Here is a 144,179-nt window from a genome sequence, read left to right as displayed (position 1 = left end):
GTACCGACTTCATAGATATGGTTGTAGGAAATCGCTGGATGCGCCTTCAGGTGAGCGTTTTTCGGCTTAAAAGAAAGAAAGATAAAGCAAGTTCATCATTATCGTCATCATTTCAGCCAAAGGATGTCCACTGTTGGACATAGACCTTCTCCATAATTTTTCTAATAGGACCTATTGGAAGTGGCATATGTACAGCGTCTTTCGAGTACCTTCACATGACGTATGTACCACATAGTGGAAGAATGTACTAAGCTTGGTGGGTAGTCCTTCCGCAAACTATGTAGATCATAGTTGCACAGACTTATTAAGACTAGGGGACACTCGGGCAAATCATGAACTGATGGCGGGCCGGCCGCCAGAAGTTTAGGTAATTAAAGACAATAAAGTATTGATACTAATTATAATTCTATATTTTTCGAACGTCCGAGAGTATTATTTTTGCTGTCGGCTGGCCACCAGTATTCGACCGGCGGTCTTTGCATCCATAATGTAGATTATTAACTGCTATTTCAACTTTCTAATCTCCTTTGATATCTGTTACTCACATTTCTGATACTGTGTGATGTGTTACATCAAGATTTTTTGGTTGCAACATCAAAAATGTTGTGCCAATTGGACCAGGCACCTTAAAGTAATCATTCGAAAACTCGTGGACCCTTTTCAGCAAAATCGGCTATTAAAATAAAAGCTTTATGCATATGGGACCCTATATACAAAGGAGTCCGAGCTAATATTGCCTTAAAAGTTACGCATAGACTATATCAGCTTTCAAAGTTTGCTTTGAAATTACCGCTATTTTACGATTATAGTGCTCATAAAATTCACGATCAAGTTTCTTCACATACTTTCTTGCGTTGAATAATAATAATAAAAAAGAGTTTTAAAATAAGAATATAGATTTTTTTTTTCTCAAAGGATAATAATTTAACCCTATGGTCTTTAAATTGAAATTTAATTACATATCTAATTTACACAGGTTTTAAAAATATAATATATTTAAAGTACTTTTCCTCTCTTTAATTGAGAAATATAAATTGTAAAAAAAATAATAATTTAACTAATTTATTGTAATTAAATAATAAATATTGAAAATGTAATGTATATATAAACAATATAAAAAATACATAACAATAAGTTAATCACAGAAATTAATCAAAAAGTTAAAGATAATTCACTAATAAAAAGAGCTCTATTTATTTATTTTATTTAATATTCTATATTGTACACGCTATGGTACAGGAATGTAAATAGTATTTCATAATAATAAACAAAAAAGAACAGGCGGCCTTATCACACGAGACAAACTCTTATAGACAACAAAGGTATAAAAACAGTATCATTATAAATAATGGGTAGTTAACGTGTACAAAACATATACATGAACATACATATATATGTGTATAGCATAAATGCTTATAATAAATAAGGTATAATAAATATTGTAAATATAATAGAATAAAAAATAAAAACACCAAACAGATTTGGATCGCACTTGTCTGAGAAAGAATAATTTTAGTTAATATATAATTTCTTGTTTATAATTTCAGTCGCAAGTTGTTCACTGTTGGACAAATAAAATTTTCTTGTAATGAATAGCCATGGATATTCCATGAACACTATAAAGATTTAACACATTTAGCCAATCACTATAAATAAATAAATTGTTTTCATGTCAAAAAGTTTCACATATTTGTGATACAGGCAAAAGTTTCTGACATACCCAAAAGTCGAACTAAACGGTTTGACAGCTCGTTTTTTTTTTGGTGAGAGTTGCCAAGATTTGGAACGACCTGCCTGGGTCTATTTTTCGTGATGAGTTGAACTCTGAAGCCTTTAAGAGTAGAGTGAACAGGTTTCTTTTGGATGGGTGTGTACCATCTTCGTCTTCATTTACACTTTCCATTAGGTGAGATGGAAGACAAACGCCTATTCCATCACAACTATATATAAAAATTGTGATACAATTGTGATCTATATCCTATATCCTTATATATCTATATCCTTTTTTAAAATTTAAGTCATTTTCAGAATTATAATTGTAATTAAGATAAAAATAGTTCTAGATCTAGTTAAAACTATGTAACAATGTTAAAAATAATAATAAAAAATGTAAAAATAAAATTACGAAATATATATAAAAATAACTCTTCCGTTGAATTTAACGATGCACGTGACCAAATCTTACGGCATTTTCATGCTTATTTATGCTCGGATTAAACCTCTTTACAACCTTCATAAATTGCCGTCAAAAGATAAAGGATAAGTACAAAGAAAATGCTTATCATTTCTTTTTTTCAGCATTTATTATATTTAGTAAATTGTAAGTTACGGTGAAGAAATAACATGTTTTATTGCATAAAATACCTTTTAGTTACAGTGTAATAAATTTACAAAGTTTATTAAATAAAAAAAAACTTTTTCAAAACGTATTGATATGATTTTTTTATTTATAAAGCTTGAGAATAATTTCTCGACTCCTGCAAGACATAAGCGTCTAAAGATAACTTGACAACTCAACTCAACAACTTACTGTTTAACAACTCATGACTCTGTGTTTGGCACTAATCGGTGTAACATTATAAACTCCTGAAGATGCCCCGTGGAGGGCTGAAACACGTGTTGAGTGATTTGGCGGTGGCGGTTGTGTGATTCGCATTGTTTGCCGCATACGCATTTATCAGCGGGTTGGCGGGCGGTGCATTTTATTGCATGACTACCACTGCATGTGCGGAAGTGGCTAAATATTGGTCCTTTTCTTACTTATGGTGGGATATACCATAATGGTCACACTAGTCGGGCAGGGTGGCGATTGATGTGTGATATTATGGTAAACAAATGACGCTGCTGCCCATCTTCTGGAAACTTTTTTGTGAGCAATAGCAATCCTATATAATTAATACATAAAGTGTGAATTATATAAGATTGTATCGGGAATCGAACTCGCGACCTGAGATTTAAAGTCTTAGTCTTCTATCGCACTGATGATGAATAAGGAATATTTGAAGGTAAACATTAAGAACCCCGATTTCTTAACTTGTTGAAGATTTATGTTTCGTCACATTAAAACGCATATCGTTCTCCAGGATACATACCCTCAATGATAGTTAGGTTAGCCATTATTAGACTTTTGGTTTGTGTTTACCTAAGTTTGCACTCAACTTGAAATAAGTTTTTGATTTTAATGGAAACAATTCAAGAGAGATGTAATTTTGAAGAACAATGCAATCTACCCTCAACTTTCAGATAAGAGAGGTAATGTTTTAAAATTTCCTTTGTCCCTTTAATTGCTAAAGATAAGGGGGAGCATTGGAGTTGGCAGGTAAATTTGAGACGACTTGAACCAATCGCTTTTCAGTTCTTTTACTTTTATTTCTTTAGTTATAATGTCAACTATTCTGATTACCATTTCGCAGTCTTCATTTATTTTCTACTATATCTTATAGATTGGTGCTTATGAAGTAAAGATGCGATTACATATATATGTGTCGTTTACAATATTTAGGATTTATTCGGATTAGTTCTATTTTTATTATTCATGTTTATCTTATAACTTGGAGTATTATGGAAGTATTTCGATATAAATTGATATTAAACGTGTTAATCTGACACGTGTTTAAACAGCAACTTGGCGTATTACTCAAAACAAGTAAGCACTAAGAAAAACCGATAGCAAAGAGATTGGGATGACGACGTATTTGCCACCAAAATGAAAGTAATAAAAAAATAAATACATTTAAAAAACTTTTAAGTTAAACGGTTTTTTGATACCCATATTGTGGTGGTCGTGGAAAAATATGTACCTAGTCCGCCATATTGGAACGGCGTCCATCTTGAATTTTAAATTTTAACATAATCATCGTGTTTTACTAGTGTAGCCCTTTCATTTGATACCCATATTGATGGGGCTAAGGAAAATTATGTAATCCGCCATTTTGTATCGGCGGCCATCTTAGATTTATAATGTTATTGATTTTATTATATTGTATTGTCATCTAAATTAAATGTGTGTACCAAATTTCAGATTAATCTGACAACGGGAAGGTGCTTAAATTTAAATTTCTTTTTTTGACCCAAACAAATTCCGTACGGGTCGAACTAAATAAAACCGTTTAATGAGACTAAACGTAAAGTGTCATTCACACACTTTTTAAAAGAGGTAGTGTATGTAAACATATCTTTAGATTTCTCTAAAATTTTTTATGCATTTTTATTTCATTTGCTCACCTGTTTACCCAATTTTTTTTATAATTTCTTATAACAATCTTTAATAATTATTTTCCACTTGTTGTCGAATAATATCAGTAATAAATAATTATAATAATCCGCAAAATGTCAAAAGCCAATGCTCAAAAGATTGCTCCTCTGAAGTGGCAATAGGTGGGAATAATCGCCTTTGGTATCGACTGCCATTTGAGCCGAAAGATTCTCGAGTCGTAGCCATGAGGCGGTAGACGCAGCGTGGGCTAGCACCTGAAACCGTTCAAACCAAGACCGATAATTATGACGACCTTTGACATCAATCAATAAATCCAATGCCTATTTACTAAGGTTAAATAAAACAAAGAAGATAAATATCTATTTCTATTAACTTAAAAGTCTATATAGAAATACAATTCACCGTTGGAAACTTTTATGTAGTGTTTGCGTTGAATAATGCACGAGGTATCGTCGCGAAGTAGTCCTTTTACTTCATACATTACACAACAGTTTCTATCTTACATACATTAACACAAGTTATTCAGATACGTTTATGAAAAATGTATTGTAAAATGTCACGAAAATTTATTTATTTATTTATCATTATTTACTCTATTGTGCATCATAGATAAAAATAATTAAAAAAAAAACAATTGATATAGAGATACTTGAGGCGATCTCTATCAGACAGGCTTCGGATAGAGCTGAGAGAAATGAAGGAGAGGGCGGTTTGGGTCATACATATGTAATACTTCCATTACTATACACACACGCACACACACACACACGTGTATATATACATATATATTTATATATATATATATATATATATATATATATATGTATATATATATATATATACATATATGTGTACTAGGTGGACCAAAAAGTCATCTTACCTTGTTAAGTTAAATTCACGCTACTATTACATTTTTACAAGTTTTTATTACTAATCAACAATATATTCGCCTTCGTTATCAACAACCTTTTGCCATATAGTATACAAATTTTCAATGCCTGAGCGGTAAAAATTAATCGGTTCTTCTATAAAACATGTCGACGAAGGTATGTCCGTGGAAAAGATCCCCCTGATCCAAGATCGATCATTTACATATACATACATACATATATATATATACATACATGTACGTATACATGCATATATATATATATATATATATATATATATATATATATATATATATATATATATACATATAGTTATGCGGAAAAGATAAAGGTAGTTAATTCTTTGAGTATTGAACAAACTTATAACCAGAGGTGTTGAAATCACCGATGATGATCACATTGAATTTTGTCTTAGATAAAATAACTAACAAATATAAAGGCCTTAAAACCTTCCAGGTAGTCGCCTTAGGCACTTTGAGAAATCGCGTTATCTCCATTAGGAACTCATTTTCGATTGCCTGTTCCGTGGTATACGTTCTTCGCGCTATCTCCAAAACCTTCGTGGTGATGTAAGCATGGTTCGAGATGATGTGGTTTCATCATCCGTCTTAAAGTTGCTGAAGCTTGTTAATTTAGTCCCCGCCCTAAACACCGACGACTCGAACGCCCAGATTCCAGTAAGGAAACATCACTAGAACAATACATCTAGCTTAACTATATTTCCGGATTGGCTTAAATACAACTTGTCACTTGTCATATTTATGTATTTCCCGAAGTACCTACATATTGTATATAAGATTTTATTAAATATCTCGCATTTGAAAGAAGCACAATAGAAATCACTGTATTGGTTTCAACCACTTCGTAAACACTCTTGGGAGAGCTAAAAATCCAACGGCTCCACCTAAAGCAATACAGACACTGGGCAAACGCTACAAAAGGAATTCAATACAATACATTGGTTATTTATTTTAATTTTATGTCCCCGCTTCTCTTTGTTCCATGAAGTTTTCTAAGAAAAATCACTGGCCGTATTGTATAAGAATCATAGAACGTTCGAGAACGTATCAGAAATGTAAACTTTGAAAATGTTAGAGAGTATATTTTATTTTTGAATTTGCTACTTTTATGAAATAGATTTAGAAATTGTATTTTTTTAATTGTTGTTATACGATATTTCGTTTTTAACATTCGACGGGTGTAAGGCGGCTTTAAAGTTTAGTTTAATACTCTATTGAGATTAAAGACTTCTGGTCGGGAGTTAAAACAACTATTACAACGGGATACCGGACAATTTTCAGAAAGCTTCTATTGCTTTATTTAAAGAATTGTCAAAGAACTTTTACGTGCCTAGAACTCTTTTTATTCTCCGCCATTTCTTCATTCTCACTCTGGTCGTGTCTGTTTTGAAATGCCTTGAAAAAATTGATGATAAGCTCTTTTCATACTATCCTATCTTCTGCTTTCATCATTGTAGTGGTAATGGAGAATCGAGTTATTGATTTGACTTGGTCAGACCAATGGGTGAAGCAGTTGTCCATTTAAGATTCGTGCTCATTTCAGGCCATAGACGCCCATTACAAAGCATAGTCTACCCCAAAAAATCTATAGGAACATACATCATATTCACTATGCTTGGCAAGCGGATTGTCGATCGCAATGTAGTATGATGGTACCCAGAGAACGTTACTGCCCATCGTTTAGAAACGTTTTTAAACGGTTTTATTTAGTTCGACCCGTATGGAATTTATTTATTTATTTGGGTCAAAATTAGAAATTGAAATTTAAGCACCTTCCCGTTGTCAGATTGATCTGAAATTTGGTACACACATTTAATTTAGATGACAATACAATATAATAAAATCAATAACATTATAAATGTAAAATGGCCGCCGATACAAAATGGCGGATTACATATTTTTCCTTAACCCCCCTAATATGGGTATCAAATGAAAGGGCTACACTAGGAAAACACGATGATTATGTCAAAATTTAAAATTCAAGATGGACGCCGTTCCAATATGGCGGACTAGGTACATATTTTTCCACGACCACCACAATATGGGTATCAAAAAACCGTTTAACTTAAAAGTTTTTTAAATGTGTTTATTTGTGAGCAGTGGCGATCCTGTATAAATAGCAAGTTGAAATGGTATAATTAATGCACAAAGTGTGAATTATTTAATATTGTATCCCAGGATTTGAATCCGCGACCTATGATCACATGTCTCAGTCTCTACCCCTTGGTTACTACTGTTTCTGCTACCGAGTATTACACTACAAATTAATAAAAAAAAACATATTCCTGCTATCTTTGTTTTGTTCTTGTCAGGTCTGAGGTATATATGTACTAACCTTAACTAGACATTAATAATAAAAGAAGGAAAAAGGTAATCTATTGTATGTTGATGACAGAATTTTAATACTATCTTTCTTAAACTATAAACTTCTATAAAGTTATTTCTAGTCACAAAAGAGGCTTTGAGAAATCTATTAATATTCTATTCATCTTCCATAGATATAAAAAAAAACATTTATTTCTTATAAATACAGAAGCAAAAAAAGTTTCGTCCAAACTGTGGAAAAACTAAAACACTTAATTCATAAAATAGATTTCAAATTTCAAAGGGAATATTACTTAATAAAAAGATGTATTTCGGAGTAAAAACTTGCGAGCAACATTTTGAAGAGTAATATTTCTTATAGAAAATTCAATAAATAGTTTTGTACATACTTTTTAGAATTTATTACAAAGGAATATTTCGAGGAATATTTATTGAGAAATGGTTGGAGACATAGTTGACAGAAGTTTCGCCTTTGACCACACAGCTCTGAAGTTATAATTTAGACTAGGTGTAGTAGCCGGTGTGTTTTAAGTTATTTTTTTCAAACCGGAATTAAAACAAGCTTCCATTTAACATTCCATCTTTAAAATGTGTTTTCGAATATTTATTTACATATCAAATTGTTAATTACAGTATTAAATCCTTAAAAGCTGCTTCATTTAACTGACAAGTTTAAATATGTACACGTTTTCGTTTTAACTATTCAGTTTATTTTTAAGAAAAGAATATGCGTGTGGTGTGCGTGTGTATGCGTGTGTATGCGTGTGGCGTGCGTGTGTGTGTGTGTGGTTTAGTTTAGACATTAAAGAAACTTCTTTGTAACATTTTGATTTGTCCTCAGAATAAAAAGCCTTGTGATGATTTTAACCTGATATTGTTTTAAAACATGGTGGGTGGGAAATCGAATATGTCTTAAAGTGACATTTATGACATTTATGACCTAAGTAAAAATAGAAAAACTGCTTTTCACTACATGCATATGAATATATACGATAAATATATTAAAACAACATTTTTTTTTTTAATTTTGGTCTGTCAGTTTGTTCGAGCTAATGATTTTGACTGGACTTATACTAGCAGGTATTCGATATAATAAGGAGTAAATAAGGCTATTTTAATTTTAGATTGTTAAATTCCACGTGGACAAAGTCGCGAGCACAGCTAGTATAAAATAAGGTTAAATAAGTTTCGATTAATAAAGAACTAGTCTAGAACATACGCTAAAGAAAATCATAAAAAATAAACTTTTTGTATAGATAAATAAGTTTTACGTTTTGAATAAAATAGATTTTCAAATGCCTCCTATAACAGACGCGCAGCCGGTTTCGAACCAAATGAACGCAGTCACAAGTTATTTTATCGTAATCCGTTCCAGTTTTGTACAATGCGCCCCGATGTCGCTCCATATGTAATGTTTCTCTTCTGAATAAATCCGTAGCGCCGTATATTTTCATTTTATTTCTCTCTTTTTGTAAAACAAACGACGTTTAATGTATAAGGAACGAGTATGAGAATAATTTATAACGAAACTTTGTGCATTAACATGTTCACATTTGTAATAAAAATGTAGATGTCAACACTAACTTTTGAAATACGAACTGATATGTTTAAGAGCATATATTTAGAAATAAAATAATGTTACTCGAATTTTTAATTTTTCGTTTATTATTTAATCTTTTATTTTTTGTTTATTGACGTTTAGATATAAGCTAGGTGGGCCAACGACACATTTAATATGGCGGAAAGTCGCTAAATGCGAGCAGGGCAGCACCGGCAATCGTAACTACTGCTACATAGCGGAAGTAGCTATATATTAGTCCCTTTCTTAGTTAGGATGGACTTCCGCAATGTAACGTCTGAATTTGTAAGATAGTTTAGCATTAGTAGCCAAGTGGTTTAGCATTGTGACCAGCGATCGTAGGTCGATTGTATTTCCGGGATACAATCTTATAATTCCCATTTTTTGCATTAATTATACAGGATTGTTACTGCTCACATTTACAAAACGCAGCAGTGTCATTTGCGTACTAAAATACATGTATACGTATCCCATGAGATCCAATATTTTATTATGTCAAAATCTATATCGTCATATAACCTTAATGTAAAGTATCATACAGAATATAGTTTAAGATTGTTATATATATAATAGATTAATTTTAATAGAAACTAATAATCAATTAGATCCTCATAACGAACTTTATAATGCGCGAAGTTCATATGACAAAAGTTTATTATATTTTATTGTTATGCTATGAATCTGTTTTTCATTAAAAGCCATCTGCGAAGCATTAGGATAATTATAGAATATAGGTGTATGATATCTTTATCAAACTAAATGTGAATTAGAACTTTTGTATCAATATAGATTCTCTGAACAACATACTTTTTTCATTTTTCTTTGATATTATTGTTGCTATTTTCACATTTATTCCAAGCACAAAAAAAATTCTGGATTAATTCTATTTCTATTAAAGCTATTTTTGCAATCAGCGGTGGTAACGTAATGAAGAAGAAATTAATTGATTTATTTAACTCATATTCGCAGAACAAATAAAAAATCGTGGATTCGTTACTTACCTTCTAAGAAATCACTTCCGTCACGCTGATTTTTCAGCTCGTTAAAAACAGGGTGAGATTAAAATATTAAAGAAACGGTCTCGCTTATTTAGAACAGGCGTTTAAGAAATAATAAATGAAATGCATGGGAAAGTCTATTAAATTTTAAATGCGTTGTCTAAGTAACAAATAATTAAAAAAAAGGTATTTTTACAGACTGAGGTTCACTGGCTAATTTATTCTCACTTAAGAAGCTATGAGAAAGGGCAATGCTGGAGATTTCTCCAAGAAATAGAACTGGAAATGAGAGGATCCATAGATGAAACATAGAAGCCGATATAGCTCAATGGAATGACAAATTGAATTTGAAGTGTGCAGACCACATAGCGCCAAAAAGATGGCCATTGGAGCCTCAAGATCCTGCAGTAGAGACACTGTACCAACAGAAGCCGCTTAGGACATCCGCCCACAACAAGAACAGATGACTTTGCTAAGACCGTCGAAATATTTTGGATACAAGTCGCCAACTGGTCTTATTGGAGGTATCTGAGGACGACCTATGTCTAACAGTGGACATCTTACGTCTAAAATGATGCTGATACGAATGATGATATTTACATATTTATATATAATATAATATAATATAATATAATATAATATAATATAATATAATATAATATAATATAATATAATATAATATAATATAATATAATATAATATAATATAATATAATATAATATAATATAATATAATATAATATAATATAATATAATATAATATAATACAATATAATTTAATTTAATTTAATATAACATAATAAAATCGTCAATCAACATGAAATGTCGACATAGTTGTTTCTAAAGGAAGCTACCACCGGCTCGGAAGGCAGTTTAGCTGGGAAGAGCCGCCGATATATTAATTATATATCATAACGCAAATAATTATAATTAATAACTTTCCGACAAATTATTACTATCCTTTGGTTTTAATAATAAATTATTATTATAAATTAGATTTTTTTTATATTTAAATATTAAATAGAGAAATTTAAAATTTTGCACTAAAAGCTGACTAAATGCGGGTTTAGATTATGAAAATTGATGAAGCCGTTCATCTTGTAATTGAATTTATCAGGAGATGCGAATCCGAAAGATTTAATTTATTAATTTTTAAAAAAAAAAGTAACGATGAAACTTTTAAAACAATGCCTCGGGGAGTTATCTTGTCAGATTTAATTTAAATTTTTGAGCAAAATTTTGAAGTCAAAATACATCGATTATACTGTGAAATGAAAAGTGAGATTTTTCCATATTCTTTACAGCTGATGGATGCCCACTGTAAGCCATACGACTTCCCCAAAATTCACCGATGCCTAGTCTTGTGCTGCCCATATCTAGACAAGATTTTCCAAGACCTCGCCTATGAAATCCTGCCACCTAGAGGGACGCCTATTCATCCTGCGTATACCGGCACGTGGTCGCCACATGGAAATTTTCATCTGTTGAACGTGCGATGATAATATCACTATGAAATAATTTATCGAAATCCTTTATTATTCTGCTTCTCCTTCATTCTTCTGGGTGCACGCTTATATAATAAAGTTCCACAAAATATCTTAGACTTTCCTTTTTTATGCCAAACACAGTGGCACTAATCGGTGTAACATAACTCCTGAAGATGCCCCGTGGAGGGGTGAAACACGTGTTGAGTAATTTGGCGGTGGCGGTTGTGTGATTCGCATTGTTTTCCGCATACGCATTTATCAGCGGGCTGGCGGGCGGTGCATTTGTTGCACGACTACCACTGCATGTGCGGAAGTGGCTAAATATTGGTCCTTTTCTTACTTAGGATGGACTTCCGCAAGGTAACGCCTGAATACATTAAATATTTCTTTTTTTAATTTTTAAATCTACAATTCAAAGTCTATTAATAAATCAACCTTATTAAGGAAATCAATAGTATTTAATAGATCGAAACGTATGGAATTTGGTTGGACAATTCATTTATATGATTGATATGATTAGGTACGCAAAAAAATTCATTTAAAAAAGCAATTGTTGAATCTATGGCTGAGTTTTCTTACCAGATCAACGTCCATCCAGTGGTAGCTTACTACTATATGTTAAAATATAACAACGGTTCAAAAGCGCATATAAATGCCTGCTCGAAATAAGATATTCCAAATTTGAATATAATTTGTTATAATATTTAATGGATAATATTAATTGTGCTTATAAGATGTTTAATAAGTATTTTATTTTGTCTCCAATTGATAACTTTGTTTGCTTCCTCTTTTTTAGTGGTTTGAGTGCCTTGATATGTATGCCTTAGTTTATTTGTCTGATTACCGTACATATCTACATGAAAAGGAAATCATAGAAAATAGACAAAAGTAGTGGTATAGTACTGTAATATATATATATTTTAACAGTGAAGTGTTTACAAAATATAAATCTAAAACAATTACCCCATTTTATAATCCAGTGAATCCAACTTAAACATACTTAACTGCTCGTTGACATTTAAGCACAGAGACGCCATAACAGCCTCACAGTTTTTTTTTATTTTGTAACATCTTTACATAGCGATTGTTTATATGGTTAAAAGCTATAAAGGGGAAATGTGTAGCTTAATAATGTCTGCAGGGACAGAAAACGATCACCATTTTAGTCGTCATTTCAGTTCTTTAACATCTAAAGCAAGGCTTCACCTAAAGGTATCCTTGGGAGTTGGTGAACGCAGTGTGGTATTATTGTAAAAAGAATACGCTACTGCACATGCTCTGGAAACTTGTAAGTTATAAGATTGTATCTCGGAAATCGTACTCGCAACCTATGATCGTAAGTCTTAGATATTTTTGGGTGAGCCAATGAGATGATTGACGAATCATTACCTTAATTAATATTTATCAATCAAATGATATTTGATAAGACTTTATATTAATTGACAAAAATGAGCTAAATATTCAGTGACAATCCTGTATAATTAACGCAAAGTGTGAACTATATAAGATTGTACGGCGAAAATCGAACTCACGACCTAGGATAGCAAGTCTCAGTTCTCTTCCGCTTGGCTATCACTGCCTCAACTGTGTTTTTATTAGACTGCTAGTAAATTACTTGTCAGATAAATTTGGTAATATACCATGTAAAGTTGTATAATTACCTATATTTTAAATCATCTACGAAGTAACATATTAGTTAAATTTTGTAAGTAAACATAAATTAAGACAAAGTTGTTTGTACCGAATTCATCTAATGCAAGCTTAATCCAACCTAGAGTAAGAGACGCTTAATGAGGCCTAAAGTTCCATTCAAGCCTCCAAGTGCGCCAGTAAATTGAAGTAGAGACGCAGAGTAAACTTGTTAAACTTAGACTAGCTTAGTAATCAATGTAAGCCGCGCGTATTGTCGTCAAACGTTGGGACTTATATAAGAAAGGCGGGAAATGAAAATTCATTAAAAAACAAACTTTTTTTTTAACTTGATGATTATTGTACTTGTCCGTCTTGCTATTTATGATTTATGTACCTCCAGTGCAAGTGTAGCAAAGTTTGAAGGCTTCTAGGGGAGCCGCGACTCGAGCCGCTAATTACTATTTCACCGAATTAAGCCTTCGAGCATTCTTGCGCGTGTATTCCATGAAATGACTACGATTAAAGCAATTCCTGCTTTGATTATAATAGGTCAAGTTCTTTTGCCGCGGATTCATCGTTTCTCAACAAAACTTAACTCTATTTGTCTACTCTTAATTACTATTTTTTAACTTATTTTACAACGCAGTCTTTCCAACTTATATTTATAAAGTTCATTCATAACAGGTTTCCGAAATTATCAGCTATTTTAATTAATATCTCGTAGAGTACACTTTTTTAAAAATACATGTAAATGTAAATTCAAATAAGTTTATATGAAGTTACATTTACATGTAATTTAAGTCCCACTAGAGACCTCTTTTAAAGGTAACTTTTTAATGTAATAAATTTGTATCAGTTCGGTGTATCCCTGTATTATGTAATAAAAAAGTTTGTAAGTCTCTTTGTACTGCTATCCGAAACGGATTGTCACGTAGCAATAAAACTAGAAGTTTTTGAAATTGTTACGCAGGAAGTTTTCCAATAAGGTCAATCAATTGTGATACCTCAAATACCTTCTAGTTATATATATGTCAGATATACTGTATTTGTATATGTAAAAGGTAATTTTTGTACGACACATGTTAGTATTTTATTTTTTAATTATTTTATTATATTAATAATGCAATGTGTAGGATGATAAGGTAAAGACTGTGACATGCGATCGTAGACAGTGGGTTCGATTCTTGAAAAGTCTTGTATATAATTCACACTTTGTGCATTAATAATGTAGGATTGTCATTGCTCACATTCAAGTTTCCAGAGGATGGGCAGCAGCTTCCCCTACGTACAATAATACCACAAACTGCGATCGCCAACCCACATGCCAAGTATGGCGATTATGGCATATCCCACCATAAATAACATTGGGGAAGCTCTATGATGGTCTAATGATTGGATATCTGTGTAAAAGATTTTTTTTTTACATTAATCTGTAAAAAAATTTCATTTATCTCCAGTTACCTATATAAAGTGATCATTCTGGTGTATGTTACATTCATTTTTTTCTATTGGAATATGCAAAGGTATATGAGACATATACTTCCAATTACGAAAATGCTTTTTCTTGATATACCATTGTGATATTAATTATGTGTGAAATCATTGATTTTTTATAGTCAAATGAGCTACAAATTCACCCAGTTAATTAAAGCCTTTATATCTAAAACCAAACACCCTCTATGTAACGTTTAAATTAGTAAATGTATACAAAACGAAAATATTACTTAGGGAAACCGAAGAAAGAAATCATAAATTCGGTAATAAAACTCTTTGATATTCTCCTCACGTATATTAAATTATCCCGCAATATATTTTCACAAATTGGAGGCAATTTAAAAATACATTAACTTTCAGTGTCATTATGAATTTTATTATGCGAAAATTTTCTTTGATATAATTTAATAGGAAATTAATTTACTATTTTTATTGTATTATCATTCAATAGGAAAGTCATGGTTGAATTAGGTTATCTTTTTGTGATAAAACTCTATCTTGTGCTACTTGTGCTTGTGCTATCAATTCGTACGGATTCACGACACCCGTACACGAAATTTCAATTAAAATTCCATCCACCACTAAAAAGTTTGCTAATACTTTCATAATTTAAACAGTCAAGGAGTAGAACTACGTACCGCAGTCATTATTTCCAGACAATTATAACATAAGAGTCTTCAATACAAGAGTGAAAAGGTTTATTTTGGGCAATGATGTACCATCGCAAGCCATGCTTAAGATCAGACGAGACAAAGGTACGAATTCTTCACCAACATAGAACCTCTTTCAGCAGTGACTACTAAAACTAGTATAGTTGTGTGGCACATGATGGAATCTCACCAAAAAGTCATCTTTCAGCAAATTTGAGTAAACTTGGGTAACTTCTTCTTAGCTGATAGACGCCCACTGGAAGACAAAGGCTTTAAAGATTACCGCGATAGCCCGCATTTCCCGCATCCAATTACCATCTATCTCTCTACCTTAAATATGAGTGAAATTAAAAAAAATATTGTCGAGCAGTTAGATGTTCGAAACCTGTGTTTTCGAAGATGATTCGACGAAACCTCATATTTTGATGAAAGTTCTAAGTAAGAAAAGGTCCAATATTTAACCGCTTCCGCACATGCAGTGGTAGTCGTGCAATAAAGTGCACCGCCCGCCTGCCCACTGATAAATGCGTATGCGGCAAACTATGCGAATTGCAAAACTGCTACCATTAAACCACTCAACACGTGTTTCACCCCTCCACGGGGTATCTTTAGGAGTTATGTTACACCGAATAGTGCCAAACACAGAGTCACTAATCGGTGTAACATATTGATCCTTTTCTTACTTAGGATGGACTTCCGCAAGGTAACGCCTGATTCCATTAAATACTTAAGATGAAAGGTCTGTCACAAGTTACCGTATATATATTAAATGTTATATTCAAGGATATGTGTGTGGACTCAACATTTGACAAAACTCGTATATGTTGTTATGATCATAGATACAAGAGATATCTTATCAGTCAGTGTTTCTTTTAGAAGAAAATCTACAAAAACTACGCGACGATAAAGAGTAGAGGAAGAGATGATAACTTTCTTCTTTGGCTTAAAAGATTATTATACAACAATTAGTCACGAAAAGAAAAATAAACTGAAAGAAGATGAGAGTGAAGAAAGCGGCGAAAAACTTAACAGTTGTCCTATAAAAATATAGTTTTATAGTGCTTGCCAATAGTTAGGTTCCTGAATGAGCAACCATAAATTCCTGCTATATTAAAGACTTTTCGCTAAGAATCCCGAGCACCCATGAAATAAATGGTTCGGATTTATATTTTTATATAGTAATTAGTTCAATTATGTATATTCTAAAAAGTTTCAATTTCACCTCAACTTTTCTAATGAGAGTATAATAATTAAAAGGGACCATTTTAAAAATAAAATCCAAATTCATTAATTTCATTACCGTATTGTCATAAAAGTGGTTCAATATGCTTCCAAGAGATTTTAATATTCACTGAATTAATATTCCGGGCACGTTTCTATTAAGTTCTTTGTCTTTGTAATTTATAAAGTCACAGACAAACACTTTGCCTATTGTGAAATTAATAAACGATCTCGTGATATAATTAATAAGGGAGGGGGAAGGGGGAATTTGTTATATTTCTGGAAGCTAGATTCTTCCTTATAATACAATTTTTTAATCATCAGATTTTTACAACTATATATCATTGATATACAAGACGTAGCTTCAATGTAATTCTTGCTGATTAGTTGAAATTAATATATAGTACTGTAATAATATTGCTACATAAAAAGCCGCCATATGTGAAAGTTCACGCGGACGTCGTCACAACGCTCAACGTGCACTTTGTTGCACGACTGCCACTGCATGTGCGGAAGTGGCTAAATATTGGTCCTTTTCTTACTTAGGATGGACCTCCGCAAAATAACGCTCGATTCCATAAAAAAATCATTTTACATAAAAACTTCATATTATAATTATTTATTGTTTACTATCTGTCCTTGCAAACTTTGTAATGCTAGAAGTTATTGGCTTTTTGTATTCCAACAAAAAAACTATAATATAAATAGAATATTTAAAAGTCATTACTTTAGTAGTTATAAATAGGTTTTAAACCTATTTTTGGGGATTTTAAGCTTGGAGTGTTTTAAACGTAAAATGAACTATACATTTAGTTATATAAAATTTTAACATCTATTACACAAAGAAACTTGCAATAAGGTGTTAAATTTTTATATTCTTTAAAACAACAAAGGTCTTTAAGTAATGTTATACAGACGCCCGAGATTTCTCTGAAACAACTCCGTGCCTACTAATTATGCTTCGAAATAAATTTTGTTAGTCGAAATTACTGCCGCAACTGGTTTCGGAATATCAAAGTTTGTTTGCTATCTTTCATAAATAACGCGAAGGCAGGAAGTTAAGGTTTATTTTAGACAAGAAAATTAGGGCCGGCGAATATTTAGTTACTTGGCGTTAAGAAATTTCTGTTTGCGAACCAGTAATTGGTTTCTGTGGCTTTCGTATAATGAGAACCTCGATATTCTTAACAACGGCATATATGTATACACATTTTTATGTTATCTATGCTTCTTGGAGTTTATTGAAACATTTAATAAGAACCATTTATTCCTATTTGTTCCTAACGTGGGGCAGAGGGCATCCACAGTACGTCGCCATCCCGAGTGGTCTAGGGCCTCGCGCTTTACTTCGCACCACGTCATTCCAACTGCCTTCACTTCTGCAGTGATTGTCCGTCGTCAGGTTTTCTTTGAGCGCACGTTTTCGCTTTCCTTGGAGGTTCCATTGCAGGGCTTGCATCGGTATGTGCTCAAGGTCCCTTCGGAGCGTGTGGCCTATTAAATTCCACTTGCGGAGTTTGATCTGCTGATCGGTATCTCGCCACAGCATTTCCAGAGATCTACGTTAGAGGCTTTCTCAGGCCAGTATAAACCGAGAATACGTCGAAGATAGCTGTTAACGAAAACTTGGAGCCGGCGCGAGATATCCTTGGTTTTCACATTGGACCGGAATATTATGTGCTTAACTCTTTTTTAACATATATATGTTTTGTATATATGTATACGGTAACCATCAGTTTTTTATCTCTCTACTGTTTCCATACTATAGTTATCTGGAAGATATTGGCCTTTTGTGATAAGACCGCTCATTGTAATATAGTTTTTCCTACTATGCAACTATATATATAGACTGAATCTCTCAAAACAGATTGTTAAGCATCATTAATAAAGTCGTCGAATTTTTGACACTATATCTATGGCTTTACCGACTCATACAAATAAGTTGATTGAAGCAGTACGTATAAACCAATGGCTACAGGAATTTTTAAACGTTGTGCCGTCCAGAGATCGAAACGCACTTGAGTTTTATTAATCGATTTACAACTAGGTAAAAAAATTTAAAGAAATCATAGAAAGAAAGACAACCCCAATCTCTTAGTATAGTATTAGAACGAGTAAGCGAGGAAATTAAAAAGGTATACACTAAAATATAAAACAGGAAACTATGTTAGAAATAAAAATAAGTAATGTGACACAAGCAGTGCTAATATAATAAATAAATAAACCAATAAGACTGTGATATTATCCTACAACGTGTGATATTTAGGAATGGAAGGGAAGCACGAGCAATGATTTAAAGAAGAATAATAAATATGGATGAGAGTGAAAGCTTATAGAGTGAGGTATGTCAGACAAAAGATCGAGAGAAAGAGATCTGGATAAGATTGAAAGAAGAAAGGAAAAATAAAAACCAAAAAAATTAAAAAGATATTAATAATAAGTAAAAGATCCTGTCCCCAAAAAGGGTAGCCATAAAAAACCTCAACATCGATTATTATAACTTGAGTTTACTGTAATTTACTTGCATTGTTGCAGTTTCTTCTGCCACTTCTTTTTCCAACTCTTCCTGAAGTGTAAATAATAGCAGTGGGGTAAAAATAGTAGCAATTAATGATGCTCTTTCGTCATGTCGTCGTTCTGTCTTTTTGAGCGTATTTAGAGCGAGTTGTACCCCAAGCTGACATTACTTCTAGAAATCCTCTGAATCATGTAAAGAAAGTAATATATAGCTGCCTAAGCTGTGGCTACCGTGTGTTCTACACTCTGCTCTCTCAAGCCTACAGTATATGTAAATGCTATTAAGACAGACAAACGGAATAACTACTTCGCTCACAATACTTTTCAGGAAAAATATATTCGTAATAATCTGATTGTAGTTGAGAATGTGGAAGGCTGTAGATGTGATATTAAAAACAAAGGAAATATTTTCTGAAAATAAAGTTACATTTTAAAGGATGACTATATTAAGTATCATCAGAAAATATTTGGCAACGATTGAAGTTCCGCTATTCCATTAGTATAATAAATGCAATTCTTAATTTCCTCAACGCACTCAATGAGAAGATCGTTATAATTAAACTATAAAAACATGCAGTGTGAAAGACCCTTTACTTTGAAAAGTAAATTCAATCTCAGTACGTGAACTGAGCTGGTAATCCGTTTGAAAATGGTCCCGGAATTGAATCCTACAGACAGCCTCGCCTCTCTAAGTTTTAAGTCTGGTTTAAACCGGATAATACCTGTCCAAGGGAAACTAAAAGCGGATACAAATTTTACGCATTATGCTAAGTTTCGTTTCCTTCACAAACAAAAACTCTCAGTTTTGTTTTTGTTTTGTTAATCTATTTATTAGTTAAATTCTATTATAGGTTTTTACTAGTCGAAATATTATACTTTCTATCCTCATTTTTAAATATAAACTTGATTATTTAATATTTAATGGAATTAGGCGTTACCTTGAGCAAGTCCAACCTAAATAAGAAAAGGACCAATATTTAGCCACTTCCGCACATGCAGTGGTATTCGTGCAACAAAGTGCACCGCCCACCAGCCCGATGATAAATGCGTATGCGGCCAACAATGCGAATTACACAACTGTCACCGTTAAGTCACTGAACACTTGTTTCACCCCTCCACGGGGCACCTTCAGGAGTTATATTACAGCGATTAGTGCCAAACACAGAGTGAGCTCACTCAGCTAGCGGGTGGTGCACTTTATTGCACGACTACCACTGCATGTGCGGAAGTGGCTAAATATTGGTCCTTTTCTTACTTGATTATTTAACCAAAAGCTTACTAGATAGCGGACTTAACCTTTAACTGAGGACGCGCGGTCTCACAGACCGCTTGCAGTTTGTAATTTTTGAGTATACACCTTTCCCCTTGCTCCCCGCGTTTAATGCTCTCAGTAGCTTTAGTTTTACCGCCGAAACGTATGTTGAGATGAGAAGTTGTGTCGGCGGCCACAAATTAGCTGAGTTATTTTATTTTATCCTTTAACCGCGGACTGTCGGACCGCACGTCCACATTTCCTGCGTAAATAATATAAACTGTGATTTTGTTTAATTTGATTGTTTTATGTTATTTTCATTCAAAATGTCAATGAATATTGAGTGAGAAGATGGCCTATGCTCATTTTATATCGCATTCGTGACTTGTGTGGTATAAATGCTCATGTACTACACAATGAGCACCAGAGCAAAAAATAGAAAGTGGAGTATTCCTAAAAAAATAGCACGATCTTTAGTCGTTCTGCATATGCAAAGACGAGCAATAAAACCAAATATTTCAAACGAATTGAAAATGACAATGAGGCGAGTTTTATAAAGGTCAGATATGCTCCTAGATGAACCCCCTAGCCAGGAGAGTGATTCATTAAAGCGAAAAATATGTCGTCTTTGTCCCCCAAAACTAAAGAGAAAGTCCAATTACACTTGTGTAAGTTATAGGCAGGTCATATGTTTACAGTGTTCCAAACCCTTGTGCAAGGACTGCCAATAATTTCAAACAATTGGACCAATGTCAAAAATTTTGTATTTTAATTTGAGTAGACTTTTATTCGTTTTTATATTAGGTTAAACCTTAGATTTACAGTTTTAATTGTTATTTTTTCTAAAAAGTTTAATTCATTCGAGTTCTTCGTCCTAAAATTGATCTCTAGTAAATGTATGCCAAAAAGTGCCTTTAATTGTTAGTATGCTTTATTTTATTTACAAATAAAGAAAGATTGATTAAAAGCCTCGAAATTATTTAATTTCAATATACCTAAAAAACAATAAATACAAAAGTGTACAAATAAAATTAATATTTACGTAATATTTGGACTTCAGAACATAGCGGTCCGAGAGACCGCGCATCCATGGTAGTGTAACAAAAAAATGACGTCCATAGTTAAAGGTTAATATCTATAAGCATTCTCTACAAGTCAATACCGGGACACTTAAGAGATTTATGGTAGAAAGGCAAGAAAGAAATGAAAAGTTTCGTTGACGAATGAAAGTAACTATTAACCATAACAGGTTGACTAGTGAATGTGGCATGGGGCGGGCAATATAGCCTAACAGATGGTCAGCTGGAGCCTTAAAAGTTCTTGAGTGAAGCACGACGTCCGTCGTCGGAAGAAAGCTGCATCTTTCTGGTCCTATTGGAAATCTACGGTCACGACTATATACTACTACTGTTCAAATCAAAAAGTAATGTAAATTTAAATCGAGAATCACGTCTTAAAATTAAAGATTTGGTGCTGGAAAATCTTTGATTGTCAATTAAAGACCTCGCTGATAGTGTTGGAATATCATTTGGCTGTTTCTTCTTATCACCAGCTGATGGACGGCCAGGGCAAAGCATAGGCCTTCTCCACAGATCGCCACAATGACGGGTGCTGCCAGCATCCAGCTTTTATTTGGTCTAACCCAGAATTCCCAAAACTTTTTTGTGTCGTAGACCCCTTGCCATGTTTTTCCGTGTTGGGTAGACCCCCTACTTACATGATATTGATTTACTGTAAATTTATAACTGTAGCGAAGTTTAGTGTTAAAAACTTAAAGTAAAACACATGTTATTTATACACTTATTAGGATTTTACAAGTTAAAAATTTATTGCGACCACAGAGCGAATACACCCTTCTTACAACTTACACAATTTTATAAACATATATAATATTTTTTTTACTTCATAGGTACTTTTATAAAGAGGAGATTAAAGTAAATAGGAACTATCAGTGTATGTGTTGAGATCCACTATCGTGGACCCCCATTTTCATTTCATGGACCCCCAAATTTTTTTTCGTGGACATAGACTACTTGCAGGTTGTCATAGACCTCTAGGAGTCGATATAGACCACTTCTACTACCACTTCCACTAGGGAATCACTGGTCTAGCCCAAACCATTTTGTAAGATTTTTTGTGTGTTATACGCGACAAGTCTCGATTAGTCGATGTTTAAAAACTTGACCCATAACGTTACGCAAGCACCGTATTCGCATGATCTGGCACCGTGCGTCGTCTGGTTATTCAGCTTACTCAAAATGCCGATACGGGGACGTCGTATTGAGACGATAGAGGAGATAAAAGATCCGGCTTTTAGGACTTGAAGGCTATAAAAGAAAATGACTATTCCGACTGTTTTGAGGACTGGAAAAAGTGTTGGCAAAAGTGCGTTTTATCAAATGAGAATTTTTAGAAACTTTGAAGGTGAATAAATTGATTAAGAAGAATAAATAAACAATATAAATTTTATAAAAAATTTACCCTACTTTCCGATCGCAATATTATATTTATAGATCAACTGAAATTATCAGACTTGGCGTAGTCTTCTAGTTTCGGATGTTAATTGTAGTTCCGAAGATTAAGTGCTCAATTGAACTTTGAACTCAAAAGTACCTGAACTTTAATAATTAACTAATCCCTCTCTTGAGTTCGAAATATTCGCTAATTGGAATTTAATTTATGATTAGCATGACTGGATATCAACTACGAATCTAAAATTAATTTATTGTTATACTTTGTACAAGTTAAACCGTTTGACTAATCAAACTATTTGTTATGAAAGAGGAAAAGTAGTATAAACATCAATTTTATTTTCCCATATAAACCGTCTATATTACAACACCTATAGAAAATAGTGTGTTTTGATGTAACCAAACAAAAATAAACGTACAATCACAGACCATTAGTGCCGAAGGTTCTCGAGGCAAATGTCAGTGGACGCAGTGTGATGAACCAATGATATAGTCAAGGTCGCTGAAAGTCGCTTAATGCAGGGAACATGGACCAAAACCGAGTCTGGTTTAAGGTAGGGTGGCAGGTACAGAAGGACTTTCTTTGAGCTTAAACGTATGCAGGTACTGAGCTAATTCCTCGTCCCCAGGGAGCATCTGGACCAGAACCGTTTCCAACTCTAACTGGCGAAGCACGCGATAGACCGTAATGAGTTAAAATTTGAAAAGACCGTCAGTCTACCGTCTTTCTGCAAGGCCATTACATAAATAGTAGCTCAGACATCTGTTCTTCGTACAATTGTAAGGACATTGTATTACACAAACTACAGGAAATTAAAACTACTAAAAAAAAACAAATAAAAACACGTGACATCATAACAAAAATTGTTTTATTTAAACATGAAAAACGTACAAAGTTGTTTAAATTACAATTATTTAAGGCCCATTTTATGTTAGATTTAAAGCCCATTTTATTTAAGTTAATTATTTAGGTCGCTCGTACCTATTGTATTAAAGAGATTGTTGTACAAAACTGCTCTTCGATGTGTATTGCTCAAAAAAATTTCAATAAGACAAACTCAAACATTTTTTTTATTACATCAATAATCAAATAATAGCATATAATAGGGGTGGCCAAACTGCGGCTCGCGCGCCACATGAAGCGCTTTGAACGATTATTTTTGGCTCCGATTGATTGTTGAATTACTTCAATATTTAAATTTATATGACCTATATTGAGCTCCTAGGAAATCGAAACAAATTACCTGTTTGATTAATAATAATTATTATTTCACCATTAAAATAGAGAAATTCAAACCTCGATCATAATTAACTAACCGGCATCTTAAGTATTATTAGGAGTGCTTGCCATTATATCTAACTTCAACACGCATGTTTTGTGCCTTTATTTAAAAATAATTTAAGTAAACATGATTTTTTTTAAAAAGACATTGGTTTACGTGTTTTAAATGCGTATTGAATTGCGATGTGGAAAAAATTTTAAATTTCAAAAAAAGACTCGCGAAGAGCTTGACCACCCCTGGTAAATAATCACTTCAAAAGCTAAGCGTGTAAGATTTTTAAAGCAAAATTCTGTTTTTTCTTTGTAATAAAACATTATAAAAGCTTTTATATTTGAACATTTGTAACTTTATTTTAAATATTATTATTTTTAATGTGAAACGTAATGTTTATATAATAAAATTTATCGTAGGAATCTAATTAACTTTAATTATATATGCGTTTTGGTGATTTTATAAGCTTCATGAAATTATGAGAGGAGAGGAAGTTAACATAAAATATATTTTTTAAAAATTAGAAAAAAATTTCTCAGTTTTTTCTTAATTGGCACAATTAGTCGCTTTATTCGCCATTTTCGCGTATGACATATACTTTATGTAGTATATACAAAAATTAATATAAATAAATACATTTTTTATCTATAACATGCCATCTTCTGTCCTAACTGGCAGGAATCTCCACGGAATTCTTCGATCTGTAAATAAAATTTATGTTGTGTATATAAGATATAAACATTACATTATCTATAAAATAAACCTAATTATTTTTCACACGATTTTGATTTTTTTCTTTCAGCACGAATCCTTATCTTTTTTAAATTCTAATTTTGACAGTGCTTGCAGAAATATATTTATACAGCAACAAAATATAATTGGCGGAATAACCATCTTTTAAGTACAGTCCGCAATAAACGTGTTTCGTAATTGATTTGTTTTATACTTTTTGTTCTAAAAATGAATATGTAATTTGACTCGGTGTTTGGCACTAATCGGTATAACATTACTTATGGGGATGCCCCGTGGAGGGATGAAACACGTGTTGAATGATTTAACGGTGGTAGTTGTGTAATTCGCATTGTTTGCCGCATGCGCATTTATCAACGGGCTGGCGGGCGGTGCACTTTATTACGACTACTGCTGCATGGCGGAGGTGTCTGTGTATTAGTCCTTTTCTTACAATGTAATTTGTATTTCATTGTTACCCTTTTTGTGCGTTTATTTTTGGGAAATATAAAGGGCTTTCTCATCTCACACCGTTGTTTAAAGTCGTGGAACTGGTACCCAAATTTACTATGTATCAATATTTACTTTTAGGAGAAGAAAAATAGCAGTGACTGTACTAGTATTACAAACAGCGATTTCTTCTGGAAAAACAGTTGATACAAGAGGTAAAAAATCGTATCTATTTTATAAATTGTTATTACCTTAAAACACTTGTACTCTGTGATTCTCGCGATCGCAGACGATAATATTTCCGCCGGACATAACAGCTATGCCTTCAAGCCCCTTGAACTCTCCATCACCAGATCCCCAGGATCCGAAGGCGCGGAGGAAGGTGCCGTCCGGATGGAAGATTTGGATGCGATTGTTACCGGAGTCCGCGACCACGATGTAACCTTGATCATCCACCGCCACACCTCTGTACATAACAACATTACTTCTATCAGTAGATATAGAAGAGTATAATAAATAATCACAAATAACTTCATCGAATATTTTAGTGAACCGATTTCGTAATAATATCTTGTGTTTACAATAATCAATAAATTATAAAAATAGTAAACGTTCATAGTATATTTACAAGGCACCGTGAATAACTGACTGTACCTGACTGTACCAATTCCGCAAAACATTATTCGACTACCATTTGCAAAATTCAAAATGCATATTTAAGGTAAATCGACGAAAGATGTTTATTATTCAATAAACGAATATTTAAATGACAAGAATCCTTGGCAATGATGTTGCTTGATTATTTTGATATCACTTAGGTTATATTCGATAAAGTGTATACTCGTATGTATGAATCTGTATTGTTAAACTTTAATAAAAGATATGATGTTGTGAAGTATTTTCCTATTTCTTTTCCACAATTATTACAACTTGCGAAGCAGAGTAGAGTCAAAAGTAAAATAGATTAAGCAAATAAGTAGATAAAAGTTAGCGACCGATAAGAGTTAAATTAAAATTTCCAATATTTATTCTAAAAACTTTTTTTAATAAAATTGAATGCCTTCATTATTAGCTATATAATTTAAGTGTCCCAATTAAATTCTTTAATTTTACGTTTATTTTGCGTTTATTTTGACAAGATTTTTTTACAACGAGTATCCTCAGAAATAGATACTTAATCATTATCTTATTATATTTATATATTAAAGTATGTATATATGTACATAGGTATGTCTTTTTTGAGTTTAAAATAAAATTGTTCAGAATTTTCAAATCGTTGATATTTGTTATCAGTCCACTAGTAGTTCAGAGCTATTTAGCTTTGTAAAGCTATAAGTTTTTCTAATCTTAGATAAAAAAATAAAATCTTGAAACAATAATAGCATTACTATTATTTTTTCAGACATAGTATACTTTATTGGTACTGGCCAGAGTAAGTTTTTGACTTTTAGATTCATTGGACATTGTATCCGGTAGCTAATAAATTTTAAAAAGAAAAAACTTAACTCAGATATATCGCCTAATATATTGTATTGATAAGTTGATACAATAAGACAAAATATATATGTACTGTAAATACAATAAAATTATTATGTTAATAATTGTATTGATACAATAAGACAAAATATAAGAAAATTATTATGTTAATAAACAAATTAACACAAGATATATAAATACGTAAAAAAATCGAGGAGTAGCATTTTGATACAAACTTATTAGAAACTAGTACATCGAGTTAAATTTAGGCGCGTTAAGTTGAAATTATAAAAAAAAATATTTTTTGAGGCGCACAAAGATAGTAAGTAATAAAGAAATATACTATTAAAATAAGAAAAGGACCAATATTGCATGTGCGGAATGCAGGTGGTGCACTTTGTTGCACGACTACCACTGCATGTGCGGAAGTGGCTAAATATTGGTCCTTTTCTTACTTAGGGTGGACTTCCGCAAGGTAACGCCTGATTACATTAAATATACTATTAAAATAAAAAAAAAATAATTTCGCCAAAGATTCTATTACGTGTTAAGAATGGCGGGAATATTTTCGGATCCTTGAAAATAATTTTTTTTTTTAATAATTTTTTACTAAGTATGTAATATTAATAAATACGTTTTTAATTAACTATTAGATTGAACACTCAATGACAATGTGTAAATAAAATGTTTAAAAAAGTAAAACTTTAGTTATTATGCAAAATTTAAATATAACATATACTAATACGTCTTATAAGCTGTTAGTAAAGCGTGACATACAACATTGTCTCGCAAACCAGGTCATACTAAAATATTTTAAGAAAGTACAGATTGAGGTCAAGGCCCAATTTCATAGTGTACATATATTTACAACGAAAACGCGTTACTCAATCTTTCGCGTACAAGAATCCGTCTTACTGACACCTTTATTGACGCACGGGGATTTAGAAAGATATATTTAGAAACAACATCGCCTTTGTAGAAAGATTAGAAAAGAAAAAAGAACATAGTTCAAAACAAATTCCTATCAAAATTGTCTGTTTCAGTTTTGGCGTGTTTGGCCTTGATTTATTTTCACTAACATATACGATCTAGTTTATTTTTAAATGTACATAGAAAAAGAAAACTGAGAATGACGAATAAAAGATTTTTCATCGCATGGATATAATTTTGATTTTTTTCAAACACACTACACTTTAAAATTTCAATAAACGTAACATGTCAGTATTGTAAGTTATATAGAAAGCTCCAATCGACTCGGAATGCAGCTCTGTTGAGAAAAACCGACAAGAAACTCAACGGTTGAATATAATTAGCCTCCTGATTAAAAATCAACAACATCTTATTCCACGCATTAACATCAGTATAGTGTTCTTTGTTAGAATAACATACTTTATCAATGATATATTTTTAATATTGATATTAAATTTCTACGGTGTCAGATCTGAAATTGTGCCTAGTGCCATAATTTTATCTTGCTCTGTATATAATTGCTTGACGCGGTTAATAAAACGGAATGATAATATATTAACATGAAACCACAGCCATTTTAAGAGAGTATTTAAAGTCGATGCAATTGGCAATGATAGTAAATGTAAGTTAAAGTTAAAAGGAAAGTAAAATTAAGAAGAAAGAAAAATTCATGGTTGATAGGAATTGTATGGTCTAAGTATAAAGTTTCTAAGTGCTAGTTGCCAAAGCAAAGATAAGAGAAGAGGAAAAATAAATAGAGAATATAAAAAAGAAGTTAAATTAATCTTAGTTCACCTTGGGAACTTGAACTGTCCATCTTCTGATCCTTCTTCGCCGAAGGAAGACAGTACTCTTCCGTTGACGTCGAACACCTGGATCCTGTGGTTGTTGGAGTCAGACACGAGGACGCGGTTCGTGCTGGAGACGGCGATATAGTGTGGATGCTCCAGTTGTCCTAATTTGCCTCCGAAGGATCCGAATTTACCCACAAATGTGCCGTCGGATTGGAACACCTGGATCACGAAAGTTTAGACTTTTAATTATCTACAGTCAATATGCTAGTTATTCTTATATATCTGGACTATACAAAAACATACATGTATGTGAATTTATGAAACTATTGGATTATGAAACCTACTTTTACATGTACCTGAAACCTTTAAGAACATCATCATCTTACTTTGTGTTGTTTAATTTTTAATAATTTTTGTCTGGTTTCAGATGAAGATATAAAATTCATTTTTTTCCTGGAATGCATGAAATTTTTAACTAGAGTATTAATAAAAAAATAGGTAATTTTAGATGAAATACTAAATGTTTTGCTTTAACTAAAAATAACACTGCTCAGTACTTATGTCTTTGAAAACAATTTTTTTATCTGTCACTTGTTGCTTGTGTTTTATATTATAAATGTTTAAAATATAGATGTCTCCACATATTTTATACTGCAATAAAATTTAGGTCAACAAATTCAGGAGTGATCACTCTATTTAAGTGTGTGAGTTAAATGACTGTATATGTTTGCATGGCATGAACTTGCAAAATTTATAAAGTGTTATTTAGTTCTGTGCAATTTCCTTAAAAAACATATGTAAAGAATTAAGAAAATTATTATAAATTTAAACCGTAGAAGTCGTTGTCAAACTATGACGTAACCACGGAAAACGTTGATTACTTTTTTTTAAAAATTAAGGGTAATTGATTTTTAATTTATAGTAACATTGCAACAATGTATTAGTACTGGATTCATTCTATTATTTTTCCACCGTGATTACACATTCGTTATTTTTTTTAAAAAAGATTCTATGACACATGTACATGTACTGGTTAAAAGAATTTAATTATTTTTTCCTTTTATTCGTAGAAGAATTTCATTCTTTTTATTCGTAGCACAAAAAGTCTTTGAATACGGTGTTGTACATCGCATATTTTCACCGAATAAATCACATGTGTACGAACTATTACAATTTAATATAATATTTTGAATTATTTATACTTGGGTGCAATAAATATCAAAAGATCGACTATTATTGAACGTATTAATAAATATTTGTCAAAAATTTGAGGCTTATGTAAAATATTTACTAACGTTTATATTTGATAGCCAAAATATGTCAGTCTAAGACATTTTACATTTACAAAAGTGATTATTAGTATATGTAACGTGATTTTGAATATTTATTGATTAAATATATATTTAAATGTTTTCTATGTATAAATTCGTTTTTAAATGCATGTTGTTTAGTAAAGCTTACTCGGAGGAATAAATATTTTTTTAAATTATTTAATTGTTATCTCCTGTTACTACAATTAGCAAATTTTTATTATTGATTTTCAAGAAAATCGATACATGTACAAAAATAGAGGTTATCTGTGACATTAATAGCTTTTAGTTTCGAGTATTCGATTTTTGAATTTCGTAACCCAAAGGACATATGCATACATAAAAATGTTTATATAATTTTTTGTATATCGCTTTATTATTTCAATTATGGTCTGTAACGTTTAAAGTTTTTAATTTTTCTGTAGATTGATATGATGATAAGAATCCTATCTAGTTCAGGAAGAACTTTATTTACTGCTTTTGTTAGATAAATGACAGATTTATTTTTATTCCAGTTCCATTACGGTGGATATCTTTAAATTCAAATAAAAAATATACAAATTACTGTAATTCGGGTTTTAAAAAATTAAATTCTGTAACTGACTATTTACATACATTAAAAATAAACATTAATTTGAATTTCGAACATTAGTTTCTGCGATAAAAAATAGACTTCTTTCCCGCCATTATTGTTTGTTTTTCGTTAAGAAATTATTTGTTTTGAAAATGGAGTGGGGCACTAAATAGAATAGGATTGCAGCAATTACAAAGCACAAAGTAGGTAAGGAACCTGCCGAAATTTTTGAGACATTGAAAAAGCTAGGGGCTAGCCGAATGTTTGTGTATCGCACCATCCAAAGGTACACGGAAACCATGTCTGTGGATGACCGTGAGAAATCTGGTCGACCAGGGTCTATTCAAGCAAACCAGGTTTAATTTTTTTTTTATTAATTATGGGATATTTTCTTTGAAACAGAACTTTTGGCTAGACTAGATATAATAATGTAAGTTATATTCTCTATATTTTACAAAACACATAGATTTTATATTCTTATGTAATTTATGCATTAAGTAAGAATTTTAATATTTCCGCATAGTAAACTGAATAAAATAAAAAAATCTAGTAGCTTTTAGAAACAGCTATGTTAAACTTATTATAAATACATCTTACGTCATGCTGTCGTTTATTTTAACTAATTCTCGGTAAAAAATAAAATAAATAAAACAATCTGTATAATCTTTAGTATTCTAAAAATATCAGTATCATGTAGTGTATCGAATAGAACAGTGATTCCCAAAGTGGTCTATATCGACTCCTAGGGGTCTATGATAACCTGCAAGGGGTCTACGTCAGCGAAAAAAATTCGCTTTGTGGTCGCAATACATTTTCATAACATAACATGTGTTTTTACTTTAAGTTTTTAAGACTAAACTTCATTACAGTTAGAAATTTACAGGAAATCAATATCAGGTAAGTAGAGGGTCTACTCAACATGGAAAAACGTGGCAAGGGGTCTATGACACAAAGCAGTTTGGGGAACTCTGGTATAGAACAATCTTTAGGATATAAAATTACCTGCACTCTATGGTTTTCCTTGTCGCATACGTAAATGAATCCGAGGGCGTCCGTTGTTATACCCCATGGGTAATTGAATTTACCGTCACCTGTGCCTTGACTGCCGAACGATCTAAGGAATCTGCCAGCTGGATCGAAAACCTAAAAGAAAAATTTCTCATAAGATTTATGTACTACATTGACATAGGTATTTAAAGTAATTTGAAGGAACATGACATAGATTTATAAACAAACACATTGGGCGCAAAAGAGATGGCCTATGGAACCTTAAGGTACTAGATTTGAGACCATGGAGGTTCATCCATAAAGTTAACAGACTACATTGTTGAAGTCGTCAAAAGACTTTAGATACAAGACGCTTCCAACCAACTCTCCTATTTAGATGTCTATATGCCAACTCACTTGTATACGATGGTTATATCTGTCAGCGATGATGTACTGTCCAATGCGGTTGACAGCTACTCCGGCGAGACAGTCGAATTCACCTTCACCACTTCCGTACTGTCCGAATTCCTTTATGAAAATGCCATTCATATCGAACACCTGAAAATAAAGATATGTTTTTAATTAAAGCCTTAATAAACTATTCATAAGGCACAAGGTCAAATGTTTTTTTATGGCCCCCGCTATTGGGTCCCTCTCGTACCCCTAACTTTTTGGGATATTATTACTTTATAGTTCAATAAGTTTTTTTTCAGTCTTTTCTTTATTTATCACTCTCTTTCACGCGTCACAATATCTTTCATTCTTTACTTTTGTCCTTCATAATATCAAGGTCACATGTTAGAATTGAGAAGTTCCACAAAAGAAACAAGGCTGTACGTAGCTTGAAAAATAGCTTTTTTGAAAAGACAGTGAGCGCCGTTGGAGACGGAAGGTTCTAGTGACGACCACATGCCGGTAGACGCGATGTGGGCATGTCCATCACTAGATGGACCAACGATATAATTAAGGCCACAGGATGTCGCTGAATCCGCACAGTGTAAGACTTTATATCGTGGCGATCTTTGAGTAAAGCCTTGCAGTACGCGTCTATCGAATGAAAAGAAGAAGGAACTAAACTTAATAAATAACTAATTAAATTTACGTTACTGTTACTGTAGTTCTATTTATTTATTTTTTCATTTTATTATAAACTTATAATTATTATTTTCATATATTTTTAATCCGATATTTGAGTGAAGACCACGGTGACCGAATATTTTGTTACGGATTTCGTAAAGCATTGGATGCCGCCTACCAGTTTTATTGAAAATCTCGGAGAGGTAGGTGTTTAGCTTTTAAATTTCTGTGGCTTTACGTGGTGGTGGCATTACGTGTCGTGGAGTTTCATCCTACTTCTTCTCCACTACTATAACAACTTGCAAAGCATAGTCAAAAATGAAATAGAATAAAAATTAAATAAGCAATAAGTTCTTTTAAAAGTTCCAAAGTTGAATGAACGTTTTTTTTTTAAATATCTGTTATCTTTATACGTCATGAGAAGAAATATGATGTACTAATATGTCAATAATGAAATTTAAATTCTCTATTTTAATAACAAAAATAAAGCATCTGTTTTAAAAACAGACAGATCTTAATAACGAATTATAAGAATTAAATATCATTAAAACCAATAGAAAATACAAATTATAATAAAAAGAAAGATATTAATAAAAATTAGTTAAAATCTCCACAGAATTGCGATCAGAAAATGAGTTAGATTTATTTCGAAGTATAAACCATTTTTATTTATTTATTTAAAACAATTATACACCATTCAAAATATGTACATAATTGTATATACATAGTAGTAAAGATAAAAAGTAAAATGGGCGGTGTTATCACACGAGACAATATCTTCCATAACCAACTATAGTGTGGAAACAGTAGAGGGATAAATAACAGATTGTTAACGTGTACATATACGAAACATACATATGTAGATAGCGTACATATATAGTATATAGTTAAATGTGCAATTTAAAGAGTTTAAACGACACTAAAAATCCATTAATATAAAAAATACAATTTTATTATCACGAAGTCTGTCCGGTCATGCTTGCAAAGTGGAAGCTTTATGCAAGGTCGCAGCTGATGGGGCCTATTTTAAGATTTTATGTTCGTTCGTACCCAGACTGATTTTATTTACGTTTCAGGATGCAGCTTGTACTGAGAATAGAAATGACTTCCCTTTTCAAATAACTTTTCAAATATATCTTCGGCTTTATTTGTATGCCTTTACATATTTCGAGTAGTATTACTTTGGTTTTTAACATTTTTTAGCCACATTTTAAAACGAATACCTCTATAAAATAGATATTTTCGTGATATATGAACTTAGCGTCGTCAGTTAAATTTGAATAAATACAATATATTATTGAAATTAGCAGTTTACACTGTTATTAATGGAAAATGGAAGTAGCAGTTCAAATTTGAAAAGAGAAAAAGGCGAATAATTTTGACAATTAAGTTAGCGCGTTGTACCCGATCTAAATAGTTAACAAATCGTTGAAATAAGAGTTAGTTTTAAATTTTCAAAATATTATTATAGAATTGGTTACATTTATGCATTTACGATCAGGTGATTTTGAAATCTAAGAAAGTTATAAAGATAGTGTTGTGAGTATAGAAACAAATTGCTTATTTGTACTAATACTAAGCAGTTCTTACCTGAACTCGATGGTTAGATGAGTCGGCCACGACCATGGTGTTGTCGGGCCCTACAGCGATACCTCGAGGCCATGTGAAATAACCAGGTTCGCTCCCCCGACTCCCCACGCTGAATTGTAAACGGCGTTTCTGCAGATACTGGCTCCTAGGGGAGGAACCGGCTGCTGCGATACCTGAGAAGATTGATTTAGTTAGAAAGTGTTTTTTTTTAAATAGAGATTATATATGTCAAATAAGCCTGAACCCTATGTACACGCCACTCTCGTAGTCTAACCTGCTACCGCTGCTGTAGCCGCCGTAGGGGAGATGGGGGAGCCTGCCGCGTTTTTTGAATCGTCATCAGAACTGGCAAGCTCATTGGCCGAACGTAAGGGCAACCCGAGAGACAGACGACGCGCTGTGCTGGACGTCGTGCCTCCTGTATCGCGATCCTTACCGCGCGACCCATATTTATTTTTCAAATATCTAGCCCACGAACTTAATGCTGCACCATCTTTTTCACCAGTAACAGGACGTTCCGGTGAACTTTCCCTGGACTTGAGAGCATGGGATGAACGGCTTCGAGATAACTCTGAACCACCGGTGCCAGAGCCGTATCGAGCCGCGAGATATGCTGATGGCGATGCCGTGGTTGGCGACACGGGGTCATCCTGTTCATCATCGTCTCCCGCTCCGAAGCCAGTGTGACTGCTTTTGCTTCTCGCTAAACGATTTCGACGCTCTTTAAGAGCGAGGTATCGTGAACGAGCAGTAGGATATTTCGTATCGTCGTCTATTGAAGATGTCATTTCGTCATCTTTAGGTTTACTACCGTACCGACTGTACGATGAACCGCTAGCGCCGTATCTAGAGGTAGGTTCTTCCTCGGTTTGAGAAGTTTGGCGTGTGCGATAACGCGTTTGGGCGGGTGGATCTTTGGATTTGGTGTCATGAGCATCATTACGTGCGTTCGTGCTACGCGCAAGAAGTGGACCTATGTCGCTACGGGCCATCGCCTGACTCTCGGGCTTCCTTTGCGTTACAGGCTCCTCTTCACTCTCCTCTGATGACTCGGTTTCCTCTTCCGAGCTTGTTTCGGAATCTTCATGAGTCGGCTCGGCGGGTGCCGGGGCAGGAGTTGGTCGCTGGGAGCCAATGAATCGGCTTTGGACACGCTGCGCACCGCCACTGGTTGCGTTCGTTGCCGGCGTCGTTCTCTCGTTGCCTGCGGAAAAGAAACGTGCGCCTGGTTTTGGTGGAAGCCCGGAAGGACTGTACTTTGCTCTTAATTCTGCGATTGTTAGTATCGCACCTGTATGTTTGACCGCCGAGCCTGAACTTTCTGTTGAAGCACTTGATTCAGTACTCGGAGCGCGGGCGGCTGGGCGATGTCCACTCGGCGTTTCCGAAGCAGACGGTCTTCTTGACACAATAGTTGGCTTAGGTATAGTTGTAGAGTTTTTTCGCTGTGTTCGTTGCAAAGAACCGACAGATTCATCTGATTCACCATCACTGGATGCCTGAGGAATATATTCAAAATCGGTATTGGCACCAAATAGCAAGTCATAATTTTTTGTGTTGTGTTTAAAGTGATTATGAGTTAGACGTGGAGTGTACTTATGGAATGCCGTTAATGTTCGCGTTTTTCTTGTTAGTATCGATGATGTGACTAATTTCTACTTTGTTGTGTGCTGGGTCCTTTACATCTTCACTCTCTTTCATCTTCCCAACTCACCTCCCGAGCAGGTGTCGGTGGTTTACGAGTAATTGAATTGCGTTCTTCTTCTGCATTACGCTGCGTGGTTCTTTCCGGCTCCTGTGAAGAGGTAGCGCCCTTATTTTGTCTTTTAAGTCGCGATATTTCATCGTCTTCACTTTGTTGTCGCGTTGGTGGTCGGCGCGGCGGCTGCGGGGTTGGCTGTACAGGTTTCGGTGGAGGCGGAGGTTCCTTTTTCTCCTTCTTCTTTCCGCTATCAACGTCTAAAATTCGTTGCATCACACGAGGACAGTCGCTCAGTCTAAATATACCGCTGAGAGGACCTCGTGTGGCATCTTCTGTGTCTGTTACTTTTTCTTTTTCTTTCTCTTTGTGTTCTGATTTGACGACTCTGCTCGTTTGCTCGGTATCAGAATCGTTATCTTGCTGGTGGCTTCTTACAAAGCGTGAACGGAACCTTCGAGACGGTCTATGCTCAGACTCGTAGCCACTATAATCATCGGTGGCTCCATAGTCTCTTGTGTGTCTTTCTGGTGGAGGAGGTCGTTTTTCACCAAATTTACGGCCGCCTAATATAGGTTCATCGTTTTCCATGTAGCCTTTCGATTCTTCTTGCTGACGGAATTGTGTAGCTAAACGATGGTCACTTTTAGACCTAGTCAAGCCTTGAGAAGGTTGGAGACTATTGCCGTACATATTAGGATGACTTATATTTAATTCACCGTAACTTGCGACGTGTAGAACAAGTTGATTAGGATCATGCGTCATTATAAATCTGACTCTACGGTTGTAGTCACCGGCTTCGTAGTCGAAGTTTCTGAGAAATTCAACGGTTTTTAAGAATATTTCTTTTGTATCTACAAGTTCTGTGTCCTCCCATTCTACGTCGTCGTTCATATATTTATCAGCGAGATCACAGTTACTTTGAATATTACTTAATTCTAGTTCGAGGTTATCTTTGAGATTAGTTAGGTTCCTAAGTTCAGTTGCTAAGTAACGATCGATTTCATTCCTTAGGAAATCTGTTCTATCTTTTAAAGCTTTTGACAAGCGTTTATGGATCTCATCCACTTCTCCAGCTACCGCTGCGCAGTTGGTTTGGAGGTTTGTGGTGTTGCGTTCAACCACGCTTAGAATATCTTGAAGTCTATTCACTCCGCGGCGAATCTGGTTGTTGATTCTTGCGATTTCCCTGCGAAGAACTTCCATATGCGCCGACTTGCAATCATCGCATACTTTCTTATCGCAATGAGCGCAAAGTGCACAATATGCTTTTTCCGAACAAACATTGCATCTTTCCATAACTTGCCCAGCTGTGGGATCTGGTAGTTCTCCAGCTATTTGAGCGTGTAGTTCTAGGAACCTTTGAAGAGTGACATTTGTGGGGAAACCCTGGACCCCTTGATAGGGGATACGATGTTCTGCACGGCATTCTGGACATTTCACCTATAAAAAAATATTTAGTTAAATATTTCTTCTATAATAATAATTAAATGTAATAAAACACTCATGTTTTAGGTGTAATTCAAGAGAAATCTGCCTTAGAAAAATCACATATACTGCTATTTAAAAAAAGTATTAAAAATTACTTTCTTTCGCGAAGTTTAGTTACATTTAATTATAAGAATTTATTATCCTACAGCTGGAATGTTGATTAGATGTCTTTTTGCAAAGCCTTCAGAAATAATTGACCGTGATATGAGGAACTCATAAATGTCCAGTGTACTCAATTGTAAAGTTGAATATTATGTCGTCATTTACAAGAGATTGGTAAAGAGAAAAGAAATGCTAGAAGGAATAAAGAAGATATTGTTAACGTACCTGCCGCCTCACGTAATCAACCAAGCCGTCCATGCACGGCTCCATACAGAAACTGTGCTGACATGGTAGCAGCTTTGGGTTTCTGAACCGATCCAAGCAAACACAGCACGTCAACAGCGATTCGAACTGCTCCATGTTTTCTAACCCTAATCTTTGTTCCTAGGTATCTGGAAAGAAGTATTATCATTCGTTAAAATATTTTTAGGGAGATCACAGAGAAAATGTCGAAATACACGGTGGGTGATTTAAAATCAAAGTCAGAACAAGACTGGAAAGCACTATACAAGTAGAAAGATAATATAATATTACTACTATTGGTAAGAATTATAAAGACACTGTAACCTAATATATTAAGTTTCACCAATAATGCTCAAAAAGGTGATAGCTAGTATAAAAAATTAACGAAATCTATTTATGATTAACTATATTCATATTCATGCGAAGTCAAGAAATAAATGAGATTTTTATATTAAAAATATTAAATTATGATATAAATAATAATATAATAAGAAATATATGAAATTCTTATACGTTTGTAAAAAATATATTTCGAAGCATCATTTTTATATTGATTAATATATTAATATGTTTAATTAGTATAGATATAGATTATATAAGAATTATACTGTAGTATAATTTCAGATGTTTTTAAAAACATTAACATTAAGTTTCTCAATGCAGTGCGCGGTAGAGGATTGAGATTTGGGATCACAGTTCCCAGGTTCAATTACCGGAATACCATCTTGTATAATTTATACTTTGTGCATTAATTATATATATAATTGCCACTAGTTAAACAAAAGTTTCCAGAGGATGGGAAGCAGAGTTCCCTTCGTACCATAATACCACATTGCAATCGCTAACTCGCCTACCTAACGTGGCGATTATGGTAAACACCCCCATAGATATCTTTGAGGATTATGCATTGAAGTATACCTCTATGACTTGTGATAGATTTTCTCACATGTTATCGGAGTCGTGTTGGCTTCGCGTATTCATTGAAATATATTATTGTAGAAAGTATTTACCCTAACAGGAATCCCCAACTGTGCGTTCTATTAATATATCTATATGGATGATTATTTTTTCTATCCGTCCACTCGCCTTAAAAGACGGTGATGACTTAGAAAACTTTTGTTCACCGATAAAGTGGATAAACAGTGACCATGAAGCCGCAGTTTCATTTGCTGTTCATCAGGTCCAAACCAAGCCTGATACCGATAGCCGAAGCAGTATATACCGCTGAAGTCCGACACAGATGATGATGATGAGAGACTTTTAAAAAAAAGATTACGTTACGTTATCGTACGTATTACGTTTATCAGTGGTGATGGATGGGATTAAGGAGTGATATTTGTAAATCGTATTTGTTTTTGAGTAAAAATAATTTGATTGAAATTTAATAATAATACATTTTACGTCACACCACGACACTGGATTTGATTTTATAGGTCAATTGTTTTCGTTTATTACATTTCTTTTATATCACACTTCTATTTTTGTACAAATACTTCACTCTCGATTATTGTTAAAGTAATTTTTTGCAATTTGATTTTAAAAACACGTGGATGTAAATACGGCACGGTTGAGAGATTCTCCATTTGGTTCGAACTGTGAAATTCAGCAGAAGTTCGACTATTTTTATAAATAGAAACACCGTCTGCGTTTTCACACGGCTCCCGAAACACCGGGACTTAGTCGCCAGCGATATCGAACCCTATTTCCTTGTGATACGGTATGTTTTCTTTAAGCAATGTACAGGATAATATTTTAAGAATATTTATGAGATTGGAGCGATATGATAATTGCCTTTACCTTCCTGTTAATACGTTTTGTGGTAGTTTATTGTTACCATTACCTCTTTTAACATTCTTGTATCAATTATTCAAGTTAAATATAATGTAAACGTGTACAATTAAAATACATTTTTTACATTAAGAAAGATTTTTTTTATTTGGTACGTACGAACATATATATATATATATATATATATATTTAAACTCATGGAAAAGGTAAAAATAACACGAAAACGTATAAAAAACAAATGCTACACAATATCATATACCTTCTCTATTGTATATAGCGCTTTTAAAAAAAAAGTTTCAGCTTTCACTATTTTCTTATCGTGAACATACTCTACGTTTCGTAACCGGCATTTTATTTGGCGCGTCAAAAACTAAAACGATATTTTTGTCTCTGTTCGGTTTTTATATGTCCTCCATCGCTATTATGAAGCCGTTAGAGCACTAAGAGATAACCATTTCGCTCTACAAAGAAATCAGCTGATCTTTGCCGCTGGACTTACTAGAACGTTCTATGGAACAGACAATCCATCGCTAGCCGAATGATTGACGATCATTTTCTGCTTCCACCAAGACAAGACGTGATGTATATTGACAAATTGTTTATTGTCAAATATTTTATACAAAACGTTAAGATTCTATTTATGGAAAATACTGTGAAAGCTGAACAAATATTATTTATTGCTTATATTTGATATATACTAAGTACTGCCTAACTAATTGTCTATGATTGGAGAAATTTCGATTATTTTTTATGTGGCTAATATAAGCTGCAAGTACGGCATGTAACCCAGAAGAGAGCCTAAGTAATACACGTAGTAACCCATTGTCCTTTGTTCAGTAGAGTAAGAAATGATCAAGAAACAAAAATAATTATACAGATAATAAAGTCATTCCAAACAAATAAGTATTTTAATGTAAACTGTAACATATACATTATATACGAGGTGTGATTAAAAAATATGGTGAAAGAATTTATGTTCTACGAACTACTATATTTGAATAAATACGTTCAATGGTATGATTGAGAGTCTGTAGAAAATTTGAACAAGTTGAGATGATCAAATTTATAATACTATTGTTACAGCTCATGCTTTTATTATAATTTTTTTTATAGTTATACCAATTATAATCGGAGATTTTGGTAATTGATTAGTTTCTTTAATATTAGGAGCTCCTGATAGAGCTTTCCCCCGAATAAATAATATAAGATTTTGACTTTTACCCCCTTCTTTAACTTTATTAATTTCTAGAAGAATTGATGAAAATGGGGCAGGATGAACAGTTTATCCCCCTCTTTCTTCTAATATTGCTCATAGAGGCAGATCAGTTTATCTAGCTATTTTTATTTTAACTTCTATAGGTAGAAGAGTGAAGGTATATAATATATATCATATATAATATATCGTTTTATTTGTCGCGCATCATGGATTTCAAAGAAGGCGTAAACATAAGGTTTTTTTTTGTTGCAAAAAAGTGCTAAAGAAGTTTGTTAAATATTAAAGTTAATTTATGTTGATAATGTCGTGACTTTAAAGACTGTTTACAAGTGAAATGACCGAATCAAAAGCGGAAATCAGTTGGTTAAGTATGAGCAAAGGTTGGGGTGTCTTTCGACCTAAAAAACCAACGAAAGTGCGATCGATGTTTGCTCCAATGTTATCGACTGTAAACACCAAATATTACAAGGGAAAAAACAGATCCGCAAAATGTGCTAAAGGCTTCCTTATCCATAACGACAATGCACCGTTCCACATAGTCACTGATTAGGAAGTTTTTGGCAAAAAAATACGACAGTCTGCCCACAATCGCTTTACACCCCGGGTTTAGCTTGCGATTTCTAGAGCGTCTAAAAATTAAAAATGAGCTATGAGAAAATCATTTTGACCCTAAAAGAGCTTCAACAATGAAAATGAAGAGCTTTCCAACAGAATCATGACAGAAGTGCTTTCAGTAATGGAATCAACATTGGAATAAGTGAATCGCTAACCAAAGTAAAGACTTTAAAGGTGATTCATTTAAATTTCATCATCAATCATTTCAAATTGGACACCGTATTTTTGTAATATATCTCGATTACACTATATATTATATGTCTAGGATAATTAATATATATGTAACAGTTGAACTAGGTTCTGTAACCTAGTTGTGATATCAATTAGTTCGATAAAAGAGTGTGTATATAGCAATATCTCTGACCACCAACATCAATGGAAAAAGTATAAAAAGAAATGTAACTTGAATCGGAAAGTACTACTTTTGGCTGTATAATATCTTTTGAAGAACCTACCTCATAATGAAAAAATAAACACGGACAAAGAAAACACTGAATTCAGCTTTCAACCTGGTTTATTGGAGATCTATGAGGAAAGTCTTTGTCCAGTGGTGGACGTTGTATAATTGAATTTATTACGATGGTTATGATATGATCTTAGATTGGGTTATATTATTTTTTTATCTTTTTTATGGCACTCATTATTAAGGGTTATTTTTTCCCCTATCTTTTTATTTGAAAATTTTCATGTCTTTTTTATTTTCGCACTCTATATCCATTCATCTTAAGTTATTTCATTCTTCTTTCCTTCCCCATTCACAGTCTTTCGTCTCCTAATTCCTCAGTTTTAAAATTCATTTATTTTTTTCTTTTATTTTACAAAATTTTGTTTTACAGTTTTTATTTTGTTAACCATTTATTTTTTATTTGGTTTAACAATTTTTCTCAAGTCTTATTTCGTTTTATTATATCTTTTTCAATTTTTTACACAGTTTCAGGAATGTAGGGTCTCGTATCTTCAAAAACTACAAACTTCAAATGTAACGACAGAGTATTTCCAGCTGTACAACCGCCGCGGTATGTTTTCGCGGGAGTTTTCAAGGCAACATTTTCGTCGGCGCGGGTAATTTTAATTTAATGACGTACCAGCACTGTTTATCTCCCGGAGAGCGTCAGGTTTATTTTGAACAATGTCCGCGTACTTGTTTCGTTGTACTTCTGCGTATTTGGCTGGTGTCGTATAAAAATTTATTATTAAAAAGTGTTAGAATATTTATAAAAAAACATTTCCGAATTAAATGTATTTCAGTATATATACATGTCAGTATATATATATATATATATATATATATATATATATATATATATATATATATATATATGGTAAAATTGATTCAAACCAATTACTTCAGTAAATAAATAAACATGTTGATTGGATATAGGAACACTAGTTGTAAAAGGGAGAATGTAGACCATATTTTTCAGTAAAAGACTTTATAGTTTTTATACCCATTACAAATCATTCTGTATAAATTGAGCGCTCTGAAATATTTTACATAAATTTATTTTTTTCCTATTGAAAATCGACAGGCCATTTACTTCTGGCGGACACAAGACATGTAGGGATAGTAAACGATAATTAATTTAAGCAAATAGTAATCCGAATTTTTAAAACGCTTTTTACAATATATTATCATTGCGTAATTTATGTATGATGTACCATACGTAAGAAATATTTCTGTCTGTGGTGTGACGTCAAAAAAAATCTTTATTTAGTTTAAGGAAAGAAAACTTTGAATTTCTCAAAAGATGATATCTAGATGAAGGAAAATATTAAGAACACTCACACTCATTCACTAAAACTTTATCTGCCATAATCCGTTGTAGTTTTGAGAGGCGCTAAGGTCAACAGAAAATCAGCCTATAGTAACTAAACGATTTGCAAGGCATGAGATGGATTCTGAAGTTTTTTATATCCAACATAGGCGAAGCATTTGACTTCTGTTTCGTCTGAAAGAAACAATGACGAGGTCTACAATGCTACATGCTTGTTTAGAAGAAACCTATTCACTCTTGTCTTGAAGACTAAGTTATAATTATCTGGAAACAAAGACGGTGGTAGGATGTTCCACTCCTTGGCTATTCACACTGTAAAAATATTAGCAAATCACTTAGTGCGAGTAGGAGTTCCAACCCAGTATGGATGTTATTATTCCGATAGAAGAAAGGAGATTGGGGAATTATTTTGTGTAATTCCGCTGTAATGTTTTTTAGCAAAAGTGGACTTGAAAAAAAATGTATGACATTATGTCACATGAATGTATTTTCTTATCCTTTATAGGCATCGTCATAGCAGTCTGAAAACTGATTGTAATTGTTTTAATTTGCTTTCATGGTTTCTTTATTATTAATTTAGGTGGCAGCAAGTACGCGGTGGGGGCTGTATCAGCAGTCGACATTTTGAAAGCTCGATAGTGTTTTGCGATGTTACGCATTTGAGGTAACTTTCTAAGTAAAAAGTGTAGGTCATTTCTCTTAACAAGAAGTGGTTGTGTTAACATAGAAATGTCGTACGACTGCCAAGAACCAAAAAAAATATATAAACATTTGAAGACAGTACACATGTCTCAGTAAATAAATAAGAATTATTACTTTTAATATAAATTATAGTAAATTTAAATTCATCTAAACACGCTAGATGTAAGCCTTTTCAAATCGATTCTGTCGGAAATGTATGGAAAAGTCCTTCGCTTAGTAGAGGGCTTCCAACATCTGTCTTAGTTTAAAACCTGGAGTATGTTGGCAACATTACAAAACTTAACTAAACTAAAACAGAAAAATTATTATTTGTGTTCAAAAGCACGAGTAATAATTGTGTTAATTTTTTTTAATTTCTAAACGCTATTTATAAAAAAGATAATGCAAAAAAATCCATAATCAAGGCTTTATGAAGATTTGCAGAACTAAATATTGATAATAACATTTTAGTAACTGGGCAACATTCTTTTTCATATAAATAACATTTTTCTAACTTCCGAAAGAAACGAATCCTCTTCTTTGTGACAGTATATATTAGATAATATTACAGCTAAATATCACCTAGCGTTCTGTTAGTTAAATGAGAATAATAACTTGTTTTATAAGTAAGTCCAATAACGCCGTACAATGTTTTGTTTTAAAAATTCTGTGGAATCCTGTCTCAATATATATCTCAGTGATATGTTTATGATTTTTTAATCTGTGGTATGCCGCACAATATTTTCTTTTAAAATTCTGTCTTGTACCAAAAATTTCAATTATTTGTTTTTGAAATCCTATCCTTTACCGCAGTATAATATACGGAATTCCGTTATATAAGATTTTTATATTGATTAAAATGAGTGGATTTTGGTTAATATAATCATTTGCTAGGTCATATTATATTGTAAATAAAACGTTGTTAAGTGTCATTTAAGAGACCAGCTGTTTAGTTTCCGAAAGGCTCATAACACATTGTTATAAATATACGTTTTTATGTCTTATGTTCATAGATATAAAGTGTAATTTTAAAAATGAATTAAATTCATCTTCAGTACTGTATTTAGTTTAACAATAATCCTATAGAATTTAAAGGAAAATATTTGTTTTGATTGTAAACAAATAATTTAAATTTTTTATTTAATTTGTTATTGATATCTTGGACGAGGCCTATGCGTTTCAGTCGACGTCAACTGGCTAAAACTAATGGAACAATGCAGTAGAGCTGAAATCTAAAAGCTGAACTATTATAATTTGACACGAAGATAAGTTAAATAAGGATTTTAAATCCTATCACTCGAACATCTTGTATGTACTTTAAATAAATAAAATAATAGCAGTAATAATTACATTTTGAATACATTTATGATGTATACGGAAAGTCGTGCGAGCAGTGGTAGCTCACTGGTAGAGTATTGAGACTTGCTATCGAAGCTCGCGGGTTCTATTCCCCGGATGCAATATAATACAATTTAGATTTTATATATTAATTATAACACGTTATATATACTACATAATAGTAAAGTAGTTATAAAAAAACAACAAAAATTTAGAAACTAAAATATTTAATCTGTAGATTTACATGCATGCATTATTAGTGATTTATTTCATAGTTTCAACAATAACAATGTTAGATTAAAATGACACGCAAAACTTAATAATGATCAATCATAAAACTAAAGTATGTTAATTTAAATTTGAATTTGGAAATCGCAACTAAGATTTGATAAGTTGCCAGCTTTAAAAATTGATATTCGATTTCATGTAATTACAATAGCATACTCAATAATAAAGTATGTCTAAAATGTAAACATTATTTAAAAGTTTCCATATACAGAACAATGTTAGTTTATTTTTTTAATTTAGTCAAAACAATGTCGTGTGTCAAATTGTCTTGTCATGTTGGTTTTGATAATTCCATATATAGCTAGACAATCGTTTAAGATTTTAAATTAATATTTACCTATCAAAATAATATTTTTTTAGTCTTGATCAACAAAGAGTATTTTTAAGCAGTTTTACTGAGAAGAGCCGGCGAGAAATTCATAAAAACTAAGGTAAGAAAAATAACTTAAAAACACACAAAAATGTTATTAATAAAAACTGTTCCACGTTTAAATTTATATCAAATACGCAGTTGTTAGAAAGTGAGAGTATTTTATGGCAATGAATTCAGAACAAAAGCATACTTACAGAACAACATGAGAACAATGTAAAAAAATCCAATTAACACAAGCGAAAACAAAGCTATATCTCAGGGTATTATTCACTGGCTATTTACTTGACATAGTGGTAGAGTTCAGACTAGTTGGTTATCACAGGGCGGTGTGCGCGCTTTCGACTGCGCTTCTATACTAGCAGCAATTCGACACCGGGAACGATGTATATTTTTAGAGCAACCGTTCGGCCTGTGGCGATTTATTTCTCTACCGTCACATTTACTTTTGGACTTCGAAAGGTCATTGGACACGTTCGCAATGCATTCGTTTAGATGTAACACAAACTACTATACATCACAATGTCGCAGAAAGCTCTACATCATCAACTTTTCATATCCACTTATGATCATCATAAATGATCAATAATATACGTCATAAAAAGAATATAGAGTCGAACGTCATCTCTATTTATTATCTTAAACCCACGTGTATACCTCTATCGCCAATTGACAGTAACCTTATAATTTTTTTTACACATTTCTACTTTTTAAAATATATCTTTAATACTAATTCTTTATTTTATAATATATATTTAAGACATTCCAAGTGCCGCCAATATGCTTGGCTGTATTTCAGTTGAAAGTTTCTATTAAATTTTAAAATTTAGATATAATTATATAATCTGTACAGAATTATTGGCTATACGTGTAAAAGAATAAAATGGGTGAATGTGTATCTCATTTGTGTTCTATATATGGTTTCCAAAAATATTTTAATAAATAACAAATCAAATAATAAAAAAACAAAAATTATTGCTAATCATCTATCTGTACAGAGTATATACTGACAGGGGTAATAGGTTTGTCGCATTCTAGTATAAATATTTTATATTTCATAGTGATTATTTTATAAAAGGTGATCGTAAATAAGTTTAAAAGCTTTTCACTGGCAAATAAACTTTATATTCACTCGTTAAAAAGCTTAACACCCATAACTAACATGTATACTATGCCTTTGTATATATAATGAGGGAATATATATAAATTTAATAGATACCAGTAACAGATTGAGATCCTATAAGTTAAATGTACGAGGGTTCCTACACAACCTTCATCTGTGAAGATCCCATAATAACCCCTAAAGGGGTATTTTCTTACTAACTCGTATAATACATGTGATAGTAGAACAAGTTACTCTCAGGCTTTATGACTGATTAAAATTTTATTCATAAATATTTCTAAGTCTTATAGAATATTTATAAACATTTCGCGGAGTTAAATTACAATTCAGGCATGTATTCGTTCTTATTTCGTAGCAAGGATAGTGATATATGAAAAGAGTATTTATTTATAATTTAGCAAACAAAATCTATAATTCTTTGTGATTGCTTATGAAGAGCTTATATATATATATATATATATGTGTATATATATGTATATATGTATGTATATTCACAGGACCTTAACACAACGACAGCAACCACATCACTGATGGCGTATGAATCCAAATCGGCGTTCGAATTTCAATTCCAACGCGCAATAATGCTTTAACATAAAATCATGTGTGGTGGAAGATGAACCTTGTATTAGAGGGACCGGAAAGTTATGTTGCTTTCCTAAGTTAAATTCACAAGGTTATATTTTTAACAAGTTTTTATTTGTAGTCAACAATATATTCATCTTTGTTATATATACCTTTTGCATTCTAGTATCAAAATTTTCAATGCAGGTGCGGTAAAAGTCAATCTGTTTTACAATAAAATATGTCGACAGAAACGACATTACTTTCCTGTCCATCTAATATTTAAACATATTTAGTATCGAATAATATGTAATAATAAATTGCAAATACATTTTTGTCTGGCCAAATAATTTCATAATAGAATTTTGTCTTCTTAAAATTGTTCATTGCCAGACCGAAAAAATTCAGGTCGGAATTTCCAGCAGTGAATTCAGTGCAAGGACGTTGGCAACACATATATATCTATTGTGACGAAAATCGTAAAATATACAAGTGATCGAAATAAGACGTAACGTGTAAAAACATGATGTTATTGAATTGGTTGAATTCCGGCAGAAATATTTTTAAAATAAGCTATTTTCAGCAAGAAATTCGACTGCAAATGAATTACTAGAAACACGTTTCAGTGAATAAACATGCGTAGTATTTCTATTGAAAAATCAGAAACAACATTTTGATATAACAATGGCTTTTGCTTACATTTCTAAGAATAAAACAAGAACGCGATGTCCTTTTCTAAATGCCAATGACTTTGTTTAAATATCAGGTCGGTGCGGATGCAAAAATAAATGAATCGGTATGCAGTTCTTTGATCTGTTGCGAGACATTTCGGCTTTTATACGACAAAGAAAAATGATCGTTGGCAGAAATCTTTTTCGTAGTTCCTTCCGTGCGTTTTACAATTTGACCTGTATACGAATCCCTTTCTTATATATATATATATATATATATATATATATATATATATATATATATATATATATATATATATATATATTCTCACAGCTTTGTCTAAATTTTCAGTCCATTTTGAATGTTCCTCCTAATTATATATATTATTATATTACTTTACCGTTGTCTCCAATATTGTACGGGCTTACTCTAATAGTGACAATATGACATATAATTTTATTTTCTTTAGAATTATTAAAAGTTGCGTTGTAGGAATTATGTTCTGATGTCTGTTTTTTTTTTAATTATTTTTCTATTTACGATCTGCCAGAAAGCTTTAATTAAATTTGAGGATCAGGCTGTTTAAAGATGAACCACTTCCGATGATGTCACATCTAATATAACGATAAAGGTTCAGTTCAGATTAAACCTAATATTGATATTTTTAAATCGAATACACCTGCGTGTTTTTTCATCAAAGACATTAGCAAGAAGCTGTTATTACTCGTACAAGCAGTACAATGTAAAAAAAGAAACGTCGGTTACAAAGCTACAATTAAATTTAACAATTATTTAAAAGATTTCATTTTTTGTTCTTTCTTTATCCTAACTTAATTGTGCAATCGTAGAGCTACAATTACTTTCTCATAGAGAGTACTGATTATTCTTCGCCGTAAGGTTAGATCACAAATATATTTCTTATATAATCTGAATACAACCTAAGATGCGTAGGGCAAGCCTAATGTAGCTATTGTATTTGGGCCTGAAACGTATTTGGGAGAAGAGCAGTTGAATTGCTAAAGAAGGTGCGTTTGCTGCGAAGATGGAGTCTCAGAGGGAGAGGTGATCTTCTTACCCAGTGAAGTAGCACCTAGTAATGTGGGATTGCATCGCACTGTGAGGATGCTATTATTTTAAAAATGAATTATTTTTGACGGTAGATTGACAGAAGAGCAGATTTGTTAGTATATGTTCTCTTAGTCTTTCTGGCTAGGAAGTTTGATCTTTGATCTAAAGAGAGTCATTAATCCATGTCCTTTTCTAGAAAGGAGAGAAACAGATTTTCCTTTCTATATGCCTTCGTATAACAATGAAGTAGAAACATCGTTGGTAGTTTAATAGTAGGAAGCGCAAAATGACCTAGACCTCCCCCCCCCCCTCCCACATACCCAACGGAGAATGTATCGCACCAAAATAGTGAGTGCAATACATTCCCCGTGTGGTTGCCATAAACAAAAAATGTATCGTACCTTATATATCAACAGTTCAGAATCAAATTTCAATCTAATAAAATATATTAATTTGTTCATTTTTACCAAAGTTATACATCTAAAAGTTTTAGACCTATTTTCAATGGCTTTGTTTGAAGTAGTCACTATGAAATATGTCTCATTAGTTTATTTATACTATTGGAGTGCGATAGATCAATAACTTCTAGAGGTAAAAAGTCTACAGGGATAGATAGTAAACCAATAATTAATTTTATTACCTAGTAATTCGAATTTTAAAAACATTTATATTCGTACATACACCATTATAAGATTTTATATATCACATGTATACAATAATGTATTTCTTGTTCAAAAATATCTAAAATGTAGAAGAAAGAATCCTAAAATTTTTAAGGTTCTGTTTTTGTGGACCACTCGTTTTTCTATCATTAATGAGACGGAGGCTTTGATTTCACTAAGTTTTTGAGTATAGTTTAATTTATTTTTCTTCTTTAGTCCGTCATAATATCTGGCATTCCATCTTCTTCCTTCGTTCACATTTTCTTTTATTCTCATTGCTATTATTTACATACTTTATATATCTCGTATGCCAAAGGTTTTCCAGACACACTACAATGCAACTACTTTAAGAAGATTGAGTGATGAGTTTTAGTTTGTATATACTGTATTTTTCGTTCGGAAAACAAATCTTTACAATGTTTTTTCTCGCAAATTGTTGTCTATAATCTGCTATATATCCAGATTAAAATGAAAAGTATTTTGAACGAGAAGAGATATTCAATAAAATATAGGTTGAGTTATTTCCGGACATATTTGTCCTAAGGCAAAAGGGCAGCCTGGGTAGATCTAGGCTAAAGCAAACGAAGGGATTCGCATCGCCTTCTACTCTTAGACACATTATATACAATACATTTCCTTTTTCTTGAATCCCAAGATTTAATATTGGTTCTTTGTGATTAAACGTCTTTAAATTTGCGACCGCGTGCTTTGTTACGTTGAGAGTCGGACACTTGTTGGGATTATATGTAGTCATTGGAGTTGCGTCCATTGTGCCATTTGTGCCAAATTTGGCAGAGTTGTCTCTTTGTGTTTCGATCGTTTGTCGTTTGCTTACTTCTTTGTTCATTTTCCGTGTATTAATATTAAAAAATTATGACGTGTTCTTTCATTTGAAATGTTCAAATCTACCTATATAAGCTGTTACTTTAGACTTAGATGCTTCTAGAATAATCCGCTGAATGTCTTCACATGACTCCTTTGCTACACATGTAGCGATAAGACCGTATGCTATGATCTCAGTCTCGTTGCGAGATTGAAATGAAATGAGGACATCCACGGAAGAACCACAATCACCAAAGCAGTTTCAAGAATTGTTTGTCTGAAGTGGGGAGTGGTCGGAGCACATCGCTTGTGAAAACCTTTGGGCCGAAAATTTCTTGAATGGCGACCACAAGCCAGTAGACGTGGTGCAGGTAGACCCACCACTACATGGGCCGACGGCATAGTTAAGATCACAGGAAGATCACTGGATGCAGGCAGTGCAGGACCTGTCATCGTGGAGATCTTTCAGGAAGGCCCATGCCTTGTAGAAGATTTTTTTGTAACGTTTATTATTGGCTTGTAAAAATTTTGCTACATTCTATGTTCTACTAACAAAGCAAACACACGATTCATTAACCAGAAGACCTAAAATCTTTACCGACCATTTAAAACGAGTTTATAACTTTACAAATGCCTTGTTATAGTTTTTATCGAATATACGCTCTGAAAATAATAAAATGTACTTTATGATTGTCGGAGTCGGTACGGCGTCGTAAAATGCAGAGGCTCCATGCAGTTTTATGTCCTGGCCAATGCGGTCCCAGGATTTACGTCTTGGATAGAATCAACCTTCGTAAGTAAACGTTATGTTCGACTTGCGCGGTCGGATGGCAATGATTATTTTGCATCGATGAATTCGCTATTCGACGAATTTTTTTTTCTCGATTTATACTTACAACTAATAATCGGAACAAAATTCCTCATTTTTATGTATTTATTTATTTACTTTTTTGGCAGATAAATAGTAACAAAATGCAGTAAGAAAGTACAAACTTAGAAGCTTAGAAATATAAAATTAGTGACAGTTATTACCTTATAACTATCTCACTAAGAACATATAATGATTTATAGTCAAACAATGAAAAAAAATAAAAACATTACTAAACAGGGATCAAAGACTATGGTTTATATATTTTTATTATGGTTTAAATTGCATTGTACGTACTCAAAATTTAGAACGAAATTTCTATTCATTTTTTATATGTTATATTTCAAAAAGAACATAGTTAAAATAACATATATACAACTGCGACATCACTTCGTGGCACCAATATGTGCGACAAGTTGAGCTTTGGTTAAAATATTAGATCATAGGTCGCAAAACATTTTGAATTTGACCTGTACCAATGCCAAAGTCCGAATTTGTTGATACTTCGTTGAAGGTTTTTAAAATCACTGTTTAAGCATTTCAAATACTTTGAGATCATTAAACTAGTTATAAATAGTAGCAAAATAATGACGTCATTATCTAAGCTATGTAAATAATTTTATAGGGTGAACAATAAAGATTGCTTAAATTAAAGTAAAAAAAATCTACTATCACAATCCAGTGTATATATAGTAAGAAAAATTGTAATAAAACATACAATGAAAATTTTCACGTGTGAAATCCATAAAATAAATCGCTGAAAAGTATTATTAGTTGCCTTCAATATGTGAAAATCAACAACATAACGATGTAATGGTTATGCAATATTTATAAGAGTTCCATTTTTAAATTTTAAAATATTATTCTTTAACCAAACTGGCCAGTTATAAAATTTGACATTTTATATATAAGTGTAAATTGAATATGTTAATACTTAATTTTAATTTTTCGGCAAAAGAGTTCGTAATTTCGTACTTGTAGCTACAGGGAAACCAGCATATGATTAAAAACCGGAAAGATATGTTTTGGTTTATGACCTGATTTGATCTCTAAAAGAAAAGAAAAAGAAACAATTTAACCAATTTTATAAATTAATATGATAAGAGATTGGGACGATTTAAATAAATAAAAAGATGTCAATAATAATAAGTAATATTAATGTAAACAAAGTGAAAATTTACAGGAGCTTGTGTGTTTTATTTTCACTATTAATCTTACGCCGGTTTATTTGGCGGAAAACTCGATGTGAGCCTTTATTAAAACACAGAAAATGTCGTCAGCTTGCGACACTTTCATAATATTATTTTGTGATTTAACGTTCCTATTTTAATTTAAAACCTTTAGACTACCTTTTCCATAGAAAAGTCCTGTGTACCCACAGTGGGGACATATGAAGTGTGATCAAAACTCCTGATGAATTAATTTTATGCCAGGCACTACTATATTTACTATATTCTGATTCATTGAGATCTGCAGCGAATTGAGATACACAGTATGTGAGAACAGAACATACAGTATGTGTCATTTATATAGAAATAGTGTATTACGTATTAGATACCAGATCGGAATTGAGGAGATCCAAAAAAGAGCCAAGAGCACCGATATAGATACAAGACCTGCGCGTTTCAAGTGGCAGACGGGGCACATCTCTCGTGCAGCTGTTGGCCTTAGAGACTTAAAGTTCTCAAGTTACAACCACCAGCCGATAGATGCGACGTAGGTATGCCTCCCCAGATAGGTCGACCGACGACATAGTTAAGATCTGGGGAACACGCTAGATGCGGGCAATGCAAGACTGGTCATCGCAGTGATCTTTTGAGGAGGCCTGTGCCTGGCAGTGTGCTAGAAAGGAGAAGAAGAAGATAACAGTTAAAGTATTTTCTTCCAATGATCTATACAAATCCTTTTTAATCTCGATATTTAAACAACTGCCTACCTTTATTTCTGCACTGATCTGGTAGAAAATGCTTAAAGGACATTAAGTTTGACTTTAATATATATATATATATATATATATATATATATATATATATATATATATATATATGTATATAAAAATACATATATATAAGTATGTATGTATGTATATACAGTTTAATAGTGGTAGTACCAGTGATAGAGTACTAAGACGATCGAGATTCTTGGATACATTTATTGACAGTTCCGATTTTGTGCATTAATTATGTTGGATTTACAACTCTCAAACAGCCTCCAAAAAACTGGCAACTGTATTTTCTCCGTAACGTAATACCACACTACGATCGCCAAACCGCCGATTGGCGATTACGGTATATACCCCTAAGATATCTTGGGTGCACGCCTATGCCCAGCAGTGAGCATCTATGGGCTCAAACGACAAAGACATTATCGTTTTTCTGTTTCAAGGTATAGTAGGTAATTTATTTCTAATAACATATTTATATGATTCTCTATCAATAGCCGTCGATGTTTGAAATAAACACATTAAGTTAAAAGACATTTTATTCTTTTAGATGTTATAATATAATTTATTCATAGTGTGTTTAAAAGCTTTTCCATTTAAAATATTGAAGGTTCTATTTACTTACGAGTGTATGTATGATCTGGAGGCTATTATTAAAAACCATTTTTCTCATATAAAGCTTTTTACCTACAAAAGTTTACTCTTAAACATAAAGGTGAGGGTACACTTGAGTGCGTCCAGGCATTAGAAGCTTCGGGCGGATTAAAACGCCCTTTACGGAACCACTCGGGTATAATTAATTGTATGTCACTGCGTCATTTCTCGCTCGCTACTTCGCACTTAATTACATGGCAAATACCACAGGAATGTTTCGGTTTCAGAACGCATAAGGGTGGCTACACACTGTTAAACGTGTTTCTGTTAAAATCACACAAATGTGATTGTACTATATGTTAAAACTATTGCTTTTATATTGAAGTTCATATATTATAAATAAATTAATATTAAATAGAAGCGATAAGTCATTTTAGAAAGAAGAAGGTTGAGTTTTATTCCACAGAAGTGTGTATATTCAATTCCTGCCTTCCTTCAAGTCCTGCCAACCTAGGAAAAAAAATTGCCTGCCTTCCTAATGCCCGCGAGTTTTAAATGACAATGTCACCTAACTTTTTAATCACGGTAGTATAGCATTGATAGCTTTCACAGGAATAAAATCCTTGTTTTTATTCAATCTGTGACGTAACATTGAAAAAAAAGTCATGAGTTTTGTCCAAAGAAAAGGCTCCAATTTTAATGGTGAATAAAATTTTCCACCCAAATACCTTTGTCTATACCTTATGTAGTTGTCAAGATTCGAACCTGATTTCTCATTAAACTTTAGCCAACCATTGCTTACAAGACGTTTCGGAAGACTTCGCTAACCGCTTTCAACCAATCACTGGATGTTTTTTGACTGAAATAACGATGATTGTTTACAAAAATAGATATATTTTTTAATTTAAATGCCAGTGTGAACACGTCTTTATCTTAATATTAACATATTATACGAAAGCTTAATGCGTACTCGCTATATGCTTATAGCAAAACGGGATCACGTTAATATGTATTTTTCTGAGTGCGGAGCGAAATGAAGGGTTGTTAGATATAAGAAACTGTAATCACGCGTAACTGGTAATGTTTTAATGAGTATGCAAATTGTCAATATAATTTTAGAAATTGCTATATTAGTGTGCAAGGTAATTAATAAAAGAAATCAAGTTATACTGTTATTTTATATTATTTAATTCTTTCGAAGAATTCAACGAAGTCAACTGTCAACTGTGTAACTTGTTAAAAAAATAATTTTCAACAAAATTGGACAGACAAGAAATTAGATTTAAGAAAAATCTTTATAAGAGCACTTATTCGAAATCGATTCTTAAATACCGCCAAATGCTTAACGAGCTCTGCAGGTAATTAACGCCGTGGAGTGATTAACAGAATATTTAACGTAATCTGAATGAGGATAAAAGTCCGGATTTTTTAACAGGCTATAAAAACTGCTACAAGCTATATGCTAATTTTTAAAAAATAACGCGTTTGTCTAATACTAGTCTCGGGATTTACATATTAAGTATAAACTTGGCAATAACTTTAAAAGAGTACAGACTGCTCGTATAAAAAGTTAAAATTAATTGGTTTTTAGAATAGAATGTATCAACCATTGTTTAATCTTTCCTAGTCATTTAGAGTGTAAAGGAAAAACCTTTCAAGTTTTTATTGTTGTCTGGAACTTTTGTACTCGCTTTTTGCTATTTGCATTATTTTAATTTATGTTTATAAACCTTGTTAATAAAAACAGCATGATATACACATAATTAACATATAAGTACAATCAAAGTGAGTAAACTGCTCGGTGTGATCATGGCTTGCATTGAAGTATTTTAATATATATAATATATATATGTATATATATATATGTATATATATATATATATATTATAGTATAGAGTGATATTATTTTTGGGTTAAGATATATTATATATTAATAATAGCTAAAGTGAAAATAAAAAGTTTACATCTAACAAATTTCATGCTAGTAAAACATTTGGGCCTTTCAGGGACTTCACTTTGCTAATGTCTTAAATCCCTGATTTAAGACATTAGCACAGATTCTTAGTTTACCAAAACGTACCTTGGCACTGGCCATCGTTTATTATTGCGATATAACACCACTACTCCGTTGTTGTGATCAAAGGGGATATTGTTTTTTTCTCTTAACGGCCACCATGTTTGATTGCCACTCGTATATTCCCTCGTCTTGGGTACACAGAGACAATTTTAGCATTAATAACATTTCCACGTTCTTTTTTACTTGCTCACTCTTCTTATAAATACACATCTATACACATCATACAATAATATATACATCTTAAAGACCAAAACATATCAAGATAAGCATGTATTAAACCTTCAGTATTAATTAATGCTAGTAATTGATACGCTCCATTATTAAAGTAGCATCATATATTACGCTTATATATGTCGGTGAAACCGCGTTGTAGAGTCATATGATTATTAAAATTGGATTATATAAATGTTATTACTGAGTGTGTGCGAATATAAGTTGCTTTTAGTTGGTTTTTTTTTCGACTATAGGCAAAGTATTTAACCTATCCTGATGTTTAGTGTGAAGCCTACAATCCAAGTTATACAAAGACTATGTTGTTCTATTGTTACTTTTTGTTAGGCAGGCTACCAAAGATATCACGCGTCGGCTCCAAGTCTTCGTTACCAATTGTCTTCGACGTATTCTCGGCATACTAGGTAATTTATTTGTAATAAGATATTTATAGGATTCTCTATTAATAACCGTCGATGTTTGAAATAAAAACATTAAGCTAAAAGTCATTTCATACTTTGAGATTTTACAATATAATTTATTCAAAGTGTGTTAAAAAGCTTTTCCATTTAGAATATTAAAGGTTCTATTTACTTACGGGTGTAAGTATGGTCTGGAGATTAATATTAAAAACCATTTTTCTCATATTAAGCTTTTTACCTACAAAAGTTTACTCTAAAAGTGGAACTGGAAAGGCCACACGCTCCGAAGGGACCCTGATCAGATACCGAGGCAAGCCCTAAAATGGAATTCTCAAGGAAAGTGAAGACGTGGTCGCCCAAAGCAAACCTGGCGGCGGACGATCACTGCAGAAGTAAAGGCAGTTGGAATGACGTGGAGCGAAGTAAAGCGCGAGGATCAAGACCGCTCGGGATGGCGACGTACTGTGAACGCCCTATGCCCCATATTGGAGATATAGGAAAAAATGAATGAACGAATGATTTATAATAGGGATGTGTTCAGAATATAGAATGATAACTTTTGAACGTGTACTATATAAAGATTAAAAATAATGGTGTTAAAAATTAAGTTGTTAATTAGCGACGTATTGTGAACGCCCTCTGCCCTATTGGTGACATAGGAATAAATGATGATGTTGTTCTGTTCCTTGGCTGCTCGCACTGTAAAATTATTATCAAAATACTTTGCAAGTTTTGAATAGATTACGTGTACAGATGTAGTGCATCCGTGCGTCTTGTTGTCTGATGCAAGAAAAGCGATGGGAGAATTATTTGATATATCTCCGACGCTAAATAATCATTGATGGTACTCGTAAAAGTAATAGCAGTCGCTTAAATCGGTAGTATGTATGGAGATAATTACACTGTTAGTCAAATTTAAGTTTATATGTGTGACTCCTTTATTTTTTAATACTCGTTCTCATTCCTACCTTACTGTTGAAACAGGGTCTAAATTAACAAATATGTTTTTCATAATTCTGTTTTATTATACACACTCTCTCTCTCTTATGCTTCATAATCTCTATCTTCCTTTTTTCATCCTTTACATTTTCCCTTATTCTCACAGCATTCATTCAAGCAGTCACCAATCCTTCACTACATTTCTTGTTTTTTTTATTTATAATTTAATTTCCAAATACTCTCATTTTTATTTTTATATATTATCTTTCAATAATTTATATTTAATATTATTTTATGAAATACTACATATTTTTTCAAAATACTCTTTCCGTCTGCTTTGTTTGAGACAGGGACGGTAGAATTGGTGTAAATTTTTTTTAACTTTTTAATTTTATTGCTTTTCTGCTTTTTTCGTTCCGAAATACATCTCTCTTTTTCTCACATCCTTCACAAAATTTTTCACGTTATGGTCTTCCTTCATATGTAGCTTTTCTTGTCTACATTCCTAATTACGTTGGTACAATACAATAACTTTGCCAAACACAGGCACTAATCGGTGTAACATAACTCCTGAAGAAGCCCCGTGGAGGAATGAAACACGTGTTGAGTGGTTTAGCGGTGGCGGTTGTGTAATTCGCATTGTTTGTCGCATACACATTTATCAGCGGGCTGGCGGGCGGTGCACTTTGTTGGACGACTACCACTGCATGTGCGGAAGTGGCTAAATATTGGTCCTTTTCTTACTCAGGATGAAACAGTTACAAGGTAACGCCTGATTCCATTAAATAACTTTATTATTTTTTAATTTTGAATATTATCTATTATTAGAATATTATAAGGAGATTGATGTAATCATTAAAATTATATTTGTAATACCGGCAATATTTAACATCGCTCATGTACTAAAAACACAACTGAAGCTAATTTATTCAATTTAACCATTACCTTTCAAACCTTTTACTTGATAAAAACGTAAATTAGAGAAGATCAACAAAAATACCCGGAATTGATCTTCAAAGGAAGGTTTTATTAACTAAATCCACTAGAGAGATGTACCTTCTAATTTTTATGGATTACCCGAGATTTCGGACGAAAATTTTAATATTTAATATATCTCTATTATTCTTTTTTATATCTTAATTTACATAAAAATATTATATATTTGAAATCACGTTTTATATTTTTAACTTTATATTATATACAGGGTGATTGTCTGTAACATTTATTTGTCAATTAATGCAATGACTTATGCAAAACAAGCGGTTTTAAAACACGCAGCTTCGTAAATAAAATTAATAATTGTTTACTGTCTGTCCATGCAAGCTTTGTAATGCCAAAAAGTATTAGTCATATTCCTGTATTAAAAATTAATGTATTATTGCATAGTCATCACTTTATATAGAACATTTAGACCTGGACGCGATTGAAATCTTCGCAGATTTTATTTGAGAGATTTTATAGATTCTATAGGGGAGCCCAATTTGATTGTTGCTTCTATCAAATTGAGAACTTCCTATATTCTTCTGTTGACGTACCGGAGTGATACCTATATATATCTATAATAGGAATAAATAAAATAAAGTATGAAATGTAATGACATAGAATGCGACAAATATGCGGAGGATAAAAAAAATATTGCGGACATATTTTCCCTGAGTACCTAAAAAAGAGGAATGTAATAGAGGTCCCCGTTTAAAAGGGGCCAAAAAGAGAATAAAAAAACAGGAGTTAACAAATATATGTACCCAATTCAGTCGTAGTGTTACTAGTATTGTCATTGCTCAGAAACAAGTTTACAGAAGATCGATAGCAGCAACTTCTGCGTATCATAATACAACATTGAAATCGTCAACCCACCTTGAAAGCCTGGTGATTATGGTATATCTCCCATAGATATATTTGCAGAAGGACTATACCTTGCATTGGTCTTCTATGGAATGAAACGACGGCAACGATAAACATTAATAAAGAGTTTTCTATCCTGACTATAAAGTGAAACACTGTTGTGTGCAATAAGAAGAATGATTGTTCCATATGGAACACTTTTATTGTTAGAAATACACCACACATACACCTGTGGTTTCTCATGAAGTGTTCCCACAGTCGCGCGGCATATAGCACGTAGCAACGTTTTAAGAGCAGAGTCCCGTTACTATAAGTGTCTCGCACTTTAAGTTTTACTCGATGTATGTCTCCTTTTAACGAGACAATTATTCTAACTTAGCTTAAAGTGTATCTCCAGTTAGGAATTATAGGAAATTAGGCGTATGTTTCTAGCTTCAACTGTCAGAGCAATTGTATGTTTTTAATGGTATTTATGGAACAGTGAATGGCAATTTAATTTACAATAAATAATGTCTTTAATTATAACACAATTTTTGCTTATTTACATAAGCTTTTGTTTTGTTTTATTTATTTATTTCACATTAGTGTTTGGCTTTCCTTTCTATTCCTTTAATTTCTTACCCAACATATTTTCACCTTTATTTCTATTAATTACGTCCACTATTATCACTCTGCAACATTTGAGAACCGCAGGCCTGTCTTCGTCACTGTTTATCAGTGAATCGATACTGTCGTCACTAATCTAAGGAGTGTTTTAAACTTTCGGAATAAATAATTGTAATAAATTTTATCTAAAAATTAGTTTATAAACATTTAAGAATAAAATATTCAGTTTACCTAAATAAAAGCTAAAAAATGTAGATACGTGTAATAACAACTCTATGAGAATACCTATAACAATATTACTAAATAATCTTTAGTGGAATGGCCACTTAAAACAATCTCATCTTAAGCAGTGGAATTTCATTTTGTAATGGAGTAATGCTGTGTTATACTCTACGTGTACTAGGTATAAGACTAATAACAGTAAAAGTACACGATTATGTGCCCTAATGTACCGAGCAATTTCTATTTTGGCAACATCGTCTGGGACCCGAAACAAAATTGGATTTAACGGCTAAATGAAAATAAAGTCGCGTTTTTTTTTCGTGTTAAACTGAATTAGATTTTTGAAATTAGAACTCGCACAACTTTCGAAATCATAATTTAAAATAATCGTCTCCTATAAATATATCAATCAAAATTGGCAATTGCAGTGTCGCTGCTGCCAATCATCTGAAAACATATTTGTTAACACCGGAAATCTTATATAATTAATGCACAAAGTGTAAACTGTATAAGATTGTATTTCGAGAATCAAATCCGTGACCAACGATTGCAATTCTCAGATATTGGCTTTGAAAAAGGGTTGTACATTCACATATTTAAATCTTTTACACTTGTAACCAATCATCCTGTATATTATACGAAGCACCTGTATTTAATAAACAATAAAATACTGTATTTAATAAATGATATGTGAAGCAAATTTTTTTAATACTTTTTGTTATACTGTTGTGTGGGGATCATAATGAAAATGATTATTAATACCACACTGCGATCTTTTGGTTGCCTACCAAACGTCTCTATTATGATATAGATAGAATTGATATCTTTAGGGGGATGTTCCCCTACCATAAGCGGGGCCTTCGTAGTCCCGGTTTTTTAGGGTGGGGACCCTAATCTCCCACTAGCTTCAGCGACTGAGGCGGACGCTAGATCGAAGTTATCTTGAAGTACCTCTATTGACTCAATATATACAGTGTTGCTCTAGAGTTATATGCTATATTAACGTCCATAAGTAGAACAGCGAAAGCAGTGGAGCTGAATACGGGCAAGAAAAGACAGATGAGTTTCCCACTGAAGTTTCGAGTCTTAAGTTATGACTAAAAATAACTTTGGCATTGACAACAATTGGCATTGTCAATTTAATACATTTAGTATTCTTTTTCCATTTAATACAATGTTACGAGTATAAGCAATAATCCAAAAAAGTATTTTTACTATTTATTCAAATTAATTATTGTTTACTAAATGTCCTGTGTACATTGTACTGTCAGTAGTAAAAAGCCTATCGCAGTCCGTTAAAAACATAAATTAATGTACCATATTCCAGGTTGCTATATAAGTTTTTTTTTTTTAAAGTGATATGTATGCATAAATTTAAAGCCTATGCACCCATATCCGATCATTCTGTATAGATAAAATTGTTTGTACATTAGATACGAAAAATAAATCTTCTGATTAAAATAAAATTAAACTTAAATTTCAAAACACTTCACGTGATAAGGCTCGGTAACGTGACGTATAATTTACGTTGAAGTGTATCTTAACGTTAACGGTATGCGGGTAATATCATCAAGACGCAGTTACGTCACAGGGAGGTTTTAATTAGATTTATCGTCGTTTAAATTCCACGTAATGTATATTACAGAGAAACTAAAGAAAATTGTAGGGTTTATATGGAGTCATAATTTTTCTGACATAAATCTAAAATATGCTATTACAAATTTATGATCTCTGTTAATTAGCAGCTGTTTGAAAGTACTTTTCAACTTAAAATTTGAGATAGAATCGAAATGCAAAAAAAAATTTTAGTATCAATTATTAATTTCAAATCGTTCCATATCAATACTACAAAAACTGAATGAGTTCTTCTGTTTCTTTCTGTCTTTGTTTTGTCATTTTCATTTCTCTTTCTCTCTCTCTATCTCTGTTCGCATATTTTATCTTCCTATGTTTCACCCAAATATGTTTTACACGAAAGAGGTCTTACTTTTAACAAATAAATCTCAGATGCTTTGTAACTATTTTGGATTTCACAATGCTAGGGCGTGTTATTTGAGGTACGCTTTCAGTGACCTTTGGACCAGGCACCATAGAAAGTCCGCCTGGGGATTTAAAAGCTTATCGTCGTCGATTCAACCCAAAGACGCCATTTTCAATCCATAGGCCTCTCCCAAAGATCTATGGTTCTCAAGAGATCTATAGTTGGATATAACACAATCGCCACGCATGGCAGGCAGGTTTGCGATCGCAGAATGGCATTATGGTACGCAGAGGACGCTGCTGCCCATCCTCTAGAAACTTGTCTTTGTGCAGTGGCAATCCTATTTAATTAATGCACAAACTTTGAATTATATAAGATTGTATACCGTGAATCGAACTTGCAACATACGATCGCAAATCTTAGTCCTTATCGCTAGGCTATCACTGCTTTCGGATATAAAGTAGTACATAGTCATGCCGAGGCTTCGTAAGGTTCCTTCGAGCTGAGGCCACGGTAAAAGCCTTCCATGCTTTACCTCCTCAAACCGAAGAATCAGTATAAACCGACAGGTACCAGTTACCAGTTGTTACAAATAAAACTGTTTTACCGTGTTCTTTAGTGTCTCTATTATGTAACAAAGGATACTGTAATGCGAATTCATAGGACTCATAGGAGGAATGAGAGTAACATAAAAGTCACTTTTTACTTATTATATATTATATATGTATATAATAAGTATGAAGTTATAAAAATTGTACAAGAATGTAATTAGATAGACAGATAGGAGGTATACAAACAAAGACAACTATTAAATTGTACTGTGACATGAAAGAAAACCTACTGCGATGTGTTAGGAGCGAAGAAGAAGCAATAAAGATGGCATAAAGAAGAAGAACAGTAAGCCGAAGGAATCTGAGATATTGTGAGTGAAATGGAGAAATGTTTTATTGAGATTGTAACGGAAAAAATTATTGAATTTGAAAAGAACCTTGTCCCTCCCAAGATAGTGGACGATTATATGCATGCTCGCACACACACATACATATATATATATATATATATATATATATAAACACCGTTTGACTCGATGTGGTTAATCCCCCATTAGGTGTACGGAGGACATCGATAAGGTCGCGAGGAGTCACATAATGTGAACTGCGCAAGAGCACATCAGTGGCAAGCTTTAGGGGGAAGGGGATGAGGGCTAGGTCTTACAGTGGACGTCTAAAGGTTTATATTATGATAATGATGAAGTGTTCAAACTAAGCGAGGCATATATCCTAAGCAACCAGTTCTTGCAATATACTGTTTGTAAATAATATACTCAAGAAAAGGACCAATATTTAGCCACTTCCGCACATGCAGTGGTAGTCGTGCAACAAAGTTCACCGCCCGCCAGCTCGTTGGTAAGTGTGCATGCGGCAAACAATGCGAATTACACAACTACCACCGTTAAATCACTCAACACGTATTTCACCCCTCCACGGGGCATCTTCAGGGGTTATGTTACACCGATTAGTGCAAAACCCAGAGGCTCTGTGGCTCTTTCTTACTTAGGATGGACTTCCGCAAAATAACGCCTGATTCCATTAATTAATAATAGAATTATTGTAATATATATATAGTCTGTAATATATAAAAAAAATTAAAAATACCGTAACGCTATTTACGATAAAATCTGCTAAAATCTCTTGGTCTATTGTTAGTCGTAAAAGCTCGACCTAGCCCATATATTATTCAAACGTTCACGCACCTGTAGAAAATGGTGAAATAGCGGGGTTACTTAGCTGTATCATGTGCGCATTTTTACGGTGCCCCATTCCCTTTACGGCACGGTTCTTTTATCCAGTACCGCTAATAAACAGAGGCTTTATAACCTTACCGTAAGGTAAAGAGAAATATTAAACGCTTCCACTACCGTTTTAACTGTATATAGTGTAAAATAACGAACGAATAAAGCTTATAGCAGATAACGTTATCTGCTATAACACGTTTTATATTAATTAATTTGTATATTTTAATATATATCTGTGTATTGTGTCAGTTAAGTTTTTATTACTATTGCATTTAGTATATAAGAAATTTACGGGACGTTTAGAAAATAATATATAAAATAATAAGCGCTCTGTGAGTTCATTACTCTATGTTCATATCTCTTACACGACTTTGCGCTCATCTTGTCAATTGTGACAATATGACAAAGGACTGAAGCAAAGTGACTTCGGAGCAAACAAATGTTTGTATTAACCTCTTTCTCACAGTTAATAATATGTTTTATATGTCTGAAGGATAAGATTTATTTATTTTTTAATAATTGGCGTGGATACGCCCCCACCATAAGAACGACAACGTAAGAAGAGTCATTGTACCGATCTTGGGTAGATTTAAACACCTTGCAGTTGGCATGTATTGATTGAGATATTTGGTTTCAATTACAAACAATAATTATACTGTATCTTAGTATATATCTACGAATTCCTCTAGCTAAAATGATGGTGGTCGTTAAATCACATATTTACTTTTTTATCTCTGTAGTTTCAGCCGGTGTCAACAGATGGCGCTAGTAGTTTCTCCGCATAAATGTACTGTACCCGGCGATAAATATTGCACATCGACCTTTGGAAAGAGACAATCGTCTAATTTCAGCTTCGTAGAGCGTTATCTCTGTCGCACGAAATACAACGACTGATAAAACGTCATATAGGTAGTGTGGGACAGAGATAGTGCTCTACGAAGCCGAAATTAGTCGATTGTCCCTTTCTGAAGGTCGATGTGCAATATTTATCGCCGGGTGCTGTATAAAAGGAGCGCTTGCGCAATTGACGTTAACAAAGAAGACTTGGTAACGACACGACATATTCATATAAAAATTTTATATATGTAAATGTTTACTTACATTTGTAAACACACGGGCCCGTCTAAATGACGGGCCCGAACTCCTTTTCTTTTCGTCTCCTTCTTGGCGGCAGGTATTTCTACCTGGAATGTAAAAGCAACAATTATGAATAAATAAACTTTCCAATGTTTAATTTTTTTTTCCACTATCTGTGGGTAGTAAAAACTTTAATATACATAAACTGTATGACTGCAGAGAGTCATATATGTGTCATTATATTGATATACATATAAGTCTATATATTACCAGGCTGAGTTAGTAGCGGATTATTCTTAGCTCAAGACGCGCTTACTGTGATTTTTTCATTTGAATTTTCTAGAAATGTCCTTATAATATACAGGTGTGGTAACTATGTAATGTATCTGTGTAAATGTCTAAAGTTAATTAATAAGTAATAAGGCTAAAGTTAGTTAATGTCTAAAAGTAAGAAATGCCACTTAAACTGTAAAAGATTTTCCAACGAAGTTAGTTGCATTCGTGTGAGTTTATTATTCCGGATTCCAGGAAGTTGAAACGATACTAAGATAAGTAAATGAAATTTTCTATGATTGCCTGAGTAAACAGAAAAAAAGTATTTGTAGCATATTTCTTATGTAATCATATATGTGTGTGCCTGTGACACTAATATTGTGATCAAAAAGTAAGGAATTTGTTAATATAATATATAATCTTTATTAATACTTCCAAATCAACTTCATCCTCTTAAAATCTAGCCCCGTTCGATAAAACGCAGCACACAGCAAACAGTTGGAATAGTCTTTTTAAACGGTTATATTTAGTTCGACCCGTACGGAATTTATTTGGATCAAAATTAGAAATTGAAATTTAAGCACCTTTCCGTTGTCAGATTGATCTGAAATTTGGTACACACATTTAATTTAGATGACAATACAATATAATAAAATTAATAACATTATAAATCTAAGATGGCCGCCGATACAAAATGGCGGATTATGTATTTTTCCTTAACCCCCTCAATATGGGTATCAAATGAAAGGGCTACGCTAGTAAAACACGATGATTATGTCAAAATTTAAAATTCAAGATGGACGCCGTTCCAATATGGCGGACTAGGTACATATTTTTCCACAACCACCATAATATGGGTATCAAAAAACCGTTTAACTTAAAAGTTTTTTAAATGTATTTATTCCAGTACAGCCTTCGAGACCTATTTCAATTCGGTTTTTATTTCCTCAATAGTGTCAAAACGACGTCCCCGCATTAGACTATTGAATTTTCTTCATAGCCATAAGTCGCGAATGCTGTGGTTGCAGAACGATATTACTCGAGTTTTTAAAGCCTTTTTTTTACGAAAAATCATTCAAAATTTGACGAGTCAAATGATATTTCAACATTTAACAAACAGACGCTTGGGAAATGTTAAAGACAGTCCTACTAATTTAGGAAAAAAAATACCAGTCTTTGTAATGACCCACAATTTTAAAAAACAATTTCACTTTACTTTTTGATCGCAGAGTAAACATGTATGTGTATTTTATTGTTTTAAGGGCTTATGTCATTTGTTTTGTTAGCGTTTCACTTCATAAAAAACGATGACGACTGTCACGTAACATAAGTGTCCTCCTAACCTATTCTTCGCACTAAAAAAATACTATTTTGTTTCTTTTTGTTTCAAAATGTCTCGCCGTTGGTCGATGAGACGAAATTATAATTAGATACAAAAGTTCTTCTGCTAGAAGCAGCGATGTATCGTTTAGATTTTGGCTCTTTGCCAACTCGAATGAACCATTATTACGAATACAGAACATCTAAATGCATGTCGAAACTAAAATCGATGCGTTTAAAATTAAAATAAATAAAATAATTCTAAACTAAAACCTCCATAGAAATATGCAGAAATAAACTTTTAAATTTCGAAACTGTGTGCGGAATTACAATACCGTAACAAATGTCAATAATAATATTCTTTTTTTTCATGAATGTTACAAGCCAGTATGCTGAAAAGTATTTAAAAATATTGCTTTTGAGGTTTTTCACTATTGTGTTACAAATCTATACGTTGGCTATTATATACATAGTGATTGGTTATGGGTGTAGATGCTTTAAATAAGTAAATATATTTCAAATATTTTCAGAAATTTTAAATAAAATAACGAATCGTCGTTGCAGCAAATAGACGCCCACTATAAGGCCTCTCTCAAAGATATTTATGGTGGGATATAACAAAATCGCTACGGTTGGCATTTGGGTTGTCGGTCGCAGTATGGTATTATGGTACGCAAGAGAAGCTGCTGCCCTTCCTTTGGAAACTAGTTTATGAGCTGTGGAAATTTTATGTATTTAATGCACACAGTATGAATTATTTGAAATTGTGCCCCGGGAATAGAACCCGCGAACTATGATTGCAAGTTTCAGTCATCTACCGCTGAGCAACCATTGCTCGAGTAATGACTGAAAAGCTAAGAGAAAGAATGAGAAAAAAACAGCAGATGAACTACAATAACTAATGTTGTTTAACAGACTGGAAAGCTAAAGTCGCAGTGGGTAAGTCGCAAACATGTAGGCCAGAGGGAGCCTTAAACTTTGAACAGATGACCTTGTTATGGTCTTTTGTAGACTTTAAACTTAATGCTAACGGCAGTCTTTACCAATCATCGTATGAAATTTTATATATATATATGTACTCCTTTTTAAGTATATATATATACAGCGGGGGACCTACTCACACCACGTCTACCAATTATGAACAATAATTAAAAAAATATACGTATGAACAGTAATTATTAAAAAATAATCAAAGGAGGACACATTTAATTAAAATTAAAAATTTCACAATTAAAATTTAAATAAGGTTTGTTGTCATTTATTTTAAAATTATAACACTTCTTAAACTTTTGTATATTTCCCTTTTTAAACTTTGAAACCCTTTGACGTGGTTTACCTTATACCGGAGGTTCTAAAATATTTTATTTTCTCGCCTCATTTAACGCTACGTCCCTTCTAAGAATAAAACAAAAAAAAAATGAACCGTCTTGAAGGCGTTTGTTGGCCGAACGGATATTAAATGTAGCGAAAGTCCGTAAAAAGTTCTCTGGAGTTTATTCTTTACGGATAAAATAATATTTAGCTGTATTTTTTTAGTTACGTAAGTATAAAGGTTTTACACAATAGTAAATAAAACGATTTGCTCTTTATATATGTGTGTGCGTGCGCGTGCGTGTGTGCGTGCGTGTGTGTATGTGTGTGTGTGTCTGTGTGTGTGTATCTTATCTTATGAATGCTATTTTACTTATATTACAATTTTTTCAGATAGAAAGGTTGTTATACCTTCTTAAACAGAATGAAATCGTTATCCTGTGCACATATGGAGCGATAGCATAAGCTGAAGAATTGTTTAGGAACTTGGGAGTGTTGTCTTCGGAGAAACGGTTTACGCGTTTCTCCGAAAAAAGAGTAGATATCAATTAGCCAATACAATACGTCAGGCGACGCATCTGAAATAGATTTTTTTTAATCTGTGAAACCCAGAAAGGCTAACAGAATTCGGCGCCAATCGAATATAGCCTTCGCCTAAGTAACTTAAGAGTTTAATTACCACAATACCTTCGCCTTCCTTCTTAACCTTATACTTGCAATCCTAGACTCGAATCATCACAGAAATCTACGATCGTCATATAATCTTTCAGCTCTGTATCGTACAAATTCGTTCAATCGTTCTTTATTCTCTTTCAGTGCAAAACTTCGTAATTTATAATAAATTTCCATGCGAAAATTCAAAGTCAACAAATCGATATTTATTATAAAAGAACGTTCTAGAACTATTAGCGGAAAATTGTACGTAATTATCTTCAATATATTTATCTATTATATATGTGTATTGTATGTATTTATTATATCTTATAATTCATGTATTGATTAGTTTATGACAATAAACTTCTTAATATACATGTGTATACGTACAAAGTATTTATAATGTATTATTTTTCTATTATAAAATGTACAAAACTAAATTACTTGTTACTACCAAAAGAAACAGTAAAAGAAAGTATTTTACATGGTTTTAAAAATGATAGTAAGGCTTTGAGAAAATTTCTCTTACCAATGTATTTATGACAATTTTTTATTAATGATTACTTGAGTTAGTATTATACTATTGGAAATCCATTGTGGAGGCTTACATTAATAAAATGATAGTGTTAATGAATAACTTGAAAGCCTCAAAAGCCTTGGAGGCAGACAATTGGAACGCCTACCGAGATCTGTAATAAAAATATTGATTTTTCTACACAAAATTGTATCCAATTTTTAACATTGAAAAACAAAACTCTTGCGGTTTAAAAGAAAAGTTAACAAAGGGGAAATACAGAATCAAATAGCCCGGAATCCGCAGTCCTGGTCTAAACACGTAGCAGGGGTTGGCAAGCGTCTTCCGCGCAACCGAAGCGACCGCATTCTAACTTAGTTTGTACTAAAACATTTAACTTATTAATAAAATTTGTTGAGTCATTGCTTGAAACAAAAATATTTATTATTCTACCATCCAGTAATATTCGACTAATATCTTAGTTAATTTATAATATATGGGCAAGTTCGTCATGCACGGCTTTTAGCACCGAAGGGTTCTCAAAAGAACCAAAGACCGATCATAAAGTTGATCTTTGGAAAAGGATTATAAGTATTTATGTCTGTGATTTAATACAGGACACTGTTGCCATAACATTACAATTTATATTTTATACCAATATATGGTATTGGAAATCAAATTATTATTTATTTACTTCAAAAACATTGAGTATTGATAAACGTAATACATTAAAAAGAATATATACAAATCAATCCAGAATGATGCAGAGATGACTAACGGTAAGTATAAAATATGTGATAAATATTAAATAATTATATGTACATAATCAACACTATGCTTATTTAATTACAAATAAAAACATAGAAGGTATTATTGATAAATGTATTACGTAAATAGATTAACAAATACTAATCTACGAATCAGAAACGAGGAGATCCGTAAAGGAACCAAGATACGACGTAGCTAAAAGAATTTTTTGTCTAAAGTGGCAGTTGGCCTAGCATATCGTTCGTGCAATCGTTAGCCGTTGAGGCGGAAAGGTTACGTAGCGTGGAAAGCTCTCAAACAAGGTGGACCGAAGAATCAGCTAAGGTTGCAGAAATTCCGATTGTCGTGTCGATCATAGTTAAGGCTTATTTTTTGCAGTGGGCGTCCATCGGTTGAAAAGAGAAAGAGAAAGAAGAATCTATGTGGTAGTCAGCAGTAGTCTTACGGGTGAAATTATGATAATAATTCACATACACTATAATTTATAGGTAATTACGCGAATTCTTCTGGTAATAGTTGTCGAAACTTCTTTTTAAGTACAACGGTTTTCTGGATCTGTATTTCATAGATGTTTATTCCTCTGTAGCATGCTTTTCGTATAAATTAAAAAGATCTTCCATCTGAAAGACATACCTTACCAATATATGTGGATTTATATGAAATATTGACTTAAATGATCATATTGTTATGTAATACTTATTTAAGAAGTATATGTGAATCAACAGAGCTGTATAAGTTGTGAAAGAAACATGTTATGAGTAGAATTACGTCGAATTTAAATATTGGTCGTTTACAAAATATCTCATACAGAGTTTGAAATCATAACAGTAGGTTATATGAAAAGGCTGCGTTGCTATGAAATTTATGAGGGCGACAAACGCAGGACGGGTCCCCTCCGCCACTTGTCCGCCACACTTGGCTGCGATGGACACCCTAGTGCCGGCGTAAATGTTGACGTTAAATTTATATTTTAATTGCGTTTATAACTTACTACACAACTCTGGAATATCCTGCTACTTTTCATACGAAAACCATCTAATAAATTTCATTCTACAAGGCCAATCCAAGTATAAGCTAATATATACATAAATATTTATATGTACGAAATCCTTTTATTAAATTAATATTTTATAGTTATTAATTTAATTGAATATATATATATATATATATATATATATATATATATATATACATATACACTTGCACATATACACACATTACATATACACACTGACTTGCCCTGGGCTTTCATCAGCTGAATCGTGTTATAAAAATTAGATTGTAAAAATGAAATGTCGTTTCATCATATAGGCGCCCGTTTCGCTGTATAAGCTTCCCTCATAGATATCTATGAATGAATAAACCATAATCGCCACGTTTGGCAGACGGGTTGGCGATCGCAGTGTGGTATTATGTTACGCAAGAGACGCTACTGAAAACTTGTTTGCGAGCAGTGTCAATCCTATATAATTAATGCATGGTATGAATTATACAAGATTAGAAGAATCAAACGCATTACCTACAATCGCAAGCCATATTTAATGGAATCAGGCATTACCTCGCGGAAGTCCATCCTAAGTAAGAAAAGGACAGAGTCTCTGTGTTTGGCACTAATCGGTGTAACATAACTGATGAGTGATTTGGCGGTGGCGGTTGTGTCATTCGCATTGTTTGCCGCAAACGCATTTAGGGTTGGCGGGCGGTGCATTTTATTGCACGACTACCACTGCATGTGCGGAAGTGGCTAAATATTGGTCCTTTTCTTACTTACGCAAGCCATATACCCAATACTTTAATTTAATGTTCCTAAATACTGAATAAGATTGTTGATTCTGCTGTATCAGGCGAAATGATATCCTTTCAATAAATCTGTGGAAAGTTTTTTCATCTGCGTCTAAAATAAATCTGGAAATCTGACCGTAAGTCTCGGGAACGATTTGTCTTTTTCTCATATTTCCCCCGGGAGTGCAAGGTCCCTTTTTTGCAAGTAAATTTTTATTCTCCGCAGATAAGCTTAATATCTATGATCTTTAAGACTCAGGGATGTCTTCAAGATGTGACTTGTTTAAATAAATATGAAATATTTTCTTCTTTTTAATAAGACTCGGAGAGACTCTATTTTAAAGAGAGAGTATGTGTAAAAACTTCAAAGGAATAAATGTACAGTAGATCACTTTACGCAGGGTAATTAAAAATAGATGTTTATAACATCTTAGCTTTAAACATTTTTATTATTATTAAGATCTATACTCCACAGATATTAACACCCGTACCTAAAAAAATGCATTGTTACATATTACAATGTTTATTACGTCTCCTAATCTATTTTAACACGCCCTAACGATGTCAATTAAAATTACGTTTCGTACGACCACTTCCTCATCCTTACTTTATATTGCCATCCTCAGGTTGTACGCGAGTATTTTGCAGTTCCGTATTCGCCACTTTGAATGAACCTTGTGATCGCATCTAGACTCTATACGTGTAATACACACACGAGTTCGTATGTTGCTACCAACGCATGATGGACACTGATATACAGCCTGAATGTATCTGTTGTTCAACGGAAAAAGCTTCATACTTATTTTCTAAGAAATGAACTATCCATAAACCTCTAAAGCTTTTACATATATAAGCGATGTCAACTGATTAACTTTCTTATGTTCGGTGGTTATATAGCTTCCTATATAACACAATTTCGGGGTATGCTTCATATATTCGACTGACAGCGTAACAATGTTTCGAAACGCTCCGGCGGTTTAAGCGACAACTTTCTCCTTTGTGCTATTAATAGGTTATATGTACCCACCAACACATATTAATTAACTAAGAAAGGAACTAATATATAGCTACTTCCGCTATGCAGCAGTAGTCATGCAATTAAGTGCACCGCCCGCCAGTCTGCTGATAAATGGATGTTATACCGACTCTCCTGAGGATGCCCCGTGGAGGGGTGGAACACGTGTAGATTAGATTAACGGTAGATAGTTGTGTTTCGGATTGTTTACCGCACGTGCAATTATCAGCGGGCTGGCGAGCGGTACACTTCATTGCACGACTACTGCTGCATAGCGTAAGTAGCTATATATCAGTCCCTTTCTTAGTTAGGATGGACTTCCGCGAAGTAACACCTGACATCTATTAGACATATTAATTAGTACAATGGCAATAATTACTCATACCAAAAAAAATTAAATATTTACTCAATGTGAGGTATATTTTAATTTCCAAAACATTTCAAATACTATGACCACCTTACTTCGTAGCTCCTGTGCCTCAAGGATGGTCAGGGTCCTTAATCCTGCCCCTGTAGCGTAGCCTTGGCTGATGAGAGATTGTTTATCGACCTGAATGTGAGTCAGGTACATGATTAAAGTCAGATAAATTTTTTTTTAAATTTGTATATAAGATTAGCATTCCGTAGGCAAGTTTATATTTGGCTCAACAAGAAAAAAATATTTTCAACGTTTGTAAAACAAGATTACGTACTATCAAAGTTATAAAACATGAAGTAAAAAAATACGTATTCCGACAATCTTTCTTATAGCTGGTATCAAAAGACTAAGCGATATCTGATTCAGTTTTACTGCCTGACCTCTTAGTGAGTAAAAGTCATAAAATTCCGAAGTTATTGTAAGGTATGATGAGGCAATAAAAGATAAACAAACCGATTTTTCCGACTTTTTTTTTAATTTTCTTTAAACAAAATCACAGTATCCAAAAGTAGTTATTGATGATCAATGTATTAAATCAATCATCCAGTGAATCTATCTTATATGTTGTGGTCGTTTCAGCCCATAGACGCCCACAGCCTGTAAGGCTCCCCCAAGGTTATCTATGCGGTGATATATCATAATCGCCACACTTGGCAGGCGGGTTGGCGATTGCAGTGTGGTATTATAGTACGCTGAGATCGCTGCTGTCCATACTCTGGTAACTTATTTGTGAGCAGTAGCAATCCTGTACCACTAATGTACAAAGTGTGTATTATATAAGATTGTATCAAATATCTTTTGAATGATATACCACAATCGCCATGTTTAACAGGTGGATTGGCGATCGCAGTGTGGTATTTTGGTACGCAGAGATCTGTGCTGTCCATTTTCTGGAAACTTGTTTGGAAACAGTGGCAATCCTCTTGATGCAAAAATGTGAATTACATGAGATTATATTTTGGGAATCGTATTACCGATGATCACAATGATGAAAAATCTCAGATGATCTATCTATCTATGATCACAAATCTCAGTCTTCTACCACTGGACTACTACTCTACATTCTACGTTGTCGTAGGCAAATTGAAACAGGCATATGTCAATAATCAAATAAATACATTAATTTTCTTTATAACAATCACTCCTGATACCATAATAGTGTTAAAAGTACTTGAAATTATTCAAACAAATCGTTTTTAATTTCAAACTTTTTATTGGAAATTGACTCCGGTTGTGCCTTCGTTTACCTTTAAGCTTTAATTAAGGGTCTATTAATTAACAGTGTAAACCTTTTTCCAAAATCATTGAAATCTTCCTCGTATTTTGTTTCATCTCGAACCTTTAATTTGGATTAAATAATGTATATATAAAATTGTTTATTGACTTGGACATTCATGTGACGGAAAATTAAAAATAAAAACTTTTATTTTTATTTTCAACTAGTATTCGGTTACAAAGAATCGTGATATGCTATTCGTTAACCTCGGACTTGGTTGTTGGACAAGAGATACGTAGAAAATCCACAGACTCTGTTGAGAAACGATCTTGGACTAACCTATTGTCGTACAATACTGGTACCAGGCCATTTCTACCCGGTCTTATTGAAAATCTATCGAGGAGTGCTATATCTAACATTGAAAGTCAAGATTCTAATTCAATTTTTTCATCATCAAGAACTTTTTGATGTGAAAGTAGCTATTATATATTACATGTGTCTATTAAACGTGTATATATCAAACATAGTCTTTTGCATACCAGAAATATTTGACAAAATGTCCTTTCCATTATACGCATACGACAATTGAAATCATCTTAAACATGAATAAAGGGTGTTCAATTTAAAAGCAAGGTTTAAAAGCATAAAAGGGGTGAATGTTAAGTTTTTGCTTTCTATTATGTATGGTACACTCTAGTCAAAAATCAAAGGTTACAGAAATAAATTACGTAATGATAATATAATAAGAAAAAACGTTTTCAAAATTCTGATTATTAAAAAAATATTATGTAATCTTTCACTGCTGGCTTTTTACAGAAGTTATTTACCTATTGCATTACAATAGAAAAAATAAACTGATGTAACATATTTCAGAGTGGTCATTTTTTGTACTTTGGTTGGAAATTAGTGTAAAATCTTTAAATCTATTTTACTACCTCCTACCCCCTTAAACCTTTTATACGTACATTCAACTATCTTGTATAACAGAAAATACAGATGTACTGGGCAAAGTGTCATATCTTTCAATATAGATAATACCCTGCCTGATACGTTTCTATGACGATCATATAATTGTTACAAAGCATGAGTTGCATCTGTTACGAACATCAGAACTATCTTAACAATAAACACTGAACGCTAGGATCAAGTAAGCACAAAAAAATAGTTCTACATATAGCTCAATAGTTCTAGTAAAATAAACACGCGTGACCTCAGAGTTATTTAAAATTTTTTGTGTACGGTTCTCGGAAATTCTAACAGAGTACTATCTCGAACTTTCTAGAACCTTATCCGTAGTGTATATAAGTGTACTCCCTATGACGAGAGAGCGGTGTTATTTTTCCAGTTATAAGATTAAGATCTACCATCAGTGATACAAATGAATATTTGGCAAGTTATTTGGACAGTGATTTCTTAAGCGATTTGAAAGCGTAATTTAGAGTAAGCGAAAGTATACTAGGTGTTATAGTAGGGTGACCATCTGATTTGTGAATAAAGGACTCCTTGTGAACCTGTCGTGTTTCATTTAGAGTCAGAACCCACCATACCTAACATTGTGGTACGTAGCAGTCTTTTAAAGATAATAATGTTCAATATAGATATGAAAATATTAATTACCACATTGAATTAGAAATTAATTGTCGCCAATGAAGATAAGTGTTTTATTAACGAATTTAAACAATTAACAAATTGTCAAAAACCCAAAATTGTCTCGTTCGAAATACAGCGCATTACTCTGAAACTGTAAATTGGTTTAAGAAAGTCCGCTAATAAATTTTAATATAGCCGTTTCGAGCATTTCATAAGGAAAATTGTTAATAAATTTCTTTAACACTAGGGCTGCCAGTACGTTTAATAATTATTATTTTAATTAATTTAAAATTTCTTTTTTATGTGAAGTTCATCGAAGTGTTTTAGTGATCCACATATGTTAGACCATTTTCCGTGAACATTTTTAGTTCGTACTTTTTAAACGATGTCGTTTAATATTGGACTCTATAATATGAAAGCTTGTCGTCAACAGAGAAGCTTAGTAAAACTTTGAAGAATTTTTTTTATCCCTTCCATTTTGAAATCTTTTAGAGAAACCTATATTACACCAGGGAACGTCTTTCGGATGAAATTATGCTAATAAAATACTATGTAATGGTTTTGTTTAATATAACTTCGACTTCTAATATATATCTAAATTATTTATTAGTGGATTTTAATTTCTCCATAAGAGTTTCTAAAATAATTTTCACGTAAAATATTATTTATAATTGTAAATTTTACGAATATATGTTACAGTAATATATGAATAATAAACCTGTACTAACACAAATAAACTATAAATCAAATAAACTGTGTATAATAGTGAAATAAACTGTGATCTGGATATGAGAAAGAGTTAAGGAAGGCGATGTATGAAACAAGATATGAAAGAGAAGGGAAAAAGAGATTGTGATATACAAAAGGAAAGTATATAATAAATTGAGGGAGATGAAAAAAAAATTAATTACTAAGTAAAATCTCCGGCCCAAAAAAGGCAGGAAAATGTATTAACCCGTTCAAGCATAGCGAAGGCGATACCAGGCAGGACCTGTATATCTGTGTCTATTGACCATATATATTCACAAAACAAATAAAAATTTGAATAACGAACACAAACCTATTGTGTTATACACACACACATACACACACCCATACATATATATATATATATATATATATATAGTCGACTTGCTTGATACATATTCTTTGTTATCGTGTACTCTTGTCAGAGTGATCGTGGTCACCTGGTCGATTTAGCTTAACAACGTCTTATGTAAAGGTTGTCGGAAGACGCTGGAACCAGGCCGCTTCTACCCGGTCCTATTAGAAATCTGTGATTTTCGGTGAGACAACTTTTAAATGGTACGGACTTATGAGTAAAAAAAAATAATATTTTTGTTAAAACGAGGTAACCCTACAGCTATCAGAAGTGCGTGGATTATAATCAAGAACTTCGAGGCGTACGAAGCAACAACACTGGCAATATTTTATACCATTATGTAGTCGTTAAAGTTTTTTTTTTGTTTCGCGATTCTGTAACAAATGAGTTAATTTACAATAAAAGGTTTAACTCGCTTACTTTTGACCTTGGCCATGTTTTTGGTATGTTACTTAATTGCCGAGAAAACGAGATTTATTGCTTCATATTACTTTAGTAATATTTTACATTTTTTTTACTTAGCAAGCGGAATGGCAAGTAAAAGTGGCAGAAACTTGCCAAACTTAGTGGGTAGAGAGGAACATATGGCCACTTGAGACTAAAAATTCTAAAGTGGAAACGCAGTACGTTTTTTCACAAGGTGAACTTGTTAAAATGCCAACCAGTTCGGAAAACTATGATGGTAGCTTTTGTCCAGTTGTGAACATCCTACAGCGGACGTGATCATGAATCTTTTAGCCTTTTGGTATTTCAATCATTTTGTCGCGCGAAATGACTTCTGTAGTTGAGATCATATCTTATCTTATCTTGTTTGCGATTTATGAAAAAGTGGTGCAAAAGTAATGTCACAATTTAAATCTGACAAAATTTTCTCTACTTCATTCTATGTATTTACTTTATTGCTTTTTAATAACTAATTCCAAATATATTTTAACTATAAATGATAAAGCATAATAAAATTTAGGTGTATTTTGTAAAAACCAGAGCATTTTAAAATTATGAGATTACTTTTGTGCCACTTCTTACATTACCATTATGACCATGCCACTGGCAAATTGAAAGTATGTTTTATACCCGCCCGTAATGTTGTTGCAATGCTCGTTCTAGTCCATGAGCTTTAAGACATCTTCTAAAACAACCGTAAACAGTTTCAGATAGATAACAACTGCCTGTTTAAAAAAGTAACTTGAAAGAAGTCCAACGCATATTTTAAACATATTTTTCGATGGATGTCTTTCTTACAATAAATTTAAATAAATATAGCATTGGGTAATCGTTTTATTTATAGACAATGGCTGTTCATGTGTGTATAATATTTTTTACATATAATCGCTTACGTTATATTAGTGTCGACAGTAGAGCTTTCATACTGGAATAAAATCCACAATAGCTTCAGGCTTCGAGCTTAAACAGCACTGTAGCTAATGAAATTACTTTGCTAACGAGAAGTGGCTTCTTGTGTCTAGGAGCCACTAACAAAAGCTTCCTTGCTGCTCTGCACATCTTGACTTTTTACAATTTTTAAGTTATACTTGAAAGTTACATTGGAAATGTGTATTTACTTACATAATGCTTAGGCAAATTTTAAAGTATCTTTATGCAAGTCATGCTAATAATTTTTTTTCTTTTTTTTAAAAAATTGATTACGCTTACTATATGAAATTTAATAATTCTCCGTTCTATGCAGTATTTCTTATTCTTTTCGATTCTATCATTTTCTGTTATGTACTATATTCTTTAGTATTATTTAGTTTTACTCAAGTATGCTAAATGCCTGTGCACTTTTGAATCGTCAATTATTTTAACATTATATATAGTAAGATACCGCCGGCTTAAATTTGTGATATGCTAAAAGTCGATCAGATATTCAATGAATGCTCCTTTTATATGATATTTAACAATATTAAATATAATAATAAAAACATTATAATATAAACCTAGTATATAAGTCAACAAACCAAGATTCGTACCTTTCCATCAACTAAAATTATCAATACTGTAATATGTGTCAGCGAATAGGTTGAAATATATATATATATTTAATGGAATCGGGCGTTACCTTGCGAAAGTCTATCCTGAGTAAGAAAAGGACCAATATTTAATATTATATATAATATTTTTAGTTATATATGTTATATATGTATTTATGCTTATATTATGTATATATATTATTTATTATGCTTATTTATGTAAGTATATAATATGTAAGTATACATTTATGTTCATGTTAAGTATGTAATTATGGTCAAAAGTCGTATCTATTGTAAATATTTCAATTTAATTATTGTGCACGTTGTGTCTGCCTTACTTTTTATGAATCTCCTTCCGTAGGCCTACTGGAAGAAATTTCTGGTTAGAAATAAGTAGTGCCTGTTGTGTCAGTTATATTTGTATTGTTACTTTAGTGTTTTTATTGTGTACAATAAACTGTTAAATAAAAATAAATAAATAATAATAAATATTTAGTCACTTCACATGTAGTAGTAGTCGCCCAAACAAAAGGATTGATTTGGCAGTGGCAGTTGTGTGATTTGCATTGTTTGCCGCATACGCATTTATCAGCGGGATGGCGGGCGGTGCATTTTGTTGCACGACTACTACTCCATGTGCAGTAGTGGCTAAATATTGGTCCTTTTCTTACCTATATACATATATAGATAATGTAATATAAATTACAATTACATATTGTATACATAAGATGGTAGTGGTGGCCTAACCTCGCTGAGTCTACCGAATCGTGATCGTCAAATGTTCTTTATAAATATAGTATGTTTCTTGTAATGTATTTTGATCGATTATATTTAAATTTGTACTAAAATTACTTTCTTAAAATACTAGTACCGTAATAGCAATGTCAATATTACAGCTTATTTAATAAACATGACCCAATATCGACTAAAATAGTTTTAATTGAAAATTGAAAATTACAGACGGCTAATAGCGTTCTTGTCTTTGTTTGATTTTAAGCAGTATATCAGGATGTTTAGTTAATTTTGTTGTGAAATTTGGATTAACTATGGACTTATCATTATTTTATCTATAGAACGTACATTGATGAACATACTCCCCGTCATTTATTTGTGTAGTATTATTACTATCGTTATTCTTGATTAAGTGGCGTGTTCAAAGTCACGAACAGTTCACCACTTCGCCGCCTATTTTCAGACACGAAAATAAGCACTTGTACATTTTCATGAGAATTCCTTCCTTAATCCGGATTCAAATAAAATAGATATGAAAAATCTTCAAAGACGTAACCGTGGGTCTACAATTTGTTGGGCTGGCAACACGTAAACGCTTGCAAATAATACATTGGGGTCGCCTTTGATATTATTTTCGGATATATCGCTCTATAAATGAGATAAAGCCTCTGGGTAGAAGACGAGAAAAGGATTATTTTATTATATAATTCTTCGATGCCCTTCAAAGGCATTGAAATCTTAACTATGTATATTCACACATATATATATATATACATATATATATATGTGCATGTACATGTGTGTGTGTGTGTGTGTTTTATATAATTGTAACGGAATAGGCGTTTTTCTTCCATCTCACCTGATGGAAAGTGTAGATGAAGACGAAGGTGGTGCACGCCCATCCAAAAACCTATTCACTCTACTCTTAAAGGCTCCAGAGTTTAACTTATCGGGAAAAATAGACCCAAACAGTTTATTTAGCACAAAAAAGTATGGCTTCAAATTTTACTTATAACATCTGGAATTGGCTTCATTTTTGATACACGATCGGGCTTCGCTTCCGAAGGGACAGGTTGGTAATCGAAAGTAAGAAAAGGACCAATATTTAGCCACTTCCGAACATGCAGTGGTAGTCGTGCAACAAAGTGCTCCGCCTGCCAGCCCGCTGATAAATGCGTATGCGGCAAACAATGCGAATTACACAACTGCCACCGTTAATTCCCACAACACGTGTTTCACCCCTCCATGGGGTATCTTCAGGAGTTATGTTACACTGATTTGTGCCAAGCACTGAGTCTTTCTTTGACTCTGTATTGCACGACTACCATTGCATGTGCGGATGTGGCTAAATATTGGTCCTTTTCTTACTTAGGATGGACTTCCGCAAGGTAACGCCTGATTCCATTAAATATGGTAATCGAAAGGCTATAATAACTCTGTTCAGTGTACGTGGCTTCGTATTACCGTCGTCGCGTCGTTCCGAAACTCAAGTACGTGTGGGTTTGATGCGGTATTTGAATGTACCGGGCGTTTTTGTATTATAAGTATAAGTAACTAGCTACCTATAACTTGGGAGTCATCAAGTTAAGAGTGAATAAGTTTCTTTTAGGTAAGCATGTAGCATCGTCATCACTTAACATCAGGTGAGACAAAGGTCAAATGGTATATCTATAATTAAAAAAAAAACTATATTTTTGAATAATCACACCACTCTATAGCACATATATAAGCGTAATAGAAATTGCATATAATATTCTTATAAATTACTAGACATATATACGAAATATTTATGTTACAAAATATATTTTGCATCATGGTTCAATAAACTTTTGATTATATTACTATTAACCTTTATAAAACATGCATTCAAAAGGCGAGTAAAGATATTATTCTATCCTTATATATTCTCAGCATAACTCTATAATATATATGTACATATATATGCTCGGGATTACTTTAAGATATCGTATCAATGAGGAGATACGTTGACGAAAGCAAACAACTGTTGAAGCCTAGTCGAAACTATAAAAGCGTGCGTTTAAAAGTCGAGTAGAGATAATATTATATCCTTCTAAATTTTTAGCACATATCTATAATATATATGTACGTTTATATGCTTGTGATTACTCTGAGATATTGAATCAACGAGGAGATCCGTTGAAAGCTAGCAACTGTTGTAGCCTGGTCGATATAAAAAAGGTCGCGGCATCTACGATCAATGTGTGTTGAGGGAGTTAGAGTTACACGATGGTCATTTTAGGAACTGGGAGATCATTAGAAGCTCTATGTCGACATGTACGTAGTCTTTACGTTACGTACTACGGTGTGCCCGTGACTCTACGTCGCCAATTCTATACGGCCTTAAGTCTATGACACGTGGATTAGCATTTACAAACAGGTTGCATATGAAAACGATTACAGATATATGGTGTCACTTCATTTGACAGTGACACTTTACTTCCGGTCTTTAGCAATGAATATAGACGGCCTGAGGATGAAGTCCGCATATGTTAAGTGAAATAATGATAGTGTAATACACATATCTAGAAGATACCTATGCATATATCTAAGTCATTGAATTTATAATTAAAAATAAAAATGTAACAGACAAAACAGTTTTTAAAAGAACTTATAAATCTGATAAATATAGCAAGATCTCTTGTTGAAGATGGAATATGGAGAGGAGTATTTTGATGCCAACGTCACATATGATAAAGAAGAATAGGCGGCCTGTAAGAGGATGATAGAAGAAAATTATGAAAAGTATTGGACAAAGCCTGACTGATAGTAATTGTAACAATGACTCCTTCTTTTGTTAGCTACTTTTTTTTACACGTTTTTTCATACAGAATTCAATGTTTACGCTTAAAAGTATTTTTATTAGGATCTATATTTCACCAAGACAACGATGGTTTAAACTTAGATATGAACATAATATAACGATGCTATAAAATAACGATGATGATGAGATGCGTGCTCGAATCCAGATAACAAACAAGGCTAACGATATCCACATCTGTTCCTGAAATAATGTTTTATTTTTAAGTTTTTTAAACTTATATCAAATCATGAAAAATTATAACAAAAATGTATAATATCCATTTCAAACTTCGAACATAAAATTGAACGATTCAACAAATGGCGTCTCATCAAATTTTATTGAATTATGAAGTTTAAAGATAGAACACTATAAAAATGCCAGCGAAGTTATCATTGCAAGTGCAGTGGACGCGGTTATAACTCAAGTTACAAATTTTATTGCTTGCTTTAAGCTCTTATTGCAATCCATTACATAAGCTAGAAAAGACGTTCAAATATCGAAGATTTTTTTTATCGATTATTTTAAGTGCAAATATATTTGTCTGCGAAATAGTCGCGACTGCTTTTTTTTAAAAAAAAAAGCGTGATGTCATCGACATTTACCAGTCTTAAAAGTTTTGTTTAAATAAAGTTTATAAAATTTCCTGTTTAAACTAGAAATATTTATTTATTATTCAATGATTATTAGAAGTTCTTGTATCATAGTTGATAAAATACAATACAAAAACTTGATATAAAATAAAAATTGATTTAAGTACAACTAAATGATTTACTTCGTAAAACTTAGAACAAGATATATCCCGCCTTGCTTGTATATTTACAGTCATTTATTTATTTTACCACTTTTTTAACCTTTAACTAGAATTATTTTTAAAATAGCCACTTAGGTTCTCATACAATTTTTTTTCACCAAATACCTCTAAACTATTTTAGTCATTTTTATGTAAAATTTTTTAACATTTTTTTACGAGAAATAACAATAGATGCACGTACTATTTACAACAATTCTATTAAAAATATCTATTTGTAATAAGATAACACAAAAAACGCAACTACTTTAAATAATTTGCTACCGTGGTTTACATGAAAATGCAGTAAAGTTAATAAAAACATTTTTTTACGAAACTTCTTGTTTTGTTTACCCATTTGAATTTATTTATCTTTATTCTACTATATTCCTAACTAGTAATTTTTAAAACCTGATTAATTCATTTGTTAGTAAATAATATGCTTGGTTTCAAAGATATCACAGATATATATTTTAAAGAAAACTGAAACTAACTGCTGTCAATGTAGAGAGATAAATGGCGGTTTAAAATTTCCAGTTCACCGGTTGACGATCGAATGGAATATCCAGACAAATTGCAGTCAACATAAAACTAAATTCTTAAACGTAACAGCGTTTCGTTTAACGATTGCACTGAATCGTTACCGCATAGCGGACGAGTCCCGAAGCCAAGACAATTCTATACGACCGTGTCTAGAATCGCAAAGTTCATTACGCTCATTGAAAACTTACACGGAACGATTTCTTAGATGCATTTATTTTTTTTTTCTTCATATTTTTTGGTTCTCAATTTAAAATGTTAAGACACGTAGTGTTCACGTGAGATAGCTCTATATTACTGGCCAGTACGAGCAGCAGAATTATTACTGTTACATGTATCTACATATATCTGTTACATGTATCTATTGTTGTAAGACTCATAAATAATTACTTATATATTTATTAAAAATAAATTGTATAAATTTATGTATTATAGCAAAGTTAGTACCCAAGGCATTCTCTACCAGTTAACCGTTAGGCGGTGTAGAGAAATATTAATAATGGTAGGTGAAACAAGATAATATCATAAAGGACTAAAAATATAATAAAAAACCAAATTGAGAAAGAAAACAATCACTAAGAGAAAGAACATGTTATATCAATATACTAATGGCTACTACTTACTATAATTATCTATAAATATACCATAATTAAGATATATAAATATCTATATACACTATTTAAATAAATATAATTATTTATAAAATCTAATTATCGCGATGATTCCGTCGACTTGTAAAGCAACAGCTTTCAAACCTTCACTTTGAATGCGCAATGATTCCTGATCATCCTGATATCGAGGGGGAGCGCGTTCCAGAGAAGAATACATTGTATTGCGAAGGAGTAAGTAGAGTAGGTACTATGAGGGACATCTAAATAGACGATTGCTCGAGGAGCGAAGTGTTTTTTCCTGTGTTCTGGCTACGAACTGGAATTGAGATGATAGGTAGGTAAATAAAGTGGGAGAACTGGGAAATTGGGAAGTTTGTGAAAGTATTGCGTTGATCACATAAAGGTTTATTTATTAATTCATTCATTTATTTCAGAATAATTCTGTTCACATTTGCACTACGTTTAAACCCATTATAAAGCTCAAGTATCTTATTCAACGCCAAATGTGCAGCAAAACTAAATAATCACTTTACAGTACTATTCCGGTGAACGAAATGCGGGTAGGAAACAAAACGGACATGAGAAGTCTTAATTTGTTTGCTTTTAGACACGTACGCTCCGGACTGAACTTTACCGTGCAAGACTAATTTAATTTATGTAGTCATTATAACTTCCAATTCAAGATGTGTCATGGAAAATTAGATTTTCTTTCGTAAATGTATTTTAAATTACAATTCACTTATTTATCTACGTTTAAACAGACATACAAATACTTTAATGTATATAAAAAATTATATAATTATGGAAAGAAAAATAAAAAACTCTACATAAATTTGAAAAATAAAGAAAACACAACGACCAATGAAATGTTTTACGCATTTGACAGTTCGCTGTGAAGTTCGTGCGATTGACAGTTCGCGCGCTAAAAAGTTCCATTGTCGTTTCACAATTTTAATCTATACCAAAATAATTTAACTGTTTGAAATAAAATCATTAAATAAAGCGATCAATCTGAAAAATATTATATAAATATATTTTTTCTATTACAATGCGCAGTAAAAAAAAAGTCACGTAGTTGGAAGAATTGCTCGTCTTAAAGAGCAGTGATGGACAGCGCTCGTGCTCGACGGCTGTTGGGGATGCAATGTTCTAGGGGACCCTAAGTAGGCATTCGGTGGACTACCAACATATTCAGGACCATAAGATATCGTTGGCTGAGGGCAGGAAAAAACAGATAATAGTGGCGATATTTGGAGCATATCTTTGCTTTTCAGTGGGCGTCTTTCGGCTGATTTTACGCTTGGAATGTAACAGGCCAGCGAGATATTAAGAAGTCACTTTCTAAACTAAATAGATGTAATAGTTTCTGTATATATATTTAATATTTGAAAGAGTTAATACATTAACTGTTAGACAGGTAGAGATATAATCATACATCACAGAATTCAATCTGTCAGCTCGTGTACGCTAATGACTAATTATGACACATTTGGCGTGCTCTCAACGCTTTGTATAGATAGATAAATATACTGCATAGAATCGGACAAAAGCATTTGAACCCAAATTGCGCAATTATTAATTTGGTAGATTAATTCTAAATGATGCATTTGTGTTAAAATATCTGTCGCTCCAAATTCAAATTCATATAATCCTTTCTTTAAAATACGATACATATGTTATCGATGTAAAGTTGTGTTAGGTTGATTGCCTCAGACCTAAGAAGAACGGGTAGAAATTCAGGGAGACTATATATATATATTATTTAATAATATAAAATTACATATTATCTATGAAATTATTTCAGTGTAATTCCTTAGCATGTAGCGTTCTTTGATATTTTTCTATAGTAGCATTGGAAGCTTTCATAAAAGAAATCTTTTTGTAAAAGTGTATACATTGCCTTTAGAAACATTTACGTATACAAAAATTGTTTTTCGTTCTGCTCTTCAATAATACATTTTTTTTTACAAAAGAGTCATCAGAGTTATTTATGGCATAGGGCCGCGAATTTTCTTGAGAAATCGGTTTAAAGAGGTCAATATACTTACAGTGGTCCTCAAAATATATTTATTATAAAAATTTGTACATTTACTGATTTAATAATAAGTTTTAAAAAAATAGCGGACGTCCAAAGTGTATTTATAAGGCACTGCGAGAAAGTGGCTGTTCCAAAGTTTCGACTGAAAAATGTCTTTAGTTCATTTGTAACGGAATAATATTTTGTAATAAAAAGACACAAAACATTATAAGACTAACATTAACAAAATTAAAAATAAATTATTACCATTGGTATATTTTTTTATTCAATGAACGAATATTTAAATGATGAAAATCCTTGGGCTGTCTGTGGGATGTCGCATGATCTGTGATAATCTTTATTAAAAGATGTTTTATTGTGGAGTATCTTCCTGTTTCTTCTCTACAACTATAACACCTTACAAAGCAGAGTAGAGTTAAAAGTAAAACAAATTAAAAAAATGTATAGATAATAAGTGTACCATCAATAAGAGTTTTGTTAAAGGTTCCAATGTTGTATAAAGGAATTTACCTAATCTTTTATTTTACCTTCGTATTATACTACACAGTAAAATTGATAATGTTTTTGTGGATAATACATATTCATAAATATTAGAAATAAATTTGAGTTTGTTATATTTCTCTACGCTCGACACATTGCGATGTAGACATCTATTTACGATTATACAATAAGCTGCTTTGTCACCATTCATTTTAAGCGTCAAGCTGTTACTTGACAAGCTGACGGAATCATCACGATAATTGGATTTTATTATTTACTATATTTATATAAATAGTATATGCAGGTATCGTATATACATTATAGTATATTAATATATAATTATAGTAGCAGTAGCTATTAGAATATTTATACAACATTTTTTTTTATTTTAGTTGATATTTTTCTTCCCATTTTTGATTTCCTTTTTTATTTTCTGTCTTTTATGATATTTACTTGTTTCGCCTATCTTCATTAATTTTTTTCTACACTGCCTAAACGGTTTTCCACTTTTGGACATAGGTGTCACTCGTTGATTTCCAATATTGTATGTAAGTATGTAATAATATATGTTAATATGTAATTTATATGTGCTGTATACACAATTGAAAGCTTTTTTGGTTTAAAATAACAACTTTTTTATTTGCTAATATGCTATTTTTGGATTTGGCAACAGTCAATTATGACGTGTATTATATTTGTCATAACACTTACAAATAGTTGAAATTTTGTTCATTTGCATATTGAGTTTGAATTTCTTTTGTAAGTCTTTATTTTACATTTTTTAACCTTTGAATCGATGATGTTAATTCAACACCCTGATATCAATTAATACGAATTACTAACGAAATTCGTTCGGAAGCTTAAAAAAAATTCCAGCTATCAGAACTGATAACCATTAAGACCTTAATTTTCTTAATTGAAACCATTGAGGAACAAATAGAACATTTGTCCCGCATGCTTGATGGTATGCACTTTTATGTTATACTATCCCCTCCTGCTTATAGTGTTCTCAGCTTCTCTCTATAGTATGTTCTCCCCTCCTCTCTATGGTATGTTCTCCCCTCCTCTCTATGGTACGTTCTCCCCTCCTCTCTATGGTATGTTCTCCCCTCCTCTTTATACCGTTTTCCTCTCCTCTTTACGGTATGTTCTGCATGTCATTAGACACAGCCAATCAGGGAGAACACTTACTTTCATTTGCCAACAAATCTTTATACTGATGCAACCTCGTAAAAAAAATAGCCTTCACCATGGCCCATTCAGTGACTTTCAGTATACCTATGAAACCCGTGAAGATTTTTCCAGTAACAATGTGATATTGTCATTGTTAAGAAAGACGTAAAAGCAAAATACCCGATCCAAAACCAAATGACGTAATGATCCAAACCAGAAACGTATGCGCGTGCGCACCAATGCAACATAGATGAGAGGCGGAACTAAGAACGTGCCAAATTCGTCGTGAGTCACTCGTACAAGCCACGAGCTCTGCCGACACTATTTATATTTATAAAGCGTGATATTTTCAAATTAGAAATGTATGAGATAATAATAAATGTCTGTTTCATTATTTTGATTTAAGAACATCTTTTATCACTTATTTTACTTATTCTATCATTGCAGCGGTGGTAGCCCAGCGGTGGAGTACAGAGACTTGTGATCGTAGGTCATGGATTCGATTCGGGGGACACAACCTTATATATTATATTATATTGAACTACGCATTAATAATTAGGATTTGCAGTGCTCACAAACAAATATCCCAAAGATGGGTAGCAGCCTTCTCAGCACATCAAAATGCAACATTACGATCACCAGCCCGCCTGTTATGCGTGGCAATTATGGTATATCCCCCCCTAGATACCTTTGGGGGAGGCCTAAGATTTGCAATGGGCGTATATAAACGGAAACTACAACGAACGACGAATCTATCAAGAAGATTATTGTTGATTAAATTTACATCTTCACCAGATTTCAGGTGATAGAGGGATAAAGAGTGTTAACCTAACCCTAAATCTTGACAATAGGAAACCTTAAAAACTTATTTTAGAGCCTTGGCTCAGTTCTTATGCATTAAATATCACACCGGATTGAAAGCTGAAAACTTGTAGGTGTGATCACTTCTTTACACGGAGTGACGGAGATACAAGAAACAAAAATGTTAACTTGAAACAGGGCGGAACAAAAGTCAGATAGTATTACCGGATAATAAACATTTATTCGCCTTTTTAGCACTATGTGTAAAAAGATAGTAGAATTTAAAATATAAATTGCAACATTAATTGACCTAAAGATTTGTATTTATGTATTTGTCAACAAAAATCTTTAAAACTTTATACCCGACATCTTGTATAAATTGATTAGGATGAAATAAATTGTGTTTATTTTTTTATAAGAACGCGACTGGCCAATAACTTGCAGTACAGTTTGCATGGACAATTAGTAAACAATCATTAATTTTCATATGCTATGACACAAAGCTTTTTCTTTATATATATATATATATATATATATACATGTATACATGTATCCATACTTTCCTTAACACCAAGTACAAAAGCGTAAGTCTTTTGTATCCAAAAATTCCTGTGTTACAAATACACAGAAAATGAATATATATATATATATATATATATATATATATATATATGTGTGTATAGATAGAGTGTTAGTAATGTAGTGTTCTTTTTGCTCGCGTGAAACAAAGCGCAGAGTAATCGCCTACTAGCGCTATCTGTCGGCGCAATCTAAATCTAGTTTTAGTGAATAACTTCCGCATTTTGAATCCGTAAGCCCTTACCATGGGCCAAGGTGTACTCATATGTAATAAAGTTTCACAAGATATGTCAGATCTTTCTTTTCTTAGTTTTAAATCTAAAATTAAAACTATTTTATTTCATTAATATTATTATAGCATTCACAAGTTTGTTAACTCATTTACATAAATTTATTTTAAAGGAGCAACTGTTAAGTTTCAAGCCGGCTTTATTCAACATATCATTACTCAAAGCTGTCGATAGAATTTTACTAATATTTTTAAATTAATTGTGATTCAAAATACTCATGTCTTATAGAATATACTATTTATTTGAATTTTTATAAAACCATTAAACAATGTAACATGCAATAGAAATTTGTTATTAAACGTAATATCTATTTTATTTTAATAAACTATAAAAAGGTCAAGTTAGCGAAAATTAAAAAAAGCTAAGTATTTCATGGACATTTAGGTGAAGAAAAGCAACAAACATATTTCTATTCGGCCAACAGAACATAAATTACGACGTAAGAATTTTTTCCCTTGCGCAAAGATGTTTTTTGTAATGAGGAAAATGTCGGGCAGTGGAAAAACCTCATAGCTTACCTGTTAAACGAAAAAACCTAACATCTTGCGCGTTCTCACGGCGCCGCGTGTGTTGCTACCGACTATGGCAGCGTACCTAAAAGAAAAAAGATAAAAGTTAAGAAATAACATAAATAACATAAAGAAAAGAAATAAAATACATAAATGTTACTATAACTTAATTGATCTGCGACTCTGGAACCTTCTGTGTATCTCATATATATAAAAAAAATATTTACAATTCTGTGAGCTTTTTGGAGGCATTACAGTTATAGAGTCGAAGCTTTGGACCGACTATCGCAGCATAAGATGTACACCACAATGTAGAAATACCACCTTGCTAAGTTCGTTGGAAGACTAGACGGAGTGGTACTAAATTGGTTATGATGATGAGCTTTGCAAATTAACCCAATGTTATATATATATATATATATATATATATATGTATATATATGTGTGTGTGTGTATGTATTTATATTATATACACATATGCACATATATATGTGCATATGTTTATATAAGTATCGTAGAAATAATCGTAAATAACATTATCAAAAAGCTTTTAGGAGAGAAGTCTTCTCAAACTTGAACAGAATGAATTTTTATCAACATAAACCTATATTTATACAAAACCATAGAAATGCGTTAAAAATATTAAAACTAACTTTATTTACACAACCAATCGCAATCCCTACTTTTCAACCAATCACACGTATTGAATGTCAGGCGACATAAGTTGTGTGCGATAGAGAAAGCTATATGTAAATATGAACGTTTCTAATTTTGCAGAGCGTATCGTCCACGTTCAGTAAGGGCAAATTGAATCACCTGCACGTGATTCAGAATCGATTTAGAAACGATCATAACGGAGTAATTCGGAGAGACGTCAAGAAGATACTTTGTAGACTCCTTACCCATTTGGACTCAACTGGTGGCCCAAGTAATCGACTAAATACCAGTAACCAATTTTTTAATAACAAAGCGTTAGACCACGCCAGGAACTGCAAGACAAAGACACACCTATCCAGACTCAGCTTACTGTTATGTACTCGTATTTTATATCTTAAAACTGGATTGGATTCGTATCACGCATACTCAAAAGGTAACTATACACTCTGAGCCTGACCGTAGAGTATGATATGTCATCGTGGCGATCTTTCAAGCCTACAAACGTCTATCGACTTACATTATGATAATAATTATAAAATACTAATTTAACAATAAATCTGCTATAAAAATTTGCCAGTATATATTATATACATGCAAGAATCTTTACACTTATGATTCGGTAGATTGATCAGCTGAGCATCTAGTTTATTTGCTTTGCATATACCTGCTATCTTTCTTATTTTAATTTTCTCTAGAAATCCAAACCTGTAACAGCACATTTTATAACAGCCTGTGCCGAATTTCTCGAACCGTTTTAGAGAAGTTAAATAAATATCAATATACCAACATAGTAAAGTTAGACAATATAAGTAAAGAATTTTTTTTTCAGACGTTGGACGTACACTGCAAGGTAGATGCATTCCCTAAATGTCGTCATCAAGACTTGTTCTGTGCTACTCGAATTCAACTACTTCCCGCGACCATAACTTTTACGTCAGTCTACCTAGTGGGGGTCTACCTACAAGTCTACCAGCTTCTGGTCGCTCCTCGAGAACCTTTCGAACCTAACGGCAATCGGTTGCATGAGTGATATTCCCCGCCAACTAATACTTAATACTATCGATTCTTATAGCTACGTCGGTGATTTTGGTTCTTCTGAGCATTTCCTCATTTTCCATGTGACCTTGAACCTTAAAATGAGACCCGTAGTAGTTGTTTTAATGAAACTTAATTTAATTGAACATACTCCGCGATTCAGGCCGAAATAAATAGATCTAATAAAGCCTGTAGAATTACCCTTCAAGGTAACATGGCCCCTAATATAACATCATTGATCCGACATCTAAGTTAGTTATCCAATTTACGACCAAAATATTAATCTGATATCCTCTTGTCTCACCGGATTTTCAATGTTTATACAGACACTTTAGAGGTTTCTATTCTCGGATAAGATAATTATTTATGAATTATAAGGGGAAATACTAATCGTTGATTTATATAGCTATGAGTTTATTAATTTGAACTTAAAAATTTTGATTAAAATAGATCGATAGATCACATCTATTATTAACTTTTAGATATATCAACTACCTGTTTGTATAATAAATGAAGTAGAACTGAGAACATGCAAAAGGAACTCGGCAAAACTACATATTTGGTATAAAAATATAAAATTTAATATTTAATTAATATAATTAGCTTGAAGCAAACACGGCTTTTCCAAGATATATTATAATCTATGAAGCAATTTTCAGTGTAGTAATGAAGTAAACAAAACAGGGAGGTTTTTGAAAATAATCTGGGATTATATTTTAAAAATGTAACCTTGTCTATAGAAAAATACTTAGTATATTAATTTGAATATTAACTATTTACATTGCGTTGTAAACAAAAATAACTGTAACATGTAGTGATTCGAATTTTGAAAAAGTTTTTTTTTTAATATAATATTTACGTTAATTTAAATTTAAATTTTTACGTTATTTATTCATTTTATTTATTTATATAACCATTGGTAAGAAAAACCATATATTTATTAATAGAAAATAAGCTTTACATGCACCTTTTAAAGTCTTTTAGACCCATAACCAATAAGCTCTGTGTAGTGTCATGGTACATAGAATTTAAACTACGATTTAATGAGTAGCTAAACTAAAAAAAAAAAAAAAATTAATTAGGAAGTTTAATTTTCACAGACAATAATCCGTATTCGAATTTCGAATATTATGTCGACTGTCTATTACCATTACGAAAGAAAACCTCTTTAAAAAAAAATGACAAAAAGCTAATTAAAAATTAAATGAAGACATCCAAAAAAATTAGCGCTAATTTTACACTACACGACGTACTATTATTGAAATATTCGCTCGGAACACAAAAATCACACACTTCAGTTTCACCTTCACCTAGATGTCGAAAATAATATACTGATTTTTATATAAAAACAAATGTAACATTTTATTATAAATAAAAATCATATCATGTCAAAGCAATTAACTTTATAAAAGTAAGGTATAACTTGGCGTTTGTAATTAAAGAAATTAAAAAAAAAACAATAAAAAATTAAAAAAAAAAAACTCACAGCTGTACGAGCGCGTATCACAAGCACACTGTCCAGCCAGCACTATTCACTATACGTTAGCTAAAATCTAAAAAAAGAAATGACAGTCAGACGATAGGTGTTTGAGAACGTATTCGGATGCCCACTTATATTTACGTTCCAAGTGTCTTTTAGCTATTAAAACTTTTATGTCAACTCTCTCCAAAATTTTATTCCGTTGTAAATTTGACCAACATACTTTTCTGACACACATATAGTGCAATTACCAGTATATTTACTTAATAAATAAACTTACTTTGCTGTGAACCTAGATGTAATGCGGGAATACGGATTGATTTCATTTTTCTATCAGATTTCTCGAAATATTTATTTAGTTAATTACAAGTAACGTCTGAAACTTTAAGATACTGAAATTGAGATTACAACCTTAATCGGGAGACATCTTACAACTAGTCTTATTGCAAATCGATAGGGATGAACCTTTTGCATTAATGCAAGTCATCGTTCTAGCCTATAGACACCTACTGCAAGATATAGGCCTCCCCCAAAGATGTCTATTGGGGGGGATACACCATAAACATCACGATTTGCACGTGGTGAATGAAGGTGCACGTCGCAGTGGGAGAAGCACATCACACGTGCAGCCGATTGGGCCGAGTGGTGACCACCAGCACGAGGCGTTGACAGGCTCCTTGCTATGTGGACTGACAATATAGTTGTTATTTCAGTAAGTTGTTAGATGTGAGCAGCTCAAAACTAGATATTGAGGCGATCTTTTTGGAGAAGCATATGCCCTTGCAGTAGGCGTCTATCAGCTGAAAGGAAGTAGAATCTAATCATATATTTAGTCTAACCTCAAACTTAAATACATCAAAAATTAATATTTGAACCTTAACATTTAAATACGTAAGAAAAGGATCAATATTTAGCCACTTCCGCACATGCAGTAGTAGTCGTGCAACAAAGTACACCGCCGGCCAGCCCACTCATAAATGCGTATGCGGCAAATAATGCGAACTACACAACCGCCACCGTTAATTCACTCAACACGCGTTTCACCCCTTCACATGGCATCTTCAGGAGTTATGTTACACCGATTAGTGCGAAACACCGTACCTACTTGACTTGGGCACTAATCGGCGGTGCACTTTGTTGCACGACTACTACTACATGTGCGGAAGTAGCTAAATATTGGTCCTTTTCTTACTTAGGATGGATTTCCGCAAGGTAACGCCTGATTCAATTAAATATTTAAATACATGTCAATAATACTATATTATTACTATTGTATACCAAGACAGAAGTAAAAAAATACATCATATGATATAGACAAAAGAAGCGGTTAAGTATTTCTTCTTTTGTCGGCGATCTCGCCGCTAACGACGATGTGTATGTTAGTCCTAACAAAATTTTATTACAAAGAGACTCGTCTTGAACTGTAATGAAAATTCATTTGGTTAGTTTTTGAATTGACAAAAACAGAACAGATAACCGCTTGTGCTTTAAGCATCTTCTTCTCAAGTACATTTGTAAAGGTCGACGAAAGACGTTGTTTGCTGGCTGCTTTTAACCCGTCCTAGAAATCTACAGGAAGGCTTAAGTCTAGCAGTTTTTTTTGTTAATTGTAATTGCTATTTTTTTATGGCCCCCGCTATTGGGAGCCTCTCATACCCCCTATCTTGTGTGGGACAGGGACTATTTTACATTATTTAATTTTTCACGAACATTTTTATTTTCTCACTCTTCTTTCGTGTATCATATGATCTATCGTTTGTTTCGTTTCTGTCTTACACAATTCTTCTGTCATTCCCTTTCGCTCTGTAACGCCTTTCATTCATCCTTCATTACTATTTTACATTTTCTTTATTTTATTTCTTTATAAGCTTATTACATTATCACATTATTTTTATTGATTTTGATTATTTACAATGTAATTGCTATTGAATTACAAGTGCGCAGAACAGATGGTCGCTTGGGCCCTAAGGTACTGGATTAGAAACACGAACTGATAAACGCAGCGTGTGGTATCCGTCCACGAGTCGATCAGACATTGTCGGATCATGTTGGATGCAGGTTTGTTTCAACCAATCTTATTGAATGCAATAAATGTTTTTAAACGGTTTTATTTAGTTCGACCCGTACGGAATTTATTTGTTTATTTATTTGGGTCAAAATTAGAAATTAAACACAATACAATATAATAAAATCAATAACATTATTAATCTAAGATGGCCGCCGATACAAAATGGCGGATTACATATTTTTCTTTAACCCCTTCAATATGGGTATCAAATGAAAGGGCTACACTAGTAAAACACGATGATTATGTCAAAATTTAATTTCCACAACTACCACAATATAGGGGTGTCAATAAATCGTTTAACTTAAAACTTTTTTAAATGTATTTATTAAAATTAAAATTAGAATAAGTTATAGGAAACAAAAACATGTAAATAGTAAATATTGATTTCAAATATTGTGGAGAATGAAGAAAGACTGTAAGGATTGTAAATAAAAGAAAAAAGAATGTAAGATATTGTGAAAGACGAAAGAAGATAGAGAAATCGAAATTTTGAAGGACGAGGGAACTTTTACTAAAATGTATGTTAAAGAATAAATATTATTACAAAACAAAAGTCCCTATTACATTGAGATAGAGGTGAATAAGAGGTCACTACAGGGTGGGGGGGCCTTACTAGTGACCCCATTTACTAAAAAAAAGACACCGGTCCCATCGGTAATCTACTGGGGACGCTATGTCCAGCTGTGGGCGTTCATATGATGATGATAATCATTAATCACTTTTAAGTGAATATTGATCTTTTCTCTTTTATAAATATTTTGTCATGCTCAATTTATTATATCACACTATTTAAATTGTATATCTTTCAAATTCAATATTCAAATAGTATGGCGAATTATAGCAACTATATTTTTCATTAAAACTTATCTTTGGTATTTGTTATAAATCAAGTCATTCAAAATTATATTCAAATTTCAAAATTAGTAGTTAGGAAAAAATATATTTTCTAAATAGTTTCCGCCAAGATCAAAATAGGTAATAATAAATTTTATATTTTCACTTATTTATATTTCATATTGACGCATTGGATAAAAATTATAACCTAATATAATTTATTTATTTATATATAACTCTATTAATATTACTTGGAAATATTACAATAACAGTACAGAAGTACAATTGGCTGCCTTATCGCATTCCGTGGAAAGGTGCTGACTGATACGAAAAAGGAAGCACTGCAAAGAAGCTAAACTATAAATATACACAATAAAGATGTTACTATTAATATATATATGTAAAATTAACTCATAATGTGTGTTGTTCCTAATAAGACAATAATTCAATGTTATTTTCTTATAAAACATAAGAAAAGAGTTCAGAAGTGTTGCGGAGAGGGAAACAGTATATTAAATTCTTAGATATTGACAATTAATGCAGCTTCGCAAGTCCTTTATTAGTAACAATTTTTTTTAATATATATATATATATATATAACTTTATTAGGGTCTACATTTCAATGACATTAGCGTCGGTGCCTTTGTTTTTACAATTACGTTCAATATATTTACAAATTATATTTTTGTTCACGTTTTTCTATGTGATAGTGTTTAAGTCTTTTAAACTATTAAATTAATTCGTAAACTATTTTAAACTAACTTCAAGTCAACTAAGTATGATAACTTTTTTTTTTAATCATCGTAAAACATATTTTGTATTTACATACTAATCGAGGGGAATGGTTATATATTACTGTGATCAAAAAGTAAGGTGATTTGTGTATAAAATATAAATTCTCTATTTATTCTTCAAATTTAATTTTATCACTTTCAAAGTCCCCATCCGATTAAACTCACTGTTCTTAAGGCTTTTTACAGTCAGGAAAGTCTTTCCGGTATAGCCCTCAAAATCTTTTTCGATTCGGTTTTTATTTCCTCAATTGTGTTAAAATGGCGTACTCGCATTGATTTATTGAGTTTTCTTAATAACTAGAAGTCACAAAGAGCTAAATCAGACGATTTTTCGAAAAAATCGAGCGATTTTGCACCAATCGAGACGACATATTTTATATAGAAAATATCCTTCAAAATGTAAGTGCTAAACCAAATAATGTTTTACAGATAATTAATAAATAATCCAATTTAAAAATTCGTGCATATAAATGCCTATAATCAAAACATTTAAAAAAAATCAAAATTTTAAAGTTGTAATCAATCATCCTGTAGGTTTTATTCATGTTGTCTTAAGTTGAAAAACATTGGACAACATTTATAACATCGTATTTACATTAATTTATGCTTTTATTTATAAATAATAATTGCTGTATTAATCCCCCTATGTGTATTATTTCATTGATTGAATTGTCTTCTGTTATAAAATCCTATGATGTTAATATTATTAAGTGGTACTCACTTTTATTTCATCTAAAATGATAGATTTATTTTCAGTTTTTTATATTTCTTTTCTTTTCGCTATGCTGATATCCAGGGCTTAAAATCAAAATAATATATATAAGTAATTGAGTAAATATGTTGAAGATATAACGTAAGTAGGCAATCAATGTAGAAATAAAAATTACATAATGTATTAAGATGTTAATAAAATCGAAAAATTGAATCAATACTATGATAATGTAACTGTGGTCTAGTAATAAAGAACAGGTAAGGAAGGTGATGCTAGGCAAACGATTAAAATGTAAAGAAAGAGATAGTAAAAAAATTAAAGGAGAAATGGAAATAATAGAAAAAAAAATAAAAAGATTACAAGGGTTGCCTATCCTACACATGACAGCGGGTAACGAAAATTTCCCAAAAAGCAAAGCATAAGTGGGCAATATGCATTTAAATCAACGTAACTATCTTATACAAACTAGTCAACATCCACAAAATAGGGATAAAAAACAAAATAAGAACTATGTAATTCATTAAACTAAGTTATTTATAAATAAAACAGAAAAAAACTTATTTAATCAACATATCAGCTAAAAAATCATTTTAAACAACAAGCCAATGATGTTAAAGTACATGTCGACTACATCGCTAATACTAACCATGATTCTATGGATGTTTTTAGTTCGAATTTGTGCTTAGAAGTGTTATAGAACAGGATAAGAAGGTGAGAAACTGTTTCAAGGATACCGCGGACATGCAGTGAACCTTATTTGATAAGTTAAGGCAATCGATTATATTTCTGACATATTTATACCATAGTAAATACGCTTTAGAACCTTCGACCTCAATATTTCTATAACTGAATCAAAGTTAAACAAGACCCATTATATTCGAAGCTTATCGCTTGTACCCACATTACAATGGATACATTATCACTATCCGTTGTTGCATAAATCTTAAACATAATTAGCCCGGGGAGGCCGTTATAGCCTTACAGCATGACAGCATACAGATTATTGAATAATAAACGAAGATATAATATGCAGCACTACGCAAGGCGTAATTTATTTGTATCTGAGATAGGAAATAAGCTTATTTTTATTTTAGCTCATTAGTGGTAACTACAATACCGTGATCAAAAATTAACGTGAATTTGTTTATAAAATGTATAATACTCTAGAATTTCATCTTCGTCTGATAAAACACTTTTTCCAATCCTCTGAATAATCCGTTAAAAACAAGATCGTCTTCGATTCGGTTTTTATCTCCTAAATTGTCAAAACGGCGTCCCCTCATTGGACTATTAAGTTTGCTGAATAACCAGAAGTCGGACGGAGCCTTATCAGAAGAATATAGTGGTTGGGAAACTATATCAGTCGAGTTTTTGACGTATGTCTTTCTTCGTTTGGACTGAGTCAAATGAATGATATTCATGACAAGCAGATGTTTGGCAAATATTATAAACAGTCCTACTAGCTTAGGAAAAAAGTTACCTGCCTTTTTAATGCTCGGGAGTTTTAAAAGATCACAGTATATACAAAGACAACATTTTAAATCAATTTCGATTCATAAATCTGAAGAATTTTATTTTAATAACAAAATAGGTCCATTTTCATCATTAATATTTCAGCCGTTCACTATTGGAAAAGGCTTTCCATATTTCCAAAAGGCCTCCAGTGTTTTTCGACCTTCTTAACGAGGCTGTCTCTCCAACTTATGTCACGTTCTACGCTGAGCTTATCGGTCTGTAGCTTTTTGAACTAACGTATCCATTTTTGTTTTTGCTTTAATTTTTTAAACCATGACATTCATTTGTATATTTTTCATCTCGTCTACGTTATCATAATGTTCATAACCATTATCATTATCATCGTTATTACCTTCGTTATCGTTAACATTATCATTACCGTTATAGTTATCGTTATCATCATCAACTTCTTTATCATTATCATCATCATTATTTTTATCACCAAACTATCCTTTATCGGTTTATTTGTAGTATCAAAGAAGTTAAAGTAACTATTTTATTACAAACTATTTAATTATCTAATAGAAAATAAATTTCGTATTGATATTCCGGTGTAGTATGCTTATCTTATTATTTTTGTAAACCTTCGGAAATTTCGTAGTAAAAAATGCTATAGTGCTTCTCACTTTGATTACAACATAGCTAGATGGTGTAGTCATTTCACTTTCACAATTTTTGCTGTGAAGCAAAATTTTAAATGATAATTACGAGCAAGGTCAAGCGAAAAATTTTAATTAACGCAAACACAAGAGGCGCATTTTCATTTCAAGGAAAAATTCCATCTTTGTGACGTCGGCTATGAAGGAAGCAATTAAGTCAAAATATAAAAAAATAACCTCGTGTGCTGTAAAAGTTGCGTGATTTTTCCATGGGTTTATATATCAATCTTGTTCGATTAAGAAAAATCATCCAAAGAAAATAACGAATCTATTTTGCTTTCAACACTATGAAATCTTTATACCATGATAATCTTCTATCTAGCATACAATATTGTACATACACATACGTACTAAAAAATAATCTAAATTTTTGTTACACGATCTACATAAAATAATTGAGATTTTAAAACCCATAAGTATTTTAAAGAAACATGAAGGAGTGAATAAGCAAAATATTAATAAATCTTTCTAGTTACAGATATATGTATATTGTTCTAGGTTTCGTAGGAAACTGTATATATACAATGAAAGATCAAACATAGTTCCACAGAAGATTTGATATTGTGCAATCGTCATATTTCGTTTCAATTATATCAGAGACAATCTTATCATCGCGTTGTGAAATATGTATCCGCAAGGTACAGCGCCATCTAGCGGACAATGAGTGTATTAAATATGAATTTCATATATATAATAAAAAAATTAAAGAAAAAAAATGTTAATTGAATTATCTAAACTTTATAAATAAAGGAGAAACTAAATGGGATCGAACTCAAGGGCTCATTATTTAATTTTAAAATTAATAAAAGTTTCTAAGTGTCCAGTATTAACATCAAATAAGCCAGGTGTAAATCTCTAGCGCTAAATGCTATTTATAACGTTGTCGGTGTAACGATATTAAGAAAATATTAAACATTTCTCGTTGCTGTCGTAGACGTCTCTTGGCACGCGCTTCATTCCAGACTTTATTTCTGGCGACGACAGGTTAAGGGCGGCTATTTAGCTCCGATTATTTCTCCGAGATAAAGCTATTAAATTTATCCAAGTCGTTATATGCGATTTAGATGAATTGTTAGTTATTTTGCGACTTTGGCATTAATGCAAAAGTTTGGACCGAAAAAAGAAATGTCATATCAATGTGAAGTCACTAATATATATACTAAATTTAAAAATCAAATATGGCGGTCCGCATTCTATAGGATTCTGGTATAATACCCTAATCACATAGCGCATACGAAGCGGTACCCCATTACCACAACCAAAAGTCGTCAAAGACTGATCCTAAAAAACGTGGAATTCCTCAAGTATTATTTTCCCTAGAAAAAGGAGGTCAATGCAGAAGCTAGTCAGAGCAAGAATAAAACAAGGAGAATATACAAATAGTAAGCATAACTAACATTATTTTAATTTTTTGTCGTCAATCAACCTATTGGGTAGACACCCACGCTCTTATTTGTATCGCTAGTGTTTTTTTTACAACATTTTTTTTCGCTTTTATTAAACGCAGACAGTTGAGAGACGGTTGCCGCTATTTGATGCGGATCTTTCTTCAACCAGTTGCGAGGTACGGCAGCTTTTTATTATTATTTACAATATTTCTTATACAGTTTTTTCTTATAGGTAAATACAGCTAAATTTTATACATATCAACAATACAATTTGGAAGTTTAACTCAATTATACATTAGTTGTTAAGCGCTAAAGACGGACAATGCGGCTAGTGATAGTAGAGAACCTGTCGATCGAAACGGCCATTGGTTTCATGAACGATATGCTCAACTTCAGACGAAAATTATCCAATATAGTTGAGACCGCGATCGCTTGATGCGAGCAGCGCAGTACAGATCTTCGGTATTCTAATATTATTTTCCTTAGAAGTAGACATAATTCATCTAGATCAGTGATTCCCAAAGTGGTCTATATCGACCCCTAGGAGTCTATGACAACCTGCAAGGGATCTAGGTCAGCGAAAAAAAATTTGGCGGTCCATGAAATGTAAATGGGGATCCATGATAGTGGATCTCAACACATACACTGATAGTACCTATTTGCTTACATCATACCATCTTATATAATATCAAAACATTTACATTATTTATAAAAGTACCTATGAAGAAAAAAAGAAACAGACTGGACATCATAAGCCGAGGAGATTTAAGATTAACCCTTACAAAATTGACGCCAAATGTTGATAATTTATTATTAAAGCATCAGGTTCATCCTTCTCACAAAAAAATTGACTTATTGCTTACGTTATTTTATTTATAGTTTATTTTATGTTTATTTAATGTTACGTATATTACACATAACAGGTACAAAATTTTATTTTGAGTAGTTTTAATTTAAATTCAATTAATAAATGTATAAATTAACATGTGTTTTTACTTTAAGTTTTTAACACTAAACTTCACTACAGTTAAAAATTGACAAGAAATCAATATCAGGTAAGTAGGGGGTCTACCCAACACGGAAAAACATGGCAAGGAGTCTACGACAGAAAAGTTTGGGGAAATCTGATCTAGATAATTATACAAGAGTTATACCACGTGGTTAAGTCGCCCAATAATTCGATCAACATAGTCATAGTCAAAGCTACGGGCAGTCGCTAGATGCGGGCAATGCAAGACTAGTCATAGTGACGATTTCAGGAGGAGGACTATATCTTACAGTAGTCGTCTTTCGGGTAAAAAAAGAAGGATAATAAGTAAGGCTTAGTGGAAAATTGAAATAAATCATCGTTCCATCTGACAGACAACAGGACAGGACATAGGCTCCTTTATTATTTTTTAAAATGACAGGGTGAAAGCGGCCTTTATCCATAGTCTGTCAAATGCCTTAACAAAGTCTTTCTTGTACTTTATCGGTAGATTTTCTACGCTGCGCTTGCCGGTCTGCGGTCTCGCCTCCAGAACCTTCTAATTGCAAGCTACGATAGTTTGTTATGATTCTGTGTTTGTCACTAATCGGTGTGACATAACTCCTGAAGATGCCCCGTGTAGGGGTGAAACACGTGTTGAGTAATTTGGCGGTGGCGGTTGTGTGATTCTCATTGTTTGCCGCATACGCATTTATCAGCGGGCTGGCGGGCAGTGCATTTTATTGCACGACTACCACTGCATGTGCGAAAGTGGCTAAATATTGGTCCTTTTCTTACTCAGGATGGACTTCCGCGAGGTAACGCCTGATTTCATTAAATACAGTTTGCTTTCGTTGGTTCATTTGATAATTAAAATATAATAAATATCCAGTCGATCATACTTTTTAATTTATAATGTTATGTTTTTACGTGCAATCAACGCCATACATCATCATAAATAAACTGGAATGATCCACGGATAATTAGTTTTATATCAACAGCCTACTCTTATTTACTATCATATTTCAGACGATATGCCTCACCGAAGTAAAGTATTTTTTTTTGTATGAATAAGTCTTGACATAGTGATGACACCAAAACTTTCCATAAGAGATTAAAGTCCAAGGGTATGAAAGATGACCACCGAGGAGGTTTTAGTGGGAAGGAATCGCATTTAACCTTGTCTATATTGTTCTCCCTTCTTTTCCCTTATAACAGAAGACCAGGAACCCGTACGGTGAAGACATGGAATGCAAAGAAGTCTCTCTCAAAATTTTTCAATCTAGAGCATTCTAAATATGTACTCACGACCTTGTAAGTATCAGTTTTCTACCGCTGGACTACCATTGCTCGTTTTAATATCAGCTGTATATTATAAGAAATCATTATCAACATTATTTTTACTGCAAGAAGCCCACTTCTGGACATAGACGTCTCCATAGTTTTCTAAGAAGGCCAGTTGGACGTCATCTGACTTTAAGGAGTCGTTCCACTCACAACAAGAAGTTGTCATATGTCATAAACATTATAAATAATACATTTTCATTACGATTCGAGTAATTAAATGCCTGGGCATAATGTTAGTAAACAATATCTTGTAGTAATAAGGTCAAACCTTTGAAATATTTTTGAAAGAAATCTCTGAAAGTTTAAATAACAAAAAAAAAAACATTTTCGCCTAATTAGGCAGACAGTTTTTACGCTCATTTTCGTCTCCCGCACGTGATTCATAATATTATTTCAGGTGGCGTGTTCTGCGGTTCAAAAATTTGCGACCCCGACACCTGGGAGCAACATTCATGTGCTTAAGGGATTAAAAAGGGTTAAAATTTCTTTTGTGAGGCGCAAACATTGCTTTTATTATTAACGTACTTCGTTATAAATTTAACTTAAAAAAAATTAATCCAGAATTTTTTTTAAAAATGTTGCAGCTTGTTAGGTACATGTATGTTTTCTAAAATAAACGACGTCCACTAACAAGGACAGGTGACCTTGATAAGGACGTCGGAAAGCGCTACATGTAGACCACTTTCAACCGGTCTTATTAGGAATTTTATTGTAAGGCAAAGATCTAGCAGTGGACGTCTTACGGCAAGTGATAATAGACAGATAGACGTAACATTTCTTTGTATTAAAACTATGACAAAAATATCTTATCTGTAACACAACAGAATATCACATATTATTATATTGATTGATTAAAAATTTTACTCCAAGGGTTTTGATTGATAATAACATAAAAATGTCATATGTTTATCTCCAATCAGTCTGATACTATAATCAGATATGTTCCTTTACCTTTGTCACGTTTAAACTTATGCTTCAACATGAGACATCTCTTCCTTTATCCAGTTTTTGTGTTTCAATGATTTAGAGTAGCTAATGACGATAAAATAAAATAAATATAAAACAGTTTTTTACTACATGCATATGAAAATTTATACGGTACATCTATCAATTTTTTTTTTTTTAAGTATTGTCTGTCTCTCTGTTTGATTTAAATAACCTCCGAAATGGCTGGTCTGATTTTGATGGAACTTATACAGGCGGGTAGCTGATATAACAAGAATAATTTAGGCTGCTTTAATTTTAGAAAAAATCTGACACAAAAAAAACTAAATAATTGTCTTGTCAAATCCCAAGTGGATGAAGCCCATAAATATACATTAACTTACAATTGAATTATTTATTAGATTTTATATACAGACATTATTTTAATTATTACCATTGCCACTCGCTGTTATTAACTCCGATAACTACACAAGCAGTCGTCGGTGCTACGCTCGAAGTTGTAGACAAATATATATACCTGAGACAAGCCGACCCTATTCGTAAGTCAAACTTCAATAAAGGAACACTTGCCGGATCCAACTCGGATAGGCAACGTTCAGGAGGCTCTGAGACCTCTTCTCGTTTAAAATACCTCAATGTTTGATAACGAAGGTCTACCACCTATGTGTGTTGCCGGTGATGACATACGGATACGAGACTTTGCCTCAAAAGTAGGTCAAGATCATCCAGAGAGCAATGAATATGGCTGTGTTCAGAGATGAGGAGTTCAGTAGAAGAATTAATATTACTGACATAGCTCGAAGAATTGCTCTTGTAAAGTAGCAGTGGGCACATCGCTCGTACAATCGATGGCAATTGTGGTCGTAAGGTTTTCAAGTGGCAGTCACGTGCCAGTAGATGCGACTTGGATAGACCCCCCACTAAGGGGACTGACGAGGGAAGTCGGTGGAAGCAGGCAGTACAGGAGCGGTCATCGTGTCAATCTTTACGTGGAGGCCTATGCCTTGTAGTCAACGTCCATCGGCGGAAAAGAGAGATTATTGTTACCCATTGTTTTTGCATTACACTGATATTACCGACTCGTATATATTACAATGAAGTAAACATCTTTCTTGCCTTATCTATAACATAATGTTTATCCTGCTTTGTATCGTAAAATGGCGTCTTTCAATATCTTATATATACTAGCAAAGGCGCACATCAAACTCAAATTACGCTAGCAACACTGCTCATAAGGTATTTGATGTTTATTTTCAACATTTTATCTGAACTAAAATTTCTTTTTTTATGTTTCTTGTCACCCGTATAGGTCTGACATCCAACGAAGAGTATACCACAGGATCTTCGGTTTGTAAACAATGTTCAACAAAGTGCATTTATAGTTGACATGTAAGATAGTGAATTAGAAAGCCGTGTACACATCAACTACTACATTATAACGTTGTTTATTATTTCTGAAACCATTGATTTTTGCAAAGGTTGAGTTCACAATTAGTTCGCAACTTTAAGTTTTTAGATCTATTTTCAATTACTTTTATTACACACTTTGTAAACTATAATAATAAGTATATAGCATTACTAATACTATGTAAAACATTTTAAATAATCGAGATATCATAATATTGAATTAATATTTATTGATTCATGAAATTTAAAGATAATGATAAAATTCTTTTATTCAACATTCGAAATTTTAACAGAACTCTTATTGGTCGTCAACTTATTGTCTATTAATTTTTTAAATCTATCGTATTTTTAACTCTACTCTACTTCGCAATGTGTTACATTTGTGGAGAAGAAGCAGGAAGAAACTCCACAACAACACACCTTTTAATAAAGTGTAATATAACTTTATACATATACACTTTATCAGACACAACCTAAATGAAACCTAAATTAATTAGGTGAAATCACTGCTAAGATTTTTTATCATTTAAATATTATTTTATTAAATAATAAGCCTATTCCGTCATTTCATTTTTAATACGTTTTTGGATTTTTTTAATGGTAGTTAAATTATGTTTTAAGGCATTTTTTTAAAATTTTACATATCATTTATTTATAATAGTTAGTTGGGTTTTTATGGTCATCTCAAATGTTTAAGCCGTGTTCACATCAACCAGTTTAAATAAGTCTGTTATACTTTTTGGTTTAACAACTGAAATCAGACTGAACACTCTTGTAGTGGCTTTTTCACTAAAAATCAAGTGTATAAAGTTAAAAATGAGTTTTAAGAGGAGACACAAGGTTTTTTTTTTTTGTTATTTAGGCCTCTCTGATAGATTTCCAAAAATATCAGTTTGAAGCGGCCTGCATCCGTCGTCTTCCGAAGATCTTAACAAGTTCTTGTCTTGTCTTGTCTTGTCTCTGCGGGCTGGTTTCCACAAGCAAACAAATTGCAATTTGCAATGGCATGGCATTGCGCTCATTTTATGTTGGGGTTAGTTTTATTCAAACCAAACCAATTCCTCAAGAAATCCCAGGGTAGACCCTTGATGTCATCGGTGATCTGAGATGGGTAGCCCTGTGAAGTGATACCTCCGTAAACCGATTAAGTACGTTGGCAGCAGTCTCGTCCCTTTCCGAACCAGCTCAACTTCAGCATCATTGCAACTAAAAGAATTTACTTAGCACCCGTTTTTAGGAGCCTTTTGTTCATCCTGCTTATAGTGTTTCTAATGATTTTTTTCCTTTCTTTCTTCACAATTTTTTTTTCGCTTTCCCTTCATCCTTTACAATTTCTTTCATTCATCGCGTTTTGACCTTCGTTCATGCATCACCATTTTTCCTCATCTACATTCCTTGAAAAATCCGGTTTTAGTACATTTTTTTGTATTTTTAATTAACAATTTTACTTTCATCCACTGTAGTGTACAAGGTTATTGCTACTTACCTCTATAAGATGTTTGTAATACTTATATATATACATATATATATATATTTATATATATATATATATATCATATAGTCTCTCTCAAGGGCTAGGAACACTGCTCTACTGTCGAAGAGAATTCGGATCGAGAAAGATCACTTTTTATATTGTGTTCATAGCATAGTGCATTATCATTGAACGAATGTACTTTTAGTTAAACAATTTTAGTATAAAACACTTTTTCCAGAAACCATAGAAAATATTTGACGTTTGCTTTCAAGTTAAAATGCATCAGACGTTAAGTTGTAAGAGCTAAAACCATTGGCAACTTAAATACTTATTCCGTAAGTTGAAATGGCACTCGAACCTTTTCGTAGATGGAGTGAAAAGTGCCGTGTCCACACATTACCTCTCTCGAGTATGTTAACACGTACACATTGGCGTTCGCTTCTATGGAAATTTGAGACTACCCTACTATCATAATGGAAATTCGGCTTCGACCAACCGGTCTCTCAATATACACTTCACTACGATGAATGTTCAAATATTTAGAGAAAATTTGTTCTAGCATACTACAATTCTAGAATAAGCTAAAAGAAAAGTATGATTCATAATTTTTTTTAGCTTAGTTCAGGTCGCTTCCAATCGTATTCAAAAGATCCTATTGTAAATCTGGCATCAACCATCTTTGCCATAAGAACACTGGAAATATTATATCACTAACCTATAATTATGCGACGTTTTTATGGTCTTATTTCTATATATCTATTTTTCTTTATTTATTTCACATTAATGTTTTTCTTTTTCTCCCATTCCATTCCTTTAATTTATTACCCGACCTGTACTTTGCGACGTTAGTTCTGACGGGTGCCTGGTTAATTCCGTTCTCGGGGCTGACGATCCTTGTTCAGCTTCACTGAACAAACTCCTCTTTAGTACATTTTAAAAATGTGTTGATGTTATTTTTTCTATTGGAATGCGATAGACCAATAGCTTCTGGTCAGTCTGCAAGAGCAACTAGTATATAATAAGAGTATTTTTGTGAGTATTGTTATATTCCGGTTGTTGGAAATTGGAAGTTTTCTAATGAGAAAAGTATTCAGTAAAAGATCTTTTTTCGTGAGGTATATGTTTCATAAATATGTCGCGAATACAGAAACCGTGAATTCGGAATTCTAATTTTAATGGGATTTTAGAGGACACGTTCCAATGTGAAATAAGTATAAAAGATTCAAGTGGTGAACACAAGTTTTCAGAGGTTGATCAGCAGTGTTTTCTGCGTACCACAATACCACACTGCGATCAGCACTCCTTCTGCCATACATGGCGATTATGATATATCTCCCCATAGATATCTTTGGGAGAGACCACTATAGAGTGATCACTATATACAGGATGAAATTAAAATAATTAATTATTTTAATTAACGTTTTTTTGTGACAAATGAGCTATATATTCATCCCTTTGAAGATTTTATATCTATAACGAATCACTCTTTAAATGACAGGTAAATAACATAACTAGACAACCAGCGCCCTCTGTTGGCTTCGTAAGAAAATCCTTGCCTGTACATAACTTTTACGATCCACGAGGAACTAAATAATAAATATTCGCACACGAACTGACTACAGCAAGTGCACCGTAAACATAAATTTACCAATTTGACCACTACGCAAACGCCCATAACGGATTATGGCCAATAAATTTATGATTCTGTCAAAATCCATTGTTCGTAGAATGATTCGGAAATACTATGCTTTCCGTGTTCAAGATACATATCTTTGACGTTTATTTGTATATTTTATTATCTATACAGTATTAATTACAGTAACCACTTTTGTATGTCGTATCAGAGACTAATATAGATTCATGTACTTCCCTATAAAGGTGTAACGTAAATGTTCCGCATTACTGGCCACTACGACCACAATACTTTAATTTTAAATCATTCTCGCGCGTTCGAAATTCGAACACCGATTTGAATTTGGACGCCATCATTGATGTGGTCGCTGCCGTTGTGTTAGTGTCATTTAAATTGTAAATACTCTTTGCACTTATAAACACATCTTCTTTGATTACCTTTGGCTGCCATTTTCCTCGCTATGAAACAGGAATTCGTGCTTAGACGGTATCTCACTTCCGCGCGCTTATCGTGAAAGAAATACTTCAACTATTTTTTTATTTATTGAATCTATATACTACAGACATTAGCGTCCGTACCTTTGTTTTTACCATAAATAGTTAAAATTTGCGTTTTTATGCACGGGTTTTTGCATGTCACAAAGTTTTCTAAGTCTTATTTTAAATTAGTCTAGTCTCTTTAACTATTTTAAAGTAATTAAAATCAAACTTAATTTTTTTTGGTTTTTATTTTTATTATTTGGTGGTGTCCTGTTTTTCACAACAGTTTGTTTGAAAAAAGTATAATAATTCAATATAAAATAGAAAAGAATTAGACTCGGAACTAAGTTAAAAGGGGCCTAGTAAATAAGAAAAGTAATACAGTCCAAAAATTAAGTGAAAACTGTGATAATGTAGCAAACTGTGGTCTAGGAACGGAGATTAAAGAAGGAAGGTGATGCACGGGTGACGATTTGAATGCGAAGAAAGATAGATATATTGAAGGTCAGAAGGAAATTGTTATATAGGAGATATTATAGAGAATACAATAGAAGAGATTGTACAGTATGAAAACAGAAAGCGAAACAAAACAATACTTCACTCGAGTTGTAACGTCCCTGCCACACACATGACAAGGGCAAACGAGAGGTCCCCAAAAGAGGAGGACATGTAGATAAAAAACGTAACGCTTGATTCCATTAAATATTTAAGAGTAAGAGACTTAGAAGAAAGGCGTATCAGACTTTTTGTTTTGACTTTTTATTTCTAATGCTGACCGTATGCACATCGCTATTTTCATTATTTCCTTATGCATTACCCTATCTAGATATTAAATATAGCCTTTTGATAATTTTTCTCTGGGGATGCAAGGCTGTTAGATTCGGGTTCTAATTAATTACACAGAAATTGAACTTTTGACCGACGATTTCAGTCAATGTATTCCTTAGGGTCAAGTTTAATTTTTAAAGCGATCTTCAAACTTATGATCAGTAGTTACTAGGATACTTCTACGTATAAAGGTTTCTAAATAAACTTTAAAGAGGTAGTAATATCAAAGTCATAACTCATAAACCTTTTTTAATAATTTCTAATGATTAATATGTTAAAGAAGAAGCAATTGTAGCCGAGCAGTAAGGAATGACACCAGCGATCGTATTGTCACAAATAAGTTTCCAGAGGATGTGCAGAAGCGTCCTCTGCGTACCATAGTACACTGCGATCGCCAACCTGCCTGTCAAGCGTGGCGATTATGTTATATCGCCCTATAGATATCCTTGTGGAAGGCTTATGCCTTGCAGTGGGCGTCTAAAGGCTGAAACTGATAATGTTATATTAAAAACTCAAAGAAAGATTTCTTAAAAATATAATGGTAATCACATTCTTATTTAATGGAATCAGGCGTTACCTTGCGGAAGTCCATCCTAAGCAAGAAAAGGACCAATATTTAGCCACTTCCGTACATGCAGTGGTAGTCGTGCAACAAAGTGCACCGCCCGCCAGCGCGCTGATAAATGCGTATGCGGCAAATAATGCGAATCACACAACCGCCACCGCCAAATTACTCAACACGTGTTTCACCCCTCCACGGGGCATCCTTAGGAGTTATGTTACACCGACTAGTGCCAAACACAGAGTCACAGAGACTCTGAGGTGATATTGGTCCTTTTCTTAATCACAATACTTTTTTAAAATCGTTATCAATTCGAATTTTCATCGAAACTGAATTTCTTTTAAAATAATAATCTAATATAAGAAAAAGCTGCATAAAAAAGCTTCAGAAACATATGAAAATAACTGCAAAGTCGTGAATTTTTAAATAGCCATGATAGCAGCACTTGTTTTTTTTTTAAAAACAAATGATAGATTAAAAAAAGTTAAATCTTAAAAAAGTAAAAACCTTTTTCGTTGCAATACGCTGGTTCAGCTCTGTACACATTTCTTATGTTCAACAGCCTGCGAAGTATAATAATTGCGTAGTAAGCGCATGAATTTCACAAATTTACGATACGTTAGCATACGAACTGGCAGCAATCCAAAGTACAATATCAGTATAAACAAAGGCGAACGAATTATTAAGGTGATATTGTCTTGCTGAGATTTTTCTTACACGAATGAAAAATGTTTTTAATTTTTAGACTTCAATGTGAATCTTTGACTGTAGTCCATGTATTTTAAAACAGTAGTTTCCACATATAACAATTTACAATATGATCAAAAAGTATTGCAGGTGATTTTTTTTTTCTTACGTTGGTAGGACTGTCTATGATATCTGTCAAAAGTTGAAATATCATTTGGCTCAGCACATACCATTTTGCAGGATTTTTTGCGTTTCAAATTGCATGTACCATATTCGTTCTTCTCCTGACTGTCAAACTAAAAAAGCCAATACCGAGACGCCGTTTTGACATAATTGAGGAGATAAAAACCTAATCGAAGAATGTTGTAAAGGCTACATCGGAAAAGGACTACTCCGACTGTATTCTGGACTGGAAAAAGCGCTGTCAAAGCGTGTCATATCTTACGGGGATTATTTGGAAAGGGATGAAATTGATTTGGAAGAATAAATAAAGAATTTAATTTTTATAAACAAAATTCATCTTACTTTTTGATCACTGTGAGATATGTGAATTTATGTTATGGTATTTTAAAATAAATACAATAAATATTGCTTTGATGAATGGTGTTGGGAAAAACAATAAATATACTGTTTTGTAAGTAATATAATCTTGCACTTCCTAATATCATCTGGACATTGATAATGTATTTACATTTTTATAATATAAACAATCTGAGTTGGAAGATATAAAAACATTAAATAGTAGTTACGAAAGAATTTTATCCAGAAAAATTATGACTTTATCAAATCACATAAAAATAATATCTTTCTTTACTACATGGTTCATATAACAGCATTTTATTTACAAGTGTTTGTTTAGTTCGATTTTTAATCACTGTCTTTTATAGACGCCATATGCAAAGCATAGACCTCCACTTAATATGTCTCTGAGGAGATGTACCATAATCGCCACGCTTGTTAGGAGAATTAGCGATATCAGCGTGGTATTATGGTACAAAGAGGACACTGCTGCCCATTTTCTTGAAACTTGTTTGTGGGCAGTGGCAATCCCATATGATTAATCTATAAAATTGTACTCCGGGAATTGAACTCGAAACCTGCGATCGCAAGTCTCAGTACTCCACCGCTGAGCCACGACTGCTTTCATGTATACGAGATACATTCTCGATCCTTAGTAGAGAGGTATACGACGAAAGAAGCTTTAAAAAATATACATTATACACAATAATTATTAATTGGCTGACCCAACAGATCAATTCTCAGTAACTTATAACCACTTCCAACTTTATTAATTAAAAAATAATTATTTCCATGAAATATTGTCTATTAATTTGTTTCAGATACACTTAATTACTAGTTTAAATGAATTGGTTATTGTATTATTTATTATAAGAACTTTATATGAAGCTTTAGTAACGGTAAAGTCGTTGGCAGTTTATGGAATGAACAAAGAAAACAGAGATGCATTTTTATACACAGGATGACTGATGTTAAAACTTAAAAGAGTTAAAAGTATTGCTTAGTATCAAACAAAAGTATAAGTATGTCAATAAATTTAAGGTACACCCTATATAATAATGAATGGTATCAGAAATATAAAACAGCGTAATATATACAAATAAATAAAATTGGAGTGTCTATTTGTTATATTAAAATAACCAAATTAACTTTTTTAACTCTTAATAGCCTGATTTACGAAAGTGATTTTTTTTAATATTACTGTGTTTGCTTGAGGGTCTAGATGAAGGGAAAAATAGATTTTTTTTTAATTTTCGTGGAAAGAATATTATACAACAGTAAAATTCGTACAACCAACCTATAAATAAACTAATAATAATGTGAACATTCGGTTTAAAAGATTGGTATCAAAATAGAAACTAAGCTATTAAGGGTTAAATTTTGTTTTTCTGTCTGTCTGTTTGTTACGGCTAATCTCTAAAATCGCTGAATCCATTCTGACGGGATTTACACTGGCAGATAGCTGATATAGTAAGGAGTAACCTAGGCTACTTTTATTATTAGAAAAATCTTAAACGAATAACAACCAAACAAAAGTTTTCTTATAAAATTCCACGCGTACGAAGCACCGGGTGCAGCTAGAGATAATATAATAAGAAAAATCGTTTACGTAATTTATAGATTACTATATATTAAAATTATTATTTGTTTACTGTTTGTCGCTGTAGACTTACTGCCATTAGTTTATTTCATATCGCATTCTAAAAGAAAAAATAAATTAATGTAACATATTGTAACGTTGCAAGTTAACGTCCCATAAATCTTAGATAAAATTTTAACCTAAAGATAACTTACCATCATGAGGTTGAATTGATATCACCTTGCACTGGAACCAACACATCTTCGAACTACCGGCGCTCCCTGCTCTTGACCTGCTGCCGCCTAACCAGTCCTGGGAGATCGTGCGGCTGGCTACCACCACCATCAGGGGAGTACCGAGATGCGGTGCAAAATCAGATCAGCCCTTCTGCCCACTACCCATTTAATTAAATAAATATATTATTCTTCTGTTGCCGAGTTGCTGTTTTCTTTCACCTACCATCTACAGCTACATAAACGGTACAATATTTCAGAGTCATTATTTTAAGGTTTTATTGATACTCGTATATAAGTTTACCCCTATAAAGCCTTTATGCTATAATCAATCACCATGTATATAAAATTGAAACGTTTTCACGGAGTTATATTAAACAGTAGTTAATTAAAACTCACCAATATAACAGCATGCACAAGCTCTAGGGAAATTAGCGCAGCTAAGCGTCACACGTAAAATCGTATCAAGCCTTTATTATTCATACGTGGGTCTCTATTTAGAACGGAGAGAAAATAATATGTTATATAAAGTGTAATGATAGTTGAGTGTGTGACGAATATCCCTATCTCAAGTAAGTATTGTTTAATATTTATCGCGGCAACATTTAGTTAAGTCAGTAACAGGGTGTGACAGCCGAGAGGAAGGAGAAATGTCAGAGGACTCTGTGTTTGGCACTAATCAGTGTAACATAACTCCTGAAGATGCCCCGTGGAGGGGTGAAACACGTGTTGAGTGATTTGGCGGTGGCGGTTATGTGATTAGCATTGTTTGCCGCATACGCATTTATCAGCGGGCTGGCGGGCGGTGCATTTTATTGCACGACTGCCACTGCATGTGCGGAAGTGGCTAAATATTGGTCCTTTTCTTACTTAGGATCGACTTCCGCGAGGTAACGCCTGATCCCATTAAATGTCATGCAACAATGTCGAATATATAAAACTGTAAAACATAAACAAGTAATAAATACAAATTGTACAAACTAAGTTTATATTATGTCTCCAAGAGTGACGCTCAAAAATGGTGAACTTGACGTGATAGGACGCCAATTCGAATCGAACCGATTTCAGCGATTGATGGGCAATAGAGCTTCATGTCGCATTTTGGACAATAAGTTACCATCCTCTAGCTAACAAGATGGAAGATCGTTTGCACCGGCAACTCAAGGCATCATTAATGTGCCCCAATAACACCTGGTATAAAGCCTTGCCGCTAATTCTTCTAGGAGTACGCACAGATCTAAAGGAAGATCTCAAATTAGAACCTTTACGCTTGCCAGGTGAATTGCTGGTAGCCAGTACTTCTTAATCAAATTATACCCCAACAGAAGATTTCGTCACGAAACTGCAACAAAAGATCTGACTGACATCCGCCCTGTATCCCCTTCTCGTCACTCCCAGCAACCCCCTTCATTTTTAAGGATCTTGCTGGTGCTACCTATGTTTTCGTTAGGGATGACACGGTATGGCGTTCCCTTCAACCACCGTACACTGGACCATTAAAAATACTCGGTCGAAAGGATAAAAACTTAACCTTTGATAAGAGTATAAGGCTATATAAACCTACCCATAAATAGATCTCTACAATAACCTGGCGATGCCCGCATCCTGCAACTTCCAGTATAATGGGTTTTACAAGTCAACCAGCTCGTCGTTGCCATTCGAAAACAATCGGCCTCATCGGTCAATTAAGCAATCGGCCTCAACGGTCAATTAAGCAATCGGCCTCAACGGTCAATTAAGCCTAATGTGGGCCGTTCTTTCCTCCATCTCATATTTGGGACAGAGTATTAAACCTTCCTATTTTTATCCCGAACCCAACGCAGACCTACCACGTGCTCCGCAGTGTCAAGGTGGACGCGGTCTTGGTCCAGCTCTTCACCGGGCACGGGGGGTTCTCTGAGTACCTCCACAGGTTACAGCTCAAGGAGGACCCCTCGTGCTTCTGTGAATCGGGCGTGGACCAACCCGTGATCCACCTTCTGGACCATTGTCCCACATTCGGAGGACTCCGGTTCGACTTCGTGTGTCGGTCCGGTGAAAAAATCAGGGGGGACTCAATATCCTGCCTGATATGAGAAGAAAAAACAAAAGAAGACTTCCACTTACTCTGTAGGGAAATAATAAGTAGTGATAGATAAAAACAAAAGTTTATAAAACTGTAAATAAATAAAATAATGTAAAATATAGTGATAAAATAATATTGTGATATAGAAAAAGAGTAATAATATAATATAAAAAAAATGTAAAACAGTAATGAGGGATAAATGAAAGGCGTTACAGAGCTAACGAGAAAGAGAGAAGAATTGTGGTAAGAATGCACCGAATGAAAGAACATAAAATGTATGAAAGAAGAGATTGAAAATAAAAAAGGTCGTGAAAAGATTAATAAATTGCGAAACAAAAGACCCTGATCCCAACAAATAAGGGGTACGAGAGGCCTCTAATAGCGGGGGCCATAAAAAAAACCTTCCTATTTCCGTCCCCTCTCTCATTGTTCACAATTTCTGTCTTTTTCGCAGCTTTTATTTACAATACATTCACGTATCGCCTCCCATCCTTTACCACATTTATTGATACACGGTTTTGTTACGCTTAATTACATCACCTATGCCTTCGGTTGCACAAGCGAAGTACCACGCCTACTGTCATTTCGCACAAGCAAGTCTTCGAGCTATATCTGTTACCTTGGTTCTTCCAAGGAAAGTGTTTTGATTTACGCGAATCTTTACCCTTCTCAAGGTCGTTAAGTTTTTTATCTTTTACTCTTCTTCTTCTTCCTTCCCTTTTCCCTTTATTTGGGGTCGGGTCTCCTTATCAATTTGCGCCAGGCCACTCTATCCTGGGTTGTCCCTGCATCAAGTTGAAGGGTTTCCAGTTCCTCTCTGATATTAGACCACCACGTAGCTTTTGGAAGCCCTCTCCCTCTTGGGAATTCTGGGAGGCTTAAGGCAGTTAAGTTTTTTATCTTTTACTGCTTTACCTATTATTTTTCTTCAATACTACAGAAAGGCCTGGTGACCGTCCTCTTGTTCCAATAATAAAGCGATGTTTACTTCATCTATTCTCTCCTGTAACCGAACTCTACATCTAAATACAGGACAGCTCGACTCAGGGACAGCAGGTTGCACTTCAACTGTTGCTCGAAGTCATCTGCCAAAGATTATAATATTGTCTAAGAAAGGGAATATATAGCTACTTCTAACTGTTCACTCTGTGTGACACTGGTCGGTGTAACATCTCCTGAGGATGCCCCGTGAAAGGGTGAAACACGTGTAGAGTGAATTAACGGTGGTATTTGTGTTTCGCATTGTTTGCCGCACGCGCGTTTATAAGCGGGCTGGCGGGCGGTGCACTTTATTGCATAACTACTGCTGCATAGCGGAAGTAGCTATATATTAGTCCATTTCTTAGTTAGGATGGACTTTTGCAAGGTAACGCCTGAATCTATTAGATATTTTATTGTCGATTTGGACTTATGAGTTAACAAGGGTCTGATAAAATATAAGGGATCAAGTGGTTCCTGCATAACCTTCAAAGGCGTCATTATATGACGTATAAGAAAAAAATGGACTTAACCCTTTCAACTCTAATGTCGAGTGTCACTCAACACTGATTTTGTTCCACAAGCTCCACTGTCGAGTGATACTCGACATGGTGTAATACTTCTTTTTGTGGAAAATTTTAAAACAGTAAAGATTTGAATCACGAATGCTACTACTACTCCGCTAGCTCAGTGACCCAAAGTGGGTCTTGGCCTCCGAAGCGAGAGACTTCCACTTTCTTCTATCTTGCGCCATCGTCTGCCATTAGCTGATATTCAATTCGCGCAAGTCTGCCTCAACGCGATCGATCCAGCGATACCTGGGTCTACCCACTGGTCTTCGACCCCTCAGTTTTTCCAGGTACGCTACCTTCACGCTTCGATCCGATCCCATTCGCTCCAAGTGACCAAGCCAGCGGATTCGTTGAACTTCATATTCGCTAATGATATTTGAAATGAATCACGAATGAATGAAACATATTCTAGAATAGCAAGATACTATAATTCAATTAAATTTTATCGATGCTACGTAACAGCCTTGGAGTGGAAAGGGTTAATGATATGTTAAAGAATTTACATTTATGACTGACATTAATTATGTATACACTTATTTAGCTTGTTCAAACGACACAGGACGACGGAAGTGGCTAGCGCGTTAGTGTTGCTACATTAACCGCAGATTAAACTTTTGACGGCGCGACAGATGATGGATGCCTCTACCCGAATTCAAATTGCGATGCCGTAACGCGGGATCGTCGAGATATTATCTTTATGAACGATCCCGAAAAGGTCATATCACTTTTTAACTTCCTAGTGACATCAATTACGTTTTTCTTCATATTATTCAAAATTTTAATATATATTTTTTTCGGTAAGTACTTCATAGATTTTTTTTTTCGATAATAAAGTTCATTGCCTTGAAATGACTTTAATCGATGACTTGCTTTATCAATAATACAATACAACAAATATTGATTCTTTTAAATATACTTTGTTAATCTCTTTCGTAAATTCAAGACCTCAATGTATTGATACTATCTGATATAATAATGTATATTTAATTATTATACATGTTTTATTTCCTCCAATTTTCACCAACATTACTACCGTCAGGTTGCAAATATTGATTCAATCGAAATGAACCCAACAAATAACTCGTTTTAAATCGAATTTTACAATATTTTTTGTATTGTGTAGTGTATTGATCATTCACGTGGTTTTTATCCGCGTATTTTCCTTACGACTAGCAAGTGTAGTTATCTGTTTGTTCACAGGCCAAAATTATACAGGATTCGTTGTTAGTATATTGTTGACAGCCTAGTTTAATTCTTAAGTTGAATGACAGATAGATGTCACATATGCACAACGGACAGTTTTCGTTTTCCATGATTATGAGGACTTTTTGATTTTCTTAGAAACTTTACATTATCAATCTAAGTATGATCTAGAGTAGTGTTTCTCATCGAGGGGCCACGTTCCATAGGAGGGCCAGTTGATCGTTAAAAGGGTGGGAGACGAAAATAGACTCAATGCGAGTTTAATCATTTCAGTTTTGATATAAAAAATTGTTCATGTTGGTTAAGGGGGCGTAATAATTTTAGAAAGGTTATGGTGCGGCATGGCACAAAAACAGTTGGTACATACTGGTCTAGAGCATAGGTTCAAACAAGTGCAATATCGTCTCCTATTCAACGTGGTACCAGGTTCAAAGGCAAAGGAGGTGGGGGGCATGGATTAATCACTCCCATGTGATTTATTAATCTAATGATTCGGTTTAAGACTATTAACGATAGTTTTTAGCCTATATTTAGTAGTAAAAATAGTTTTTGGTAATTCTAACTAAATTGTTGAACACTTCTGTTATCAATGATTTATGTATTATGTATGTTTTGAATATAAACGCCCACGGCAACTACTAGGCCTTTCCCAAAGATCATCACGATGACCGTTCAGTATGTCGTCGGTCTACCTAATGGCAGGTCTACCAATATCACGTCTACCTGCTCGTGGTCGCCACTCGGGAAAATTTTAGCCCCAACGACTATCGGTTTCCTGAGCGATGGGCCCGTCCACGATTAATCCAGACAAACAATTCTTAGAGCTACGTCAGTGATCTTGGTTCTTTTGTAGTTCTCCTTATTTCAGATCGATCTCGTAGTTAAACGCCGAGCATAGCCCTGTCCATTGTTCTCTGGGTAACCACAAACCTTCTTGATCTTGATATGTAGATTATATATATACCTTTTACATCTTCCAATCACCCGTATACTCTACATCTCAGCCTACCGCGTGCTCCGCAGTATCGAGGTGGACGCGGTCTTGGTCCAGCTCTTCACGGGGCACGCGGGTTCTCTGAGTACCTCCACAGGTTCAAGCTCAAGGAGGATCCCTCGTGCTTCTGTGAACCGGGCGTGGACCAGACCGTAATCCACCTTGTGGCCCTGTGTCCCGCATTCGGAGGACTCCAATTCGACTTCAAGTGCCGGTCTGGCGTAAAAATCAGGGAGAAAACAATAGCCTCCCTGATAAGAGAAAAAACGACGAAGAACTTCCTCTCATTTTGTAGAGCAATAATTGTAAAAGCAATTTACAAAAACAAAAGCTAAATAAGATTAATAAAACTGTTAATAAAAAAAATAAGTAATATTAGTAATTACTAAAAGTTAATTGTAAATAAATAAAATTATAAAGCTGATGTGAAATAAATGTAAAATAAAAAGAATGTAAGTAAACAGAAATAAAATGCTAATGTGTAACGAGAGAGGAATGGAAGGTCATAGAGCGAAAGAAAATGAAAGAAGAAATGTGGAATGGAATGGAATGAAAGATCATAAGATGCATAAATGAAGAGAAAGAAAATAAAAAAGGTTGTGAAAAATTAAATATGTAAACAAAAAGTCCCTGTCCCAAACTAGATAGGGGGTACGAGAGGCTTCCAATAGCGGGGGCCATAAAAAAAAACAACTTTATACATTAATGCGAAATAAAAGGTTCTTCGCATTTTACATGTCAATAACTTATTTACTTTTTTTAAATTTGTTTACATTAAATAATGCACGTGTCCTTTTGTTCCATGACTTTTTTCGTCTTGTAGGTAGTATACATGATGCCGTCACTGTAAACCTTCATAAATAGTTGTCCGTGTAACATACAGTTTGTGTAACAACTCATTAGGTTTTTATTTGTACAACTGATATAAACAATTTAATATTCTCAGTTTATATTTGCAAACGTACGTAACGCAAAATGTATATCGTTACAGAAGATTCCTTCGAAGTTTACACCAATTTACAGCGCAAATATTCAAATTTATACAAGAGGTATTATATGTGAAGCCCTGTTGCTTGTTTTAACATGGTAAATGTTTAACTTCGAATCTTTAAAGAAAAAAAATCATTTTATAACGGTCTTATGGTCGATAAAAAGATAAGATATAAAATGCGTTTATTCAACTTGGAACTCTTATCGACAACTTATTTTATAGCGTCGTCAACTATTTATTTTTAAATTTTTTTATACTCTATTTCTCAAGGTATAGTTATGGAGAAGAAGCATGCTGATACTCCACAATAACATATCTTTAAATAAAGTTTAACATAAATTTATACATATACACTTTATCAGGTGTAGCCTTAACGAAATAAAAATAAAAAAGGAGAGTAGATAAATACTAAGTAATGTTGTATAATATAATTTATTTTAGAATATTTAGTATTTTTCGAAAAATCAGTCGTAGAATTCATAACAGTTTTCTCCTATTACAATGTAAATTCTTTTAGATATAAAATATTTATTACATATTATTGTATTGTTAAACAAAACTCAGTATATGGATAAAATAAAATAATATTATCAATGCATCATCTGTATCACTGAACGTGAATATTTTCCTCTAGAATTTTCGATAAAAATCTACATTGTCAGTTGCGAAATTGAATCCTTGCTGCTTTCGAGCGTGTGCCGTGCAATTTGATCACGTCGGATGTGAATAAAATCGAGACGCGGGATGTGATCGCGATTATATATTCGAAAAAAGAACGTGACAGGTCACAGACCTATCGAGTGTTGATAACGTGTTATCGTGTACCAAACGTAGCCGATGAGATAGTTCAGAAACTGATATTTTACGAATTATTTTTTTATAGATTCCATCAATGTATTAAACCAGTGATTCCCAAAGTAGTCTATATCGACCTCTAAGGGTCTATCAACCTGCAAGGGGTTTACGTCAGCGAAAAAAAATTTTGGGGGTCCATGAAATGAAAGTGGGGGTCCACGATAGTGGATCTCAACATATAGACTGATAGTACCTATTTACTTACATCATACTATCTTATAATATCAAAACATTTACATTATTTATAAAAGCACCTTTGAAGTAAACCATTTTTATTTAATGTTACGTAATCTTTTACAGAACAGATACAAAATTTTATTTTGATCTGTTCTAATTTAAATTCAATTAATAAATGTAAAAATTAACATGTGTTTTTACTTAAGATTTTTAACTAAACTTCACTACAGTTAGAAATTTACAGGAAATCAATATCAGGTAAGTACGGGGTCTACCCAACACGGAAAAGCATGGCAAGGGGTCTACGACACAAAAAAGTTTGGGGAACTCTGTATTAAACTAATCGATTGTTAAATAGGTACTATAATTCAATAAAAATATCATCGTCTATCCGCGGGTAGACGCCCATCGCCTCGTGATCCACAATCAAAAATGCCATAAAGACCGGGCACGTGCACCTAATAAGAACACTTACCTAGACCACGTCCGGCTTGTGATCGCACAGAACAGTTCAGCCTCCACAGCCATCTATTGCAGGAGTGATAGGCCTCGCCTACTGCCACTACAGATTCATTCATCAGAGCAATTCCTCGAGTTATGCCGTTGACCTTGATTCTTCTTTGGTTCTTCGCATTTGTGATAATTAGTCGATTAATTAAAATCAGCAATTGTTGAATAGGTTTTATAAATAATGATAGTACATAATCGTAGACTTGCAGGCTATTTAGGGTAGTTTTTTAATGACATGCTATTATAATATATGATATAATTAGAGTTTTCGTTCCTCCATCCTTGTTTATTAAAAAGAGAGGTAATTTTTGTACTCACGTCGATGGCGCGAGGCAATACACTACTAACGCCATCTATTAACGTCATTGGAAATTACAAACTTCATCATAAACATAATTATATACATAATAACTAGTATAATTATTGAATAATTAAAATATTACTGTATCATGCAGTAAGCTTTAGATCTGTGGTAGTCCAGCGGAAGTAGACTGAGACTTACGATTATAGGTCACTGATTCGATTTCCGGGATACAATCATATATAATTCACACTTTTTGCATTCATTATATAGAATTGCCATTGCTTACAAATAAGTTTTCAGAGGATGAGCAGCAGCGTTCTCTGAGTACTGTAATAATACAATCCGATCGCCAAACCGCCTGCCCTTAAAATTATGGTTCGTTTATACCAGAGTTCCTCAAACTTTTTTGTGTCGTAGACCCCTTGCCATGTTTTTCCGTGTTGGGTAGACCCCCTACTTACCTGATATTGATTTCATGTAAATTTATTTGTTTGTCCCACATTCGTATTTATAGAGTGACGAATTGAACAAGTCGGTGCAAGGTAGCGAAGCTCTGAGGCTGCGATTCTCAGGTTTTTACAAGTTCAAAATGTATTGCGACCACAAAGCGAATACCAACATCCTACAACTTACACAATTTTATAAACATATATAATATTTTTTTTACTTCATAGGTCCTTTTATATATAATGTAAATGTTTTGATATTATAAGATAGTATGATGAAAGTAAATAGGTACTATCAGTGTATGTGTTGAGATCCACTATCGTGGACCCCCATTTCCATTTCATGGACCCCCCAATTTTTTTTTCGCTGACGTAGACCCCTTGCAGGTTGTCGTAGACCCCTAGGGGTCGATATAGACCACTTTGGGAATCACTGGTGTATACCAGGTACAGTTAGAAAATGATTTCTTTTTTTTTGAAGTAATATTTTGAGTTTATATACAAGTGTATTATTTTTAGCTTCATCAGTTACATTTTAGGTAATATATTGTATATATCCTTGCCATGCATATATATAGCCATAACAGGGTGTAGCAAAATTTGAATTTATCTATCATCTATTTATCGTAGTGCTGCGAAAATATACGTCTGGCATCCATAAGTAATTTCTTCGAATATTTTCGATGGTAATATTTCGATTCAAATATAATATCCATAAATGAAAAATTTCCGTTCCGCGGTTCGTGAATCTTCCGACAGTCGAATCACGTTTATCAAATAAAACATCTAAAGGTGAAATGCCTTATAAATGCTACCTTCTGTTTGTCTGAGAACAGAATTTGAAGCAGAAAACGTATTGAAAAAGGCACTCGAATCTTTTTGGAATTTATTTCATTTTACAAAGTTCTCTTTTAGCAAACACCACGTTTCGTATTCTATTAATCGCACTATCATCTATTATGAGTATAACATTGACATCATAAATAAGGTGAATTTGTTTATAACATGTAAATTCTTTATTTTTTCCAAATCGGTTTCATCTCTTTCAAAGAAATGCTTTTCCGATACAACGCACTTTCGCCAAAGCTTTTTCCGGTCCCCGAAACAGTCAGGATAGTATTTAAGAAAACGACGAATATTTAGCCACTTCCGCACATGCAGTATATATACATTCACACACGCACGCACACGCGCGCACTCACACACACGTGTGTATGTGTATATGTATATATATTTATTATTACTACGAATACTATTTGTATGTTTCTATTATTCCGTCAGCTTGTCAAGCGACAGCTTTCGAACATTCGCTTTGAATGCGCAGCGATTGCTGAATAATATTACGAATAATTAAAAATAATATCTCTCTCTGAAACCTGACGTTACGTACCTCCTATTTTTTTACGAAAAAATTTATCCCAGATATGGCTCCCATGTTCACATAAAAGAAACAAATGCTTATAATGTTTAAAGTTAATATTTGTAACTTAAATGCAACAAAACCATTCTTATGTTTTAAATCAGTGAATCTTTCGTTAAGAAAACATGCTGATAACACCTTTTCATATATTTCTGGAAGAGAGTATGTCTAAATTAAACGAAAGATATGTGAGAAGGATGTTTTATTTGACACATATTTGCCTATTAAAACGAAATGTAATATATTTATAAATTTCGAAATCAGGGTGGTATAGGGTTTTATTAAAAAAAATATTAATATGTTTTTTAAATAAAACCCTGTATCATATATTGTGTTTTTTTTTTGTTTGTCACACTATTGTGTTTTAATAAACACAATAGCTAATGTAAAATTATTATCACCTAATAAGTTTTACAGTCTCTTTAGATTGTTATAAAAAAATTGCCAATTTGAAAACATCGAATTTTAATCGAATTACCGCCCGTCACGAGAGCGATGTATAGAAGTTCGCTGATCAAACGAATCGATTTTATACACAGCTTGTGAGACGTGACCAGAATGCCTAACAGACCACTTGGAGCATCAGCATTCGAGTTGACTGTCACTTGAGACGCTTGAAAAATCTAGATAGATTTGTCACCGTCCCGTAGTATTGGCAGCAATTTTACTTCTCGGATATATATTTTTTTTTTAATAGAACATGCTACTAATAATAAACACACACACATATGTACATACATACACACTTGTATTAGTTTAGTAATTTATTTTACTTGTATTCTTGGAATTATAATTATACCTGTCAATGCATCCCTCTCTCTCCCTCTCTCTTTTCAGCATATAAATGCCTTTTGCAATTCAAAAGCCTCCCGCAAAGATATCGATGGAAAGATATACCATTATTGCTACGCACACCACTGCCTATATCATGGATGCACAGACCGCGGCCCGCCGGTCGAATACTGGTGGCCCGCCGACAGCAAAAATAATACTCTCGTACATTCAAAAAATATTGAATTCTATTCCAAAATAAAACCGAAAAAAATTAATTACCTATACTTCTGGCCGGTCCGCCATCAGTTGATGATTTTCCCGAGTGGCCCCTAGTCTTAATATGTCCCTGCAACCATGGCTTAGATCATAATAAATATACATAGACTCGTTAAGGATACGGCAAGTCGCTGAATGTAGGCAGCACAGGACTGAAAATCGTGGCGATCTTTTTCGGAGGCTTATGCGTTTCAGTAGGCGACCATCTCCTGAAAACATGAAATATGATTTAACAAGGTGCTCACCTGTGCATTGCAAGGAGTTATACATTTTTAATACACAAGCCTTTAAACAAAAAATGTCATAACTTATAATATAAACGTTTGACATTTTTATTTCCACGCATATTAAACCTACGTAATGAGGAATGGCCACATTACTAAAGCTACATTAACTCAAGATTCACAATTTTGATAATACGATTCCATCATAGATGATGGATGAGACGGTTGAATTTAACTTTGTTTGATATGAACCACATATTTAACGTTTTGATATACAGCATACATAAGGAAAATATACTTTCCATAATAATAAGTTTATTTTAATGTTCTATAATTTCATAATTTCTTAACTGTCAATGTCAAAGTGTCAATGTGTCAATGACTTTTTTCTAACCTCTAATCTTTAATTACGAGAATTAATGTTAAAACTAATTAATAGAAGTTAAATGCTTTGAATGTCGTTTCTTTCATTTCAGAAACAATTATTGTGTTTAACTCCACAAATATAATAAAGCATTATACAACGATATATACCCGACACATTTGTTCCGTATTTGAATTTTAGTTTAAAACCGCCGAAGGTAACAAAATTATAATGCTAATGATTTTCAATGTCTGTACAAATTTGGTGCGGTGGTAATATATACGATCACACTGACTGGTGCGTGTAACACGGAGGAGACTCAAGATACGATTGTAAGATCAATCGATGTGGCGAATTCGGCAACCGCCGTACCAACACTGGCGTGCAACCTGAGGATGGCAATATGGAATAGGGATGAGGAAATGGTCGCACGAAACGTAATTTTTTATTTAATCGATGATTCAGAATATATATATATATATATATATATATATATTTATATATTTATTTATATATATATGTATGTATTTATAAATATATACATATACATAACAGAGAAACGGATTCAGAAGTGTTAATAATAATTTATGTATGATTGTAGTAACTGATAAACTATAATACATTTTAAGAGTTACAATCGAAGAGCGCGGATTCGATTCCTTGAGTACAATCTTATATAATTTACTCTTTGTGCGTTAAGGTAAAGCAAAGTGCACAGAAGGCAGCCCAGAAGTGGAGGATTCAATTCCCGAGAAACTATCTGAAGTAAATCATACTTTGTGCATTAATTATTTAGGATTGCTACTGCTCAAATAAATTTCCAGAGGACGGGCACCAGTGTCCTCTTCGTACCATAATACCACACAGCGATCGCCAATCCAGCTGCCAAGCGTAGCGAGGAAAGCCTATGTCTTGTAGTAGGTATCTATGATGTAGGCTTGAAACAACGAGGATAACTAACAACCAATTTTACTAAGAAGGTTATAATCAAAATAAATGAAAAACATGGATAAATATTTAACCGCACTTTCATATACCTCTTTAGCAAATCTTACGCTATTTCTATATTTCATATACAGCTCGCGTGTTTTGAGCGGCAGACAAAAATCGTGTGACGATAGCTTTTCATTTTAGTATTTTTCCCTTCGAAATTTGAAGTGTTGTTTTTAATTTTTTACATTTAAAATTATAGAAAACATTTTTTTATTTATTTATATTACAACTCGAATAAGAACTCACATAAAGTAAGAGAATTTATTTTGTGTATATAACTTATTTTGAACTTATCAATAAGGAAGTAACCCAAAGTAACTTACCAAATGTATTTAGTATAAGTTACGACGTTTAAATATCAAGCAATGGTAAGTAAGGAAGCTTTGATAACTTAGTCGCGGTATAATGAAATAAATTTTCGCTGCGACTCAAATCTACGTCGGAATTTCCAACTAAATTCTCTTTGAAAAGCCCAACTTTCCGAGTCGTTGAAGGTTCACGTGGCGTTAACAAGAGGATTTATTTACTAGAGTTTATTTAAGTATTAACTTTGATGATTTTAATGGCGACCTTTTCAATGTGGATGCATTTGTTCCGTGTCTTTTTCTGCGTCTTTAAATATACAATAGCAGTTGACTAAAATAAAAATTATTTTTCATCTTATCTTGATAGGAGGAACTCAGTTGTCTTGAACTAGTTGCCTGCAGTGTGTTAAAAAAATCAATATGGTTGATCTTAGAAACAGATATATACCAGGCCACCAGGCTGCGAATTACTTTTAACTTACATAGCGAAAGTATACTTTATTTATTTAGATACAACAACATTACAAATAATTTAAAAATTACATTGAAATTTACCATATAAATACTGGTTCTGTTATATGTTTTTATAGTTATATAATGATACAACATTGTAGGAAGATTAGACTATATTGAATCAAATAATAAATTTTGAAGAGAAAAGTCGTCAAATATAAAAAGCGGAACATCTGGTTTACAACTTTAACCAGAACAGCTCTAAATTTGAATTTTTTATACTCGACGCGCAACTTTAAGGCTGTGAGCATAAAAGGTTCTAAAGTAAAAGAAGTTCTACCCTAGAAGGTCACACCATATTGTCTGGTTGTGTTTAAAAACATTGTCCTCGCTGACTTTTGGTTGATATAAGGTTCATTGCAGAATTTTAATTCTGTGATCGGAGCATGATCACTACCACTCAGACAAGAGTACATGAGTCAAAGTAACAGAATTTGTCAGCTTTTAGGACCCTCTGAGACTTCACGAGAAGACGGTAATACTTGTAAAGATTTATAGATAACATGTGTTACGTTTGAGTATATTTATTCATTTGTTTTGAGTTGGGGCAGAATGTTACTCGGGCGGCAACCACAAGCCGGTGGATGCAACGTAAGTAGGCCTTCAACTAGGTAGACCGACTTCATGGTCAAGGTTGCGGGAAATCGGTGGATACAGGCCTTGCAGTGGGCGTTTATCGGCTGACAATATCGGCTTCGTTTTAATATAATTTTGTTATTGAAGTTCGTTATTTAATTTGTTTTTAAACGGTTTTATTTAGTTCGACTCGTACGGAATTTATTTGTTTGGGTCAAAATTAGAAATTGAAATTTAAGCACCTTCCCGTTGTCAGATTGATCTGAAATTTGGTACACACATTTAATTTAGATGACAATACAATATAATAAAATCAATAACATTATAAATCTAAGATGGCCGCCGATAGAAAATGGCGGATTACATATTTTTCCTTAATCCCCTCAATATGAGTATCAAATGAAAGGGCTACACTAGTGAAACCCTATGATTATGTCAAAATTTAAAATTCAAGATGGACGCCGTTCCAATATGGCGGACTAGGTACATATCCACAACCATCAAAATTTGATTATCAAAAAACCGTTTAACTTAAAAGTTTTTTAAATGTATTTATTATTTATAATATTAGTAGCATTTTGTTTTTTTATTTTTCAAATTTTACCAGTAGATTAAAAATTATTTGTCCAATAGAGGAACCTAAATTCACGGTCAGGGCGATTACGGAGGTAAACTGAGTATCAGCTTGTACCCCTAGGTTGCAAATTTCAAACTACAGAGCTATTAACCATACAATTAACATTTGATCATTTAAAATTATATGCCGACTATTATTTTTTTGACAATAATACCGTTTAATATTTCTCCTCTAATTGCTTGCACCTAAAACCTGACTTGTAAGGAAAACTAAGTAAAAATCTTAATAAAAATTCACAACTCTTTTTTACTGCCCTAAATGCAATGATACAAAATTTTTTAAAGCAAAGTTTATCTATCGGTCTATTTTCGGTAACAAGGGAACATTTCTCAGAGACATCTTTGTGAACAGTCTTTTGTTTTCGAATTCCCGAAACAAAAATCACTAGAGAAGGCAATGAAATTTAATGTTCACGTGATAAATGTATCCAATAATCTCCCACATTGGTTAAGGATAAAAGATTCTTGTTTATTCCTTGTTATTTGAAGCGGTTGTAGATCACACTGACTGTGATCAATCTCCATCGTTATCAGCGGAACAATTGAATACACTTTCTTATTTATTTCCACTCTTGCTTTCTCTACGTTCTGGCACTTATTTGTTTCCTTTCATTGATTTAATCGTATTAGTGTACTAATGGTGATGATATTTATTGCATAGCATTATTACAATCACATTCTTTTTACTTAATCAATAGTTTTTTAGACTATTATAGAGTTCATGGATTTACTTACATAATCTTCGTTCGAAGCCGTATAAGCAAAATAACTAGTCAATTAATAATAGGAAAAATAGAATAAGAAAAGTGTAGTAATATATTAGGAAAGCACAAATTAAAGAAAACTGTGATAAAAAAAATAAAAAATAGAATAAGTCAATAATAAAATAAAGAATAAAAAAATGTCTATAGCCACTAAGAATGAATGAAAGAAGGAATGAAAGAACAAAATGAACGATATTGTGATGGAAATAAGGTGAGAATAAAAGAAATTGAGAAGAATGACAGTGAGTGAAGAATAAAGATGAAAGATCTGAAAAACTTAATTGTAAACAAAGACCCTGATTCCAACTAATTAGGGGTAGGAGAGACCTCCAATAGCGGGGGCCATAAAAAAAGCCGTATAAGCCTAGCGTGTGATGTCCACAAAAAGGTAGAGAGGCGAATTTGTTAAAGTTCTCGGAAAACGCAAGACGCAGGTCGATTCAAACAGGTCCTATTGGAAATCCAGTCCAGAAATGGACGTCTTACAGCTGATAAAATGAGAATAGCGCTGTTTAAATTAAGAATGATATTAACAAATATATGCGCAATTGATGAAAACCAAGTGTATATATAATTCTTATAATCATAGAAAGAATAAGATAATTGCGAAAAATGCTTGATTCTGGCTGAATTGAATTTTATTCGAGTACGAATAAAAATCAATCCGCGCAAAATATAACGCAGCTCTGGCGACTTATCGTCTTGATCTTTTTTATAGATACACAAACCATATACGTTGTTTCCATCAAAAATTTAATTCCTACTCTCCATATTGACACTAAGCCCCCGGTCACATCATGTAGTCTAATGTGTAGTCGTAAAAAGTTAAATTATAGCATACATAATTAATTCTGATCGTAAATTTAATAATAAGTCGTATGGAGATTTTGCTGGAGATATAAGTCAGATTTATTATATAATTACAAAACGTGTAAGATGACATCACAAATTTCACGTTCAAATGCGCCATCTCATCCTATATCCCTATGTGCATTAGAACGAAAAGTTTACAATCAATGCGTATTATCTATGGTAAGTTTCATTTCAGTTTAATCTCCACCTTCAGTTGGAGTCATCGGTAGGCTCATATTCGCTCAATCAGCCATAAAAAGGTTTATTCGAGATTCTTCTAGAAGGTGAGGAGATCTAAGGATAAACAAAAGTGAATGACATTGTCCAGTGAATTTGGAAGTTAATGTGGTACTCGGCAGACCACGGATTAGATAGACACTGAGACTTTAAGGTCCTAGAATGGAGTCTATAGATCTGCAATCGAAGGACGACGACTCACAAGCCATCGAAAGACGCTGGATATAAACTGATTCCAACAGGTTCTATTGGAAATCTTTGGTGAAATATTAAGTCCAGCAGTGGAAGTCCTGTTACAAAATGACGACGAGGAATCTGTGTATTCCCACAAATGTTACAAAAGTATTTTGTGATAAAAGTGGGCCATAATTAGAATTAAATGAAGAATATAAGAAGAATGAATAAATGACATTCAGAAGGAAAAATTTTAGAGCGTCAATAATATGACAAAAATATATTTTGTAAATATAGTGCCTTTGTATCCAAGTTTGGAGAAGTATGAGAGGCCCTTAAAATACGGTAGTCATAAAAATAATAAAAGTAAAAAACACGCTGATCCTGAATTTCAGTTTTTTAGACAAAGCAGAAGCTAGTTTTTAAATGGTGCGACGACTTTCGGTTTAAAATCACCGTACTAGGCTAGCACTGGTTTATGAAAATTGATCACGTCAACTTAAAAACCTCGGGCTCATGCACAACAACTTTTCTAAAGATCATCACATGATCAAATGCATAGTTTAAGATTATATAAAAGACTTACAGGCAAACATTCTTTTTATATATGTAGAAGATGCACAAAGGGTAAATTACCATCTTACACAACCTTCCATAGCAAGTCTTAATCCTCCGCCGTTTAGCTATCACCAAAGAAGGTTAGACATACGACCTCATAAAGTTCGCGAGGAAACACTAGAAGTAGAACGCTTTCATCTGGTCCAGTTGGAAATTTACGTCCAGCACTGAATGTCTTGCGTTTGAAATGATGACAATAAATTATTAAATTTATTCGTCGATGATCAATTTTCAGATGTGTTATTGATAAGAAATTTTCTGCAATAAAATCATATCAGAAACGACCCTTTATTAAACTTAATTGTACATAAATCAGACAAGTCTTGGACAAATAATACGTAAATTTATTTTGATCTAAAAAATTGTGTAAACGTGATTTCTTAGGGTTTAGCTCGAGGGCATTGGGCCAGCTAACAATATTCTGGTCACATAATACAACTGTTTTATTTTTACATTACAATATTTGTTTCTGTAAGATCTAAGTATGTGATTGCTTCAGCCTCCAGGCTGATCGTGTATCGGCCTTTACCGCAAACAACCGCATGAGTTACAAATTTTGTTTGATGTTTTAACTTTTCATCTGTTTGGATTTAAATTGTTCCAATTCCTTCCGAATATTTTTTAGGATTAAGTAAAGAAATATGCAGCGTAAGAGCATATGAAAATATTTCACTGATATTTGATATTTGTTTATTTGAACTATTGCCTCGACCTTGGGTTGGGGATAGGGAAATGCAGACTCTCCGAAAATACGCCTTTTGATGTCCTAAAGTTAAGACAAATGACAAATGCCAGAAAAACTGGCAGCGATTCTGTCCACAGCAGCATTTTCCCTACTGTTCTCACTATCATGAGTCTTTTTATTTTTCATTTCTCTTTGGGATGTAGACTGATTCATAATGCCCCCTGTATTGGTTTTTGCAGTCGTTAAAGAGCATTGTAGTATGTAATAATTTCGATATTTGAAAGTTTAAAATAATGACATTATCAATTTTCTTACCAGCCAGCTGCAGTATAAAACCTCTGCAGTCGTAATATAATATAGATATTCGTTCTAACGGACTTTACTCATGCTAATTTCTAGAACCTTTTCTAATTATTTTGTGAGTGACAGCTATATTGACGTTTCCTGCTATCGTGACGATATCCAAGACCACTCTTCTTGAACAAAGTACCAACATCGATTGTAAAGGTTAATAACTTCTCTCATTTCAAATAATTCTTTGTTCTTGTTTAGAGTAGCAGCTACTCATAATAATTGTCGTAGCTATAACAATTCTAAATTCAAAATATCTTTATTTAAGTAGGCATACTCTTTGTCTTACGAAATATGTTTTTCAGTATATTGTTCTTTATTATTGTTCTTCCATCCTTGTCATAATCTCACATTCTCTATTCTTCCTTCCTTCACAGCATTTTTCACTCTATAACTTTTATTTACATTCCTTTCATACATCGCCTTCTATCCGTCGCCACATTTCTCTATATTAAATTTTTTATTTTCTTATTTTTACATTTGTATTTCTGAGCTGTTAAATTTTATCTTGTTATTAACAGCTATTTATCAGTATTACATGACCTTAGGTTTTGTCTATATTTTATGAACTTCTCGCAGTATTATAAGAATCTGTAGCAGCATCGACAGTTCATTCTGCATTTAAGTAATATTGGGTTATCTAAGTGGACAAACGATGTGGTCAAGGTGGCTAAAGTTGCTGGATATGGACAGGGCCTTCCAGTGGGCGTTTATCAGGTAACATCATGATGATAATGAAGGTGATGATTATGGTGATGATTGGGTTTTTATTGTGGGACTATTGTTACGAAGATTAGTTGCAGTTTATATATTAGCAGTACGAAAAATTTCTATATCAATAATATTACCTCGTTTAGCACAATATCCCTACAATATATTATAGAAAAAGGCACATATGAAACATAATGAAATATATAAAAAACCTATAACAATATAATTCTTAGAAAAATGTGTTAAAAAGACTATTTTATTAAACACTTCTTTAACACAATAGAAGTAGAATTTTTATGTTAGCTGTTTTCTCTTCGGCCTCGCTACGTACAGTGGAATTCAAGCTTAAAAGAATAATTTTAATGAAATACCTATCCTACAGCGAACGTACAGGGGACTGCAATAAAAATTAAAAAGCTTAGACAGCAGCGAGCTTTTAATCAATTTAGTGAAAGAGACAATTTCTTAATTTAGTAAAAAGCTTTATTTCTGTACAAAAACATTTTGTTTTAATAGTTATACACATGGTTTTTATTAGATGATCACACATCAAGCACATCTTTGTTGATCACTTTCTGAAATCTTATACTACAGCTATGTTATGTAATTGGTAACAAAATAGTATGCCAGTTTTCTGACTACTATGCCTTTATAGAACCTTATTAGACACATACAGGTAGAATGGTACAGACATACAGGTACTTGTCAAAGCTTTCACACCTATTTCTAACCACCCTGTATAAAGTGAATAATCTGAAACTATCGCAATGTGACCGGCCAAGAACCTGCAATAAAAAGTGTGCAGGGACATATGGCATAATTAATTTTAATATATAGTAATCTTAATTTTGAAAATGTTTTCTTTTACTATATTATTACAACGTTAATTATTATCTCTGACACTATAGGCTTTTGTTTAAGCTATATCAGAATTAATATACAGAAAATGAGTAATACATTAACTCCGCTACATCATGATCAACCTTTATGTACCATAGCATACTAAATTCCTAAATCTTGTCACAAGATGTCGTTTGCAACCCATTATTTTTGGCTGACACTGATAGATGGCGCTGGTAGTCGATTGTTAATCGTAACATTTTACGTGGTGGTGCAAAAGCATACTGTTTGGTTGCCATGTCAAGAGAAGGATAAAAAAATCGTTGACATATGTAAATTTTATTAAATTATTATACTCATAATTAAAAGCAAAAACGGTATTAATAACAGGCAAACTGTGCTCTCGAAGTAGGAAAAGACGGGTTCATCTTTTACACACACACACACACACACATGCTTGCGCGTGTGCATGTGTGCCTGTGCTTGTGCGTGTGCATGTGCGTGTGCGTGTGCAATGAACCAGACGAAGAGTTGATAGTCCACCTAAAACTGAGGTCCTTGTGAAGGTCGCGAGAAGTCCCTGGATGCGGACTACACAAAACCTTTCATCGAGTATCCGATTAGCTTTAAGTTGAAGGCTAACTTACGGTGGAGTTCATTCTGATTCTAGCTTCAATCAATTTGGACACTTCTTGTCATACCACACATAAGTGGTTAATTTAAATTATCCTACGTATATAATATGAATAATTGAACATTTAACCACTATACTACTGCCTCTCTGTTATATATATTTTTTAATTTACATTTTCACTATCTTACCTATGTTTATAGCACAGACCTTTTCGCTCATTACTATACAATATTGTATTCTCGTGAGCCTATTTCAATAAGTTTCGCCTATTCCAAACTAAGACCGGTATACGTTACCTTAATTACATTTTCAACGCAATTTTCAAATGTTCAAATGCCAGTCCTGTTTCAAATGTAACTTGATATTATGTTTTAGATATTCATTAATACAAGAGTTACTTTAATTTCAAGTTCCCTTAATTAAAAGGATAGGAAAGGGTGTAGTAATAATACGTATGTCTCTATATTTAGTAATATTACATGTTTATTTTATTTTATTGAGTCACCTATAAACTGATGCCAGAGAATTAAATGCTAAATATAAGTTATAAATAGCTTGAAACGTAACTTGATTACGCTATATGTAGTTATTGACACTTTGACAAGAAATATGATATATAAAATAAGGATATAATATCAGAAAAGGGCTTGATAATTATGCAGAATTCGATTCTGACAAATAAACTCAATAATTTGTTTGTACTTTTTCTGGCCATAAATACTGGTATAGCTATAAAAAAAATGTCACTTTTAAATTTGGAATCTATCAATATTAAATATGGTTATTCATTGCGTTTTCCTATTTTCGCGCCAAAATATTTGTAAAATATTTTGTGATATTAAAACGGATTGGGGTGATAAATCGGAATTCCAGTTATTGCATTACATGTAGTATTTATGGCGCCAAATACAATTTTAAAAACTCTCCACACGCTTAGTTTCAGTCCAATGTTTGTGTACTAGGATAAAGATAGGTACAATATAACCTCCTCTATTTGTGACAGTAAAATATCTGGCCGTCCACATAGTGCTCGTATGGAAAAGATGATCAAATCAGTAAGAGAAGAAATTCAAAATTTCTAAATTCGCAAAAGCAAAAGACTTTACATCAGGAGATGAGGATAGCAGCAAAAAACAAGTGTACTGCGCAGTATGGACTCTTGTAGATAGATATATATGGTACACTTTAAATCCTTTGGGGTAACCTTTAACCCTTAAATGCATGACTTTTATTTATACTTTTAAAAAAATATTTATCTTGCAGATAAGTACACTAAAATGCAGGAAAAATAAGAAAAAATATCTATATAATATTTTCTAAACTTTCTTTTAAAAAAAACTTATGTTGCTGATATACAACACTATGCATTTACTCTTAAGTGTAGTACTCATTTTACGTTTAAGTGGTATGTTGCAGTTTTACATCATTATGCATTTAAGGATTAAGTTCAAGGACCTTTTCTCTCCGTGAAATCAGCTTCAATAAGGCTGTACAAAATCTTCGGGCTAACAACAACTACATCAATAGAGAATAAGTTGAGGTAACAGCTTAGATAGGCTTCAAGCGTATGAAACTTAGAAGTCAAAAATGCTAGTAGTATATTTATCATACAATAAAATTACAATAAAAAATTCTACAGCAATACGTTCAAGTAAGAACGCGAATGTTACTGGCCAGTATGTCATCGATACTTTTCAGTGTTTATTTATTATTGCCCATTCGAATCAAAATTCGAACGAAAATTTAAATTCAGAAGCTAGCATTGTGGTAGCCGCTGCTATTGTGTTTACTATTGTAAAGAATTTTTACTACTTTTATTATTGTTATAAGGTTTTTTTTTAATGTGACCTCTTAAAAACTTTTATAAATTTTTGAGAATTCTTATCAAAATTAGATGCGTTTTGAACTTAGAGACTTTATGCTATGTTTTAAGCTAAAAGAAGGAGGAGTTCGGTCACTCGTTCGATAATCATCGAAGTGATAAGTTGTCTAATAAAAACTAAGCTAGTTGGCCGACAAGAGTATTAAAAGTGGAATAAAAGTATTTACTGTGCTGTGAATTGTAGTTTTTCTGATATACGTAAATGAATATGAACATGCGTATTACAATGAGAGAAAATGAAATAAATTAATCGCGAGTGCTCTGTATACGGTGTGAGTATATTATCTTGTTTATTCAGCGGTGAAAGCGCTTGCATGAATAATTTACTATTCCGAGTGGAGCTTGCAATGTGCCCTTAAGGTAACAGATTCAGCGGAATGGTTTAGCTGTAAGCGCTGTTTGGTATTGTATTTAACATATTTGTTTCTCGTATTTTATTTCATTCAGAAAATATTTTTTACAGGATTACAAATGATTATTAACTGTGAAACATCTGAAAAAGAAATGAAGTGTACTTCACTTTTGCTGACCAAAAATTAACTATTTATTCACCCCATTAACATAAATAATAAATCACCTTGTATATTTTACCATACGGTTTCAGTGTGTCATATATAGAATTACAGTCATTAAGAAAAGATTCTTGTACATATATACTCGTATATATATATAAATATTATTATTTTATTGATTCGTAAATTTAAAAATGTATTTTTTATAAGTTTTATCTTGGTTTTATTATTATAACCGTCATGAAACACGTACATCCCATCTGTTAGTGATAGGATAGGATGCAGTAACAATAAATTGGAGGCGTACATAAAAGTGCACACTTTATATTTCATACATATAATTGCGTTTTTTCAGATTTTGAGGTTGATACGATTATACTATGGTGGCGGTGGTATGAGCTGTTATTATGAGATTTTAGTAGAGTTTCCTAAGTTCACACAGGAATATATAAATATATATATAAGGTATTTTATACTTAATCGTTATTTGACTTTTATTATTTTTATGACATTTATTTTTTTACTGACTTTTATTCATTTTTTTCTCTTTTATAATTTATCTCTGAACCGCCTAAACTGTTAACTGGTAAAAAAAAATTATTTTAATTTCGTTGTCATACATAAATCTCTCACAAACAATCATAGTATGGAAAAGGTGGAAGTACAAAAGTTAACTTGTACAAAACATACATATACACAAACAATCGTACATGAACATACATAGACATATATACTTAAACATTCATGCATGTGTACATAGCATATATGTTTTTAATAAATAAAAAGATCAAACTGATTTGTATCGAACTTGCCTTAGAAAGAATAAAGAAACAGAAGAAGATTGCTTTATGTGATAAGACCGCCTTTTGTACTATTTGTATATTATTGTGAAACTATGTAAATGTATCCTAGCGTGTACAATAAAGAACATTAAATAAATAAAAGTATAATAATAGTATATAAGAAGTATTGAAATGGATAAAATGTTAATATATTTAATTGTGAAAGAATAAAAAATACGCGATGCGACGCATAAAACGGCACATTAAGAATTGCTCAGTGTAATTTGCAATGTTTTTTCCGATACAGCTTTATTGGCTCTGCAGAATCCAATATCCTTGGGAAAATGTTAATGTTAACGACAATATGCAATGGATGTTCTTAAATGGAAAGCCAATTACATTTTTAAAAAAGATAAAGAGCTATTGTTTACCGCATTTATAATTTCTTTTATATTAAATATATTTAACGATGTTTTATAATCCTATTTTTCTCAGTTATTTAATGATGAAATTTTTAAGGGGTAGAGTAGTGTTCTCTGGCTTCTTCTTTTTAGCCGATGGATGCCCACTGAAAGGCATAGACTGGATCACCAAGATCACTTCCCGTGATCATAAATATGTCGCTGGTCTACCTAGTGGAGATTTTACCTACGCCACATCTTTTTTTTATATGGCTCCCGCTATTGGGGGCCTCTCGTACCCCTAACTTTTTGGGATTAAGGACTTTATTGTTCAATAAATTTTTTTTTCAGTCTCTTCTTTATTTATCACTCTCTTTCACGCGTAACAATATCTTTCATTCTTTACTTTTGTCCTTCACAATATCTTTCGTTTTGCTCGCCTCTCTTCCATCATCTTCTTACTCTAAGGTGGCTAGGTGCATTTTATTTATTTTATTTTATTTATCTTTATTTACACATTTATTTTACTTTCTTTATTCTTTATTACACATTCCTTTTTCTATTTCTTATTATTAATTAACAATTTATTGTGTGCAGAGTTTATTAAGTACCTTATTCTATACAGTTTTATTTCTTTCAGCCGTATCACTCGCCACCCCACGAGCGAAAGATAGGAATGATGGGCGAAGGTTGTCGTCGCCTATCATAACGGCGATTCTCTCCATGTCTATCTTTAGCTTTGTTTCAGTCTCTAGGGCACTGCGCATCCGTGCATGTGCGACGTAATGTGCCTACGCCACATCTACCGGCTTTTGGTCGCAACTCAGAGAACCTTTCTCTATAATAACTGAAGTAAAATTACATTTACGTGAAGTTGTCCAAACAGCTGTTCTAGAAGGAATGTTTTTATTTGCAACACCTAGAATATTTTTACAGCCGCGGAAATAATATCACAAAGTACACCGACAGCCGTGCGTCAATCAACTCTTAGATAAGAAGTTTCACCCGTTCATCACCTTAAAACACAAGTACGGTGTACCAAGTGTAACAAACACAATTTTATACATTTTATATTATGTAAAAAAGAGTTTTACTGGAAATAAAATAATAATAAGAAATAAATATATTAAAAAGTTACATACAAGTAAAGTGTGATACTGTAATAATCTGTGATGAATAATCGTGATGAATGAGAGAGTTAAGAAAGGCGATGTATGAAAGAAGATATGAAAGAGAAAGGGAAAAGAGATTACGAAAGACAGTAGGATAGTATACAATAAATTGAGATAGAAGAAAAAAAAACTAAGTAGTCTCCGGCCTAAAAACCGTAGGGGAACATATATAAAGTACAATTCACAATCCACTTCGCTTCTGGGGCCTGCTGATCCCGATCTCCCCTTTGCAAATAGTTAGGGCGATCCGAGGACTCGTATATATATACACATATATAATATATAAAAAATAATAAAAGTCAAATAACGATTAAGATATAAAACACCTTATTTAAATTAGTATTAGTAATGGCTACTACTTACTATTATTATATATAAATATATTATAGTATATATATTTAAATATAATATTTATGTAATTTTTTATATAGTTGTAAGGAATAGGCATTTGTCTTCCATCTCACCCGATGGAGAGTCTAGATGAAGGCGAAGGTGGTACACGCCCATCCAGAGTTCAACTCATCAGGAAAATTAGACCCAGGCAGATCGTTCCAAATCTTGGCGACTCGTATATAAATATATATATATATATATATATATATATATATATATATATATATATATATATATATATATATGAGTGTGTGGTTATGTATGTACATATATATATAAATACATATATATATATATATATGTATATACCGACCGCTTTAGTTTCATCTATGGTGTACAATAAAGTGTAAATAAGTAGAAAAGTAAGTAAATTTTATCTTATCTTTTAAAGACATCAAATGGGGTGATAAATCATAATCGTCATGTTACAATATAAAGCTCCTTTAAAATTTATCTATTTTTGGAATAAATTACTTTAAAATTATCTTCATGTATGAACGACAAAATTGTAATTTAGTTTTATTAAACATCTTGCTATGCACACGCTTTAGTTTTAGAGCATCTTTTTATAGTTTCCATTCTAAGACAAAGCTATTCTTCTCCCATTAATTTATAGATAAGGCGAATAAGGGACCTCAATATATTTAAGTTAGCGCCATTATGGAGGTAACAATGTTCCGATAAGAGATTACAGTATGTCAGTTGTAAAATACGAAAAGTATTGGCAGATTAAATTTGTAGAAATACTTTCAATAGATTTGTTAAAAACTTTCGTTACGAGTCACTACAAAATATTTATTTTAAGATTTAAACAGCGCTATATATACAGTTTTAATTATACATATACTACATTCAGTATTATATTGGACGAGCAGTTTATTTAACAGGGGAATCCCACGCCAGATGGCTTTACAATACGCCTTGTGATTAACTGACGGATTGGTTGAATATTGTTTTCATAGTTTTAAGAATCAGTTTAAATATGGGCTAAGTTTGATCAAGTCTGAGGAGTCGAAATCTTTAAAGCCACATGCCGGGTTTCCTTCTTCTACCGAGGAGTTCAAAGCCTTTGCACAATATTATACATATATAGACCTCGAAGAGGTGTCTATATTAGCGGCCAAGCTCATCAAAGCCTTCGATCCATCGGGGCGCATCAAATTGCGGAGCATTCGGCGCTCCTCCGCCGTTCTTAAAGTGGAATTTAAATAAATTCTCCTCGTCAAATCAATGCTATAGAAACTCAACACCCATCACACTCTGTTGTTCATGATGAATGTTCAAGGCACCGGCGGACGCGTGCTCTCGTCCACGTGTAAGCGAAGGCGGTCAAGGTCGGCCCGCGTCGCTCCCGACCGCCGGAAAATCCTCGCTTCGCTAACCAACACTACACTACCATCACAACACTATACACCTACACAGGTATAGTCCCTCTTCGTGCAAACGTATTCTTTATAACTGGAATATAGACCTGGAATATATTAGCTCGCAGACATCCTGCTTCCAAAAGTTCAATAATTGTTGATCCGTATGTCATCAATATGTTATTTAAAGATTTAATGTCTTAATAAACAAGAATATACCTGTCTATGTCCAGCAGTTGACGTTCTATGGGTGAGAAAATAATAATGGTGATTGATAAATAAAAAGCGAATTTCAAATAATAAAAATACATTTATAAAACTTTTAAGTTAAACGGTTTTTTGATACCCATATTGTGGTGGTTGTGGAAAAATATGTACCTAGTCCGCCATATTGGAACGACGTCCATCATGAATTTTAAATTTTGACATAATTATCGTGTTTTACTAGTGTAGCCCTTACATTTGATACCCATATTATTTTTATTGAAGGGGTTATTCCGCCATTTTGTATCGGCGGCCATCTTAGATTTATAATGTTATTGATTTTATTATATTGTATTGTCATCTAAATTAAATATGTGTGCCAAATTTCAGATCAATCTGACAACGGGAAGGTGCTTAAATTTCAATTTCTAATTTTTACCCAAATAAATAAACAAATTCCGTACAGGTCAAACTAAATAAAACCAATAAAAATATAGCAAAAAAAATAGCAAATTTAAATTTGGAACATACTTATTTTTATTTTTAAATAAACGTGCATTAAAAATAAATTTCAACTCCACGGCAATACATAAAAACTTCTGAGCAGCCTGACATGTTGCGACTCGAGTAATCTTTTTCGTTCGAGAAATTTTCGAACGTAATCCTTTGTACAAAGTTTGAAATGCCATCGAAGTTACTTTTTTCTACTTCCATAAAATACTTAAGTACTTATTTCTGCTCGAGTACTTACTTTATCGAAATCGCTTGTTGACTTAAGAGGCAGTATGGCCATTTTTAAACGCTATGGAAATTTTTGTTACGCCTATAAACCAAATAGTGGTTAGTTATGAATGTCAGAACTATGGGTTTCAAAAAAGTTAAATAATGTACGCAGTCAATAATTAATGCACATAGTAGGTATTATACAAAATTGTATCTCCGAAATCGAACCCGCAACCTAGGATTACAAGTCTCAGTCTTTTCTGGACTACCACTGCCCTAACCTAACCCATCTGAAACCTAACCTAACTTTTTAATAACTATCTATCTTATAGATAACTCTCTTCTACCGTGACCCTTATTGAAAATTTCGTCTAGAACCAATATGCCCTATATGTCTTCAGTGGTGTGTATTGCTTGTTATTCATACCGCGATTCAGAGCTAATAGTATCAGGATATAGATTCCGCCTGGTATTTGCAGTCCAACCTATATTCCGGTGATACCTTTAGTCACTGCGAAGAATTGGTGATGAGAATTAGAATGTGATATTATTATACAAAATTACTCTGCATTTGATTCTGTTTATAGTACCAACCTACAGGAAATAAAGTAAAAAAATTATACTCATACCAGATAGATTGTTTTATTAAAACGACTTATTGCAGTTGTTTAGTTTTTGCACTGATTAGCGTTATTATGATTGAAGTTGACGAGTTATTCTGTTTTCTATATTCCAGCTATTTCTTTTTAATGGAGTCCTCGCTTCTCTTTTCTTCATTATCATCACTTTTCAGCCTTTTTAATATATGGCCTTTATTATTGAAAACCTTTCGTACTCTCCTATCTGATTTTGGGATATGGCAGTTACATTTTTTTTAATAATTCTTTTCAGATACTTTTTTATTTTTTTATTTTTTGATTCGTCATATGATCTCACTTTCCTCTTCTTTAAATCTATAAATATCTAAATATTCCTTTAAATACTAATTTCCTTTCATGCCTAGCCTCTTTTTCTTCACCTCGTTCCTTAAATATCCCAGGTTTAGGTAATTATGCCATTTTTTCGCTTTTAGCTTTTTACGCTATAGTATTTTGTATTCCTTATTCCCTACTTAATACAGGTTATAATATTTTATCACCGATACGATTTTCAATTTATTTATATAATTTTTATTTATTTATGGATAACGCCTAAGGAGGCATGACATCCTGAAGCTTCATGAATGAATGTAGCTTAAGAATACAAAATAATTATTATTTCTTAAACTTCCAAATTTTATCACATTTTTTTAAATTTATTTACATTACTTCTAGTTGATTTATATCTCCATTTTTTTATTTTTGATTCATAAACATTTATTGATTACTTCCTAATTATTTAATTACTTACCACTTAAATCGTTTGACGTCGCTAAATATATCCCACAACGGACGTCGCTTTCCTACAAAGATTTTCAATAAGACTGGTTGTAAGCGGTCTGCATCCTACTTTTTTGCTATGACCTTCGCTCTACACTTCATTTGCCGATCAGTAGT

At 32.8% G+C, this 144,179-nt stretch overlaps 1 protein-coding gene across 3 annotated transcripts; it reads right to left on the bottom strand.

Annotated features, from left to right (window-relative positions):
* Positions 1 to 23,603: 23,603 nt before the first annotated feature.
* Positions 23,604 to 93,629, bottom strand: tn (tripartite motif containing protein thin). 3 transcript variants are annotated; one of them, XM_068776961.1, is made up of 13 exons: positions 93,546 to 93,629; positions 90,377 to 90,452; positions 65,098 to 65,180; positions 37,499 to 37,665; positions 35,696 to 37,123; positions 35,273 to 35,480; positions 34,256 to 35,185; positions 33,982 to 34,154; positions 31,732 to 31,872; positions 31,330 to 31,470; positions 28,445 to 28,662; positions 25,456 to 25,670; positions 23,604 to 24,726 (listed from the first exon to the last, which is right to left on the bottom strand). In XM_068776961.1, the coding sequence occupies exons 4-12, from the start codon at positions 37,631 to 37,633 to the stop codon at positions 25,457 to 25,459; spliced, it is 3,588 nt and encodes a 1,195-aa protein (XP_068633062.1). In that variant the 5' UTR covers positions 37,634 to 37,665; positions 65,098 to 65,180; positions 90,377 to 90,452; positions 93,546 to 93,629; the 3' UTR covers positions 23,604 to 24,726; position 25,456. The 3 variants fall into 3 exon arrangements, with proteins under 3 accessions (XP_068633062.1, XP_068633060.1, XP_068633061.1); XM_068776959.1 differs by having other exon boundaries at positions 34,256 to 35,480; XM_068776960.1 differs by lacking the exons at positions 65,098 to 65,180; positions 90,377 to 90,452; positions 93,546 to 93,629 and adding an exon at positions 45,785 to 45,926 and having other exon boundaries at positions 34,256 to 35,480.
* Between the last annotated feature and the right edge of the window lie 50,550 nt (positions 93,630 to 144,179).

Source organism: Battus philenor, unplaced genomic scaffold, assembly GCF_028537555.1.
Source record: "Battus philenor isolate CCGP_79_NKW_IND1 unplaced genomic scaffold, ilBatPhil1.0.hap1 SCAF_13, whole genome shotgun sequence".
In the NCBI taxonomy this organism is placed as follows: Eukaryota; Metazoa; Arthropoda; class Insecta; order Lepidoptera; family Papilionidae; genus Battus; species Battus philenor.
This window is presented reverse-complemented; position numbering and strand designations above follow the sequence as displayed.

Excerpts from the sequence above, each read along its gene's own strand:
- tn (XM_068776959.1), bottom strand. The coding sequence starts at position 37,633 with ATGGAGCAGTTCGAATCGCTGTTGACGTGCTGTGTTTGCTTGGATCGG. Across the intron at positions 28,663-31,329 it reads AGGAAAACCATAGAGTGCAG|GTGTTCCAATCCGACGGCAC; the intron begins GTAATTTTATAT and ends TTCGTGATCCAG. Across the intron at positions 25,671-28,444 it reads GGACAGTTCAAGTTCCCAAG|AGGTGTGGCGGTGGATGATC; the intron begins GTGAACTAAGAT and ends TGTTATGTACAG.